The sequence below is a fragment of the Saccopteryx bilineata genome, chromosome 2, assembly GCF_036850765.1.
Source record: "Saccopteryx bilineata isolate mSacBil1 chromosome 2, mSacBil1_pri_phased_curated, whole genome shotgun sequence".
Taxonomy (NCBI): domain Eukaryota; kingdom Metazoa; phylum Chordata; class Mammalia; order Chiroptera; family Emballonuridae; genus Saccopteryx; species Saccopteryx bilineata.
The window spans coordinates 40305057-40443086 of NC_089491.1; the positions used below are offsets into that span (position 1 = coordinate 40305057).

General features: G+C 45.9%; 1 protein-coding gene across 1 annotated transcript; it reads left to right on the forward strand.

Annotated features, from left to right (window-relative positions):
* Positions 1-38607: 38607 nt before the first annotated feature.
* B4GALT1 (beta-1,4-galactosyltransferase 1) lies at positions 38608-98317 on the forward strand. The gene is made up of 6 exons (XM_066256927.1): positions 38608-39254; positions 71642-71877; positions 89398-89585; positions 92782-92904; positions 95120-95224; positions 95423-98317. The coding sequence occupies exons 1-6, from the start codon at positions 38843-38845 to the stop codon at positions 95553-95555; spliced, it is 1197 nt and encodes a 398-aa protein (XP_066113024.1). The 5' UTR covers positions 38608-38842; the 3' UTR covers positions 95556-98317.
* Positions 98318-138030: the final 39713 nt, after the last annotated feature.

Sequence of the window (138030 nt, forward strand, 5' to 3'; positions counted from 1 at the left end):
GTCATTTATTATCATTGTCAAGTATTATGTACTATACATAATTGTATGTGCTATGCTTTTATATGACTGGCAGTACAATAGGCTTATTTACCCCAGTATCATCACAAACAGGTGAGTAATGCATTGCTCTATGAGTTGACAACATCATTAGGCAGTAGGAATTTTTCAGCTGCATCATAATCTTATGGGACCACCTTTGTATATGGGTTCATCGTTGATCAAAATGTCATTATGCAGTGTATGATTGTATTCTAGAGTTGGATGAGATTGTGTATAAAAGGATGTTGTAAACACCAAATACATATTCAATTGTGCTATTATTAATTTTATTAATATTGTGGTTTGTTGTTACGTGTCACAGTTAAGTAATATTTAGTGTGTAGTGCTGGAAGGAAACTCCTGTTAAGTGGTATAACCTAAAAATAAAAAGCCAAAATAAGAGGCAACAAGTGTTTATTTGGGATCAAAGAATTGCTATTCTGGAAGCATAGATTCAGGCAGAAACCCAGATAGTGACTCGATTACAGGGTGAGGAAAAGGGTTTTTTATGAGAAGAGGAAGGGAATAATTACATGAACAGAAGAAAGAAATTCCTACTGATGCTAACAAGCTGTGTTACTCTTTACTTATATCTGGCTGGTTACTGATTCTGACTTTAGAAACAGAGTCCATAATCTTCAGTCCTCGTGGTCAGGATGTCTGCTTTTCTGTTAGCTTCACAAAGTTGTTTGAAAGACAATGTTAGTGTAGCCCCATGTTCATTGCAGCACTGTTCACAGTGGCCAAGACATGGAAACAACCAAAAAGCCCTTCAATAGAAGACTGGATAAAGAAGATGTGGCACATATACACTATGGAATACTACTCAGCCATAAGAAATGATGACATCAGATCATTTACAGCAAAATGGTGGGATCTTGATAACATTATAAGGAGTGAAATAAGTAAATCAGAAAAAAACAAGAACTACATGATTCCATACATTGGTGGAACATAAAAATGAGACTAAGAGACATGGACAAGAGTGTGGTGGTTACCAAGGGTGGGGGGGGAGGGAGGACATGGGAGGGAGGGAGGGAGAGAGTTAGGGGGAGGGGGAGGGGCACAGAGAACTAGATAGAGGGTGACGGAGGACAATCTGACTTTGGGCGAGGGGTTTGCAACATAATTTGATGACAAAATAACCTAGACATGTTTTCTTTGAATATATGTACCCTGATTTATTAATGTCATCCCATTACCATTAATAAAAATTTATAAAAAAAAAAAAAAAAAGAAAGACAATGTTAGTTTGACCCAGCCCAAAGGTCTGGCTCAATTCAAACAGATCAGAGGTTCAAGGAACAAGACATGTAAGGCAATACCTCTGGAATGGCTGCTTGGCTTTATTTAAAAATGGCTCCACTTATGTCAACTTTCACAATGGTGTGAATTATTGAAATCCAGTGGTATTTGATGTTGTGAACAAAAGAAACAAGGTGTGACCAAGTGCCAGTGCTTCTCAAACTTTAATATGCACAGAGAAAAACTTAGTCTTATTAAAATGCAAATTCGGTAGGGCCTAATATTCTCTATTTCTAACAAGAATCTGTGAAATCTTTCCAGGTGCTGGGGAAAGAAATGATGAGACAGGAGAAAGGTAAGCTGAGAGCAGAGAGGAAAGAATTTCTGAAAATGGTGAACAAGAGGTTATTTAGAGCCTGACCTGTGGTGGTACAGTGGATAAAGCGTTGACCTGGAATGCTGAGGTTGCCAGTTCAAAACCCTGGGCTTGCCTGGTCAAGGCACATATGGGAGTTGATACTTCCTGCTCTTCCCCCTGTTCTCTCTATCTTTTTCCTCTCTCTCTCTCTCTCTCTCTCTCTCTCTCTCCTGCCAATAAAAATGGATAAATAAAATCTTAAAAAAAAGAAGTTATTTAGAGACTATTTCCAAGCTGATTAGTAATTAATAAAAGCCAGGGACTATATATACATTATTTCATTGGATTCTTGCAACCTTATATTAGAGGATTTATAATCCTTATTTTATAGTTGAGCAAGTAAGTGAAAGCTCAGAGAAGTTAAGGGTTGTACCAAAAGTCACACAGCAGGTGAGTGATAGGGATAGGATTGGGACCCAAATTTTTCAGAGGCTAGCGCCCCCCTTTTGTTCTAGGCACCCAGCTAAAATTCCAGGTGAAGCTTACTCCTTTTGCTGAATTCTGCCTCACCTTGGAAATGCTGGTGAGGGGAGGAGGAACCAGGCCCACTAGTATTTGAAACTGTTTGGCTCAGCTCTTATCTATCTTAAAGGCTTTTTATGGGTCCTAGCTTTGTTTTCAAACACTGGGGACTGAGAGTGGGAAGTGGGAGGGGTCCCGGTGGGATGTTTACACCTTTTGTTGGACATTCTCCACCTTGTAAGCCTGGTCTTCTTTCTGGAGGCTGTCATACTCCAGAGCAACAGGAGCATGTCCTGGAAAGTGGGAGAAGTGGGAGCCGAGGAGGGGAGAGCAAACCCTGCTCCCGCTCCGACCTGGGAGCTTCGCTTCTCCCTGGACGCCTCCCTGAGACCTAGGGACTACTGAAACCTGATAGTTTCGCTCATAAATTGGCAAATTGGCAGGTAACAGGCCCCATTGAGGACCCTTATTTCCTCCAGGACAGGAGATAAAAGGGTACTTTGTGTTCCTACAAAGGGTCAGCCACTCAGGGCCGTGCCTCTGCCATAGGCTCCCACTGCTGGTGCTGCTCCCCGGGGCTCTGGCATAAATCTGAGCCATTTCCTTCTCCAGTTTCCTACATGTGACTGGCCTTTGTCTAATTTCAGCCTGGTAGGGAACTGGGGAGGGTTCCTGACACAATAAATCTTTGATTAGGAAGGTGGTTTTATCATTTGAAAGGATGATTGATGTTAAAGAAAGAGGAAATGTAAGTGACTAATGTGTTCAGGGGATGATGAAAAGGTGACAAGAAAGGGATAAGCCTGGGATAGCAGAGCAGGGTTGAGGAGGTGCAGGTGGAGAGACTCATGGAGGCGCATCAGGAACACCAGTCAGAGGCCTGATTGCGGAAAAGAGTGAAAGAGCCTCCCGGTGAGCCTGACTGGTGATGCCACAGTGGATAAAGCATCAACCTGAGACGCTGAGGTTACAGGTTTGAAACCCTGAGGTTGCTGGCTTGAGCGCAGGATCACCCGGCTTGAGTGTGGGCTCACCAGCTTTAAGCGTAGTGTTTCTGGCTTGATTGCGGGATCATCAACATGATCCTAAGGTCACTGGCTTGAGCCCAAAGGTGGTTGGCTTGAGCAAGGGGTCATGGGCTTGGCTTAAGCCTCCCAATCAAGGCACAAATGAAAAGCAACCAATGAACAACTAAAGTGACTCAACTATGAGTTGATGCTTCTCATCTCTCTTCTTTCCTATATCTCTCTTTATCTCAAAAAAAAAAAAATAAAAATAAAAAAAGAAAAAGAAAGAAAAAGAAAAAAGAAACCCACAAAACTTCCCAGTGAGAAGATAGACCAGACTGACGTGGCGTGGTTCCCTCTCCTTTCCAGAGGACAAGCTGTGGTCTGCTTTGACGTTAGCTCCACAGATGTGCGGAGGCCTTTGGGCACACTGGTTTCAGGCCTGAAATCTACCTATAGCAGCAACCTCAGAGGTGGAGGTGGAGAGGTCAGTGCCCAGAGGCAACCTGGTGTTGAGTGTCTGAAGGAGAAAGACAGCAGCATCTAATCTGGCTGAGCCAAAATCATCCTCTAACATTCATTTTTCAGCGACACTTCCTATTACGAAGCTCCCACTCTCCCCTGTTTCTGAGACAGCATTAGCATTTCTAGTGCAGTGAAGGCCAAAGCCACCAGATGAGCTGCAACACCGAATGGTGTTGGGTAGCCCAGATCATTCTTACTCTGCCTGGTTTGGTCCTAGAAGCAGAGGAAAGCCAGGAAAAACCTCCCTGGAGTGCATGGCCTTCACTGTTTCCTGGCCACCATCTCCTGTGCTATGTTACCCCAAATTGTTGACAATACTCGCTGTCTTCACTTTCTTCCTTCCTGTTCTTCCATACTCTACAGTCTATATTCTGCCCTACCTCACCCCACTGAAACTTCTCCTATCAATGGTATCAAATCTGGAGCCAAATCTGAAGGCCCCTTCTCAGTTTTTACCTTTCCTTTCAGTCATTTGGCTGTTGATTAGAATCCTTCTCAAAAATCTCAGCTCTAAGGCCCTGGACAGTTGGCTCAGTGGTAGAGCGTTAGCCTGGCGTGCAGGAGTCCCAGGTTCGATTCCCGGCCAGGGCACACAGGAGAGGCGCCCATCTCCTTCTCCACCCCTCCCCCTCTCCTTCCTCTCTGTCTCTCTCTTCTCCTCCTGCAGCCAAGGCTCCTTTGGAGCAAAGTTGGCCCGGGCACTGAGGATGGCTCCATGGCCTCTGCCTCAGGCGCTACAACAGCTCTGGTTGCAACAGAGCAATGCCCCAGATGAGCAGAGCATCGCCCCCAGGTGGGCATGCCAGGTCGATCCCAGTCGGGCGCATGCAGGAGTCTATCTGACTACCTCCCCGTTTCCAGCTTCAGAAAAAAAAAAACAAACCAAAAAACACCTCAACTCTAAGCATTTTTAATCAGGAATCCACAAGTCCCTAGATTGTCTTCAGGAAGAAACACCACACCCTCTCTGAAATTGTTATATAAGGTGTTGCACAAATGTGCATTTTTCTAGGGAGGATGGTCCAGGGAATTCATTGGGTTCTCCAAGGGATCTGCCAAAATGCTAGGAACCAGTGCCCTTGAGATCTATCTGTTTTGGGCCCCAGCCAGATAGCTCTGTTGGTTAGAGTATTGTCCAGAAGCACAGTGGTTACCAGTTCGATCTCTGGTCAGGGTACACACAGGAACAGATCGGTGTTCCTGTCTCTCTCTCTCACTCTCTCTCTTCCTCTATCTAAAGTCAATAAAACTAACATTTAGTAAAATAATAAAAATAAAACAATCTGTATTGGCTAGGTTTAGGATCTGCTGGGAATGCTCTAAAATAACAGTGGTTGATTTGTCTTTTGTGTACATAGCAGTAAGTCATGAGTGTAAGAATGGTGACTCTGACCTATAAAGTATTGAAGGACTCAGGCTCTTTCTAGCTCAGCCTGCCAAAGCCAGGGTGTAGCCCTCAATCTCATAGTCCAAGACAGAGGGAGGCTCAAAGAAGGATATAAAGAACCTGCTCCTGCTATCTCTCAAAGATTCCAGGGGGCTGCTTTGTGATATTTCCACTTTTATATTATTGGCCCAAACTTAGTGACATGGTCACATCTATCTATAGAGCGGCTGGGAAACATCTTTATTCTAGACAGTTACATGCCCAGCTAAAACTCCTATTACAGTGGATGCAGGGGAGAATGGATATTGGAGGATATTTATCAGAACCTGTTAGAGTTTCCATGACACCACTGATGGTGGATGTTTTTAGACTGGTTCACACAACATCCCTTTCCACTTCTCTCCAGTACATTATAACTGGGAAGCCACACTTTCTAGACTACCTTGCAGCTGGCATTCCAAATGTGATTTAGAAATTGCCAATTAAACTTATATGGAACTAAATGATGAGGGGCAAGTGTGGGGCAGTTGTGTTAGGCTTGCTCGTTGGTGTACTGGCTGCAAGTGCTTGGCTTGATTAGTGCGCAAAGCACCTGGCAGAAGCACGTGTGCATAGCCTATATAAGGCCATGGGTGCTTGTGCTTGAGAGAGATGGGGGACTGTGGATGTGCAGATTGTCTGCCCACCACTGTGAGGGGCCATTTTGCTGTTTGTTTGCCTGAGAGGTTTTTCCCTGCCTGTGTGCTTGTCCACCATTGTGAGACTTTATTAAATGGAATGGCCCGAAGCTTTCTAGCTCTGCAGTTTTTCTACCTGTCTGCCCGAATCCAATGTGAACCTGCTGACCTCAGCCACTGGCATTACATTTTTCTTGATGCTTTGAATTTGCACCTCTATAAAAAGAATCAGCATATAATCTTTGCCTCAGGCTCTGTTTTCTAGGGAACCTGGGCTAGTACAACCTTCAACAGATTTCCCTCTCACTTTTTTCCTGGAATATTAATGTCTCCTAGAACTCGGGTTCCTAGAAATTTTGAAATGCTGTATGGTTCATCTTTCCCTGTATATTACAGGCACCCGAGACTCAGCATGTCTAAAGCTGAATCAATCTTTTCCTTTATGTCATTTCCTTCTCTGGTCTAACCTGTCTTAGGGACTGGGACCACATTGTTCATTACCAAGTTACCTGGTTGTCACTCTTGACTCCCTTTCCTCTTTCATCCAATCTGTCATCCCTCCTCCTTCCTCCTTTCTTCTTCTCAGATGACTAGTTAACAATTATTTATTCTTAAAGAGGCATCTTCTTACCCTACTACCTCAGTGTGGGTGATATACTACTCTTGGGCTCTCATAGACCCTTGAAATAATCTCTCTTATAGCACTTATCACACTGTATTGGTAATTAATTTTTTATTTTCTTTTTCTTATTTTTCCATTGATTTGAAACAGAGAGGAAAGGGGGAGGGGGAAGAGAGAGAAGCATCAACTCATTATTCCACTCAGTTTTTCCATTTAGTTGTGTACTCATTGATTGCTTCTCCTATGTGCCCTGACTGGGGATTGAGCAAGCAACCCTGGTGCTCCGGGAAGACGGTTTATTTACTGAGCCACCCAGCCAGGGCCTCTTTTAATTAATTAATTAATTAATTATTATTATTATTATTATTTGTATTTTTCTGAAGTTGGAAATGGGGAGGCAATCAGACAGACTCCCGCATGCGCCTGACTGGGATCCACCTGGCACGTCCACCAGGGGGCGATGCTCTGCCCCTCTGGGGTGTTGCTCTGTTGGAACCAGAGCCATTCTAGCGCCTGAGGCAGAGGCCACAGAGCCATCCTCAGTGCCCAGGCCAACTTTGCTCCAATGGAGCCTCAGCTGTGGGAGGGGAAGAGAGAGACAGAGAGGAAGGAGAGGGGGAGGAGTAGAGAAGCAGATGGGCACTTCTCCTGTGTGCCCTGGCCAGGAATCGAACCTGGGACTCCTGCACGCCAGGCTGATGCTCTACCACTGAGCCAACCGGCCAGGGCCAGGGCCTTTTTTTATTTTTAATGAATCTATCCCCTCCCCCACCTTTGGTGTCTCTTTCAATTCTTAATCTCTAGCACCTTAGATAGAGAACTGATTGATAGATGGGAGTGAATGAGGTAGATGGAAAGAGAAAACTCAAGTTTATAAGCCTTCTAGAGGAGGAAAAATAATTTCCCCTCTACACTTCAGAGTTCATTAATCAGTAATAAAACACAGATTAATGAGAAAAACAAACAGAAGCTTATTAACATGTATACCACATGTATACATGGGAGATACTTGGGAAAATTAGTGACTCTCCGAGATGGCTTAGAATTCAAGATTAAATACCACCTTAATAGGGAAAAAGGAAGGAAGACACAGTTCACTTAGGGGAGAGAAAATTATTTTTAAGAAAGGTAAGTGGGCCCTTAGAAAAGTAAATAAGAAATATGATAGTTTGTGACTGTGGGGAAAACAGCTGTGTTAGGCTTGCTTGCGGGTTTACCAGCTGCAAGTGCTTTGCCTGACTGGTGCCTGGGTGCTCGGCAGCGTCATGTGTGTGTGGTCTATGTAAGGCTGCAGGTGCTTTCCCTCCGCGTGATTCTCCCAGAACATTCTCCTGCCACCATGAGGTGTGGTTTTCTCTGCTCCTTTGCCCTAACTGCAAATAACAGATTTCCTTTGTTTATTAGCTCTTTCCTTTTTGATAATTCTTTTTTTTTTTTTAATTTTTTTTATTTATTTATTCATTTTAGAGAGGAGGGGGGAGATAGATAGAGAGAGAGAGAGATTGAGAGAGAGAGAGAGAGAGAGAGAGAGAGAGAGAAGGGGGAGGAGCAGGAAGCATCAACTCCCATATGTGCCTTGACCAGGCAAGCCCAGGGTTTTGAACCGGCAACCTCAGTGTTTCTAGGTTGACGCTTTATCCACTGCGCCACCATAGGTCAGGCTTAGCTCTTTCCTTTTTGTTTATTTGCTCGCCTGTCTTTGCTCACCTCCAATAAATGGGTATGGCCCGACACTTTCAGGCTCCACAGTTTGTCTACCGTCTGCCCAAATCCAATGTGAACCTGCCTGGCCTCGGCAACCAGCATTACAATCTGTGATAACTGATTTCCTCTGGCAGATAAGGGGAGTTCACAGAAAGCCTTTTCTCGTATTGGTTGTTTTTCAAGTGCCTTCAGGTCAAAATAATCAATATACCAAAGTGGCATATTTTGGGGTGGCATATCTGAAACCCTTGCAGTTATATTTTGGAGTGACATATTCTGCTACCCTTCAGGCTCCACATTAAGTAAAGAGGTAGTATTCTGAGATGAGGAGAAATATGTTTGCTCTGCCCTGGGTTAAAGTGGCTGGAAACCACACTTTTATAATCAACTTCAAAGCACCACTCAGAGATTTTAAAGTGTTCAGTAAGGACTCTGCCACACACTCCAGTGCAGCCATAGGTGCCTGGCTCTTAAGGAACACTCAGTCCCAAGATCTGTACTTACAGGGACCTAAGAGTCATTGCCTCCTGAAATTTTGGACACCTGACATGCTCCGCCCTAGTCCTGGTCCAGCAGGAATTCAACTGGGCCTCCCATCACCTCATGCTAAAAATCAGAAATTCATACCTGATGTATTCCATTTAGGAGAGTGTATTCATTTCCTCATTTTGCCAGAACAACATATCACAAACTGGTAGCTTAAAACAACAGAAATTTATTATCTCACAGTGCTGGAAGCTAGAAGTCTGAGATCAGGTGTCAGCAGGGTTGGCACCCTGTGAGGACTCTGAGGGAGGATCTGTTCCCTGCCTCTCTCCTTCTTCCCATGGTAGTTAGCAATCACGGCATTCCTTGGCTTGTAGATACATCACTCCACACTCTGCCTCTGTCTTCACATGGCATTCTCCCAGTGTCATGTTCTGTCTTAAAATGGGTTTGAGGCACCTCTCAGGAGGCCCCATTTGGAGAAGTTGTCTTCATAGAGAGCGGTGGTTCTTAGACTTCACTTTTGATTGCTCTTTTGAGAATTGAATACTTGGTTTAGGTCCTCTTCTTAGAAAAATACACTTAACAAAGTGCATTAAGGAGATGAAACAAAATTGCTCAGTATTTCCTTTATGTTTAGTAGCCTGAAAGTTCATTATAATTAAGCTAGGTGCAGGTATTTTGTTTTTTTCGTTTGTTTATTCTTCTTGGGCTCAGTGGGCCATCTAATTTGGAAAGCTTATGCTTTTCTTTACTTCTAGGAAATCTGTCATCCCAGTTGACTTGAACAAGATGAACTGCATGTGCCCACTCATACACTTTTTTTTTTGACAGAGACAGAAAGAGAATCAGAGAGAGGGACAGACAGACAGGAAGGGAGAAAGATGAGAAGCATCAATTTTCCGTTGTGGCACTTTAGTTGTTCATTGATTGCTTTCTCATATGTGCCTTGACCGTGGGCCTTCAGCAGACTGAGGAACTCCTTGCTCAAGCCAGAAACCTTGAGTTTAAGCTGGTGAGCTTTGTTCAAACCAGATGAACCTGCGCTCAAGCTGGCGACCTCAGGGTTTTGAACCTGGATCCTCCACATCCCAGTCTGATGCTCTATCCACTGCGCCACCGCCTGGTCAGACCACTTTATTTTTTTTAAATAAAAAGAGCTACAACCTATTGCACATTTATGACTAGTTAAGAATTTCTCTTTGAATTATCTCAGGTTATAAAACAGCCTCTGGTATTATTTGAAGTTTATAGATAAGAAAGTGAGGTTCAGTTTAATCGATTCACCCAAGGTCACAGGTGCTAAGGACCAGGACCAGGAATTGAATTTCTGAGGGCTGAACCCGAAGTCCAGGTCTTACCCATTAGGCCATAGAGTAGTAAATGCATTGCAGCTGTGCCCAATGATATGCTCTATAAACAAAGCTATGCTTCAAAACCTCTGTAACCCTTTAAAGTGGCAAAATTAGGCTTAGATTCATGTAACTTGGCACTGGGAAGCTTTTTAGGGATGGTCTAGTACAGTGGCAGTCAACCTGGTCCCTACCGCCCACTAGTGGGCGTTCCAGCTTTCATGGTGGGCAGTAGCGGAGCAACCAAAGTATAAATAAAAAGGTAGGTTTAATTATAGTAAGTTGTTTTGCCTGACCAGGCGGTGGTGCAGTGGATAGAGCATTGGACTAGGATGCGGAAGACCCAGGTTCGAGACCCCTAGGTCGCCAGCTTGAGCGCGGGCTCATCTGGTTTGAGTAAAAAGCTCACTGGCTTGAGCCCAAGGTCGCTGGCTCAGCAAGGGGTTACTTGGTCTGCTGAGGTTACTCGGTCTGCTGAAGGCCTGCGGTCAAGGCATATATGAGAAAGCAATCAATGAACAACTAAGGTGTTGCAACGCTCAACGAAAAACTAATGATTGATGCTTCTCATCTCTCCGTTCCTGTCTGTCTGTCCCTGTCTATCCCTCTGTCTGACTCTCTCTCTGTCTCTGTAAAAAAATAAAATAAAATAAATAAATAAAGTATACTCTTAAAAGAAAAAAAACTATAGTAAGTTGTTTTATAAAGATTTATTCTGCCAAACTTAGCAAAAATCTGACATAAAGTACTTGGTAAGTAATTATTATTATATGCTTTAACTTGCTGTAACTCTGCTTTATAAATTTTATAAAGTAAAGTTACTTCTCTACTTTATAAATCACCATTACTGTGGAACCAGTGGGCGGTTAGAAAATTTTACTACTAACAGAGATACAAAAGTGGGCGGTAGGTATGAAAAGGTTGACTACTCCTGGTCTAGTACAATTCTTTTGATTTTCTTTTTTCCCCATTTTTAAATCATTTTTATTTTTCAATTATAGTTGACACACAATAGTATTACAGTAGTTTCAGATGTACAACCCAGTGATTAGACATGACAGAACTTACTAAGTGATCATCCTGATATATCTCATACCTGTCTGATACCACACATAGTTATTAGAATATCATTGACTATATTCCCTATGCTGCACTTTACAGCCCCATGACTGTTCTATTCAATATAACAACCAATTTGTACTTCTTAATCCCTTCACCTTTTTTACCCTTCCCCCTGATGCCCCTCCCATTGGCAACCATCAAAATGGTCTCTGTATCTGTGAGTCTGTTTCTGTTCTTAATCATTTATTTTTCTAGATTCAATTGTTGATAGATATGTACTTAATGCCATTTTGTTATTTATATTTTTTATCTTCTTTTTCTTCATAAAGAATTCACTTTAACCCTTTGAGTAGTACAAACGTTCATGTACATCTTTGTGCCTCCTGACCATCCAGAGTATGATTGATTTATTTTAAAAATGTGTAAGGCAACATTAAAAAAGGGCAACTATATGTTCTTCTTGTTTCCATAAGTTGGTTATCAAACAAACATGATTTTAAGTTAATAAAACTGTAACTGGCAATAATTTTATTTTTTGAAAAAAAAACTCACTCCCGGGGGTCAGCAAGCATGAAAACTACTCATTACTCAAAGAGTTAATATTGCCTGACCGGGTGGTGGCGCAGTGAATAGATACTTGGACTGGGATGCGGAAGACCCAGGTTCAAGATCCCGAGGTCATCAGCTTGAGCACGGGCTCGTCTGGTTTGAGCAAAAGCTCACCAGCTTGAGCCCAGGGTCACTGGCTCGAGCAAGGGGTCTGCTGAAGGCCCGCAGTCAAGGCATGTATGAGAAAGCAATCAATGGACAATTAAGGTGTTGTAATGCGCAATGAAAAACTAATGATTGATGCTTCTCATCTCTCCGTTCCTGTCTGTCTGTCCCTGTCTATCCCTCTCTCTGACTCTCTCTGTCTCTGTAAAAAGAAAAAAAAAAAAAAAGAGTTAACATTACTTGTAGTACTGGTTTGGTGGTGATGAAGTATCTTGTTTAGCCTTTTATTGTCTGGGAAGTTTTTAATCTGCCCTTTGATTCTAAATGACTGCTTTGCTGGGTAGAGTAATCTTGGTTGTAGGTCCTTACCTTTATCATTGCCAATCTCTTCTGGCCTGCAAAGTTTCTGTTAAGAAGTCATCTGACAGTCTTATAGGAGCTTCCTTGTAGGTAAGTAACTTTTTCTCTTGCTACTTTTATGGTTCTCTCTTTGTCTTTAACCTTTTGGGTTCATCTTGTTTGGGACTTTCTGTGCTTCCTGGACTTGTATGTCTATTTCCTTCACCAGGTTAGGGAAGTTTTCTGTCATTCTTTTTTCAAACATGTTTTTAATTTCTTGCTTTCTCTTTTCCTTCTGGCACACTCATGATGTGAGTGTTGGTATGCTTGAAGAGGCTCCTTACATTATTGTCATTTTTTTTTTCTGTTCTGATTGGGTGTTTTTTGCTTCCTTATATTCCAAATTGCTAGTTTGGTTCTTGGCTTCATCTACTCTTCTGTTGATTCCCTGTAAATTATTCTTCATTTCAGTTAGTGTATCTCTCATTTCTGACTTGTCCTTTTTATGCTTTTGAGGTCCTCAATAAGTGCATTGAGCATCCTATAACCAGTGTTTTGAATTCTGTGTCTAGTAGATTGCTTGTCTCCATTTTGTTTAGTTCTTTTTCTGGAGTTATGTTCTCTTCTTTCATTTAGGACATATTTCCTTCTCATTTTGACAGCCTCCCTGTGTTTGTTTCTATGTACAGTATTAGGTAGAGCTTCTATATCTCCTGGGATCGGTAGAATAGCCTTATATAATAGGTATTATGTAGGGTCCAGTTATACAGCCTCCCTGCACACCCAAGCTGGGCATTCCAGATGTGCTCCTCCCACGTCCCCTGTGGGCTGTGTACACCTCCTGTTGTAGTTGGAACCTTGATTGCTGTTGACAGGTTAATGGGAGGGATTTACCCCCAGGCCAATTGGCTGCAATGACTGGTTGTGACCACCATGGAGGATCAGATGTTCAGGGGCCCACCCTATGGATCAGGAATTACTTCAGTGGGGCTCTGGTGCCTTTTGAGTCTGCCCCTTGAGTATGTCACTCGTGAAAGCGTTCAGGTGGTGCTTCAACATGGTCTGAAGCTGTCCACCAGGTACATTAGCTCTGGAGCCTACCAGGAAGTATAGGTCAAAGTCAGTCACACCTGTGTTTTGCCTGGAGCCACCTGACTTGAGCTATAAACTGATCTGCAGATGGCTGATACTTGTGCTGGCTTAGAGGTACCCAAGAGGGGCCAAGCTATGAACCAAGACTGGTTGCTGCTAGTGCTGGGCCACTAGTGAGAGGTATGGGACATGTCAAAGCCAGCTATTGCTTATTTGAGAGATTTTAGGAAAGTCTGAAGCATGAGCCAAGACAAGCTATTTGCATGGAAAACCAGTGGAAATAGCTTGGGTGGGTGTAAACATCAATTTGTTGTTCCACTTATTTATGCATTTTTTGGTTGACTCTTGTATGTGCCCTGATTGGGGATCAAACCTGCAACTTTGGGGTATAGGGATAACATTCTAACCAATTGAGCTACACAGACAGGGATTAATTGTTCATTCCTGTAAATGAGTTTCCATGTAGTAACTTTGTGGGATGAGTGGAATGTACTTTTCTGGGTACAGGTGGGGGTGTACATAAGGAAGAACAGGCCTGTCTTAGCTTTTGAGTACAGCAATGCTCTTTGTCTGGGCATTCACTGTTCTATGGGGAAGGCTTTGCCTCTGGCCCAAAAGCCCACATTCACTAATCTGGTCTGAGATAAATCTCTCAGACAGCTGGCAGATTAGTATATATGTGAGAAATCAGGCACTCCAAATACAGTTTCCCTATTAGCAATCCCAAGGCATGGCCTAGGGCTCTTTCCCTCATACTCATTAAATCTGAAATTGGAGTTCTTTTTTAATATTTCTAATTTTGTTTCAGTCTTCTTGTTCATTTTTTTTATTAGTGTCCATCTTTTCTTTATTATTTGCCATTAGTGTGAAACATAGAATGGTCCTTGTATTCCCCTCTCTTCCAAAACTATAAATATTCATTTATTTTCTTCTTTTACTATTTTTATGACTTCATGTTTTACATTCAATTCTTTCAGCCATCTGGAATTTGTTCTAACATCAGCCATGACTTAGAGCTGTAACTTAATTTTTTTTTTTTACTAATGGTGAGCCAGTTGTACCCACCAAGCTTTCCATGTGTGGGCTTTTAAAAGGCAGCTCAGCCCCCAGAGCTCCATAAAAGCCTATGAGTTAAGAATAGAAAAGCTAAGACTATAACTCAGTCAGCTGATAATCACTGTTCCATTACTGCTCACCCTGGGACTCTGGCAGAGAGAGCCCAGTTCTCCTTAGAGAAAAAGCTTTGGCCAATGACATAAGGCTGGGCGGGCTGTGGCAGTGAGAGGAGGATTTGCAGAGGACCCTCTAGAGGAGGCTAATAATTGCTGTGTCCCTGCCATGGGCTTGGCCTCATGGGAAACTATTGCTCAGTCGTACAAGAAACTCCAGGGACCCCAAGCTCTTTCCCTTAACTGTGTTTTCTTTCTTTAATCCCCGTGTGCTTTTCCTACACATCACTCAGAATGCAGCTTATACTGCTTCTCTGTGAAGAAGCCTTCCTGATACACCCAGTGAGTGTTAGGTGCTTCTCTTCTTGGGTCTCTACTGCATTTTGCAGATCTCTAGTGCAATCTTTGTAATTGTTTGTTGACATGTCTGTCGTAGATGAATAAATTAGTTAATAAATAAATTAGGTTTCCAGGCATGAAGGATCCTATCTGCCGTGTGTGTGTGTGTGTGTGTGTGTGTGTGTGTGTGTGTGTGGTGGGGGGGCAACTGCTGAATGATGTGGAGCTGCTGCCCCTGTGGACATATTCATCTGCAATATTTGTTGAAGCCCAGATGTTTGTTGCACCATAGTTGGTACCATAGAGTGGCTGTGACTTTGCTCAGGCTGCCTGAAGCTAAGGAGTACATTTATTTATTTTACTTAAAACTTAGGAATTCTTTTTTTTTTTTTTTTTTTTTTGTATTTTTAAGAAGTTGGAAACAGGGAGGCAGTCAGACAGACTCCCACATGCGCCCGACCGGGATCCACCCAGCACGCCCACCAGGGGGCAATGCTCTGCCCATCTGGGGCGTAGCTCTGTTGCGACCAGAGCCAGTCTAGCACCTGAGGCAGAGGTCACAGAGCCATCCTCAGCGCCCGGGCCAACTTTGCTCCAATGGAGCCTTGGCTGCAGGAGGGGAAGAAAGAGACAGAGAGGAAGGAGAGGGGGAGGGGTGGAGAAGCAGATGGGCGCTTCTCCTGTGTGCCCTGGCCGGGAATCAAACCCAGGACTCCTGCATGCCAGGCCGACGCTCTACCACTGAGCCAACCGGCCAGGGCTAGGAATTCTTTATGTCTGGAATTTCCCATTTAATATTTTCAGAAGGCAGTTGACCAGGGGTAATGGAAACAGGAAAAGACAAAGCTGCAGATAAGGGGGGACTACTGTATAACTCTGCTGGGTTCTGGGAGTTGTTCTAGCAAATGATCAAACCTGAGGGGTTCTTGGAAACCCCAGTTTATGGAACTTAAACAAGGTATAATTGACATATAATGTATTAGTTTCATGTATACAATATAATGATTTGATTTTTGTCTAGAAATCCTGAATTTGCATCTTCCAAGCAGAAGTGTGGTAGCCCAGGGACCCCACTTGTACTGGCACCTAAAGTGGGGGGCAATCTTGTGAGACTGAGTCCGTTCTTTTTATTTTTTTATTTTTAATTTATTTATTTCTGGCAGAGACAGAGAGTCAGAGAGAGGGACAAATAGGGACAGACAGACAGGAAAGGAGAGAGATGAGAAACATCAATTCTTCATTGTGGCTCCTTAGTTGTTCATTGATTGATTTCTCATATGTGCCTTGACCGGGGGGGGGGGGGCTACAGTAGACCAAGTGACTCCTTGCTCAAGCCAGCGACCTTGGGCTCAAGCTGGTGAGCCTTGCTCAAACCAGATGAGCCCGCGCTCAAGCTGACGATCTTGGGGTCTTGAACCTGGGTCCTCCACATCCCAGTCCAACGCTCTATCCACTGTGCCACCTTCTGGTCAGGCCTGATTCCTTTTTTTTTTTTTTTTTTTTACAGAGACAGAGAGGGATAGACAGGGACAGAGAGATGAGAAGCATCAATCATTAGTTTTTTGTTGCGCACTGTGACACCTTAGTTGTTCATTGATTGCTTTCTCATATGTGCCTTGACTGCAGGCCTTCAGCAAACTGAGTAACCCCTTGCTTGAGCCAGCGACCTTGGGTCCAAGCTGGTGAGTTTTTGCTCAAACCAGATGAGCCTGCGCTCAAGCTGGCGACCTCCGGGTTTGGAACCTGGGTCCTTGGCATCCCAGTCCGATGCTCTATACACTGTGCCACCACCTGTCAGGCCTGAGTCCATTTTTAAAATTTTTTATTTATTGATTGATTTTTAGGGAAAAAGGAAGGGGGAATAAGACAGGGAGGGAGAAAGAGAGAAGAAGGGACAGAGGGTGAGGGAAAGAGAGAGGGGGAAGAGGAAGAGAGACATCAGTTTAGTTGTTCCACTTATTTACTCATTGGTTAATTCTTGTATGTGCCCTGACCTGGGAATTTAACCTGCAACCTTGGCATATCAGGCATATCAAGACAAGGGTCCAACCATCAGAGCTACCGGTCCAAGGCTGTGAGATGGAATTCTTGACTGGAGGGATCTAATTCTGACTCCAGGTGGTTAATGTCAGAATTGGACTGAACTGGAGGACACCCAGTTGGTGTGAGAGAATTGCTGTGGGAGCAGGTAAGAACTTTGGAGGAACTGGCTCTAAAACTTCTCTCCTGAAAAGCAGCCAAGCACTCAGTGCTCAATTGCCTCCAGGAAGCACTTTAAAACCCTCAAAGAGCCTGACCTGTGGTGGCGCAGTGGATAAAGCATCGACCTGGAAATGCTGAGGTCGCCGGTTCGAAACCCTGGGCTTGCCTGGTCAAGGCACATATGGGAGTTGATGCTTCCAGCTCCTCCCCCTTCTCTCTCTCTGTCTCTCTCTCTCTCCTCTCTGTCTCTCTCTCCCCCTCTCTCTCTCCTCTCTAAAAAATGAACAAATAAATAAAATAATAATAATAATAATAAAACCCTCAAAGACAGAACATAATATCCAACAGATCTTTTTGAAGTGAAAAAAGACATATCCATGATAGATAAGTAAACAACAACATATAAAGTTCTAAGGCCCACTGTGCTGCCTTGTGTGGTAATAAGCTCCCATTTTCACATTCATATATGAAGTTCATAGGAGTCTATTCTTTTTTGATTAAGATAGCAGGAAGAGTCTCTTCCTCAGGGAGCTAATAACCTGGTGTATAAGTGTGTAGAGAGAATCTTGGAAGAAACTTTAGGAAAGGAAGACTCAGGACATCAAGACCTTCAAAAAGCTCTGGATGGGTAGCTCTTTTGGTTAGAGCGTGATACCCATACCCTAAGGTTGCACGTTCAGTCCCCAGTCAGGGCACATACAAGAATCAACCAATGAGTGCATAAATAAGTGGAACAGCAAATTGATGTTTCACTCTCTCTTCCTCTCTCTCTAAAATCTATACATAAAATTAAAAAGAAAAAAACAACCTTCAAAGAGAACAAGGAATGTAGTTGAGTTGGAGAATGTTCCCTCATCTATAAAATACTGTGTGTGCACCAACAACAAACTGGCATTTCCTGTGTGCTGAATATGTGTGCAGTTCTAAATTCTTAAGACATTTATCTCATTTGACCCTTATAAAAACCAGGTGGCGCTTGACTTGTGGTGGCGCAGTGGATAAAGCATCGACCTGGAAATACTGAGGTCGCCGGTTCGAAACCCTGGGCTTGCCTGGTCAAGGCACATATGGGAGTTGAAGCTTCCAGCTCCTCCCCCCTTCTCTCTCTCTCTCTCTCTCTCTCTCTGTCTCTCTCTCTGTCTCTACCTCTCCTCTCTAAAATGAATAAATAAATAAAAAAAATTAAAAAAAAAAAAAAAAAACCAGGTGGCAGTATCAGTTTCATTTTGTAGATGAGAAAACTGACTCTCAGAGAGGTGAAGTGATTTACCTTCTGTCACAATGAGAAAGCCACAATCAGAAGCCCAGGTAAGGAAGGAGTTAACTTCAGAGATGAGAAAGACCTAATCTTTGGCTGTCTGTATACCCTCCCCCATTCCTTCTACTTGGAACTACTGGTGGGGTTGAACCGAGTTCTCAGTTTTGATCTCTGGTCCTTTGTTCTTGCAATTTCCTCTGCCTGCACTACCCTTCACAGCCATTCTCCTTTGGTGAAATCTTAGCTTTCTTTTACCGTTCATCTCCAATGATTTAGCCTATTCCTCCTCCTCCTCCCCTTCCTGTAGCCCTTTAGACAAGGGTCCAGACTAGCCTTGGTTCACACTCTGATGTACATATCTATCTCCTCAAGGCTTGTCTTGGCCTGCATTCCCCCCCAAGGCTGTTAGTCCTGAGGAGAGAAACAAACTCTATCCTTTCTGTCTCTCCAGGGCCTGACACAGGGTCTGGCACACAAGCTTGTTAAATGAATGCAGGAAGAAAACCAACATTTTTTAAAGCAAAGTCAATGTGTCGGTCTTGGAGCTTGTACTGTTCAAAATTTATCCCTCTGAATCCTCACCTGAAGACTGTGTGAGACTAGCCAAGAACCATAAAAATGCTCATTCCTTTGACTTATTTTTTGCACTATTTCCTTGGAAATTATCACTAAATGTATATATATTTCACACTTTGAGATTTAATTGAGAGTGAACTTTTCAAAATACACATAACACAAAATCTATCGTCTCAACCATTTTCATGTGTGCAGTTCAATATAGTGTTTAGTAGTATTCACGTTGTTGTGCAATATATAAAATGACATTTTCATCTTGTGAAACTGAAACTCTGTTCCTGTTAAACAACTCCCCATTTTCCACTCCACCCAGCCCCTGGAAATGATGATCCCACTTTCTGTCTCCATTAATATGACTACTTTAGATATCTCATGTAAGTGGAATCATATAGCATTTTTCTTTTTGTAACTGGCTTGTTTTACTGAGCATAATGTCTTTATTAAAGTTTATTCATTTGTAGTATGCATCAGAAGTTCTTACAGTGTTTAGGCTGAGTAATATTTCACTCAGCTGTATTTTTTTTGTTTATTTTTCAAACTTCCTATTGCTTTTCAGTTTCTGGTTTTGTTATTACTTCCTAGTTTTAGTGCATTGTGATCACAGAATTAATTTTATCTGCACTCATTCCATTTTTGGAATGTATTAAGGTTTTTATTTGTTTGTGGCCTTATATGTGGTCATTTGTTAATGAGCCATGGGGACTTGCAAAGAGTATATTCTAGATTTTCAAAGTATAAAATTTGATATCTTTTTTTTTTTTTTAGAAAGAGAGAGGAAGGGTGAGAGAGAGAGAGAGAGAGGAAGAGACATCAGTTTGTTGTTCCACTTATTTATGCATTTATTGGTTGATTCTAATATGTGCCCTGACAGGGGATTAAACCCACAACCTTGGCGTATCATAACAATACTGTAACCAACTGAGCTACCTGGCCAGTGCTTAATATCTTTTAATTCTATCTAACTTACTAGTTTAACAAATCAAGTCCTCTATATCCTTACTTATTGTATGTTTTACTAATCAGTCATGGGATAAGAGAGGTTAATTAAAATTTTCTGCTATTACTGTATTTCTGTCCACCTTTCCATGTATTTATTATTTTTGCTTTGTGAATTCTGATACTATATCATTTTGTGCATACATATTTATGACAGATCTTCATTGTGGCTCTCATTATAATGAGGCTTTATCATTATAATGTTTTCTCCTGTGTTTTGTTTTCTGATTTTTCTGTAATTTTACGCATGTCTGATATTAATACTATAATGCTTGCTTACTTGTTTATATTTGCGTGCATTGCATTTGTATTTCTTTCTACTCTTTTACTTTCAATCATTCTGAAGAACAAAATTTTAGGTGTATCTCTTGCACATCTCACTAGTTGGGTTTTATTTTGTGACTCCACAAGCTGTTTCCAAAGAGTGAGATTACCCGGTCAAAGTTAAAGAAGGCTTTTATAGCTCTTCATCCCTTTTATGGCTCTTGTTTTATAGTGGTGGGCCCACTTTATTCTGTCATCAGCCATTTAGAAGTAAACCATCTCCCCACAATTGCCAGCATGGCTGTTATACCGCTGCTCTAATTTTTAATAGGTGAATATGGGACCTCACTCTTCTTTCATTTGCTATTTCTGGCTATATTGAATTCTACTTTAAGTAAATAAAGATAGAAGAAAGAAGAGACCAAAATAAAATGTTCCTTTTTATATATCTCCACTGAGATTAAGATGGGGGGTGGCATTTCTTACTCCAATTTCACATGACATTGGACCAATCCCTTCCCACAGACTCCTCAGCCCTTGGATTTTCTCAGGAAATATTGTCTAGGCTCCTTCCTCATATCCCTACACCTTCTTTCTGTGTGTAGTGAATAGGCAACATAGCAAAATAGGAAGATACAGGGTCTGGAGCTAGAGTGAATGGGTTTAAATCCCAGCTCCATATCTACCATTTACTAGCTGTGTGACTTATGGCAATTACTTAGTCTCTCTGTGCCTTGTTTTTCTGAGGTAATAGTTCCTCAAGGGTAATAATGATACAACAGTAACACCCCTTGGGGTTGTTCATTGACACAAAGGACTCTCCGTCAGGATTATTATTGCAGGCTCTGACTCTGGAACTACTCTTTTTCTACTCCAACCATGAGGTTTTGGTGGAAGCTTTTTCCTTCTTATGTGACTGCTTCCCTAGCCACTGCATTTAGTCTTATGCCAGGGGCAGGCTCCGGACACAGCAGAGCCCATCCGAGTCTTTTCCTGGGATCTCCGAAATTGGGACAGGAGACAGGAAGCCAGCAGGGCCTCTCTGGTGGGAAAGCTCTCAAATGTAAGGCCTGGATTACTGGCAACCATGTTTCCAGCCTGTGGAGAGTAGCAGACATCATAAATAGAAAGAAACATTGTTAGAACCCATGGTTCCATTTTTTTCTGAGCTCACTTGCAACCAAAGAGAGTTTTCAAACTCCTAAGGTACAGTAAGATAGTATAGATCGTGTGGTCTCCTGTCTGTCCACCTTCCTCTGAAAATCCAAGAACTCTTATTTTATTTTTATTTTTGTTACCAAAAAGGATACATTCAGGAAAAATAAACTGTTGCAACCCATGGCATGTAGACATGGCCTGCATTCCAAGAGGGAGGAGTATTTTCTTTTTAATTTATTCATTTTAGAGAGGAGGGGGAGAGAGAGAGAGAGAAAGAGAGAGAAGAGAGAGAGAGAAGGGGAGGAGGCAGGAAGCATCAACTCCCATATGTGCCTTGACCAGGCAAGCCAGGGTTTTGAACCGGCAACCTCAGTGTTTCCAGGTTGACACTTTATCCACTGCGCCACCACAGGTCAGGCCAAGGGAGGAGTATTTTAACGGAAGGGAAAAGAAAGTTAAGGGAAGGGGAAGTTAGAGCCATAGAGCTTTATTATAAACACAGAGTTCCACCTGTAGGATCCTCTTGAACATAGAGTTCAAGAACTTCCTTAAGCTCTACTTCCTCCCATAGATCTTCTGGACTGATAGTGTTTTATTTTTTCTTTCTTTCTTTTTTATTTTGTGACAGAGACAAAGAGGGGCAGATAGGGATAGATAGTCAGGAAGGGAGAGATGAGAAGCATCAATTCTTCATTGTGGCTCCTTAGTTGTTCATTGACTTCTTTCTCATATCTGCCTTGACGGGGGGAGGGGGGACTACAGCAGAGTGAGTGACCCCTTGCTTAAGCTAGCAACCTTGGGCTTCCAGCCAGCAACCTTGGGCTCAAGCCAGTGACCATGGGGTCATGCCTGTGATCCCATGCTTAAGCCAGCGACCCTGCACTCAAGCTGGTGAGCCTGCGCTCAAGCTGGATGAGCCCGTGCTCAAGCTGGTGACCTCGGGGTTCCAAACCTGGGTTCTTGGCATTCCAGTCTGTTGCTCTATTCCCTGTGCCACCGCCTGGTCGGGCCGATAGTGTTTTCTTAAAGTTCTAGTTAGTCTTTCATTTCTCCCTTTTGAGTAAGATCTTTCTCTGAAAGCATTGCTGATCAACAGCCAGGTCTTCCAACTTCAGCAGCCCTTTGGTCCCTAAGCCAAGAACTCTTGTAAGCCCCTTCCAAAGACACACACACACACACACACACACACACACACACACACACACGCAACAAGGCAATTCCCAGCTTCTTGTGGTTCCTTCCCCGCCTGCACTGCCTGCACATGGCTCTACTTCTCCACACACACCAAAAGACAGCTGTGCCAATGCCTAGTCCTTAGGAACTGCACTTGCTAAACAGGATGTTATCCCCGAAAGCTGTGCCCTTCTCTGTACGCCCCTTGTCCTTTTCTCACTACCCTATTCAGTAACTTCACAAATATATAATGAGCACCTGCCAAGAGCCACATCAGGCCTGGGGCCCCAGAGAGGCAGCAAACAGTTCCTGCTGTCAAGGAACCCGCAGGCTTGGGGGGAGGGGGGGGGCTCAGGCTGTCAAAAGACAGCTCCAAGAGAGACAGTGGGATAAGTGTTGAACAGATGTTATTATCAAGTGCTGCAGCAGCTCAGAGGAGGCTCTGTCACTGGTTGCCTGGGACAGTGGTCTGGCTGGCCTGCCCGTCTCCTGCTTCTCCCCACCCCAGGCCACCCTGCCCACTGTTGCCAGGATGCCTTCCTCAGAACAGCGCGGCTCAGCACACGCTCCTCAGTCTGGCGGATCCTAGTCCAGATACTGCCTCAACCTACTTTCTCAGCCACCTTGTCCATTGTTCCCCATTCATAAACCTTACCCATGAGTCTAACCAGCCCACTCACTTTCATCGTATGGCTTCAGAGTTTTCACACCCCTGTGCCTCCCCTCCTGTTCCTCTGCCTCCCATCCCTGCTTGTGTCCACGGTTCACAGGTGTGGCAAACATGTTTCACCTCTCCCATGCCTGCTCTGATCATCTGCCTGTGTTGCTGTGTGGAGAAGGATTCTGTGGACATACCCGGGCTCTGTGAAAGAGTAAAGGGATCAGGGAGCAAAACTGCTGTGAACAACAAATTGAGGATGTGCTGGGTGTGTGTGTGTTGGGGGGGGGGGTAACAATGACAACACACTTGGGATGCATTTGCAGACTTTGTTCCAGGTCCAGGTCTAATATCACCCGCATACCTCATCCCCATGAAGACTTCCTTGTGTCTCCAAGTGAAATTAACCTTTTTCTTCTGAGGTTTTGTAACCTTCTCTATACACTCTGTTAGAGCACATATTCCTCCTTCCTTTTTAATAAATACACTTTTTTTTTGAGGGTACAGATATATCATCCTATGAAGCATGGTACAAGGTAGGGATTCAAAACACATTAACAGAACAGATGGAAGCGTGTGGAACCCTGCTGCCATTCGGCAGGATGGCCGTACAGCACCGGAGAGCCTCAGGCGCCCGTCCTGAGCAGCTGGCTTTCCCGGCAGGCTTCTGCCCAGCGCAGACTCAGAGGATGATGTTAGTGGGGCTCCGTTCTCACTCCTGAATCCATTTCCTGCATTGTTACCTCTGCCTGACTTGTCATTTGCTAACTTTTTGTGAGTCTGTGACTGAGGTCAGAGCTCCCAGCCTCTCTCTTTCATTCTTTTACTCAGTAAACCATTACTGATGCCTCCTTGGTGGCCAGTTCTGTGTTTGCTGTTTGGGATACAGAGATGATGTCTTGCCTTCAATCTAATCCCTGGCTTCAGAGACACATACAACAATCACTGGCTTGGGGAGAGTGGGATAGAGATGAGGAAAAGTCTGAGACCTGAGTAATAGGAGGCAAGAAGTGAACAGGGGCCTTAAGAGGAAAGCAGGATGAGTGCTGAGTGAGAACAGCAGAAGGCTTGGGGAACGGGGAGGTTGTTGACCCACCCACACTTACCAAACGCCATTCTCCTCTATGCTCCTTGGCACATAACTGAGTCGTCTGATTGCCATGGCTGCAAGCTCTGTCCTCCTCAGTCCAGGGACTCACATAGATGGAGTCAGGAAACATTAAACCGTCTCAGTACATCTTACCACCTAGACCCCACCCCACACAAACACACAAACCTCAAGATGCCAGAACCAATTACCCCCCCCCCCTCCCTTGGGGCCCTCAGTCTATACACTGGACTCCCTTGAATCTCCTTTGCTGACTTCACACCTGAGACTCTGGGCCCAAGTGTCCACCTGGGCTCCTGAGCTGCATGGGGCCCTGGTTTTCATTCCCAGGCCTAACCACCATGGGCATCTGTGATGTCCCTATATTATAATAGGAGCTCCAGAACTATTGGCAGATTCACTAAGGCTGCTCCACCCTTCTGTCCCTCTGGGTTTCTAGTCCCATAAGCAAGCACCTCCTCCCCTCCTCCTTCCACCCTCCAGCTCACAAACATGTTTAGGCTTCAGGCCCAGCTGCAGAGCTGTAAGCCCTGTTGGCAGGAGACGGGCTGGCTCCGGAGAGCTGGCTGGGGGGAATGCAGCAGATCACATTTCTTCAGCTTGTGCCAAATATTATTCAGACATAGCTTTTCAGACAGACACAAATTGCTCACCCAATAAACACAGAAGGGCTAATCCCTGGACATTTATCAGAGTGGGGAAAGACGAAAGAAAGGGATAGTCACAAGAGGCCTTTGAGTGCTGGCCTGGTGTTGCTGGCCCAAGGGGAGGTGGTGAGACCTCCATGCACTCCTGGAGTTTTCTCCTTAGAGGGCCTGAAACCCAGCACCAGGGCTTTGGGGTTTGCTTTCGTTGTGACACACAAAGCCTGTGTTGGTACATGCACTTCCTGTAGTGAACAGTGAGGAAGAAATCTACATGGGCCAGGGTGCCTTTGTGGGCAGACAGACCCCACCTCTAGTTGTCAGTGGTCAGTGGACAGCTAGTGGGCTGCAGGGACTTCACAGCTTTCCCCACCACCTGCACACAGTGTCCTCTAGGCATTCTGTATTTGTTTGCAGAGTTCTCAGGAGACAGAGCTTTCCTGGCCTGGAATCCCTCACTTCTGGCTGACAGGTGTGAGAGCATGGCTGCTGAGAAAGCAGGTCAAGGGACTAGGCTGACCACAGGGCAGGAGACCAGAGGCACAGGGTTCTCTGTCCACACCAGAGGGCTGGCTAAGTCACTGAGGTCTTTTGCCAGCTACTTTTGCTAGCCCCTGCTAATGGACTCCATGAACTTTCCCTTTGAGAGAGAGCCCAGAAATGAAAGAAACAAGGTCCCCCCTGCTCTGAGGCCCAAGCTCAGAACCCAGGGAGAGAAGGACCAGCGGAAGCTTCTGGAGAAAGCCTGGGTACTCCCACCGCCCTGTGCCAGGCTCTGCACTACACTGGGACTCTAAAGTATGCTCAGCGGAGAGGGCACCCCGCTGGTGAGAGGAGGTGATGACTGGCTCAGGGTAAGGGCATGAAAATAATCGCTGATTTTTAGCTATATTCTTTAAAAAAATTTTTTTTTAATTTTATTTATTCATTTTTAGAGAGGAGAGAGAGAGGGAGAGAGAGAGACAGAGAGAGACAGAGAGAGAGAGAGAGACAGAGAGAGAGAGGAGAGAGACAGAGAGAGAGAGGAGGGAGGAGCTGAAAGCATCAACTCTCATATGTGCCTTGACCAGGCAAGCCCAGGGTTTTGAACCGGCGACCTCAGCATTTCCAGGTCGACGCTTTATCCACTGCGCCACCACAGGTCAGGCTTAAAAATTTTTTAATTGTTTAATTTTTATTTATTAATTGATTTTTTTAGAGAGAGAGAAAGGGAGAGAGAAAACGACATAAATTTGTTGATCCGCTTATTTTTGCATTCACTGTATGTGTCCTGACCAGGCACTGAACCTGCAAGCTTGGTGTTTCAGGACGAGGGTCAAACCCACGGAGCTACCCAGCCAGGGCCCAACAGTTGCTGACTTTTATATAGTCAGACACTATTTTCACAGCACAATGAGGTAGCTGTACTAATATTGGTCCCACTTTTCTGGTGAGGCATTGAGAGGTTGGATCACTCGCCAGGTTACCCAGTTAGTGGGAAGGTTCAGAATCGGTGCTCTTAAACGGACTCTGCCACACTTGTCTACAGGTGTATGAGAGATGCCTCCGTTTCAGAAGTTCCAGTTGTGTGGGAATCCCTAGGAGGGTTTGGAGGTCTGGAGTCCCCAGAACCTGGAATGATACTTTCAAGGCACAATGCTAAGGCAGATTTCCATTGAGGACCTGAGGGCTCTATAATTATGGTAACTAACTTTCCTACTTTTTTGAGAACTGATAGGATTCCTGGGACATGGGACTTCCAGTTTTAAAACTAGGGTAGTGGCCCTGGCTGGTTGGCTCAGTGGTGGAGCGTCAGCCTGGCGTGTGGAAGACCCGGGTTCGATTCCCGGCCAGGGCACACAGGAGAGGCGCCCATCTGCTTCTTCACCCCTCCCCTTCTCCTTCCTCTCTGGCTCTCTCTTCCCCGCCCGCAGCCAAGGCTCCATTGGAGCAAGGGATGGCCGAGGCGCTGGGGATGGCTCCTTGGCCTCTGCCCCAGGCGCTGGGGTGGCTCTGGTCACGACGCAGCGGCACCCCGGATGGGCAGAGCATTGCCCCCTGATGGGCATGCCGGGTGCATCCCGGTCGGGCGCATGCGGGAGTCTGTCTGACTGCCTCCCTGTTTCCGGCTTCAGAAAAATACAAAAACAAACAAACAAACAAACAAACAAAAAACTAGGGTAGTCCTGGGCAAACAGGGGTAAGTTGATCATCCTATCTGTAATCAAAAGTCTGGACATGAATCATTGCCATGAACTTCAGGACCACCTGCCAGTCCTCCTCCACCTTACACTTTGTTGGGCAAAGTGACAACCAGTTGGCAGCAGCTCTTCCCAGATGCTTGGGAGAGACAGACAATAATGTCAGGTGGCAATAAAGCCGGGACACTGTGGCCCCTGAGCTTTGTGGGAACAAGGTGCCTTCTGGTGCAGCCAGTCCTAACACACAGAATGACTGAGGGGAATTCTCAGGTGAACACTGCCAGGCAGGTAGGCAGCATGAACTTGGTGGAAGCTGGAGGCAGGGCTCAACCTACTCTAATGACAGGGAGGAAGTTTACTTTCTGGTTCTTAAAACTTAATTCCTGACAGGAATGGCCTCTCCTCTACCCACCTGCCGTCTGGACACACACTGACCTGTGTGCCGAGCCGGGCAGCCCTGAACCTCCTTCCCCTCTTACTTGTTCACCACTCGTGTCTATTTGTTAGTCTTCTTGGTTGTGAAGATCTGAAGCTCGGTGAAGCAACACCTGGAAGATTTCCATACAAGGATATTGGGTTCTGAAGCACAGAATCCAAGGGCAGAAATGCTCTTAGGTCTCAGGAGGGGTGAGAATAGGGCCAAGAAGCCTCAGGATCCATCACAGGCAGTGCTCTCTCTTCACTTCCAGGTCTACTTGTCTATGGTCTGTTCCATTCTCTCAGCTTATTTGTTTCTCTGTGTATTGGCAGAAAATGGAATGTTTACATAATTTCAAGTCCAGCCACACACACCCAGGGACTGATTGTCTTCAATCTCAATCCAAAGTCTCAGGAGAGACCATCTGATTGGGCCAGCTTGGGTCAGGTGCTTAACTCTGGTCCAAATAGCTGTGGCTGGTAGGTGGGGTCAAGCAGTACAAAAGGGACTACAGAGGACCCATCCTGACCCATTACCTTGACCTTATACAGCACCCTGTCATCTTCTCCTTTGCATTAGAGTTTGGGGCCTGGCTATTCAAAGTGAGATCCACAGACAAGTGACATTGTTAGAATTGTAGAATCCTCCCTTTGACTTACACAAGCAGGTTCTGATTTTTAACATCTCCCCAGGTGATTTTACATTAAAGTTTGGTAAGCACTGGAGGGTAATCTCTCTCACTAGAATAAATCCTGAGGGTGAAGGCTCTCTTCAGCAAATGTCAATAGTATACTATCTATGTGCAAAGTATCCTGCTTTGTCTTGCAATGGACAGAACTCCTTCCTCAAATGTAGTAATGAGAGGATTTAAAGCTCAGAATAGTGGTTGAAGAGGATAAATTAATTATATGGTATCTAAGCTTTGCTTTAAAATAGCTGTAGGAGGGGGGAGACATTGAGTATTGAGGAAGCAAGTGTGGGGTGGTAGAAACATGGGGTTCATTATACTATCCTTTCTACTTTTGTGTATTTTTGAAATCTTCCATAATAAAAATTAAAAGAAAAGAATAATGGTATAAGCCATTTTAAGAGATCATCTAGCTGCTCAAAATAAATTTGTTTGCTGGCCAAATGAAGTAAATCCAAGGCACTAAGAGATTTCCAAGTGAGATTGTTCAGCCCCTGCCAGAGACTTTTGGAGGACATGTGCAGTAGGAGGAAACTTGGCACATTGGTCCTGTTTACTATATCAAATGGGCCTAATTAGTTTAAAATTTATCTTTTAAAAGGAGGGAACAAATTTCTGAGGTATTCTAGGGGCCCATTGGAATAACCCAAAACAACTTCCAGGTTAACAAAAAGTTTCCTTTTAAAACCTGAACCCTACAAAGTTTGTCAAACATACTTAATGAGAAAAGAGTATATATCATTATGTAACAACATTAAATTATTATTATTATTATTTTAAGCGAAAGAGAAGTGGGGCGACAGATAGGGATAGACAGACAGAAGGATAAAGAGATGAGAAGCATCAACTCGTAGTTGCAACACTTTATTTGTTCATTGATTACTTCTCATTTGTGCCTTGTCTGGGGGGCTCTAGCCAAGCCAGTGACCCCTTGCTCAAGCCAGTGACCTTGGGTTCAAGCCAGCAACCTTTGGGCTCAAGCCTGTGACCATGAGATCATGTCTATAATCCCATGCTCAAACTGGATGAGCCCACACTCAAGCCAGAGATCTTGGGGTTTTGAACCTGGGTCTTCAGCATCCCAGGTCAATGCTCTATCCACTGTGCCACTGCCTCGTCAGGCAACAACTTAGAGCTATTTTAATAAAACATAGAGTCTTTGTTTTCTAAAAAGAAAACGTCTCATAATATCTTGTCTGGAATAGAAAAGTAAATACAGGAAAACTTTGTCATTTTATTTATTTATTTTTATTTTTATTTATTTATTTATTTTTTAAAGAGACAGATAGAGAGTCAGAGAGAGGAATTGACATGGACAGACAGACAGGAACGGAGTGATGAGAAGCATCAATCATTAGTTTTTCGTTGCGCATTGCGACATCTTGGTTGCTCATTGATTGCTTTCTCATATGTGCCTTGACCGTGGGCCTTCAGCAGACCGAGTAATCCCTTGCTGGAGCCAGCGACCTTGAATCCAAGCTGGTGAGCTTGTGCTCAAACCAGATGAGCCTGAGCTTAAGCTGGCGACCTTGGGGTCTCGAACCTGGGTCCTCGGCATCCCAGTCCGATGCTCTACCCACTGCGCCACCGCCTGGTAGGCAAACTTTGTCATTTTAATAGAGAATAAAAGAACTAAACTCTAAATTCTGTAAGAGCTTACTTTTGATATTGAAATTTATTTACTTAAATTTATTTCAACCTTATTCAGGTTGACCACATATTAAACTTCCTTTCCACAAACCTTCTACAACTTTCTTTATCCCTCTTAGTTTGCCTCTTCTTACTTATTCAGAAATAACCAACTTCAGAATATACTACTCTCTTTAAGTCCCTTAAAATGTATTTCCATATCTTATTCTTCTATTACCAAAAACATAATTTCTTTTCATCTTAATTAGAATTTGTAACCCTTCAAAACCTTATTTTCTAATAATAACTAAAAAGTAAGCAATCAGAGCCCTGGCTGGGTAGCTCATAGTTAGAGCATTGTCCCAATATTACAAGGTATTGGATTCAATCCCTGGTAAGGGCACATACAAGAATCAACCAATGGGCCCTGGCCAGTTGGCTCAGCGGTAGAGCGTCGGCCTGGAGTGCAGGGGACCCGGGTTCGATTCCCGGCCAGGGCACATAGGAGAAGGGCCCATTTGCTTCTCCACCCCCACCCCCTCCTTCCTCTCTGTCTCTCTCTTCCCCTCCCGCAGCCGAGGCTCCATTGGAGCAGAGATGGCCCGGGCGCTGGGGATGGCTCCTTGGCCTCTGCCCCAGGTGCTAGAGTGGCTCTGGTTGTGGCAGAGCGTCACACCCTGGTGGGCGTGCCGGGTGGATCCCGGCCGGGCGCATGCGGGGGTCTGTCTGACTGTCTCTCCCTGTTTCCAGCTTCAGAAAAATACCAAAAAAATAAAAAATAAAAAAAATCAACCAATGGCCTGACCAGGCGGTGGCGCAGTGGATAGAGTGTCGGACTGGGATCAGAGGACCCAGGTTCGAGACCCCGAGGTCGCCATCTTGAGCGCGGGCTCATCTGGTTTGAGCAAAATGCCCACCAGCTTGAACCCAAGGTCGCTGGCTCCAGCAAGGGATTTGATTACTTGGTCTGCTGAAGGCCCGTGGTCAAGGCACATATGAGAAAGCAATCAATGAACGACTAAAGTGTTGCAATGTGCAACGAAAAATTAATGATTGATGCTTCTCATCTCTCTCCATTCCTGTCTGTCTGTCCCTGTCTATCCCTCTCTCTGACTCACTGTCTCTGTAAAAAAAAAAAAATCAACCAATGAATGAATAAAAATGTGGAACAACAAATTGATGTTTCTCTCTCTTTCTTTCTGTCTCTCTCCCTTCCTCTCTCTCTAAAATCAATCAAACAATGAAAAGAAATAGATCTTCTATTCTTCCTATGCATTTTGAATAGTCTTTCTTATAATCCAGCTTCCATGCTATAAGGAAGCCCAAGCAGCCACAGGGAGAGGCCCACTTGGAGGAGAACTGAGGCCAAGTTCCAGCTGAACTCCCAGTCAACAACCTGTAACAACTTTTGGCCATGTGAGTGAGAACATTTGTACCTTCCAGACATTCTATTATCCAAGCCAATACTAAATGAAGCAGAAAAACAACTGGTTAATACACAGAATATTAAAAAATAATTTAAGAAAACTTATTTTTTGGTAGGTTTTCTTTTTGTATTTTTTTCTGAAGTGAGAAGTGGGGAGGCAGAGAGAGACAGATCTCACATGTGTCCAACCGGGATCCACCTGGCAAGCCCACTAGGGGGCAATGCTTTGCCCATCTGGGATGTTGCTCCATTACAACTGAATCTATTCTAGTTAGTGCCTGAGGCAGAGGCCATGGAGCCGTCCTCAGCACCCAGGCCAACTTTGCTCCAATGGAGCCTTGGCTGAGGGAGGGGAAGAGAGAGAGAGGGAGAGAGAAGGAGAGGAGGAAGGGTGGAGAAGCAAATGGGTGCTCCTCCTGTGTGCCCTAGCCAGGTATCGAACCTGGGACCTCCACAGGCCGGGCCGACACTCTACCACTGAGCCAGTTGACCAGGGCTTGGTAGTTGTTGTTTTTTTGTTTTTTTGTTTTTTGGGTTTTTTGTATTTTTCTGAAGCTGGAAACAGGGAGAGACAGTCAGACAGACTCCCGCATGCGCCCGACCAGGATCCACCCAGCACGCCCACCAAGGGGCGACGCTCTGCCCACCAGGGGGCGATGCTCTTCCCCTCCGGGGCGTTGTTCTGTCGGGACCAGAGCCACTCCAGCGCCTGGGGCAGAGGCCAAGGAGCCATCCCCAGCGCCCGGGCCATCTTTGCTCCAATGGAGCCTCGCTGCGGGAGGGGAAGAGAGAGACAGAGAGGAAGGAGAGGGGGAGGGGTGGAGAAGCAGATGGGTGCCTCTCCTGTGTGCCCTGGCCAGGAATCGAACCCGGGACTTCTGCACGCCAGGCCGACGCTCTACCACTGAGCCAACCGGCCAGGGTCAGTAGTTGTTTTTTTAATAGCAAAGATTGCCACACTTTTTCTATAACAGGTTAGATAGTTGTGGTTTAAAAAGGGTGTTCTTTCCTGTCTGGATAGCTCTGTTGGTTAGAGCATCATCCTGATACTGAAAGGCTGTGGGTTCGATTCCTGGTCAAAGCACATATACAGATAATGTTCTGCCTCTTTTATGTCTCCTTTCCTCTCTCTCTAAAAAAATAATAAATAAAATAAATAAATAAAAGAGAGAGAGAGATAAAGGGAGTTCTACAGAAAGTGATCTGATCATGAATTCCTAATTGGGCAGGTAGGTCATGGTAGGTAGTTATGTCCCAGACATATAATTTTTAGTAAAAGTTTTATTTTTGACTTAAGCAAATTTTGTTCATTGTTTCTATGTATATAGATTGAAATACTTTTGGAAAAAGACATAACCATCCTCAAGAAAGCACATAATCTTTTTGTTTATTTGTTGTTTACATCCTGTAATACAGTGCCCTCCCTTGCTTTTTCCCACCTTCCTGTAGTCTTTCATACATTCCCTCCTTAACTTAAAATGCATAAAAGAAGCTGCAAAACTGTAATTTCTGGAGCATTTGAGATCTTGCTCCTGGGCATATGTTGTCAGTTTGGCTCAAATAAATTCTTATGAAAATTTTCTATAGGCCCTGGCCAGTTGGCTCAGTGGTAGAGCATCGGCCTGGCGTGCAGGAGTCCTGGGTTCAATTCCCAGCCAGGGCACACAGGAGAAGCACCCATCTGCTTCTCCACCCCTCCCCCTCTCCTTTCTCTCTGTCTCTCTCTTCCCCTCCCACAGCCAAGGCTCCATTGGAGCAAAGTTGGCCCGGGCGCTGGGGATGGCTCTATAGCCTCTGCCTCAGGCACTAGAATAGCTCTGGTCGCAACAGAGTGATGCCCCAGATGGATAGAGCATCGCCCCCTGGTGGGCGTGCCGGGTGGATCCCGGTCGGCCACATGTGGGAGTCTGTCTGACTGCCTCCCCGTTTCCAACTTCAGAAAAATACAAAAAAAAAAAAGAGAAACAAACTTTTCTACAAGTTTGTTCATTTACGTCAACATAGTAAATATTTTAGGTTTTGTAGGCAAGATAGTCTCTGTTGCACTACTCAACACTGCTGCTCAAACTGTTACTCAACACTGCAGCACAAAAGCAAGTACAGACAATAGGTCAGGGGTCGGGAAACTTTTTGGCTAAGAGAGCCATGAACGCCACATATTTTAAAATGTAATCCTGGCTCGAGCAAGGGGTCACTCGGTCTGCTGTAGCCCTCCAGTCAAGGCACATATGAGAAAATAATCAATGAACAACTAAGGTGTCGCAATGTGCAACAAAAAATTGATTGATTGATGCTTCTCATCTCTCCTTTCCTGTCTGTCTGTCCTGTCTATCCCTCTCTCTGAGTCTCTGTCTCTGTAAAAAAAAAAAAAAAAAAAAAAGTAATTCTGTGACAGCCATACAATGACCCATGTCCATTATGCATTATCCAATAAAAATTTGGTGTTGTCCCAGAGGACAGCTGTGATTGGCTCCAGCCACCCACAACCATGAACATGAGCAGTAGGAAATGAATGGATTGTAATACATGAGAATGTTTTATATATTTTTATTTATTTATTTATTTATTTATTTATTTATTTACAGAGACAGAGAGTGAATCAGAGAGAGGGATAGACAGGGACAGACAGACAGGAATGGAGAGAGATGAGAAGCATCAATCATTAGTTTTTCATTGCATCACCTTCGTTATTCATTGATTGCTTTCTCATATGTGCGTTGACCGCAGACCTTCAGCAGACAGAGTAACCCCTTGCTGGAGCCAGCATCCTTGGGTTCAAGCTGGTGGGCTTTTGCTCAAACCAGATGAGCCCACGCTAAAGTTGGCAACCTCGGGGTCTCGAACCTGAGTCCTCTGCATCCCAGTCCGACGCTCTACCCACTGTGCCACCACCTGGTCAGGCGAGAATGTTTTATATTTTTAATGTTATTATTTTTTTAATTAAAGATTTGTCTGCGAGCCAGATGCAGCCATCAAAAGAGCCACATCTGGCTCATGAGCCATAGGTTCCTGACCCCTGCAATAGGTAAACCTATGTGCATGGCTAAATTCTAATGACATTTTCTTTATAAAAACAGGTGGTGGGCTGGATTTGGCCTGTGAAACCTGTTTGCCAAACCCTGCAATAGATCATTGAAAAAAATATTTGTAGCTGGAAGTGGGGTGCATCCATAACAAAACCCTAAAATACAGAGCATTGACTTTGGAACTAGAAAGCTTGTAGAATCCTGAACAGTAGAAAGGAGATTGCAGGTGCTTTAATGAAATTGTTACTGGAGGTTATTGGATACCTAAATCACATATTAGCAACATGCAGTTAACATGGATGATACAAAATGTATCCAATGAAAAAAAACCCAAAATGTATCCAATGAACTTGTGCTCTTGCTCTGGAGATTTCCAGGCAAAATGTTCAAAGTTTCAACAGACTTGCTTTAGCTGCCTATAAAAAAGTACAGGAAGAAGAAACTTTTATTTCCACTAGAATTTAGAAGAGCTACTGAGGACCCAGGACAGTCTATACAGCCAGTAAAATATTAGTTAAAGTAAATCAAAACCTGGAGGAAAAGATTAATTCCAGGATACCTCTGGTAAAATATGGCCTAATAGCCAACACCCCATGTATGCCCTCTTTACTTTGCTGGGGCTTCTAAATCCTGTGCTGGACTGCCCTTCCAGACCCCTCACCCCACTTCCTCCTCTTCATTGGATTGGACTTTTACAGACTATGCTGTTTAAATTCTTACCTTGCTCATCCCTACATAGTGTTATTTGGACTGTTGTTCAGAGAGTAAGAGGGAGAAGGTAATATGTTTTATGGTTCATAGTTCCCTGAACCTGCGGAGCCATAGGTAGGTCTTATTCAGATGATGAGATAGATTCTGGACCTGGAGCCTGAGCCTGAGCCTGAAGTCCTCATGGGATGAGTCTTTGTGGAATCTTTGGAGGAGATTAATGTATTATACATGTGGGAGGGAGGAATATAGATAATTTGTGGCCACTGGGCAACTACTGTGGTTTACAAAAGATGGCTGCCAATTTTTTACTCCTTATTCTATCAAGAGGTGGAGTCTATTTCTACTCCCCTTGAATCTGGACCACCCTATAACTTGTTTTAAATTTAAATGCCTACTTAAGGAACCTATATATTCTTGTTCTTGAAATGCCTCTTCTTGGGACACACCCTCCAGTTTGTGAAGAAACCCAAGCAGCCATGTGGAGGGGCCTCGGTGTAGAGGTCCATGTGAAGAACCAAAGCCTGACCCACAACCCATTCCGAACCAGCCCCAGCCAGCACCAACTGCCAGCCATGTGGTTGGAGCCATTTTGGAACTTCCGACTCTGACAGTGCCACAGCTGACACCATTGAAGCAGAACAGCTCAGGCAATCTACACAATCATGAGAAATTGTTAGTTTTTATTTTATTTGTTTAAAGATTTTATTTATAGATTTTACAGAGAGAGGAGAGGGGTGGAGCGAGAAGTATCAGCTCATAATTGCTTCAGTTAGTGGTTCATTGCTTGCCTGTTGTTATGTGTCTTGACTGGGCAAGAACACGGTTTTGAACCAGCGACATCAGAGTTTCAGGTCTACACTCTATCCACTGTGCCACCACAGACCAGGCGAGAAATGGTTAGTTTTAAGACATTAAGTTTTGGGGTTGTGTGTTATTCTGCAATAGATAACTGAAATAACTGTTTACTCGGTGCCAGGCACTATTCTATGCCCTTCTGATTTACTAGGGTGAAACAAATGTAAACTGCCAGGAGCAGACCAGGCTGCTGTCAAAGGGCAGATGAAGTGCTGCTAACTGGTTAAAGGCAGCCTGCAGAGAGAAGCAGAGAGCAGGGTGAGTCTGGGCCAGATCAGCATGGGACTGGCAAACCACCAAATCCAGGTCCCAACTTTTGGCTGGTCAGCACAGCAACTTCCCCCTTCAAATGTCTCACTGATGGGATTAATGCTTCACCTGACATAGGTAGGAATGGAAAGAGCTGGAGAAGGTTGCCTTGGGTCTGTTGCTCTTTAACACGAGTTCATGCTGGACAGCTGGACAATGTTGTCCTGAAGGTTTATGATCTTCTGGACCTTCCTGAAGCAAGAAATGTACTAATTTTAGTTACTTCTGGACAGGGGCTGGTGAGGCTGGTGTTCGTGCCTCACTGGACTCTGCATGTTCCTGAGGAATAGAACAAGTGTTCTTCCTTTTCCTCACTTCCTAGACACAGAAAGGGTCCTGGGACAGGTGCATGACCCTAACCTCCCCTCAATCCGGGTCTCCTGGCCATTACTCAGACATATGGAAGACATATCTTCATTTTCCCCTTCCTTCATTTTTCAGATAGGGGCTAATCTGACTTCTCAATGGCCAGGCATTTTCCTCTAGGCTTAGGATGTTAGGAACAGCTTCATCCTCACTAACTTTCAGGTGGACACCTCTTGACTTTTGTGTTCTAAAATAACTTAGCAGTTCTCTTTCTCCTTTCCCCACATTATCAAGACAACCATAAACATTCATTTAACAGGTATTTTAACAAATATTTATTCAGTGCCAACTATGTGCCTGGTTCAGTTCTAGGAACTGAGGATACAGCAGTGAACAAGAAAGTTCCCATGCTTGCAGAGCCGATCTTCTGAGAAAGACAATAAATAAATATCTAATGTTTGGTGGTAATATCTGCTCTGAAAAAGAATCAAGCAGCTTGAGCAGATTTGGGTGGGGGACTATTCTACATGGGTTTAAGACCTCTTTCATTAGGCTGAGATGATGTGGCTTTGTTTGGAAGGGTTACAGCAGTTAGCAACTGATGAATTCTGAATTCTGATGATTTGAAGGTAGCATTGACCAGACTTGCCGAGGGCCTGGAAATGGCATTTGAGAATAAGAGAGGTATGCTGATGACACCTTTTAGGTTTGGGGCTTGGGGAACTGGATGAACAAGGGTGCCATTCTCAGAGATAGGTAAGATTAGGAGTGGAGTATAGGTAGTAGGTTGTGGGAGGCAAGATGTGTTGAGTTTGAGATGCTAGTATGACAGGCAGTTGAATATTAGTCTAGGGGTCTGGGCTGGAGACAAATTTTGAAATCATCAGCATACAGATATTATAAATCAACACTAAGGAGTATAGATAAAAAACAAAACAAAACCAAAAAAGCATCATGGACTATGACCTGGAGCCTTCAACAACTGGGAAAGAGGAGAAGCCCATCAAAAGAGACAGGAGTGGCCAGTGCCCTGAGGAAGATCAGGAAAGATTGGTGTCTGGGAAGCCAAGTGAATGATCACAAGGGTCAACTCCTGAGCCTGTTTTCTTGTCTGTGAAATGGAGCCAGTAACAAATGCCTATTATATAGTGTTGCTGGAATTAAATGAGATAAAACATGTAAAGCAGTTGGGCTTGTGTCTGACTGGCATGTAATGAACTTTCAACCTATTTATCATTTCCGCCACTGCAGAGTTGGCTGTCAGAGCCTTCATTTCAGGTTCTCTATCCACATAAATGATGGCGCCTCCATGAGTCCTTTTTAGGGGTGCAATGTCTCTGCTCACTCAGGCACTAGATGGGTCTCAGGAGTGGCCTCTGGGTCAAATTTAGACCAAGCTTCTTCAGTGCCTAAGCTTCTCACCCACACAGCCTCCAGACCTTACTTGCACATCAACAAGGAGTAACTGTGCTGACCAAAACTTATGGAGCTAGAATTCTGCCTCTGAACCTCAACAGTTGTGGGATCTTATGCAAGTTTCTTAACTTTCCTGAGTCTTGAACTCTTTATTTGTAAAATGTGAACAATTCCTACTAAATAGCAATCCGTTCAGGCCCGTGTAGCTGGTAAAATAAAGCCGGTTGCTCTCCTCTTGCATGCCGGCGTGGGAGTTACCGAGGCTCCTTGCTCCCCTTCCAAAGCGTGTATCCTCGTAGAGCAGGACGCACTAGAACCTAAACCGAGCTGGGCAGGCCTCTGAGATCCCTGGGCTATAGGAGAAGCAGACTCATCCACTTTCTTTTCTGCAGGCGCCCAGTGAGCCACGCCTTCTCGCTGGACCCGCCACCTAACCGAGCGGAGTTCCGCACGTCCCAGAGAATCCCTCCGCAGCTGTCCCACCTCCCGCCCGGCGTCGAAGCCCGTTTCCTGGACAACCTATCTCCGCCCCTCTTCCAGACACCTAGGCCTATCAAGGCCCAGCTGCTGGAACGCCGCGGCGGCCCCGAACCCCTCAAAACAACGGCCGGCTTGCTCTCCCCTCCGCCCTCTTCTTTGCCACCGCGCCAGGGGCTCAGGCCCACATCCCAGCCCTTGAGCACCCAGGAAGTGGTGGAGGGAGGCTCGGAGGAGGAGATGTAGTTTGTTAGCGACAGAAGTTCCACGACCAAGGCTCAGGAGAACGGCAGTTCGCGGCTGGTCATCGAAAGTCCGAATCCAAACCTGGGAAAGCACCTCGCCTAGGGGCTGCCAGCCACCCCCTCGACACAGCCCCGCCCCCTGCAGCCCAACTTCCCAAGTCACCGCCCCTTCAGCCCGGCCCCGCCCCCACCCACGCCCCACAGACCCCGCCCCCGCGCCCTCACCCTGCACACCCTGCTCCCGCCCCGCCCGTCCCGACGCCCCCGGCCCCGCCCGCGCCTCGGGCGCCCTGCTTAGCGCCCCGCGGCCGGCCGGCGCGAGTCTCCGCGTCCCGCTGCTTCCTCGCCGGCGCAGCGCCCCGCGCCTCCCCTCGATCCCCTCCCCCAGTTCCCGAGGTCTGGCAGCGCCTGGCCGGCGGCCTGCGGGCGGGCCGCCCTACCCGCTGTAGCCCATCCGCCTCTTAAAGCGGCGGCGGGAAGATGAGGTTCCGGGAGCCGCTCCTGGGCGGCAGCGCCGCGATGCCGGGCGCGTCCCTGCAGCGGGCCTGCCGCCTGCTCGTGGCCGTCTGCGCTCTGCACCTTGGCGTTACCCTCGTCTACTACCTGGCCGGTCGCGACCTGAGCCGCCTGCCCTCTCTGGTCGGAGTCCCCACACCGCTGCAAGCTGGCTCGAACGGCGCCGCTGCCATCAGGCAGCCCTCCGAGGAGCTCCGGTCGCAAGAGGCTGCGCCGCCGCTTCCTATGGACGCTTCCTCTAGGCTGCGTCCGGATCGCGATTCCAGCCCGGACGCGGACTCTCGCCCCGGCCCCTCAAGCAACTTGACTTCGGCCCCGGTCACCCCCATCACAGCCCTGTCCCTGCCCGCTTGCCCAGAGGAGTCCCCGCTGCTCGGTAAGGACTCGGGTCGGCGCCAGTCCGAGGACTGGGACTCCCGAATTTCCCCGACTGGGCCCCTGGGACTTTCACCCATGCTCTCTCCCACGACAGCCAGCCTACCTTTTCCGGATCAGTCCCGGATCCCATATAGAGGTTCCGGTCTGGATGGGGTGAGAGGTTGGGAGGTGAGCCCCTTTGGATTCATTTTGGAAATCGAGGAGAGGACAAGTATGGGAAAGCTGCAGGCCCCTCTGACCTCAGAACTTGAAAAGGCCTTGGAGACTTTCTTGCTCTGCCCCAAGCCTCAAGAAGGATTGGATTTTGAGTGCTTGGGGCTTGGAGCAGTCTTCAACCTGCTAACTATGGTGGGGAATACAAGCAGCTCAGAGTAACCCACTCCAGTTTGGAGGACGTATGATCAGCCTCCAGTGGGAAAGGGGGTATAACTCCTATTCACATGTCTGCCACGGAACCACTCTCAACTGAATGTGGGTTAACCTTTTTTACCTGAGTTTTTTTTAAGCAAGTGAGTTTTCCCTAAACCTCTGGTTTCTCACCTGTTAAGTGGGGATCATAAATGATACCTATTTCAGGAAGTTGTTTTGGAAGATTAGATGAAGCATTGTAAACAAGGGTTTACATTAGTGAGGGCAACCCTCAGCAAATTGTCACCATTGTGCTCAGGTCCTCTTCCATATCCCTGCCCTGGGGCCCTCTTCTCCTGCTTCTTGTCCTTGTAGGTTCCCAAAACTTCAGTGAGCAAGGCTTTTCCAGGAGCAGTAGATATTTATGGGTCTATAACTTGTGTATCCTGGGGATTGGAGGGCTGAAATATAACCAGTTAACACCTAGTTGTCCCTTTCTGAGAGCAGCCTAGAGTCTCAATTATTTTGCCTAGGGGATGTGAACTGTAACCTCTAGCCTGTGTTTCAGGTAGGCTGGGGAGCTTGGGTGAGCTTAAGGCAGGAGGAGGCTGAGCCTATTCCCAGACCTTTTCTTGACCTGTATGTAATCCATTGGCAGTCAGGCCCAGTGCAGCCACAGGTTGCTCCCAAGATTACCCGACAGGTAGCTGCTCATTTCTCAGGAACAGTTTAGAGAACATAAGGTTTCAAGAATGTTGTTCCGAGTGAGGGGCCCTGGCAGGCAGACAGGCAGCCTGCCAACAGGAACTCGTACACTTTTCCACGGAACCCTGGCAGAGTAGGCCTCTTACATGCTCTTGCTCAATTTCTCCAATACTGTAATTACTTATATATATATACACATATATATATATACATATATATATACATATATATATATATATTTTTTTTATATTCAACATTTTTATATCCAGTTTAGGAGGAAGCTCTAGCAATTGGTCAGACAAGAGTTAGGGGGGACTTTTTTAAAAGCAGAAAATTAAATTCCTTTGGACTTGCTGGTCGACTGGGAAGCAGACTAGCCCTATAAAATGAAGCAGTCTTTGCACTACTGCTAAGCACATGATACAGAGTTTCTCAGTCTTTCACGTATAAAATGATGTTGTCCATGCTTAATTTACAGGATTACTTTTAGGACTAAATGAGATTGCGTATATTAAGTATGTGACAAATAGGACTTAGAACTTGAAGTTTTATTTCTCAGACTCCTGTGGAGAGGGAGTGAGTTCCCTTACCCCAGGGAAGCCAAGTTTTGTCCTTTCAGTTTTAGTTGTTGCCTTGACTTTGTGCAGAAAGGAAGAGAAATTAATTAGCAAATTAAAGTACCCCAAAGCTCATCAGATTGATGTTTGAGGTGTAGGGTACTCTTGAAGCGTGAGCAACTGTGGTGACTCACCTCTGCTTTGTATTGTAATGGTGTTGCTAGTGACCAGTGACCAGTTACTGGTGTCCCTGAGTTAACCCTGAAATGGTGGCTTGAAGGGACTTTCTGAGAGATAATGTTTAGAGGGTGAGGACAGAGGCTCTGGGTCTTCCCTAACTTGGCTGTCTTTATGTGGCAGGCATGGGACCGTGTTATTTAGGTGGTTTGTTGAGGCAGCCCCAAAAAGTAAAGGTGGAAAAATTGTCTTCATTTTAATTGAGCTCTTAGGTTTGTTTGAGTGGTTGGGTGCAGCTCTCAGAGGGGAAGTTCCTGGCTAAGAGGGGGCTTTGAGAAAGCTGAAAGTCTCCCTGGGAGAATGTGTGTGTGTGTGGGGGGGGCATCTGTTCAGCTGGGCAGGTGTCTACCAGAGCCCTTGTGGGGTGGTTTTGAGGTTGGTGGTGGAAAGCATTCTTGGCGTTTAGAGCTGTGGCCTTTTCACTACTTGCAGTTCCTTTCCACAACTTGGCTCTGCTTTCTGGTGTCCAGGGGTCTGGACCATATGTTGCGATCCCTCCTGGCTGGTAGGTGGTGGGTAATGAGTATGCCCTTCCATGGGGGAGCCAGGCTGGGCTGTTGACATGTTACTGTTTGATCTGTCCTGGGTTGTTAGAGCCTGGGGATTGACTTCAGATGGACTTGGTTTGAACCCCGTCTCTCTATGTTACCTGTGTGACCTACCACAGATTGCAGTGTTTGGAGCCATTGTAGGCCCTTCCCCAGGCACATTCACAAGCTGAGTGAGTGCTGCTGAGAGAGGTGGGCCTTTCCTGAGGAGTCCTACAAGTTCCCCAGGGAGTTCTCCCAGGGAGATCAGGTCTATAGGTGGTGTCCTCTGGGTCCGTGCAGCATCCACTACACTGAGCTGTGGTGGTGAGGCTTGGCTGCCTTTCCTGGCTGCCTGAGTGTTTGCCTGCAACGAGGTCAGCCTGGGAGGAGCAGGGACCTTGCATTATGTCTGTTCTGTCCCTGCCCCTAATGTTAGTTCTGCTCAGATTTGGCAGCAGCTCAATGTGACTGGACTGGTACTGGCACTGCTAGCCCAGAGAGGAGCTATGTAGTGGGTGGGCAGTACCTCAGGCTGGACTGGTTAGGGAAGGCAGGGCCGACTTGAGAACTCAACTGGGGCCTGGAACTGTTGGTACAGTCCCCTCAAGGGTGCATGGGGGCAACAGGTGGCAGTGTCTATGAGTCCTGCCTAAACCCCAGATGCACTTCTTGCCCAGCTATGCTATGAAGAAGACTCTGATCTACAGGTGAGCAGTATAGCAAGTTGTGGGCACCTAGGCCAGCAAATAGCAGTCACAGCTAGGGGTCTGGAAGACACTTGTTCGTGAACTGATTTCCCTGGCTTTCTGTGAGGGCTATCAGCAGAGCCTCTGCCTCAGTTTGTGTCCTTGGGAAGACAAAGCATTTGCTGGGTCTCTGCAGAGCTTTCGGCTCTCAGGTGTTTCTCCACCAGCATGCTCTCCCCTCCTCTCTATCTCTCATATGCACACATGTGGACACAAGCCCAGGACATTGTGTGCTTTGAGGACATCTGTCCTGGCCTCTGCTTGGGAAAGTGCTCTCTCTCCCCTTTGCGATGAGTCTTGGAACTTCCACCTTCCAGTTTGGGGTGGAGCCTCATCCTAGGAGTTAGGGGAGGCACAAGGATTTTCCCGTGTCTAAATCTTTTTCTTTTTCTTTTTCTTTCTTTCTTTCTTTTTTTTTTTGTACAGAGACAGAGAGTCAGAGAGAGGGATGAATAGGGACAGACAGACAGGAACAGAGAGAGATGAGAAGCATCAATCATCAGTTTTTCGTTGTGGCACTTTAGTTGTTCATTGATTGCTTTCTCAAATGTGCCTTGACTGGGGGGGCTACAGCAGACCGAGAAATTCCTTGCTCAAGCCAGCGACCTTGGGTCCAAGCTGGTGAGCTTTTGCTCAGACCAGATGAGCCCACGCTCATGCTAGCAACCTTGGGGTCTTGAACCTGGGTCCTCCGCATCCCAGTCCGACGCTCTATCCACTGCGCCACCGCCTGGTCAGGCTAAATCTTTTTCTTTTTAATTGAGTTTATTAGAGTGACACTAGTTAACATGTGTCTAGATCTTTGAGCTTTGGGCAGTTAGGTAACTTGCTCTTTAAACCAGTTTTGTCCTGTTGGATATTTATTGACATACACACAGACATGCCTTCTTGTCCTGCAGGCTGCGATTGAGAAATACCCTTTATGGCTATCTGCTTTCTGGCTTTCTGATAGTGGCAGGAGTGATTCCTGTCTGTTGTAATTCCTCCCAGACTCTGAGCAAGTGTGGGCGCCTTCATCTGATGAACCAGGAGGAAGCTTCTTGGGGCACAAGGAGCAAGAGCTAAATGTGGGATTGGACTTAAACTGCAGCTTCTTGGAAGCGAAGATTCCCATGATGGGACTATCCAGTCTCCTGGCCCCCATCCCTCATTATGCTGGAGGAGAGGGTTCCTGCCTCAGTACACACAGACAGGGAGTGGCCTGCTGGGGCGGGAACCCAGTTTCCTGCTTCTCTGCTCAGTACTCTTTCTTTCTTTCTTTCTTTCTTTCTTTCTTTCTTTCTTTCTTTCTTCCTTTCTTCCTTTCTTCCTTTCTTTCCTTTCTTTCCTTTCTTTCCTTTCTTTCCTTTCTTTCCTTTCTTTCCTTTCTTTCCTTTCTTTCTTTTTCTCTTCTTTTACAAGTGGGAGGAGGGGAGATAGACTCCTGCATGTGCCCTGACCAGGATCCACCCAGCAACCTCATCTGTAGCTGATGCTCCCTGCCCATCTGGGGCCATGCTCATAGCCAAGCTATTTTTTTTTAGCTCCTGAGGCGGAGGCTCCACAGAGCCATCCTCAGAACCCAGAGCCAATGCACTTGAACCAATCAAGCCATGGCTGTGGGAGGGGAAGAGAAAGAGAGAAAAGGGGAAAGGGAGAATGATAGAGAAGCAGATGGTCGCTTCTCCCGTGTGCCCTGACCGGGAATCGAACCCGGAACATCCACACACCGGGCTGATGCTCTATCACTGAGCCAACTGACCAGGGCCAGTACTCTCTCTTTTTAAAAATTTTATTTATTGTTTTTAGAGAGGAAGGGAGAGAGAGACAGAAACATCGATCTCTTTCCACATGTGCCCTGATGGGGGATCAAACTGCATCCTCTACATATTGGAATGATGCTCTAACTGAGCTATCTGGCCAGGGCCTCAGTGCGCTTCCTGGAAGTTATTCTTCAGTTGGCACCTAGTGCAGAGGATCAGGGCAGCCCTGTGTGGCCTAGAGTTTGGGAAGATCCAGCTTGCTGTGTCTGTGGGTCCCTTTGTAAAAACTTATGTGATGGCAACTTGCCTGGATGTCCTTGATGGCTAAAGTGTTGGTTAACTTCATTCATTTAATTTTAACTATGTGCCTGCCCTGTTCTGGGTGCTAGAGCTGCAAAGAATATATCAAAATGCCTTCTCTTTAGGAACTCATGCTAGGCAGAGGAGACATAATTAAACCGTGCTGATGACATTTAGGGAAATGTGTGTTTGTGTGTGTGTCTTTAGTCTCTCCTTCGCCTTAGCCATCCTCCTTTCCTTCTTTTCTTCTTCATTTTTTTCTCTTATTCAGAAACCCAGGGTTGGTATCAGAATTCTCCAGGTTTGGTTTTATTTGATTGTATGAAAATATTCCTCTAATATTTCCCCTCCCCTCTAATATCTGAAGCCTCACATTAACTCTAGATTACTCTGCTGGGTAATCTTTAACTTGTTTCTTATTTTTTTAAATTTATTTTATTTATTTATTTATTAATGGAGACAGAGAAAGAGTCAGAGAGAGGGATAGATAGGGACAGACAGACAGGAACGGAGAAAGATGAGAAGCATCAATCATCAGTTTTTTGTGATGACACCTTAGTTGTTCATTGATTGCTTTCTCATATATGCCTTGACCGTGGGCCTTCAGCAGACCGAGTAACCCCTTGCTTGAGCCAGCGACCTTGGGTCCAAGCTGGTGAGCTTTTGCTCAAACCAGATGAACCCGCGCTCAAGCTGGCGACCTCGGGATCTCAAACCTGGGTCCTTCCGCATTCCAGTCCGACACTCTATCCACTCTGCCACCACGTGGTCAGGCATTTAACTTGTTTCTTAATAATGACTGTGATGAGATATTAGCAGCCATATGGGTGGGTATTACGGTCTTTGGGTAGCAGCAGGGTAGGGATTCCCAAACAGGGACTTGGCTAATTTTTGAGTTGGGAGTGATGGGACTGTTAATGCCAAGGCAGTCCCAGCCCTTGCACAGATTCTGCCCTAGAGGCCTTCTACCAGGCGTCCCCAAACTACGGCCCGTGGGCTGCATGCAGCCCCCTAAAGCCATTTATCCGGCCCCCTGCCGCACTTCCGGAAGGGGCACCTCTTTCATTGGTGGTCAGTGAGAGGAGCTCTGTATGTGGCGGCCCTCCAGCGGTCTGAGGGACAGTGAACTGGCCCCCTGTGTAAAAAGTTTGGGGACCCCTGTTAGACTTTGGGGGCGCAGTTGGTTTTGGCTGTGTGTGAAAGGGGCCCAGTCATTCTGTGTTCAGGTCAAACCTGGTGATTTCTCCTGGCTATGTACCCAGTACCTCCTGCCCCTTTCCCTACTCGGTTGTTCCCTGCCTATTCCTGACAAGAAGCAGAGACTAGAATTCTTCCTGAATCCGTATTGACCTGGAAATTCCAGTGTCTCTCATCCAGTTAAGCACCAATCCAGTTGTCTAAGGACAAATGGTCCGCTCTTTCTGCATAACTCCCTTGAGGGACTGGCACTGTGGCCATTTTACATTTGGCTCTGGAGCTGCCCAGCGTGATCTCTAGGCAATGAGGTCACTGTAAAGCCTAGCCAGCCAGACCCTGCATCCTGTGGGATTTAACAAGGCATGGGATTGGATTCGACCCCTCCCATCCCTTAATTTGGTGAGAGGGGCCTGAGAACTAAACTGTGGCTGTGATTGTAAAGGCCTCAGTTGTGGAGGTGTCCCAGTAGAGCAGAGCCCAAGTTCTTTGTCGATCAGGCGTCCCTGATTCGACTTCCCCGCACAGTGGGACACTCCTGCTTATCAGCAGGGCTGGCAGCCTCTTTGAGACTACTCTTGAGGCGGCTATAAGGATGCTACTGATCAGTGCCGACACTAACTGCCACCGGAGGAAAAACACGACCAACACACAAATTAGTTGCAAGAACCACACAGGCAGTTTATTACTCACAAATCCTTTTGGCATGCCTGGGAACAGCTTAAGGGGGCCCCGTCGGCGTGCTCCTCTTGGCTGTCTTTGGTTAGAGCTCAGAGCGGTGTGGAGACAGTTCATATTCACATTGGACTCTGGGTGACTACCTCAGTACGGGCCCCTCAGCTTTAGTACCTTTTCTGGCCAACGCCTTCTAACAGGTGTCAATCTACAGGATTATCACCTCAAACCACTATTTGGAGAGTTCCTCGCAGGGAGCCCTTTTTATTTTTATTTTTTTTATTTTTTATTTATTTTTTTATTAATTTTAGTGGGGTGACATTGATCAATCAGGGTACATAAATTCAGGGAAAACATCTCCAGATTATTTTGACATTTGATTATGTTGCGTACCCATCACCCAAAGTCAAATTGTCTTCCGTCACCTTCTATCTGTTTTTTTTTTTTTGTATCCCTCCGCTCCCCCACCCCCTCCCTCTCCTCAGAGGCTGCCAGCCCTGCTGATAAGCAGGAGTATCCCACTGTGCGGGGAAGTCGAATCAGGGACGCCTGATCGACATAGAACTTGGGCTCTACTGGGACACCTCCACAACTGAGGCCTTTACAATCACAGCCACAGTTTAGTTCTCAGGCCCCTCTCACCAAATTAAGGGATGGGAGGGGTCGAATCCAATCCCATGCCTTGTTAAATCCCACAGGATGCGGGGTCTGGCACCTCCCAGTAACCACCACACTCTTGTCTATGTCCCTGAGTCTCATTTTTATGTCCCACCTATGTATGGAATCATATAGTTCAGGGTTCGGGAACCTATGGTTCGCGAGCCAGATGTGGCTCTTTTGATGGCTGCATCTGGCTCGGAGACAGATCTTTAATAAAAAAATAATAACGTTAAAAATATAAAACATTCTCATGTATTACAATCCATTCATTTCCTACTGCTCATGTTCATGGCTGTGGGTGGCTGGAGCCAAGCACAGCTGTCCTCCAGGACACCACCAAATTTTTATTGGATAATGCATAACGTACACAGGTCGTTGTATGGCTCTCATGGAATTACATTTTAAAATATGTGGTGTTCATGGCTCTCTCAGCCAAAAATGTTCCTAACCCCTGATATAGTTCTTAGTTTTTTCTGATTTACTTACTTCACTCAGTATAATGTTAGCAAGGTCCATCCATGTTGTTGTAAATGATCCAATGTCATCATTTCTTATGGCTGAGTAGTACTGCATAGTATATACGTACCACATCTTCTTTATCCAATCATCTATTGAAGGGCTTTTTTTTTTATTCATTTTTAGAGAGGAGAGAGAGAGGAAGAGAGAGACAGAGAGGGAGAGAGGAGAGAGAGACAGAGAGAGAGAAGGGGGGAGGAGCTGGAAGCATCAACTCCCATATGTGCCTTGACCAGGCAAGCCCAGGGTTTCGAACCGGCGACCTCAGCATTTCCAGGTCGACGCTTTATCCCCTGCGCCACCACAGGTCAGACTGAAGGGCTTTTTGGTTGTTTCCATGTCTTGGCCACTGTGAACAATGCTGCAATGAATATGGGGTTGCATGTGTCTTTACGTACCAGTGTTACTGAGTTTTGGGGGTATATACCCAGTAGAAGGATTGCTGGGTCATATGGTAGTTCTATTCTTAATTTTTTGAGGAACCACCATACTTTCTTTCTTTTTCTTTTTTTTTTTGTATTTTTCTGAAGCTGGAAACGGGGAGAGACAGTCAGACAGACTCCTGCATGCGCCCGACCGGGATTTACCCGGCACGCCCACCAGGGGCGATGCTCTGCCCCTCCGGGGCATCGCTCTGCCGCAACCAGAGCCACTCTAGTGCCTGGGGCAGAGGCCAAGGAGCCATCCCCAGCGCCCGGGCCATCTTTGCTCCAATGGAACCTTGGCTGCGGGAGGAGAAGAGAGAGACAGAGAGGAAGGGGGGGCGTGGAGAAGCAAATGGGCGCTTCTCCTATGTGCCCTGGCCGGGAATCGAACCCGGGTCCCCCGCACGCCAGGCCGATGCTCTACTGCTGAGCTAACCGGCCAGGGCCCATACTTTCTTCCATAATGGTTATATTACTTTACATTCCCACCAACAGTGAATGAGGGTTCATTTTTCTTCACAGCCTCTCCAACACTTGTTATTACCAGTCTTGTTGATGATAGCTAATCTAACAGGTGTGAAATGGTATGTTTGTCCCCTTGTACTAAAATTAATTCAAAATGGATCAAAGACCTAAATATAAGACCTGAAACAATAAATTACATAGAAGAAAACAGGTACTAAACTCATGGACCTTGGTTGTAAAGGGAGCCCTTTTTACATCAAGCCACTTTTAAGATGTTCCTAGGGAAGCTCCTTATTTATGTTAGCTTACAGAGTTATGACATCAGGCCATTTCTTATCTATGTATAACTTCACACACACACTAACTGGGCCCCCTGGAAAGTCAGAGTCCGTTTATCACACCTGCACACACTATATTAATTCCTGTCCAGATGGCATAACTTTAATTTCCTTAATTAATTTAATATTATATCTTAATTACTTTTATATATCTTCCATTTTTTTATATTTCTATATATTTAATTGCTATAACATTATATTACTATAACAGGGGGCATCTGTATTTACCTGGGCCCATGCAGGTCACCAGCCTGGGGAGAGATATTTCAAATCCTATGCTAAAGGTAAGAGACCTTCAGGTTAAAAGGTTGTGGTGACTTAGGGGTAGAAGACAGGGTCTGGCAGGGAACTGGTTGTGCGTGAACCAGGCCTACAGTTCTGTCATTAGAAGACAGAAGGGCTGACTAACACTCTCAGTGTTGCAGGGTCTGCCTTCCAGCCTGACCTCAGCCTGGCCCTTTCTGACACAAATGAAGGCAAGTGGCTATATAATTGGCTGTTGCTGAATTATTTGGCAGTGATTTTAATCTCTGGTCTTGGCGTGTTGAGTAGCTGCTTCTCTATCCCCTGCCACCTCTCAGAAGCCCCTCATGAAGCCCAGAGAGAGGAGTTTGGGATTTGCCTCACTGCGAGGCTAGGGTTTTGGTTGTTTGCTTTTACCTGTTTCTTTTTGTTGTTGTTTTTTGTTTTTTTTGAGGAGCCAGTAATCTCTTCCCCCTTTGTGTAAAAACTAATGCAAGTTCATTAAAAATAATTTGAAAATTTAAGAGGTAAAAAGCATTACCTGTATTTCTGTCATTCAGACAAAATGTGTTGGCATATTTTCTGCTTGTCTTATATCTTGTACATGTTTGAGAATATAGCTGATATTTTTATAGAAGGAAAGATAGGTTAGTATAGCTAGCTATAGATAGCCTGGTGTCTAGTATTTTTCACTTGAGATTTTGTCAAAGACTTGGTTCTATACCTTTATAAGCTCCAAAAGCTATATTATTCTGTCAGCTGAATATGTGGGGTTTTTTGTTTGTTTGCTTGTTCTTGTGATCTGGTGAAGCTTGTGTGTAAAGCTTTATATACTTTGGATTGCTTCCAAAATAGAGTTTTCTAAAAAAGAAAATAAAAGAGTGCTTTTTAAGAAGGGTTAGGTTTTTAAACCAGTTCTACTAAAGGATAGGCCCTTCGAAAATTACATTTGCTTACTGCACACAGGTGAGTATCATTTATTGCTAAATGAAGGATGTGTCTAACATTCTGATTAAGAAGGAAACTAGGTGCAGGAAGTGCCTGGGGCCGGGGCAGAGGGCCAGGCTGCAGGCCAGGCTCTTGGAATAAGGCTGAGCAGAAATCTGTCAATAGAATCAGTGGGGCTGATGCCCTATGAGTCAGCTTTCTCAGTAACTTCTCCGTTTGTCTCCTTGGCAGCCGAGTCCTGGGCTAGGCTTACGTGGACTATGACTGTGGCATTGGGGCCATGGTGCTGGGTGAGCAGCCAGCTAGCTAACCCAGCTATTGACATGGCTGACTTGACTATTTCCATTGAAGGTGTGAGAACAGGCTAACAAATCAGACTCCCACCTCCAGGAGGTCCTGAGATCTAGGGAGGGGGAGGGGTCATGAAATCTAGCACACAGTAAGGACTTGTTTGGATGGGTTAGTACAATTCAGCCTCAGGCCAGTGCACCAGGCTCTTCCCAACATGTCTATTTTGAAGTTATTCCACTTGGAGCAGGGGTCCCCAAAGCATGCGGCCCCCTGAGGCCATTTATCCACCCCCGCCGCACTTCCGGAAGGGGCACCTTTCATTGGTGGTCAGTGAGAGCTGACCCATTGAAATACTGGTCAGTTTGTTGATTTAAATTTACTTGCTCTTTATTTTAAATATTGTATTTGTTCCCGTTTTGTTTTTTTACGTTAAAATAAGATATGTGCAGTGTGCAGAGCGATTTGTTCATAGTTTTTTTTTATAGTCCGGCCCTCCAACAGTCTGAGGGACAGTGAACTGGCCCCCTGTGTAAAAAGTTTGGGGACCCCTGACTTGGAGTGTCCTCACTGGAGCTAAATTCTCCTCTGAGGGACATTTGGTGTTTGGGAATCTGCCAAGGGTCATTTGGCACAGAGCCTGGGGAATGAGGGAGGCTGCACTGAGGGAAGGGGCAGGGTTGTGTCATACCAGTGTGACCATTAGGTATGAGATCAGGCTCCTTCCTGCCCCACCACATGGGTCTTGGGAGGGGCCCTGGCTGGGGCTTCAGGCATTGCCCTGGCCTATTGACAGGGTGCATTCTAAAACTGTCTTCAAATTTTTCTTTGAAAGTTTCTTCCTGTTTTGCATAATGTCCTTTTGCCTTTGACATCCTGAAATGGCTGAGCTGTTGGTGTTTTAGGAGACTGCCAGCTTGAAAAAAACAGGAAAGGACTCACGAGATAAGGGTGGACCGCGGGAAGCCGGTATTTGCATTGTAGGAGGTATTAGGAAGCTTCTGGCATTCAAGTGCTTTTCAGGCAGCCTGTCTATCTGGTAGACTTGAGTCTTCACCCCAAAGTAAGAGGGCCCCAAGGAAGAGGATGAATGAGGGCTTATTTGCTGATTCAGCAAACTTTTATTGGTAACTATTCTACATGAAGCACGGGAGTTAGATATGAGCGAGGGTTGACCCCCATTCTCTGGGAGCCCTTCAGCAGTGGACAGACTCGGACATGGCAATATTGTGTGGTCAGAGAGAAGAGGAAGCTTGGGTGCTCCCAGGGCCAGAGTCAAAATGAAGGGCCTTTCTTCCAAACACTGATTTTGGCATCCCTGCTTCAGGCTGTTTGAATAGTCTCCCTGGTTGGGAAGGGCAGGGGTCTACTGCTGAACACAACCAGTAGTTTCCTGTAGCTGCTGCACGTGAGAAGAACATCATGGCTGAGGCTCCACTGTTGTGTACAGTCACCAGCAGGGCAGGAGAAGACAGGAAGTGGAGGCAGAGTGAACAGAAGATGATAAAAGAGAGAGCTGGAGTTGGGACCCTGCTGAACAGGAGAAGGCAGAGGATGGCTTAGTCCAGGGGTAGTCAACCTTTTTTGTACCTACTGCCCACTTTTGTATCTCTGTTAGTAGTAAAATTTTCTAACTGCTCACCGGTTCCACAGTAATGATGATTTATAAGGTAGGGAAGTAACTTTACTTTATAAAATTTATAAAGTGGAGTTACAGCAAGTTAAAGCATATAATAATAATTACTTACCGAGTACTTTATGTTGGATTTTCGCTGTTTGGAAGAATAAATCTTTATAAGACAACTTACTATAGTTAAATCTATGTTTTTATTTATACTTTGGTTGCTCCGCTATCGCCCACCATGAAAGCTGGAACACCCACTAGTGGGCGGTAGGGACCAGGTTGACTACCACTGCTTTAGACTGAGGAAATGAAGGGAGGAAGGTGAAGGGAGAGAGTTACAGAAAGAGGTATTTCATGGTCTGCAGAGAGTAGGAGCAAGCCTTACAAGTCCCTGGAGTGACAATTCTGTGTTCTGTTTCTTCTAACTTGCTACATCATTTGGGCAAGCCCCGGCTGTTCCCATTTCTGCAGTTTGAGTGGGCTGGACTTTTTGGTCTTTAGTGCCCTCCTTCTCTTCCTTCTGGAGTCTAGGTTGGTGTTGGGGGAAATCCTGGTTATATTTGCAACATGAAAGACTTATGAAATTTCCTGTGAAGTTTGTTACCACCCACTATCATTTCAAGGACTCTTGTAGAGAGGCTCCTGCTGAGGATATTGTCATCTCTGACTAAGCAGGCATAACGATTTTGGTTGACAGATGACCTCTAAAATGGCATAAGGGGTGATTCTGTCACTCTGACTAGCTGTGTCTGTCGAGGTGAAGTTTAGGTCATAGGCATAAAAGGAACTAAAACAGTGCCTAACATAGAATAAGCACTGAATATGTTTTCTATTATTGGTAGTACTGATAGTTTTTATTTGTGAAGATTTTGGCTTTTGCTTTGTAGGATTTCTTTCTATTTTTTTTTTAGTTGAAAATGTCATCACATTAAATATTTAAAAACATAATTCTTCTATCTACCATTGTAACAAAATTTGTGCCTAATACTGTAGCAAAACTTGAGTTTACTTTGCAAATGTATACCTATTATACTTTGTTGCCATTGTATGCGAAACTATTTTACATTCTTCTAATTTCATTCAACTATTATGTTGTTTATAATGATACTAATTATCTTTTGCAGTGGCTCTCTAAAATTTTTATGGATATTCTTTTAGCATTCACCATTCCAGATCTCACCATCATAGATACTCTTGAACATTTTTACTGTGTGTAGCTCGTGGCTGAAGTTGCATTATTTCCTTGGGATAGAGAGGAATTTCTAGCCTGGAGTATAGTATATGGTCACCTCTAGGACACTAGGTCACATTGCTACTTTGTTTTCTAAAAAGATTGGAATAATCCGCAGATCCTAAATTGTAAATTCCTAGCCCCAAGGATATTGGCTTTTAAGGAGTGTGGATGCTGAAGGAGAATCAGGTCTGTCTGGAGTCTCAAAATTGTACTCCCAGCCTGAGGGCCTTGTGTGTGTGTTCAGGTCCCTGTGTAGGGCCTGCAGCCACTCTGGACTTGAACTTTTTCTTTAAGCCTTTCCCCCTGGATCCTGCTGAGGTTTCTCCTTATCCAAACATCTTATTGGTGGCTCTTTGAACACCTTTGCCAAATAATTGATTTACACAAACTAAGAACCTTTCCTTTTTTTCATTATTTATGGAGCCAAACCTATAGAATGGGGGCGGACCCTGGTTTTAAAAGCCTGGCTTAAAAATGGTGTTGATCTAAAACTTTGAGTTAGTTGCTGGAAATACTGCATGCAGCCATCTATAGAAACTGTTAGGTTCTGATAGGCTAGGCAGCACACTGACTATAACCCAAGTGGGTAATGTGATCTGACAGCCCTGGCTTATGGGCACCCAGACAAATAAGGTTTTAGATTATATTGGGTATCAGTAGCCCAAGGTCTGCAAATGTAAACTGCCTATTCTGTCTCTATCGCCACCCCTCATGCACATGCCCCTTTTATAGATAAGCAGGAGCCTGCTGACTTGCATAAATGGTAGAATGACTTTATTTTTTAATTTAAAATTTTTATTTTATTGATTTTGCAGAGAGAGAGAGAGAGAGAGACATCGATTTGTTCCACTTAGTTATGCATTTATTGGTTGATCCTTGTGTGTGCCCTGACTGGGAATTGAACCCTCAACCTTGACATATTGGGATAATTCTCTAGCCCAGTGGTAGCGTTCCAGTTTTCATGGTGGGCGGTAGCGGAGCAACCAAAGTATAAATAAAAACATAGATTTAACTATAGTAAGTTGTCTTATAAAGATTTATTCTTCCAGACTTAGCGAAAATCCAACATAAAGTACTCGGTAAGTAATTATTATTATATGCTTTAACTTGCTGTAACTCCGCTTTATAAATTTTATAAAATAAAGTTACTTCCCTACTTTATAAATCATCATTACTGTGGAACCAGTGGGCAGTTAGAAAATTTTACTACTAACAGAGATACAAAAGTGGGCAGTAGGTATAAAAGGGTTGACTACCCCTGCTCTAGCCAATTGAGCTATGTGGCCAGAGTCAGTAAAATGACTTTAAAGCTAGTGATTTCAGTGACCAAAGGTTTACAAATCTAGTATTGTTAAGCCTAATTCAGAGGGACCCGAAACATTGAAGACAGGAACAAGGTCTGTAGGTTACGCATCAAAGCTTTATTGTCTACCTTGGCCAAGCTGCGGCTACTCCAACAGAATTCTGAAGGAAAGCGCGCAGGCGCTTTGTTCTACTTAGTTTTTATAGTTTTGTAAGTGGGAAGTACAGAAGCAAAAATTGCAATTAGGAGACCCTTACCACTATTGGTTATAGTCATATGTCCTTTAACATGATAGGACCACGTTCAATTTGCAAGCCATACATCCTTTTGGGGAAAACAAAGTTGACAAGCCAACACAATAGTAGAAATATGTCTCTTTACATATTAAAAGGCTTTCCTATATTATCTAGTGTTCATCTGCTATCTCTCTGTCCTGAGTCACACGTGTTAACCACACGCATTTACATAGGAGAGATAGTTTCGGTGGGGACAAATGCCCGCAAATGGCTCATTGCTATGAGAAAAGGTTTACTTTGGCTTTTCTCTCCCTGTACCTGGCTAGCCATTCACCCTTTTCCCCACAGGCGTGGTGGAATGTCTGGGGATCCATGTTTTCCTCCCTTTTGCATTTACAATACAATGCCAAGGGCCATCCTGACTATGCCAATCACACAGTACAGAGACTATTCTCACAATTTCTCTGCACACCTTAACCCAAATCAACAAAGTGTTTCTCAAGCCTCCCAAAATATTAATATTAATTCTGTAGCTTTTGGTACTTTACAACACTTGCGGGTGAAGTGGCTCAGTGGCTCCTCAGCATACAGGGTGTATTCAGCTTGGGACAGCTGCTCCCTCTATCTCAGCCACTCCATATGTCCTCTCTTCTACTGCATTCCACAGCAGTCAGCTGTGCCTTATTAACAGGGTACTGTCTGGGTCCACTCACAGTGGGGACAGAGCTGGTGTCCAGTATATTATTCTTGGGGGATCCAGGGCAAGATTTTCTTCTTGTGTAAAATGGGGAGATAATTCTTACCTCAGGGGGTTGCTAAGAGATGAGGTTTGTAGTAATATCAGTACTATGTCTTTTGTTCAATGCCTAACCTATCCCCTTGGGCACAGAAAACATGCATTCAACCCAGCAGGCTGCAGAGAATAGTTTTTTCCAAAAACATTTTTTGTTTTGTTTTTCATCTGCCCTGGGGCAGAGTTAACAGGAGGAAGGAAAAGTGTGAAGCTCTAACCACATCTTGAGGACAGAATTTAGCCTGGAAGGAAGGTTTAGTGGAGATTGTGGCCGGGCTTATATATGAACAGACCTGCTCCCGGGCACAAGGAGAATGCCTTCCATTTTGTTGAATCCACTATTTTGGAAACTCAGAGTGTATTTTGCCATATGCCAGGCATGCCAGGTTTCTGTAGTGACTGTAGTCTTCCCTTTTCCAGGTGGAGGTGGTTTATCAGTGTCCAGGGGAGATACCGTCATAGATTACAGGTAGTTGTGTTGTCAGGAGGAGGAGCTGGAAGGAGCGTTGGATGTTTGGTGGAGTCTCAGAAGTGAGAAGAGTTGTTAAAAAATGGAGACTGGGTGTAAATGGGCTTAGCCTGGGCTGCCTAGTAGCCTGTGCCTGGTGTTTTGTTAGGAAAATGTAGGCACAGGCCTATAGACATCCTGTCTTTACTCAGGGGCTGGTGTTGGAAGCCAGGATGACATTGTCATTCTGCTTAGCTCTGGTGCCACCCTACCGACTCATCTGAGAGAAATCACGTCTTCTCACTGGGCCTCAGTTTACACATCTGTATAATGAGATGAAGGGTTGGCTTGGATGCTCTCTTGGGTCCCTGCCTGCCTGGGAATTCTAATGTAGCCATGGTCTCCTGCTCAGCAAAGCTAAATGGCTTGGCTGCTAGATGGTAGAGTGATGTCCCTGCGAGGGCCAGTCATGTAGAGCTGGGATGACTCTCAGTGGGCCCTGGAAGCCAGGATTGAGTCTTACTTGACGAATTTACACCCACCTGATTCAGCAGTTTTCGTTTCTAGGCACAAAATCAAAACTCGGAATGAGTAAGTTGGTCAGTTTGAAGACCCAATCAGTGGAAGCCACAGTGAGTCTAGAATCCTAGGCTCTGGCAACAGCCAAACATTCTTCCAACAATACTTCATATGCATTACTTTCATTTACTTTCACCTTTCCAGTACAATGATGAGAAGATGTGATAAGAGAGGACATTCTTTTCTTGTTCCCGATCTTAGGAGGAAAACATTCAGTCTTTCACTATTGAATATGTTAGTGGGATTTTCGTAGCAGTGTGGATACCGATTTTCTTCTTTATCAGGTGAGTCAAGTTCCTAGTTTGTTGGGTGTTTTTATCATGAATAGGTGATGTGTTTTCCCCCATTGATTTTAGGAAGAGTTTGTGAAAGATTTGTATTCTTTCTTGAAATATCTAGTAGAATTCACTAGTGAGGCCATCTGAGCCTGGGCTTTTTGATTACTAATTCAATCTTTTTATTTGTTCCAGGTCTATTCAGATTTTCTGTTTATCCTTTGTTTTTATTACTGATTTTTTAGATAGAAGGGGAGAGAGAGAAACAGAGTCAGAAAGAGGAACAGGCAGGGACAAACAAACAGGAAGGGAGAGAGATGAGAAGCATCAATTGTGGTTGCTGCACTTGAGTTGTTCATTGATTGCTTTCTCATATGTGCCCTGACCAGGGCTCTAGTTCAGCCAGTGACCCTTTCCTCAAGCCAGCAACCATGGGGTTATGTTTGTGATCCCACTCTCAAGTTGGTGACCCCACGCTCAAGCCGAATGAGCCTGTGCTCAAGCCAGGGACCTTGGAGTTTTGAACCTGGATCTTCAGTGTCCCAGGTTGACACTCTATCCACTGCACCACTGCCTGGGCAGGCTGTCAGTCTTTTTATATTTGCCAATATGATGGTCAAATGTGGTATCTTGGTTTTGGGGTTTTTTTTGTATTTTTCTGAAGTTGGAAACGGGGAGCAGTCAGACAGACTCCCGCATGCGCCCGACCGGGATCCACCCGGCACGCTCACCAGGGGGCGATGCTCTGCCCATCTGGGGCGTCGCTCTGCCGCAATCAGAGCCATTCTAGTGCCTGAGGCAGAGGCCACAGAGCCATCCTCAGCGCCCGGGCAAACTTTGTTCCAGTGGAGCCTTGGCTGCGGGAGGGGAAGAGAGAGACAGAGAGGAAGGAGAGGGGGAGGGTTGGAGAAGCAGATGGGCGCTTCTCCTGTGTGCCCTGGCTGGGAATCGAACCCGGGACTCCCACACGCCAGGCCAATGCTCTACCACTGAGCTAACCGGCCAGGGCTTTGGTGTTTGTTTTTTTTTAATGTTTATTTTATTGATTTAGAAAGAGGAAGAGAAAGAGAGAGAGAGAGAGACAGGCATATTGATCTATTCCTGTGTATGTCCTGACCAAGGATCTAACCTACAACCCCTGTGCTTCAGAACAATGTTCTAACCAACTGAGCTATCTGACTAGGGAGGCGTCTTGTTTTAATTTGTTTCTCTAATTAGTGATGATGTTGAGCAAACTGTCATGTGTTTGTTGTTTATTTGTATTCTTCTGTGAATTACTTATTCATATTTTTACTTATTTTTCTTATGAGTTTTTAGAATATGTTTGTAGGAGTTTTTAATACTATGGATATTAATTCTTTATTATATGTTGTTTGCAAATAGGATCTTTTCTTCTGTCACCTGCCTTTTTAACTATCTGTAGCTTTGAGCATACAAAAGTTTTGAATTTTAATGTATATATACCTGTCTTTTACTGTATCACCTCAGGTTTTTTGTTTGTTTTTCCATTTGGGAAAGTCTTTGTCATTCCAAGATTGTAATTTTTAATCTCCTGTATTTTCTTCTAAGTTGGTTCTTCAACATTTTAGTAATTGTCCCTGGAAGTAAAAGATGAGCAGAATCGCTACTCAACCCTCGTGTGTGGCAGGATGACTTATGTCGTACCCAAAAGATCCTTTGAAGTCCCAGACTCTTCTTCCAAATCTGTCACTGTTGCTGGTGGATCACAGTAAAAAAGTGAGATTTCAACCACTTGTGATTGTAGAGCTGTAATAATCTGTAGGCTTGGGAATTCTAGTGATCAATGAGAAGGCAAATAATATTTATTGATCATCCGTTAGTATTAAGCACTGTGATAAATACGTATATGTGTTACCTCATTTGTCTCCTGAAAGGAACACATTATTATACCCACTCCTTAGAGAAGGAAACTGGAGCTGGCTACATTTAAGTAGTCCTGATACCTGAGAGGTATTTCCAGGAGTGCATGGATGGCAGACTGCCCAGATGGCCCAGAGGGAAGCAGGCTCTGTACAGCCCAAGTCGGGTTCTAGATGTAGAGAGAAGGGTGTTCCTATAACCAGCATTACTGGTCCAGAAAGTCACTCAGGGCTCAAACCTGCGACCTTGGCATGTTGGAACAACACTCTAACCATTTTTATTCCTACATATTCAGTATGTATTTCCTAAAAATAAGAAGTTAAAAAATATAGCCATAGTGCAGTGATTTGCAGCCTTTTTTATCTTGTGGCACACATAAACTAATTGCTGAAATACTGTGTCATACCAAAAAATATATTTTTTGCCTATTTTTTTGACCAAAAAAACTGATTCATTCACACTGCTGGATGGCTATTGTTGTGTTGGCTGTTGTCATTTTTTTATTTGACAGCCTAAGGGAAAAGAAGTCAGTGCCCCTGACTAAATAGTCAGGTATTATTGCATGTTTTAAAAAATCTGTGGTGCACCAGTTGAAAATTGCTGCCATAGTGTAATGATCAAAATCAACAAATCAACATTGAAAAATTCCTGTCTCACCTATAGACCTTAGAAAGATTTTGTTAGTTGTCCCAAGAATGTCCTTGTCAAAGGTCATGAATAGTATTCAGTTGTCATATCTTTCTAGTCTCTTAATCTGGGACAGTGCCCAACTCTGTCTTTATGTTACATGACACTATGTGTTAAAGTTATTTTGTGCCTGACCAGGTGCTGGCGCAGTGGATAGAGCATCAGACTGGGATGCAGAGGACCCAGGTTCGAGACCCCAAAGTCGCCAGCTTGAGCGCAGGCTCATCTGGTTTGAGCAAAGCTCACCAACTTGGACCCAAGGTCGCTGGCTTGAGCAAGGGGTTACTGGGTCTGCTGTAGCCCCATGGTCAAGGCACATATGAGAAAGCAATCAATGAACAACTAAGGTGTCGCAATGCAAAACTAACGATTGATGCTTCTCATCTCTCTCCATTCCTGTCTATCTGTCCCTATCTATCCTTCTCTCTGACTCTCAGTCTCTGTTAAGAAAAAAATAAATAAATAAAGTTATTTTGTAAAAGGCCCCTCTGGACTCATCTGATGTTTTCTTGCAATGAGGTTCAGGTTATGCACTTTTGACAAGAATACTGCACAAGCAATGCTGAGTTCTCAGTACATTAAGTCTGGAGGCACATGTTATTAATTTTGGTCCTTACTGACAGTGTGAACTTTAATGGGAGAACCTGCCATTTCTCAATGATAAAGTTACTATTTTATACTTTTTAATTACAAAGTATCTTATGGGCATTTACTATGGTTGCTGGTGATCTAATTCTGTCATTCCTTCTAGGTTTATTAGTTGGCATTTTCCTGTAAGGAAGAGCTTTCTATTCTCCCCTGCTAATTCGGTACAGACTTATGGATTCTTATTTTATTCAGTAGCTCATAATCCTTTGCTAGGATTATTTTTTTGTTTTGTTTTGTTTTGTTTTGTTTTGTTTTTTTTTTCATTTTTCTGAAGCTGGAAACAGGGAGAGACAGTCAGACAGACTCCCGCATGCGCCCACCGGGATCCACCCGGCACGCCCACCAGGGGCGGTGCTCTGCCCCCCAGGGGGCGATGCTCTGCCCATCCTGGGCGTCGCCATATTGCGACCAGAGCCACTCTAGCGCCTGAGGCAGAGGCCACAGAGCCATGCCCAGCGCCCGGGCCATCTTGGCTCCAATGGAGCCTTGGCTGCCGGAGGGGAAGAGAGAGACAGAGAGGAAAGCGCGGCGGAGGGGTGGAGAAGCAAGTGGGCGCTTCTCCTATGTGCCCTGGCCGGGAATCGGGATTATTTATTTTGATGCTCAGACTGTCCTAGATTTGGCTAGTGAGATCCCCTTCAGGCTGGCTCCTATGTCACTTTGAAATATCTCATCATTCTTTGAGTACTTCCTTCCCTTTTTGGCACAGCAAGATGTTCCAGGTTCCTCTTGCTCAGTCCCTGACTGAGTCCTGGAATCAACCACTTCTCTGCCAGCCCTAGCTCTTTTTAGTAGAGAATAGTATATAGAAACCAAGAATTGAGCTCCTGGTACTCATCTGCTTGTTTCAAGGTCTGTTCACATTGTTATGTGTACATCTAGTGTCCATGATTTTCATCCCAGTTTCCCTTTGCCTTCCTTAATGATATTCCCACACTGCCTTCACTAATCCTGTGGTAAGGCACAGCCTTCTGCTTGTCCTTTATGGGCCTGTGTGTGCATGCTTACGCTGATTTGGGAGTGCCAGATACCACCCAGGATGGCCACCCCCCTTTACCTTTCCACCAGGGGGGCATGAGCGTCTCGGTACCTCCACACATACTTGGCATTAACCAGCTTTCTAATTTTTGCCAAAAGAATAAATGTGCTGAGAGAGTTCTTGCTTTAACTTGCTTTTTTCTAATTACAAATAATCCCTTTAGATGCTTAGTGGCCTTTGGGATTCCTATCTGCTAAATTGCTTATTCATAATAATACTTTAGTTGTTTTTCCTTTTTTTAAAGGTTTATTGATTCTTAGAGAGAGAGAAAGGTGGGGAGGGGCAGGAAACATCAACTCATAGTTGCTTCTCGTATGTGCCTTGACCAGGCAATCCAGGGTTTTGAAATGACGACCTCAGCACTCCAGGCCGGTGCTTTACCCACTGTGCCACCACAGGCCAGGCTCCCTTTGCTGGTTTTTTCATTCAGGTTCTTATACTTTTCTTGATATGCAAGATTTTTAATACATCCTGGAAACTAATCCCTTGCTGCTCTTAGACATTGCAGTGTCATCTCTGAATCTGTCATCTGTCTGTTCATGTGGCCCATACTCTCTTGTTAGAACGTGACCTTTGTCTTTGTTTTGTGCAGTGTCTCACCAGCGCTCTTTCTCTGTGACTGTGTTAACGCCTGTAGTCCCTCCGCATCTGGGTGTTCTGATGTAGCGAAGCTCCGCTGACTGTCCTCAGCAAGCAGTCCATCTTTATGAGCCCATAGCCTCTACTACAGGGGTCGGGAAACTTTTTGGCTGAGAGAGCCATGAACGCCACATATTTTAAAATGTAATTCCATGAGAGCCATACAACGACCCGTGTACATTACGCATTATTCAATAAACATTTGGTGTTGTCCTGGAGGGCAGCTGTGATTGGCTCCAGCCACCCACATCCATGAACATGAGCCGTAGGAAATGGATTGTAATACATGAGAATGTTTTATATTTTTAACGTTATTATTTTTTAATTAAAGATTTGTCTGCAAGCCAGATGCAGCCATCAAAAGAGCCACAGCTGGCTCACGAGCCATAGGTTCCCAACCCCTGCTTTACTGAATTCCATTGAGAATGACTTTGTCTCTTAGAGTGTGAGGCTCACATGCAGGTATCATTCATGTATTCAGCAAATATCTGTTGTAGGCCTCCTGTGTGTTAGGTGCTGTGCTATCACTGTCAAGGTTCAGAGCTTATGAACCTTGCCTGTGGCTTTTCAGAAGTGGCACGGAGGTCTGAATCCTGGGCTGTGATTACCATGCTGCTTCCTGTGGACACTGCATTTGCTTGCTGCAGAACTGTGTGTCAAATTTCTCCATTTTTTCTAACAAATGACCTAAGAAGGCGCAGAGCAAAGTGCCCGGCATCCTGAGGAGAGGAGAGGAATGTAATCAGAAGAGGAATGGAGGCCAGTGTGGCTTCTATCATTCGGGGCCTGAGTTCTCAAGTGGCAGGCCCAGGACCACCTGTGGGTGACTGTCTCCAGGGAGAGAATAGAGGCCTCAGAGGAGGTTAGGGGGACTGCCTCAGCCTGGAGGGGAAAGTCTTAAAATACAATACCAGATGCTGTCATTCTAATCCTTTATGAGAAGTTCAAATCATTCCTTCCAGAAGTGCTCTAGTTCTTAGAGGAGAGAGATGCAGCTAGACCTCCCTGGGGCTGACAGAATTTCCAGGCAAGTTGGCCTCCTGAGCCTTTCCTGGTAGTGATAACTACTAACCTTGGGCAGGCACAATTTCTGCAAATTCCAGCTGAGGGAGGGTGAGAGGGAGGGAGGCAGAAGGGCTGAGTGATGAGGAAATCTGTTTTTGGGCCAGAACCAAACAAAGCAGAAATTCCTCCTGGGACAATTTTCCCTGGTGGACAAACACTGGGAAGCTTCGAAGCCTGTGACACCCAGTGCTGTGCCTTGACCTCAGGGCCTAGCCTCTCTGTGGTTGCACTGCCGGTGAAAACCTTTTGGTGGGGGAGGTAGAAAAGGGTAAAGGGGGGTAAGTGGTGACAGAAAGAGACTCGACCTGCAGTACATAGATGATGTATTATAGAATTGTACACTTGAAACCTATAATTTTATTAACCAATGTCACCCCAATAAATTAAGAAAAGGAAAAGAAAGCCTTTATGGGCTACCTCAGGACACAAGTGGACTGTCATGTCCCCAGCTCTGGGGTCTCCAGAGGTTTCTCAGTATTCACTCCTTGACTCTCCTGCCTCAGAATTCAGGCACTGTGACCATGTATGGTATAGAAATGGGCTTGAGGAGGGTTTAGGATAGTCATGTCAAATAAGTTCACTTTTGTGCTGCCTGGGAGCAGTTAGTGGCTCCTGGAGCCCTAGTTTGAGAGGGATTCTGAGACAGAATCCCCACGAGCACAGCGTAGGGAGAGCAGAGGGGCATGTATGTCCCCTATGTGGATGCATCTGTAAACATGAGAACCTTAAAGGCTTAGTAAGGGGAAGATAAGGGTGGCTTTTGGGGGGGACAATCCAAGAATGTCCTTGAGGAAGTCTGTAAATCTCTGGTCTTCAGTTTCAAACCCGCATGTGTAACCATGGGGCTGAGCATAATTCTAAAGGTCCTTCCAGCCCCCTACTGCCAGGGTTTTTTGGGTTCTGATTCAAGGAAGATCCGGACCCTTCAAGGTGATGGAATCTGACCATGGCTTTGCTCTCTTAGGTTTAGGCCTTGATACTTTTGGGGGCAGGGGCCTGAACTGAGTGACCGCCTAAGGCTTTTCTGATGATCTCACAACCCACATCAGACTTGGAGCTTTGGAGTTATTCTCTCAAGGAATAAATGGTATTTGGTGAAGTGCCTGTTTGATGCAGCAGTGTGAGGTTTAGATGAGGAAAGGCAACATTTTCACTAGGTTGTATACTGCCACAAAGTATCTCATTGTAGCTCTAGAACCTGCAGGAAGTTTACTTTAAAATTGAGGGTGGGCCCTGGCCGGTTGGCTCAGCAGTAGAGCGTTGGCCTGGCGTGCAGGAGTCCCGGGTTCGATTCCCGGCCAGGGCACACAGGAGAAGCGCCCATCTGCTTCTCCACCCCTCCCCCTCTCCTTCCTTTCTGTCTCTCTCTTCCCCTCCTGCAGCCGAGGCTCCATTGGAGCAAAGTTGGCCCGGGCGCTGAGGATGGCTCTGTGGCCTCTGCCTCAGGTGCTAGAATGGCTCTGGATGCGACAGAGCAATGAACCAGAGGGGCAGAGCATCACCCCCTGGTGGGCATGCGGGGTGGATCCCAATCGGGCGCATACGGGAGTCTGTCTGACTGCCTCCCCATTTCCAGCTTCGGAAAAACGAAAAATTTAAAATTGAGGGGAGAGGATGTGCCTGTCACAGGTGCTATGCCTGGAAACCAAAGGCATCATACGAGCCCAGAAAAAGGAGTGTTTTTGTCCTTGGTTGCCTTGGTCATAGATGTGTGTTAAGACAACAATGTGCCCTGGCCGGTTAGCTCAGTGGTAGAGCGTCAGCCTGGCGTGCAGGAGTCCCGGGTTCGATTCCCGGCCAGGGCACACAGGAGAAGCACCCATCTGCTTCTCCACCCCTCCCCCTCTCCTTCCTCTCTGTCTCTCTCTTCCCCTCCCGCAGCGAGGCTCCATTGGAGCAAAGATGGCCCGGGCGATGGGGATGGCTCCTTGGCCTCTGCCCCAGGTGCTAGAGTGGCTCTGGGCTCTGGTTGGGACAGAGCGACGCCCCAGAGAGGCAGAGCATCGCCCCCTGGTGGGCAGAGCATCGCCCCCTGGTGGGCATGCCGGGTGGATCCCAGTCGGGCGCATGCGGGAGTCTGTCTGACTGTCTATCCCCATTTCCAGCTTCAGAAAAATACAAAAAAAAAAAAAAAAAGACAACAATGTAGTTATGATATCTATGCCTGTACAGAAGCCAAAAGTGAAACATGTTCTGTTATATGACATACATTGTCAGAAAGGAGAAATACAAAATAGTTCCTCAGTGTAAGTTTTTCTTGGTATCTCATTCTTAGAACTTCATGGGGTGGGATGGAGGTAGTGGTTAATGAGTGAACCGATAAACCAACATTTCTTTAAATATAATCCAGGAACCCATGTTAAAATTACCTAGAGTGCTTGTTAAAATGCAGAGTCCTGGCCCCCAGCCCTAGACTTACTAGATCAGAAGCTCTGGGGAGTAGGACCCAGGAATCTGCAGTTTGCTTTTCTGGTTGATTCTTGCACACCTCAGTTTGAGAACCGTTATCAATAGGTGGAAAGCTCACCAGCGTTTTGAAGGGAAAAACAGTAACAAATCAGAGTATATATATGGCCTTTGAAGGTTGGGTGGGCATTTATAATGGGAGAGAGAGCAGGGCACAAGAAAGGCCAGTTCCAATGAGGCCAGTGTTCCATTGCTGGCCAAGTTATTTTCAGGTCATATTTGGAAGACCTACAGAGTGGAGCACTGTGGGCACATGGCAAGGCTGCTCCTGGGCGAGGTGGGTGGAGGAGTAACTGGCCCCACCGTGCCCGGCTGGTCCAATCCCCTTGGCCACCTGCGCTCTGCTCTGCAGACCTCCCAGCAGGCACCTTTATTTTTGTGTGTAAATACTTTGTTTTTCTCTATACTCCCAAATGCAGGGTTCTGAGACCACAAATGTGTTCTACTTCCTGTTGAAAAAGTGTTTTTTTCCCCAGGGTCTAGGAGTGGCTTCGGTGGTAAAACTGCAGGAAGCACAGTAGGTGTTGAAATTGTGTTGTGTGCAGTGTGCTTGAAGGACATCGAGTCAACATTAGAAATAGATTATTCCTGTTTTCTGGCTACTGAATAGTATGTTTCAAAATCTTTATTTTGGGAGACACTTATTGGGAAAGGAATGAAGGAGGAGGTCATATTTTTTTGTCCTTGGATTATATTTTTTTAATATTTATTGTTTAATTTTAAGGATGTGCCCAAAGAGATAAAGAAAAATAGCATGAACATCTGGTTTAAGAAATACATCTTTTCCAATACTTGTGAAGCTTTTGGTGAATTAGATTTTAAAACTCAATGAGAAATGGTTAACACGAGACTTCAGAAGTCCTTTCTGGTGGCTCTCAGTCTCCATGCTCTTCCACCAGGTTTTCTCAAGGTTTATGGAAATCCTCTTGGTTGCTTGTGTCAGTGGCGGGAGCAGGGGAATAGCTGTGTGCCATCCACTCAGCTGACGCTTGTTGCTGTATCCTGGGGCCATGGCAGCCAAGCAGACAGTGCCATTCTGTGTGATAAGCTGCTTCTCTACAAAGCTTTCCTCGACTCTTCCCTGGCCTGAGTTGACTCCCCTTCCTTTGTACCTTGTCAGCTGTTCTCACCACTGTCACCCTCATCATCACTGTCTGCTTTGCTGGTCACCCTGCCCAAAGGGTGCAAAGACCTCCTCTTAACCCAGCCTCACTGCTGCGTGCCCGGTACCAGCTGGCACATGGTATGAACTAACTGGGTGCGTGTTTGCGTGGATATGGTGCTGTAAGTACTTGAGGTGGAGAAAGAGGAAGAACCAAGAAGGCTTCCTATGGTAGTGATGTTTGAGCTGAGGCCAGGCAGCTGTTGGATTGGTGATAACTAAGTCCTTGGAAAACTCTGAAGACCTTCTGTTCCCTGAAGGACCAGAAAGAAGGTTTGTGATGAGCCCCATGCAGTAGATGGTGCTTCTCATTTCCTGTCTGAGGGGCACAGGGAACATCATGAGGTCATGGGACCACTGCAGACAGCTGTCATTCCCAAGTCTGGGGATTTGGTAGTGCCAGGCTCAGCTTCCAGTGCGTATCTGGCTTCTGGAAAATTGGTACAGAGAGAAATGGCCCACCCATGATGCCTGTGGAACTACACTGTGGTTGGGGAGGAGATAGCTCAAAGAGGGGCTGTGTCGTGTGCTACCAGTACTGAGGCCTGGACAAGGGAGACACTCCAGCATCCCAGCTTTTAGGACCACAAAGCTCTGGGTACTGCCTAGTCCCAGAGTTCCCAAATGTTTGAATTTCACTGTCTAGGAAAATCCCAAAAGAAATTGAGGGGCTTGATCCATGGTTGACAATCCAGCATTGAAGTTAAAATTAAAAAAAAAAAATTCAATCCAGCATCAAAATCAATCATGATCAGTGTTCTCTCCCTCTCTGGCATGCATCTTTTAAATTCTAAGGGTTCCCACAGGACTTGCAACCAGGCGAACAGTGGGCAGTGGCAGCTTGTCCTGGGCTCACCCCTGAACCTGTCTCCAGGGCTTCCTTTACTCTTACTTTCTAGGGAGCCAAAGAGAGCAGCCCTGCCTGCGCTCACTTCTTTCCTGTAACGTTTCAGAGAGCCAGAGCAGCCCCTCCTGGTCTCTCTGCTGTTGCTCCTTCTATCCTAAGCCCTTGTTTCACTGTCCCCAGCTTTAATAAATGTGCCCTCAAAAAAAAAATCAATCATGATTATTTCATAAAAGAAAGGACATTTTAACATCTAAAGAGTAAGAAGTACTTAACCGTGGAGGAAAGGGCATTCCAGTATATTGATTGCATTTAACTGATGAAGAACCACTGCATTCTAATATTGCCATTTTGTCCAGGCTGGTGAAACATAGTCACAAACCAGCATTTGGCCAAGGATTGTGTCTTGAACCACTGGCTGGTCAGTTGGGAAGCAGTGACTAGAGGTTCCAGCCTGTGTTGCTGAGGCTGGAGGATTGAACTACTGGTTTAGCTAATGTGAAAGTGTGGCAGGGAGTCTGTGCTGGGTTGGCTCTAGATTAGCAGGGCTTTTGATGGAGGATCATGTGTGTGTCTGGGTTTGCCGTGCTGAGCAAGGGAGCGGTGGAATTTGTCGGAGTTGAGCTCACACATTGAAATTATTGAGCGACTTACACGCAAGGCCGTGACCTGGACTCCCAGCCGAGAGGCCCACGTGGCGAGGCATTAGCTAGGGGAGCCGAGGACAGGCTCACATCTGCTCATCTGCTTACGTAACCCTGCTTCCCAGCTCCCAGAGCCAAGAAAACACACAAGCCAGCCCAGCGGGGCCAAGGGCTTGTGGTAGCACACGCCATGCGCCTCACAGCAAGGGAGGCTTGGCGTAGCCTGAGGACTGCCATGAAGCTCTCAGTCCTTTGCTTCCTCTCTTTGCCTCTCCCTGAGACCGCAAGCAGTGGCTCTGAGACCTGATGGCAGGTCTGCAAGGCTCTGGGCAGAGCTTGTCACAGCTCTGGAGTCTGAGCTCTGTGGATTTTCTCACTGGGACAGAGCCACGTGTGCGCAGAGGACGGTCTCTGCAGCCTGGGCAGGGGGTGTGAGGTGTTCAGGGCACTCACGGAGTCCTCCTGCCTGGCGCTGGACCCAAGAAGGTATTCGGCTCCAGGTCTGGAGCCAGTGACTGCCAAATGCTGTCCACTCTCAGAGGTGTGATCTGTAGGATTCTCAAAGCTGTGGAGGCTTCACAGATCAAAGGTGGGGAAAGAATTGCCAGATTGGGCAGGGAGGGCAGGATCTGGGGGTCAGTGTGCTCTCAATGAGTTGGAGACATGATGGGGGTTACGAGAAGAGTGCAGGGGGGAGAAGGAGAGTGATAAGAGGCCCTTCAGTGACAAAACTCTACATGAGCCATTGGAGGAGCCAGTAGGGGTGGTGGTAGATATGAGTTCTTCTGCGGCAGGTTGAATTCCAGTCCCTGCAATTTACAAATGGGAAACCAGTATCCTGAAGGTGGATGGTACTTGCCTAATGATAGATCATCCAGCAAGTCACTGATGGAGCTGAGCCAGGGCCCAGGCATCCTCTCTCCTGTCCAGGAAGCCTCAGGACCACCTCTCTGGAACTCCTGAAGGGGCAAAACCAAGACCAACCTGCAGGTGTCTGCTTCCGGAGGCTAGGGAGACCAAGTGTGAATTCTGTCTTCTGAGCTGGTTTCATAAAGTGTAAGCTGGTAGGGTGATAGTCCAGATGCCCCTTGAGTTCCTGAAAATGGTGTTATGTTTAGCAGTATTTTGAGAACCAAAGCTGCAGCGGGGCTGGGGGATTTACAGGTGTGGTGCAGCCCTCTGAAGTGAGAAGAGCCCAGTGATGGATCTTTTTTTCATGTGTTTCACAAGTGCACTGTGCAGCAGGGCCTCCCAGAAGGCTTTGCCTGGAGCTGAGGAATCAAGCAATTCAGGCCTTCAGCACCCTGTGGGGAAGGGCTGCCTCCATGACATGTGAGTTGTAGGAGACTTTGAAGATCCTCCTTACATGAAAGCCCCAAGAACTTGTGAAGATGGGAGGTTCATCTTCCCATTGCTGAAGAGTTAACCACCCTGACATTGTATGAAGATTGTAGACCCAGTGATTATAGACTCTGTAATCTTCATACGTCAGGGTGGTTAGCTGTTTTGTGGACTGGCATTTGAAAACCACTGACCTAGGCTTCTTATTAATTAATTATCCATGTTGGTCCTTCTCAGGATCTGCCAAGTCAGGCTCTTTAGGAGAGGGGCCTGAGATTCCATATTTTTACAGATTACCTCAGGGATTCTGAGGGTAGGTTTGGGGAAAAACTGGTCCATGGTTACCCCTTACTTAGTCTTGGAACATAAAACCTACTCAACTGAGGGCACTCGGGCGATTGGAGCCAGCAGTCAGAAGAGGGCTGAGTTTGAGGCCCTCGTGCCTCCAGAGAGGGTGGTACATGGCCAGGGAGGTTCCTGGGCTTTGGAACCCAAGGTAACCCTTCATGCCCAGGGCATCTGCTGGGGAGCTCTGTGGTAAGGAGGAAAGGCAAATTTCAAGGTCAGATTGGGCTTTCCTTGTAAGATTCTGGCCTGTCTCTCAACGCAAAGTTTGTTGTTAGAGGGAAGAGGGAAGGGCATTTCTGCAAAGGGAAAAATGTGGTCAGAGACCTGGTTTATAAGGGGGGGGGGAGTGGAGACTGAAGGGCCTTATTGCCAAGCCAAGAGGTTTGGCTTTACCTTGTCCCAGGTGACACAGCCTTAGAGTCATTGGAGGTTTTTAGCAGAAAAGTAATGACCATAGCTGTGTCTCAGAAAAAAATGAATGGGAACAGGTCCCTGATGATGGGACAGGATCAGCACTGGAAGGAGGGAGGGGTGAGTGGAGTAGCGGAGGGGACTGGGATGGGGGGAAGGGGAAGAGGAGATGGTGAGTTTGCACCCAGGACAGGATGGAGGAGCAAGAGTCACAGCTTTCTTTTCTCGGGCTGTCTCACTTCAGAAGGGTAAGTGGCCTCTGGGGACATGGGTACTTGGAGAGCACATATTATTGACAAACAGGGTGACAGAAGGTGCACAACGGTTTTTTGTTTTGTTTTGTTTTGTTTGTTTTTTTCGCACACTGGTTTTAACTAGCATGTTTCAGGTGAACTTGCTCTGGATTTGTGGTCAGTGTTCTCACCTCTGTTTTGTAGATTCCTTCCTTTGTTCTGCTACTGGTTGCTTCGCCGGTGAAGCTGGTTACACTAGAGTAACAGTTCTCAAAGCATGTCCCCGAATAAAATGGTTCTGTGGCCCAATAAGTTTGGGAGATGGCAGGTTAAATAAAGTGAAGGAGGTTTCTCGATTGCACAACTTCTCAGAGTCTTGGGTACACGTCATGACTTTCCAGAAGCAGGATTTAGTAAGGCAGGGTTGCTAACCTTATTTGACCAGGGGACATGTTCTTCCATTGAGTATCTTACTGGGATTAGTGTCTCCTCGAAGCCCCTTGGAGAATGTCTGGCCTACAGGGAGTACTGGGGGCCTGGGTTTGAGTTCTGACTCTGTCCCTTACTCCTTGTGTCCCTGAGCCAGTCATCTTTCTTCTGCCCCCCCCCCCACCTGTGCTGCATGAGGGACAGTCCCCAGCAGCCCCTCTACATGTTTCTGTTTAGGAGGCAAGGACTTCCATGTCTGTCTCTGGATTTGACCTTTGCCTTTGCCTCTGCTCCTAATTTGCCACTAACTAAAAACCCACCTTCCACGCGTCAGTTTTTCATCTAAGCCAAAGAGCTCTCTTGCTAACTTATTTCTCTTATCTGGAGCCATGTTCTTTCAAGCCAGAAACTTTGCAGCCATGCCTGACTTCTCCTTCCTTCTTTATCACCTCTGCTATTATTTCATCCTTACTTTTACTCGCTATTCTTCTTTGCTGTTCTTTCCAAGGGTTTTTCCTCCCCTTTCCCCTATCTCCTCTGGGGCCTCATTTTCTCCAGTCCTTCCCATCAAGTTTGTCTCATCTGTGCATCAACCCGTGAGACATGGGTTACTCATGCCACTCCTTGCTACCTTCTGATTTTCTCAACGCTGACTTTTCCAGCTCTCTTTCTCTTTCTTTTTTTCCCTCCCTCTCTCTCTCTGCTGTCCTCAACTAGGCTAAGTTCAGAGAGGATCTGTCCAAAGCCAAGCCCCCTGGGAGGTGGCAGAGCTAGTTCTCAATTTTAGGATTTCTGAGAAAGTGCCTTCTCCTCCATGCTGACTGATCCTTACAGCATCCTGTCAGGAAGTCAGAGCAGGACTTACCCCATTTCCATTTTACAGTTGAGGAACAGTCTGTCCTGCTTAGGCGAGTGCTTCCTAGAGTGACCAGCCATCCAACTTTGCCTGGTATGAGAGTTTCCTGGCTTGGTTGGTCACACTAGTGCTGGACAAGGTACCTAGTTCTGGGCACGAGTGCCTTTTCCATGGCCATGCTGCCTCTTAGGAAGAGCTGTCTCCTGTGACCTGGCCCTCTGACACGACCTGTGAAGCAGTGAGTCCTGTGGCCTGCTAATTTCTCCTTCCCTCCACTTTCTAGTCGGCCCCATGCTGATCGAGTTTAACGTGCCTGTGGACCTGACGCTTGTGGCGAAACAGAACCCTAAGGTGAAGGTGGGAGGTCGCTATGCCCCCAAAGACTGCATCTCTCCTCACAAGGTCGCCATCATTATTCCATTCCGCAACCGGCAGGAGCACCTCAAGTACTGGCTATATTACTTGCACCCAATCCTGCAGCGTCAGCAGTTGGATTATGGCATCTATGTTATCAACCAGGTGAGTTCTGGGAAGATGGAGCAAAGGGAGGAAGTGTGTGTGTGCGTGTGTGCACATAAATGTGTTCTATACAACACATTTTACAGCTCTGCTGCCTTCTTTATCTCAATCAGTGTAGATAAGCTAAATGCTTTACAGTGTGCTTGTCTTTTGCTATTAATTTGTAGGCAAGAGAAATTGCTAGGATGTTTGTTTTTTTGTTTTTTAATTTATTGATTTTTAGAGGGAGAGAAGGGGGAAAGAGAGAAACAAACATTGATCTGTTGTTTGCTTCTTTATTAATTCACTGGTTGATTCTTGTAAATACCCTTTCCAGGGATTGAAACCATAACCTTGGCATATCGGGATGACACTCTAACCAAGTGAACTACCCAGACAAGGCTTCTGTTTGTTTGTTTTTTGTTTTTGTTTTTGAAGTAGCCTTGTAACCAAATTGAGATAAATTCTTTCAAAAATTCTCTCCAAACAAAACACTGATTATTTCCTGTCTCTGGGTAGCTGGTATTTTCTTTTTTTTTTTTTTTTTCATTTTTCTGAAGCTGGAAACAGGGAGAGACAGTCAGACAGACTCCCGCATGCGCCCGACCGGGATCCACCCGGCACGCCCACCAGGGGCGACGCTCTGCCCACCAGGGGGCGATGCTCTGCCCATCCTGGGCGTCGCCATGTTGCGACCAGAGCCACTCTAGCGCCTGGGGCAGAGGCCACAGAGCCATCCCCAGCGCCCGGGCCATCTTTGCTCCAATGGAGCCTTGGCTGCGGGAGGGGAAGAGAGAGACAGAGAGGAAAGCGCGGCGGAGGGGTGGAGAAGCAAATGGGCGCTTCTCCTGTGTGCCCTGGCTGGGAATCGAACCCGGGTCCTCCGCACGCTAGGCCGACGCTCTACCGCTGAGCCAACCGGCCAGGGCGGTATTTTCTTTTTTAAAAATAAAAATATCCATTTAGATGTCAGGCTTTTAGGCAACTTCAAATTTATCCAGTTTCCCTGCTTTTTCTGGGGTACTCACAGGAGACTACGCCCTTAGTTCAGGCCTGAATGCCAGGCCCCAGCAAAAGTTTGGGGAAGTCTGATTTTGGTGGCTGACCATCACGTGGACTGAGCTGAGTCTAAGAAAAGAGAGTGTCTTTCTGTGTGTCTGATCCCTGTATGCTGGGCTTAAGGAAACTAATGTTGAAGACATGTCAGCCTTTAGCACCACGACATGGAGAAAATCAGATTGACCCACAAGGCACTATTGTTGTAATAACTTTGCTAATTTTCAGTCTGCTTGAGGAGCATTATTATTTTTCTGAACGTATAACTTTGATATAGCAAGTTTATTTCAAATACTCAAATTCGTATCTTTAGACTATAACCTCCTAGGTGCAATAACACATTTAACTTATCTGTATACCGAATTTCATTGAAATTCATCTGAAGAGACATAGTATGCCCATTTCTAGTGTGCATTTCATTTTAAGATAAATTCTGAATCTGCTTGAGATAGTAAGATTGATGGTAGTTGACAGCTTCTGTCAAAGTTGGGGGACCTTGTGTGCCTCCCCTTAGACCAGAAAGGAAGCTGGAGACAGCAATGTGTCCCCCAAGCATTTCTGAGGACTTCTGTGCATAGTGCTTCACCAGTTGCAGAAAGATTCTAAAGAACTGTAGGGTCCCAGTTCTAACAACTGTCCCAAAGCTTCCATTCCCTCTTATGGCAGGCGGACCCTTCCAGGAAACAACTGGTTAACAAGCCCAGATAGCATGTGATTGGATGGTGGCTCCCAAATGCTCTGGAAGCTCAGGAGAGAGAGAGCAACTGCCTGGAAGACCCAGGATAAAAACTGGGTTCTGAGGGCTAGAGGGAGACATGGGCATCTCAGCTGGGACCAGTGATGGAGACTTTTGGGAAAACAGCCTTACATGTTCCTGGAGATTGAGATGACCATTGGGTAGTAAGGCAGTCAAGGGTGTAGGGCCAGATGTTGGAGCTGAGTCTTGTCAGACAGGAAAGAGCAGAACAACCCTTTACACGGGAAATGAAGCTCAAGGTTGGGAGAGCAGGTGGCAGGCAAACCCCTCAAGGCTGTTTGAGTGCCTTAGCCAAGTGAGGCACGGACCAGGGCCCTGAGGAAATCTATGAGCAAGATAGCTGTGGGTCACTCACTATAGAAGAATGTTGGAGAATGTGAGAGCGAGCAAGTAATGCCAGGCACCTTCAATCCAACAAATATTTGTTTAAGACAAGCCCTGTCATCAGGGAACCTTTTTCTAATGCCAGTGAGCATACTTGATTGTGGCAAGATGCAGGAGTCCGTTATTAAGGCAGTGGCAGTGAGGGCCTGGAAGAGGAAGCCACCATCACAGGAGCCAGCGGGAGTTCGTAAGAACAAGCCGTGCCAGCTGCACTTTCTTCCCCTCTTTGATAGTTATTCTACCAGCAGAAGAGTGACACACTGTGGACACAGTGTTGTCGGATCTTATTCATCAAGGCATCTGATGGCCTCCTACAAATCTTCCTGAGCAGAAGATAGACAACTGTGGTCTGGATTACACCTGAATTAGACTAAAATGCATACTTGGGTAAAGAGGGTAAAAGAGTTAGTGAAGATGCTGAGCTTTTGAATTTAGGTGACTAGGGTCAAGGAAGACTAGAGGAGAAGATACCAATGAATAGATAGATATGTTAAATTTTAGGTGAATGTAAGACTTCCCTGGTCAATCATAAAGTCAAAACAAATATTGACCAGTGAAATTTAGCCACCATGTTAAATGCATATGACATAATTTGTACAGATAATCCTAAGGTTTCAAACAACAGATTTCTAAATGTCCTGTACCAGCTATATGCTCCTGCCTGTCCCAGTCCAAGCTAGTGGAAAAGCTAATCCAGCCACTGTGGACAAGCGCCGCCACTGAGTGGGCTAACACTGCCTAAGCCAGGACTTTCCTCCAAGTAAGTTTCCACAATGGAGATCTGAGGCCAAGCGCCTCGGAGGGATGCTGGCTTGAACAGTGTGAAGCAGGTCTCGGTCCTGCAGAGCCTTCACAGCGTGCTAGGTGTTCCTTAGAGCTTCCAGAAGTTCTCAGCATGTGGTATTTCCTGAGCTTGTTTGACTGGAGGATGGGTTTCTTTTTTTTTTTTTTTTTTTTCCCCAGATGAATTTTTGAGGAGTTTATTGACCGGCGACTGCAGGGGGCTAGTACAAACCCAAATCCTGCAGCCTGGAGGATGGGTTTCTAAGGACCATCTCTATAATGTTCTGTGGGTCGCACTTGAGGGAAAGCAGGCAGCCCCCACCCATCCTCCCCCCCCCCCTCTCTTTCCCACTTGCAACTCAGCTTTAGATATATTTTAGTTTTAGTTTTTCAAACATTTTTTTCCCTCCTCTAGCCTTGTCAGTATCACTTCTTCCCCCCCCCCCCCAAATCCCATGTGTTTTGCCTCTACATCTTTTCCTTCCCTTCCGAGGATTAACTTTCTACTTTAGAGGAATCTTGCCTCTTTATCTTCCTCTCCCTCTGCTAATTTTTTTCTGCTGCTCCAACTCCACCCTGGTTATTTCTTTGAGAAAACCAAGTCTAAGGAGAAACTTGAATTCTGCCCTACCTTTCCTGTTAAGAGTATTATCTGTCTCATAGCCATAAAGTACACATAATAAAGTGGTGATAGGAAACTTAAGCCTTTTTTTGTTTGTTTATTTTATTGCTTTTAGAGAGAGGAAGGGCGAGAACAAGAGGGAGATAGGAACATCAATCTGTTCCTGTATGTGTCCTCACCAGGGATCAAACCGGCAACCTTTGTGCTTTGGAACGATGATCTAACTCAGTGGTCCCCAACCTTTTTTGGGCCACGGACCGGTTTAATGTCAGAAAATATTTTCACGGACCGGCCTTTAGGGTGAGACAGATAAATGTAACACGTGACAGACAAGTGTCAAGAATGAGTCTTAGACGGATGTAACAGAGGGAATCTGGTTGTTTTTTTTTAAATAAAATATCGTTCAGACTTAAATATAAATAAAATGGAAATAATGTAAGTTATTTATTCTTTCTCTGCGGACTGGTACCAAATGGCCCATGGACCAGCCCAGGGGTTGGGGACCACTGATCAACTGACTGGGCTATCTGGCTAGGGCAGAAACTTGAGCCTTTTGAAAGAAAGAGACCAAGAGAGAAACATTTGCATCATTCCCCCATTTAACTTAGAAACATGTTGTGCTCCCTGTTTTATAGTTATTTTAGAGGAAGAAAGGGAGTTCAAGGGTAGTTTGTAGCATCTGGCTTTAACCTTTATGTACTATTGAGCAAATAGGCGTCAAATGGTCGTCAGATAGTCGTCATTAGAACCTCTCGGTGTCTCCCTGTCTCAGACACCCTGCTTTCATTTTGACCATTCATTCCCAACCCCATTAAAGATTAGAGAGAAAAAATGCTTAAAATTGGAGGGGCCTCTGAGACATCTAGTCCAGGAGTTCTCAAACAGGTTTTAAAAAGAACAGAAGTTCTACTCCCTAACTTTCCCTGCAGTTTTTGCTGGGATTTGCCTGGACCCCTGAGGCCAGATAGTGTGAAAATGTCTGCTCTATCTGTCTCACAGGTGAAGAAACTGAGGCTCAACGTAGGGAAGTAGAACATCACCTAAGGAATATTGGGCGGCAGCTCACCCCGCTGTCCTGACTCCTCGTGCCCGCTGACTGCGTGGGCAGTAATCTCTCAAGGCCATTTAGTCCCTCCCCCTAAAGAGTGTCTCAGAGCTGGTCATCCAGGGCCGGGAGTGAGCTCCAGCTTGAACTGCCTAGGTTCTGCCTCTGCCACTTTGCAGCTAGTGACCTTAAGCTTGAGCTCTTCAATTTGAGTTTACTTGAGTGCCTCAGTTTCCACACTGGTGGGAGGGCAGGGTTTTAGTACCTCCCAGGGGGGCTGTGAAGCACCTGGCACCTGGAGAACTGTCAGTAAACATTAGCTATTATTGCTATGATTTGAGTTTCTTCTCCCCACCCCCTTCTTCCTGCCTCTTTTCTCCACTGGGTACTGTGGTGATAAAGTCTTTACTGCTCCCCCTTTTCTGCTTCACCCCCACTCAGTACCAGCATCGAGACTGTCCCTGTCATTTGAGTGGCCTCCATGGGGTTATAGGATAATGGATAATGACCTACAGCAGAAAGCCACCAGGTAATGGAATCCCAGGGGACATAGGGACCATGTCAACCCTACCAGCTCCTTCAGAATAGGATTGTGTCTCAAGCTCCACATACAGGGGTGAGCTTCATGGGCTTTTGTGGCTTCTGTCCATATTAAGCTGTTAACCACCCCATTTTGGTTTTGAACTCTCTGGTCTTCCCCCCCTTCCAGTTACCATAAGAACTTACATCTCACAATAAGTGTGGGGGTTCCCAGGTGAGATGGAGAACAGTGTTGCTGTTTGTCCTCAGGTTCTCTGCCCTCGCCCACCAGTGTTTGGGAAGCCTGTTAGGGTTCTGGAACAGCCAGGCTGTTGGAGTCTAGGGTGCTGCTCAGAGGATAGAAGTCCTACCTGAGGTGTGGCACCGGAACCGTGGTGTAGAAGTGTACATCAAGGTGGCATAGCAGACGTAGGGTAGGGTGCATTCTGCACTTACTCATAGTTTAATCAGGAAAGGAAACTGTAAAACCACCCTAGGTGAAGGGAAGATAGGTTGCCACGTGACAGCATCAGCCCTGAGTAAGAAATACAGGATGTTTGTGGGACTACCCATCATAAAAATTACCCGCAGGTGGGGAATGCAGGCCCAGTTGGCCAGGCGCATGTGTAATCAGCACGGCAGCCCTTTACCCTGGAGCCAGCAGCCTGACAGTTCCGTCTGTGTGTCCTCTGGCACCTCTAATTCTTCCATGCCATGCCCTCTCGTTAAACCCTTCAGTATGTCCCCACTGCCCACAGGCAAGGGTTTACAAGGTCTGAAACCCTGAGGTCAGCATCCAGGACCCTCTGCATCCACCCCTGACCTACCTCCAGCCACTTCCTCCTCCACTTCCTTCACACCTTTGTGTCACAGCCATGTGGGATTCCCCATCTCCACCCAGATAGACTCTGTGCTCCTGCCTTTGCATATGCTGTTCCCTCTGGCTGCTTGCCTGCCTTCCCTCCCCTGCCTGCTTTCTTTCTGGTCATCTTTTAAGGCCTCCCAAACCTTACTAGTACTGTGTTGCCCCAGATGGAACTGACTTCTCCCTGTCGGCTGCTCCCAGGGCACTTAGTACATCCTAGCGAGGGATGGGGGTGATTGCCTTGGGTATGCTCACTCTAGCTGGTGGCCCAGGACTCTGGCCGCAGGTCTGACGGCTCTATCTCCCTGACCACACAGCGCTGAGTGCTCAGTCAAGTGTGCTGAGCGCTCCCTGTGGCTCCTGCCCCTGTGCTCACACCCACTCTGCCCCCTTGCTGCCCGTTCTCTGGTGAGGGCGTGCCTGGCAGTGGTGCCTCCTTTCTCAGTCAGGCCAGGTCATGCTCCTTGGCAACCTGCTCAGTCCTTCCCTGGGGTCTTTCCTCAGAGTTTTCTGCTCCTTGCTGACCAAAGCAGGCTGCCTAGGATACAGCGCCTTGGGGTGACCTACCTTTTCAGGAAAAATGCAGAGAACCTACTTTAACCCTGTGATTATTGATGGTCATAGAACTTTACAGTTCTGGTCCTTAGGACTGACCATCTTTTCTTGGTCTCACTTTGAATGTTAACTCTTAATGATCCTCCAGTGAGGCAAATAGTTATTCTCATTGTTCCAGCTGAGGGGAGGTTCATGAAGGTAAGTAGCTTGCTTCCATGTTGGCTGGGTGGTGGAGCTGGGATTGGGCAGGTATCACTTAGCTTGCTTCCATGTTGGCTGAGTGGTGGAGCTGGGATTGGGCAGATATCACTTGAAGCCTAAGGAATGCCTGTCTTCCCCTCACTGGGGAACAGCTCCACTTCTGCTTGGCAATGCCATGAGTCCCGCTGGGTCATGGAGTGGGGGGGTTATGCCTTTGGAATAACAGCCTTAGAACCCTCTGTGAGGCTTGCCCAGTCATCATTAACAGGTGAACCCTGGCCTGAAAGGCTGGGTTGTGGGGGGAAGATGAGAGAGACCCAGCTTTGTTTGACTTTGGAAGTTTTTCCACCTGTGCACTGTTGTGAGATGGTTCCAGGCTGCTTGTCTGGGGCCAAGTGTGGGCAGGTTTGGAGAGAGCCCTTTGTAACCCCAATGAGTGCAAGTATCTGTCGCCATTCCTCAGCAGCTTATCTCTGTCCCTGAGCCAGGCAGCTGGTTCCTAAATGAGGCCCAGGTGAATTAGGGTGAAGCAGACTCACGAGTCTGCCCCATGACTGAGGACAGCTGCCTAGGCCTGTAGCCCCCACTGGTTTGGCTTCTGCCTTGACCATTTTTTTTACCATCCCCCAGCCCTGTCTTCCATTTCTTTCCCAAGCTGTCAGCCTCCAGACTAATGTGTGCAGGAATGGAGCTCGGGACGGGCAGTGCCGATCTTGTCCTGCAGCGGGCCCTTCTGAGTACTTAGATCTTTCAGAGCCTGGGGCCCGGCAGGGCTGTGTATGACTGGGGGTGTCTGTGTCCGTCCACTGCTTGTGTGCTGCCCCAGTGATTCGTGTTTCCCCCTCTCTGACCATGGTTTGCTCCATTCTTCTGGGAATGTGTTAAAGCACTTATAGGTACTCACATGACTGGTGAATTGCCTCCCTGGACGTTATTCTGGGAAATGCCATTTTCTCTGCTCCCCTTTTAACTTCAGGACTAGGAATGGCTGCTTATTAGGAATGGGCCTTTGCCCTGAACAAGGGGTGGTCGGAATGGGCCCCTTTCCTTTGCAGCCTTGATATTTGCCTTTTTTCCTTATCTCTCTCGCATCTACCTTCTTTCATTTTTTTCTTTTTTTCCTTCTAGTGGGGGTCTTTTTCCTTTACTTGTTAATTCTGTTTGTAGCAAAGCCAGATGAAGGAGGAGCTTCCCTCTGTGATCTGCTTCTTACTCTCCACCTACCTCCTCTTCTGGTCCCTCCACCTCCTAGAGAGAGAGAGAGAGAAAGGAGTGCTGACCTAACTACTGCTGTGACTGCTGCTGCCGCTGCTGCCGCCACCACTGCCACCTTGGTAATGTCCACACACTTCCAAGTCAAAGCCAGAGCCCAGGCCATACTGGTCAGGGGGAGCTGTGTAATCTGCCGGTATTTGTTCTTGGGCCCGGTTTTCTCTCAGGCAAGGCCGTGGGCTCTGCTGGCTTGCTTGGAAATGCCAGTCTGTTGTGCAGAGGTCTGAGACTTTGCCTTTTGAAAATTAAGCCATAGATGAGCTCATGCTGTGTGTATGTATACTTTTGTATCCTGCTTTTTCTTAATTCTATATCATCAGCATCCTCCCATGTTATTTCATAGTCTTCATAATCATCACTTTCCATGGCTTCATAGTAGTTGAGCATGCAGTTCTACCATAATTAACTTAGCCATTCTTCTGTATTAGCAGGCATTTAGCTCATTTCCACTTTCTCTCTAGTGTAAATAATACTGTAATGAACATCTTTGCGTCTAAATCTTACTCGGTGTTTGCTTCTTCTGTCTTTAGGTTTCCACAGGCTAGATTTTTTTTTTTTTTTTTTTTTTTTTTTTTTTTACACAGAGACAGAGTCAGAGAGAGGGATAGACAGGGACAGACAGGAACAGAGAGATGAGAAGCTTCAATCATTAGTTTTTTGTTGCGCATTGTGACACCTGAGTTGTTCATTGATTGCTTTCTCATATGTGCCTTGACCGCGGGCCTTCAACAGATCGAGTAACCCCTTGCTCGAGCCAGTGACCTTGGGTCCAAGCTGGTGAGCTTTGCTCAAACCAGATGAGCCCTGCGCTCAAGCTGGCAACCTCGGGGTCTCGAACCTGGGTCCTCTGCATCCCAGTCCGATGCTCTATCCACTGCACCACCACCTGGTCAGGCTGGTTTTTCCACAGGCTAGATTTTTAGACACAAGATTATGGATTCAGATATAGTTTAAACATGTTTATGGTTCTTAAGATAAATGGGCAAATTATTTTCTTCTAAGGAAGCTTTTATTTTCTAAAGTGTTTTTCTGTAGAAAGTCAGTGCCTCAGGCCCAGGGAGAGAGGCAGGCATCCCACTCTAGCCCCTGTGGAGCTGGGGTTTAAAAATTCTCTTTGTTTACCTCACCCAGAATTGCTCCTGGGCTGTCCTGTTAGCTTAATTCTCTCTGAAGGCAGCTTACGGCATCTAAACTGTGTACTAGTCTGGCAGGGGCCAAGGATGTTCTTACTTTTGTGACTAATTCTTTTGTCAAACAGAGAACCACCCTCTCAGCTCCCTGATCCTGAAAGAACCATTTCCTTTCTCACTGAGTAAAATGCTTAAGTCTCAGATCTACGTTTTGATGAAGGCCTGTCGAAGCTCCATATTATTATGATGGAGTTCTATATTATTATTATGATTGTTATATGAAAAACCAGAGGCCTAACTGCTGTGAAATCAGGGGTAAATGGACATTGCCCCCCCCAACACATGTGTGATCTCAGGCCCTTCCCAGTAACCTCTAGAGATCACCTCTTAGCTTGTCTACCCTCCCAGGGTCCACACGTAGGCCTGCAGGTGAGTCCTGCCACAGGACTGCCACCCAGTTTGCCCTACTTTCTCACCAGCCACTCAGCCTAGGCCTTTCCTCTCGGAGTCTTAGTTTTTTGTTTGTTTGTTTGTATTTTTCTGAAGCTGGAAACGGGGAGAGACAGTCAGACAGACTCCCGCATGCGCCCGACCGGGATCCACCCAGCACGCCCACCAGGGGCGAAGCTCTGCCCACCAGGGGGCGTCGCTCTGCCCCCAGGGGCATCGCTCTGCCACGACCAGAGCCACTCTAGCACCTGGGGCAGAGGCCAAGGAGCCATCTCCAGCACCCGGGCCATCTTTGCTCCAATGGAGCCTTGGCTGCGGGAGGGGAAGAGAGAGACAGAGAGGAAGGAGGGGGCAGTGGAGAAGCAAATGGGCCCTTCTCCTATGTGCCCTGGCCAGGAATTGAACCCGGGTACCCTGCACGCCAGGCCGACGCTCTACCACTGAGCCAACCGGCCAGGGCTCTTAGTTGTGTTTAAGGAGACATTTCCGTGGATTCATGGGATTGAGAGCCTAGGGGTAACGGTGGGCAGAGGGGAGTGACTGTGTGAGGGGTCAGGGCACGTGCACCAGAGGAATATTGTCTCTACCATCACATAGAGATTCTGATTCTTCAGGAGTCCTGGCTTTGGGTTGATGTTTCCAACCTCATTGCTGCTGAGTCTTTGGTGAAGGAGGGGCCAGGTAGCCTCATTCCTGAGCCGTCAGGGTCTGGCAATGGGTCTGCTGCCGAGCACACGTGGCCCTGCCATCCAGGGAAGGCAAGGTGGTTTGATGGGTCTTCTAGAGACTGTTCACACTTGAACAAACAGGAACCATGGCTTTTGGTAGTCATTTGTCCTCCGTTGAAATCAGGAGAAGAAGGCTGCACTTGCCTTAACCACAGTCAGAATTTTTCTGGGGGTTGGACCAGACTCCGGAACCTGTCCTGAAAGCCCCACAAAGCCAGCTTGCGAGTACAGTGCACATGTCCAGGGAGCAGGTGAAGCAAGAAATGGGCAAGTGGAGGCCAGGCCTTAGCCCATGGGGGAGCATTCTCCACTTGCCCCCCCATACTGCCTAGTCTCCACTGTCACATGAGTCATGCAGCAGCTTCCAAACTGCCTTCAGTTGGGGGGAGGTGACACAAATCCCTCCTTGACGCGCAAAACATAATCCTTGTTTAAAACCTTCAAAGGATTCCTGTGGCCTAAATCAAAGGAAAAACCTGAGTATTTTAGTAGAGTGCCCAGCTTCTTCCTTCATTCCATGATTTGGTCAGCCTCTACCTTTATGTCTTATTCTGGCTTCCACACTGTATTTCTTGTAGTCCCTTGAATGTTCTCTTTTCCTCACAGTCTTTACAAATGCTGCTCTCTCCCCAGGGACACTCCTCTCAGCCTCCCCACTAAACTTGACTACTTCACTGAAGCCATCTCCAAGCCCCTAGGACTAGGTTAGTGTTGCCACCTCCACTTCTCAGTCTGTGCTTGGCTCTGTAGTTCCCTCCCTCCCCTCCCCTCCCCTCCCCTCCCCTCCCCTCCCCTCCCCTCCCCTCCCCTTTTCTCCCCTCCCCTCCCCTCCCCTCCCCTCCCCTCCCCTTTTCTCCCCTCCCCTCCCCTCCCCTCCCTTCCCCTCCCCTCCCCTTTCCTCCCCTCCCCTCCCTTTTCCTCCCCTCCTCTCCCCTCTCCTCCCCTGCCCTCCCTTGGTAGCTGTATACCATAAAGCATGACCCAGGTTCGAGACCCCGAGGTCGCCAGCTTGTGTGCGGGCTTATTGGGTTTGAGCAAGGCTCACCAGCGGGAGCCCAAGGTTGCTGGCTCGAGCAAGGGGTCACTCAGTCTGCTGTAGCCCCCCGGTCAAGGCACATATGAGAAAGCAATCAATGAACAACTAAGGAACCGCAACAAAGAATTGATGTTTCTCATCTCTCTCCCTTCCTGTCTGTCTGTCTCTATCTGTCCCTCTCTCTGACTCTCTCTGTCTCTGCCACAAAAAATAAAAAATAAAAATCAAGTTTAGAACATTTTCATTATGCCAAAAAGAAAGAAACCCCACGCCTCCTAGCTATAAATCCCTCCAGTCCCCACAGCCCTAGGCAGTAACTAACCTTTCTGTGTCTGTGGAGTTGTCTACTCTGGACATTTCATGTAAATGGAATCATAATAAATATGTGATCCCTTGTGAGTGACTTCTTTCACCTGGCATAATGTCTTTAAGGTTCATCCGCATAGTAGCATGTATCTGTACTTCATTCCTTTATATTGCTGACTAGTATTCCACTGTATGGATAGACCATATTTTATTTACCCATTCTTGTATTGATGGACATTTGTATTGTTTCCATTTTTTAGCTATTGTGAATAATGCTGCTATGAACAGTTTAAAAGTTGTTGTTTTTTGTGGGCATATGTTTTTTTGTTTTTTTTTCTGAAGCTGAAAACGGGGAGGCAGTCAGACTCCCGCATGCGCCCAACCAGGATCCACCCGGCACGCCCACCAGGGGCGATGCTCTGCCCATCCAGGGCGTCGCTCTGTTGCGACCAGAGCCAGTCTAGCGCCTGAGGCAGAGGCCATGGAGCCATCCCCAGTGCCTGGGCCATCTTTGCTCCAATGGAGCCTCGGCTGCGGGAGGGGAAGAGAGAGACAGAGAGGAAGGAGAGGGGGAGGGGTGGAGAAGCAGATGGGCACTTCTCCTGTGTGCCCTGGCTGGGAATCGAACCCAGGACTTCCGCACGCCAGGCCGACGCTCTACCACTGAGCCAACCGGCCAGGGCCTGTGGTCACATGTTTTTATTTCTGTTGGGGATATACCCAGGAGTGGAATTGCTGGGTCATATGGTAATTCTTTATCTATTTGAGAAACTTCCCGACTGCTTTCCAAGATGGCTGCGCCATTTTACATTCACACCAGCAGTGTAGGGTGATTCCATTCTCAGTGGACATACTGTTTGCTCTTTCCTATCTTTAATGTAAGTGAGGGCTCTAGAAAAATCTTTTTCTGTGTGTTTCTTTTTAAAAAAAATGTATTGAATCTATTGAGGTGACATTGGTTAATAAAATTATACAGGTTTCAGGAGCACAGTTCCACAGCACATCATCTGTACATTGCCTGTGTGTTCACCATTCCAAGTCAAGTCTCCTTCCATCACCATCTACCCCCGCCCCGTCCCCTCCCTCACCTCTCCCCACCATAGAAAAAGGGTTTAATAGCCTTTGAGAGCTATCTGATACATCTTAAGACATTCCTCCCTGCCACCCAGATCTGCCAGAAGGGCACTGGGGCTTGCTTGCTACATGATGTGTCTGGAGATAGCTGCTTTTTTCTTTTCACCCTCTGAGGAGCATGGCCTTTAGGCCTGTGCTGGACCTCCCACCTCAGGGCTCCTCACTGAACCCCAGGCCAGTGTGCCTGACCATGCCCGGCTCCTGTTCTTTCTGTGCTGGCCATTGTTGGTTTTGCTCGACTGACTCACACACCCACTGTCAGGATTGTATGCCCAGCCCTAAAAGACTCCTCTGTGAGCTTTCATCTCTGGAACAGCTGCCCTGTCCAGCTGTAGGAATGCCATACAGTTTTTGGCCTTCTTTCCTCTTGTCCTCTCCCTCTGTTAAGTGGAGCCAGTTGCCCTAGTAGGGATAAGTATAACTCTTGTCCAGCAGCATATAAAAAGCCTGCACTTTAAAAGCTCTGTATTTCAGGACATCTGCTCCAGTGCACCAGTTCCTCCTTACTAGTGTGACTTTCCAGGCATTTCATGGGTCTCTAAAGCAGGGGTCGGGAACCTATGGCTCGCGAGCCAGATGTAGCTCTTTTGATGGCTGCATCTGGCTTGCAGAGAAATCTTTAATAAAAATAATAATAACATTAAAAATATAAAACATTCTCATGTATTACAATCCATTTTCAAGCGCTCATGTTCATGGTTGGGGGTGGCTAGAGCCAATCACAGCTGTCCTCCAGGACAACACCAAATTTCTACTGGAAAATGTGTAACATACACGGGTTGTTGTATAGCTCTCACGGAATTACATTTTAAAATGTGTGGCGTTCATGGCTCTCTCAGCCAAAAAGGTTCCGGACCCCTGCTCTAAAGGTTTCTCTTTCCCCTGCTGCTATAAACTCTAATCATGTGAGCCACAGGCAACTCACTCGAGCTGTAATCCTTTAAGAAATTCCCTCTCCAATCCTGTCAAGCCTGACCTGTGGTGGTGCAGTGGATAAAGCATAGACCTGAGATGCTGAGGTCTCTGGTTTAAATCCCTGGGCTTGCCCAGTCAAGGCACATACAGGAAGCAAGTACTACAAGTTGATGCTTCCTGCTTCTCCCCCTCTTTCTCCCTCTCCCTCTTTTGTTCTCTCCCCTCTCTCCAAAAATCAATTAAATAAAATAAAAATTAAAATAAGAAAGGAAATTCCCTCTCCAGAAGAGAAGCCGGATTTGGGAGGAATTTTGAAGTTGATTGGGGAGGACACCCACGAATATGAGGGAAGGAGTGGTCCCCAGGTCGGATCTCTGGGAGACATTTTGAAATGTCTACATAAGATGGATGGGAAAATCTATGCTGTAATAATGACATTTTATTATATATATCCATATTATGTATCCGACGTTTGTTGCCAGGCAGTGTGGGAAGACCTGTAATGTATTGTCTTGTTTAATACAATCCATCTTGTCATCCCCGTGGCCAAATGAGGAAACTGAGGCCTAAAGATCTGATTTGCCCAAAGTCCCATATCTATTAAGTGAAGAAGCTGGCATTCCTGAGATAAAAATGCATGTTACCTGTCACATTTTGACTTGGCCAGACAATAGGTACTTGATAAATGTTGGAGTAAATGAAGCACCCAGTGCACTGTATAAATGTGTCCAGCAAGGAGGGGTAGGAATGAGGGCAGGGTGTCTTCCTACTGTCTGAAAAGAAGGGGCACCTGCTTTTAGTAGGGGGAGGAGTTGGTGGACTTCCCAGAGCTTTTTTTTTTTTTTTTTACAGAGACAGAGAGTCAGAGAGAGGGATAGACAAGGACAGACAGACAGGAACGGAGAGATGAGAAGCATCAATCATTAGTTTTTCGTTTCACATTGCAACACTTTAATTGTTCATTGATTGTTTTCGCATACGTGCCTTGACTGCGAGCCTTCAGCAGACCGAGTAACCCCTTGCTTGAGCCAGCGACCTTGGGCTCAAGCTGGTGAGCTTTTGTTCAAACCAGATGAGCCCTCGCTCAAGCTGATGACCTCGGGGTCTCAAACCTGGGTCTTCCACATCCCAGTCCAATGCTCTATCCACTGCGCCACCGCCCAGTCAGGCTCCAGGGCCTTTTTTATCAAGAAAGTTACCCGTGTTATTACAGCATTTCATCCAAAGAAGCCTAGAACTGGCTTTTCTGTAATCCCAGGGGAGAAAGGGAAAAACACACATTTTCCTCATTTATCATCCTGCTGATCTGGTGTTCCTGGGCCTAACACCTGCAGAAATAGACCCTGCTTTTCCCCTCTCCCTGCATCACACAGGTAAGGCCAGGCTAGGAAGAAGGATGGGAGAAGCCAGGTGTAGTTCAGGTTATTTTGGAAAACTGCTTGACTAGTTTTAAATGTGGACCAGACACTGGAGTACCTTACTGAGTCGGAGGAACTGCTGCATCGCACATGGGCAGCGGGCAGAACCAGGTCTTCTTCTGAGGTTTCTCCAGGCTGCTATTATTCTGGGAGCCTGGCTCCAGAGGAGCTTGTTTATGGTTCCAAATTACCAGTTTCTGGGAGAGGAAAAATGCTTAGTGTAGTCTCAATCAGGCATCTGCTTAGATCAAATCGTAGTGGCCAGGAGGCCAGCTCCTGTGGTTGACGCGGCCACCAGGAGCCCCCCACCCTGCCTCTGTTTTTGGAGAGTGTAGCAAGAGAAGGGAGCACTGCACAGCTACCCTGCGGTTCTGCCACACAAGTGTGAAAAGGCTTAGTTGAGACCCTGCTTTTACTTGTTGGAAACGTGGTCAGTGGGAATGAATTTTGTTTGAAAATGTTCGGCTAACTCTTTTAGGGTATTCATGGAGCTGCAGGAGCAAGATGGAAAGTACCAGATGCTGGCCTCATCCCCGTCACCCAAAGCTAGAAGGTGTGGGAGGAATGACGTCAATCTGGGTCAGGGTGAAGGTGGTTACAGGATTGTTGAGAGGATTAAATGGCACGGCCTGCATGTAAAACACTTATCCTTTGCCTGGTCTATCATATTGCCCCTACCCAGTGAATATTAGCAATGTATTGTTGCAGTAATAATAATTACAACTTCATGGTTTTTATGTGCATTTTCTAAACTTTAAACTTCTTTTTGCCTCATGACTTACACAGAATTAACTGAAGGCAGAACTCTAAATGACTTAACTGGTGGGAAAGCGGAAAATACAGTGTGCGCCATTGGTCACAGCTTTCTCTTTTTACTAAGTGTGGTTAGGAAACTTTGTCATGGGCTAAAGAAAGGAGCTCTTGCATAAAATGTTTCCTTAGTACTCATTTAGTATTCTCTTGGCTTAGTCTGACTTCCTGGTCCTTATTTTTCTCCAGAGGTTTGTTTCCCAGAGTCCCCCGCCCGAGGCTGGGCAGCCGTGGTGCTGTCTGCCGCTCTGCACTCTCACAGGTAGCCTTGGAGCACCAGTTTCCAAGTCCTCTCTCGGGAGCCTGAAGAGAGGTTTGGGCATCCTACTTCTGAGACTGTGTAACCACTGCAGGCCCTTGTGGGACACATTTCCCCCCAAAATAGAGGGCCTGATCTTGTTTATCCCAAGAGTATTGGGAAAGAGCATATAGGAGGATTCCATAGTGTTAGGCTTCAGCCCAGCTATGTCACTTGTGTACTGTTACTGTCTTTACTCACCTAGGGCCATGGGAGTTGGTAAAGCAGCGACCCATGCTGGTTACTGTGAGGGGGCCCTTTGGTTGGAGCTTCCCATAAAGGATTGCTCTCTGCCTTTTTATGTTGAAACCCATCCATCAGTCTGCTCACCCATCCATCCATTCATTCATCCATCTCTCTATCTATCTATCATGCATCCATCCAGCCAGTTATTTGTTGAGCTCTTATTTATATGCCAAGTGGTGTTCAAGGCACTGGGTGAATAAATAGTAAAAATATTCTAGCTTTCACTGAGCATGGATTCTAATGGGGGGAATTGAAAATAAGTAAGTAAAATATAAAGTACTTTTGCACGAACAGACTTGGTACTTTGCGACCCAGTGATTGGCATCCTGAAGCAGGTATTGCCCGCTCTCTCATACACCCTGTTTCTATTGTGTGCCCTGCACTGCTTTCCACCATACACTGTGAGCACCATGAGGGCAGAGATCTAGTTGGGTTTGCCATATTTCTCTGGTGCCTAGCTTAGTGACGGACACTTTGGCACACAACGTGGTTATCAATCATAGTCAACCTTATGAAGAGGGTAGAAGCGAAAAGTCCCATAAGCATCAGTTTCCTGGGTATCTTTCCTGTAATTAGTCTACATATAGTACATAAATAAATGACATATATTTAAATGCCTTTCCACCTAACAGTGCTATTTTGAAGATCATTTCCTTTTAGAACTTTCATATTTTTTTAAATAACTCTATCCCATTATGTGGCTGTACCATGCTTTATTTAACCAATTCCCTCGTGATGCTTATGTCATTACTTGCAATCTTTTGCTGTGATAGCACTCCATGGGGAATAATGTTCTTATATCATTTGCACATTTGCAAGGCCTGCAAGATAATTCCAAATAATGGGAATACTGACTCAGGACATACCACTTGGTATTAATTTGTAAATGAAGGCAGAAAAAAATGAGTCCCAAGAGTGGACTAATGACCACCTGTGGGGATCAAGTCACCAGCTCCAGTGTTCTGTTCAGAGTCATTATGGCATCTAATGCCACTTTTGTTTCTGCACTAGGCTGGAGACTCCATGTTCAATCGTGCTAAGCTCCTCAACATTGGCTTCCAAGAGGCCTTGAAGGACTATGACTACAACTGCTTCGTGTTCAGCGACGTGGACCTCATTCCAATGGATGACCGTAACACCTACAGGTGTTTTTCACAGCCACGGCACATCTCGGTGGCCATGGATAAGTTTGGATTTAGGTAAGAGATGTTCACCAGCATCTACAGAAAACATGTTCCTCTCTGCTGCGACAATGAGGAAGTGTCGTTTCTCCAGCCCGAGAGTGCCTCTTCATGCTCTGGAGAAGAATGCCTCCTCTGAGAAGTGGGTGCTTTTTAAGTCCACAGCCAGTGATTATTTGAGAAGGAAAGTGGAGTCTGGAAGGCCTATAACCTCTGCATATCCTAACAAGAAGAGCTTCCAGTGTTTAGGATGGCTCCAGACCCACACTGAGAAACCAATTGGATTCATTTCCCCCAGTATATATATATATATATATATATTTTTTTTTTTTTTGTATTTTTCTGAAGCTGGAAACGGGGAGAGACAGTCAGACAGACTTCCGCATGCACCGGACCGGGGTCCACCTGGCACGCCCACCAGGGGCAACGCTCTGCCCACCAGGGGTCGATGCTCTGCCCCTCTGGGGCGTCGCTCTGCCGCAACCAGAGCCACTCTAGTGCCTGGGGCAGAGGCCAAGGAGCCATCCCCAGCGCCCGGGCCATCTTTGCTCCAATGGAGCCTTGGCTGCGGGAGGGGAAGAGAGAGACAGAGAGGAAGGAGGGGGGGGGTGGAGAAGCAAATGGGTGCCTCTCCTATGTTCCCTGGCTGGGAATCGAACCCGGGTCCCCCGCACGCCAGGCCGACGCTCTACCGCTGAGCCAACCGGCCAGGGCCCCCAGCATATTCTTGAGCATGGAAACCTCAGCAAATGCTCGTTAGTACTTTAAGAAGGAGCATGATTCTGTTTCTCAGCAGCGCACAGGCTTCTGCTTAAACATGGGGCCCAAATGTTTCTACCAAAATGCCTTTAGTGAGGAGGCCTGCTGATGCCTTCCCCTGGGGGCAGCAGTGTAGTCCAAAGCATGTTGTCATAGGGGGAAAATTACCTTGTGGTCCATTGCTTTAGCATACAAAAAAAATGTGTATTTTGTTTGATAATTTACCCATATTTGTATCAACATAAAACGGTTTTGCCCTGGCTGAGTGGTTCAGTAGATAGAGTGTCATCCCGGCTTGCCAAGGTGGTGGGTTCGATACCCAGTCAGGGCATAGAGGAGAAACAGTCAGTGAGTACACAACTAAGTGGAATAGCGAGTTGACGCTTCTCTGTCCCTCTCTTTTTCTCAAATCAATAGAAAAAAAAATGGTTTTAAATCACCTATCAATCTTATAACCTTCCCTCCCTATTCTAAGAAGCTATTGCAGGTGCCCAGTGTATAGTACCCCCCGCCTCAGAATGATAAGCAATGTGGCCGGCCTAGGCCAATTAGGAGTCCCCTTGGTCTAGATCCAGCTGCATTTTCTTCTGACTCATTTTATTCTCAGAACTTTTTCCCTTCTCCCTTGCTTGAGGACATGAGATCTGAGAGATAAATATAGGGTTCTTATGAAGTCTTTCCCCCAGATCAAAGGTATTCAGGTCCTAACCTGCTGTCTTCAAGAGGAGAAAAAAATTTTTTATTTTTATTCAGTGAGAAGAGGGGAGGCAGAGACAGATTCCTGCATGTGCCCCCAACCGGGATCCACCTGGCAAGCCCACTAGGGGGTGATGGTTTGCCCATCTGGGGCGTTGCTCCAGTGCTCAGCAATTGAGCTCTTCTTAGTGCCTTGAGGCAGAGGCCATGGACCCATCCTCAGCGCCCCAGGCCAACTCGCTCCAATTGAGCCATGGCTGCAGGTAGGGGAGAGAGAGAGAGAGAGAGAGAGAGAAAAGTGATAGAGGGAGAAGGGTGGAGAAGCAGATGGGCATTCTCCTGAGTGCCCTGGCTGGAAATCAAACCCGGGACTTCCACACACTGGGTCGACATTCTACTACTCTACCCTGAGCCAACTGGCCAGGGCCTAGGGGAGAAAATTTAGCTGAAAACAATATCTTTCCTCCCTCCTTGTTTGTATTCTTTTTGAGATATATACCCTGACCCCTCTTAATTCCTCCCTTGAAGCATGGTGGTGATCACTTAATTCTTTTTTATTTTTATTATTTGAGAGAGAGAAGAGAGACAGCAAAGGAGAGAGATGAGAAACATCAACCTGTAGTTGCAGCATTTAGTTGTTCATTGCTTCTCATATGTGCCTTGACCGGGGGGGGGGGGCTCCAGCTGACCTATGGGCTCAAGCCAGCAACCATAGGATCATGCCATTGACCGCACATTCAAGCTGGCAACCCTGTGCTGAAGCTGGTGAGCTTGCACTCAAGCTAGATAAGCCCACGCTCAAGCCGGTGACCTCGGGGTTTCAAACCTGGGTCCTCAGCCTCCCGGGTTGACACTCTGTCCACTGCGCCACCACCAATCAAGCTGATCACTTAATTCTTTATCACAGCACTATATCTGTTTTCCCCACAATCACTTAGGATTGGGGGACAGGGCAGGAGGTAAGAGAAAGCAGCAGAGACAGCATAACTAGATCTTGTCAGCTCAGCCTATACTTCCCCTAAAAGTGGCTAAGAGTCCATTACTGTAAAACACTGATTCTCAAACAACTTTATTGGCCTGATCACATCTGGTTCAAACCCTCACATTACAGGGTGCCACAATTCATAACCACTGAAACATTGAAATACAAAAAGATTTGGATGGATAAGCACACAGATGCCCTGCTGCTTGCAAATGTCAGAATAGATTCGCCATTTTACATTTTGCTAAGTCAGGACATGGTAGAAATTTCCAAGATTTTATTTTAGAATATTTCAGGATTGCTATCATGACTGTTGGAGTTCATCAGTGTTCAAGCCAGTATACCTCTGGAAGAATGAACGCCAGACTGGTAGATGGGATGGGTGCAGGACAGAGTGGGCACAGGGAGGCTCTGAAACAATCTCAGATTCCAGGACCCTGAGAAGGATTTCCTGTGCAGGAACAGAACGTGGGGAGGAGATTCTTGATCGGTACAGAAGAATTGGGCTTATGCTCTTGTAACTGATTGTCTAGATCACCACAGAAGTGACACAGTATTCTTAGAAAATTCTATTTTTTGATATCTCTGTCTTCTCTAAGATAATCTGAGTCTGCTATAAAAACAAAACAGAGAATCCTCATAAATCTCTAATTAAAAAGTTCTAGAGAATAAAAATAACTTCAGAAGTGTTTATGTTTTGAGCAAGCTTTATTTTGAGAGAGTCAAAACTTACTAACCACTGGTGCTGTGTGTGTGTGTCGTGTTTTTTTCCTCCAGCTTACCTTACGTTCAGTTTTTTGGAGGCGTGTCTGCTCTAAGTAAACAACAGTTTCTCACCATCAATGGATTTCCTAATAATTATTGGGGCTGGGGAGGTGAAGATGACGACATTTTTAACAGGTAACAGTCACAACTTAGATCTCCTTCTTCCCTGTCTCCCTTCCTTTCTAGTTTTTCAGTCAGTGCTTGGTCATTCTGCAAGGCTTGACCCTCGGGAGGGATGCAGTCCCCACCCAGCGCAGGTTCTCACGTGTGCCCTGCTGCAGCCGCTATACGTGCTGAAGATGACTTTAGGAAAGTTAGCTTCTGTGAGTTTTGCATTAGCCTTGGAAAATGTAGAAGGAGAACTAGATGAAGGGGTGAGCTTCCTTTGGTGCATACCACATGCCATTTTGTACCGAAGGACACTTTTACGTGTCCTTCGTAAAAAGTCAGCATCTCATTGTAGTCCTGTTTGAGTGTGAAACAAGTTTCTTTGGCCAGAATCCCAAGTTCTTCACAGAATCTTTGTACTGTTTTTTGGACTATTTTTAACATACACGAAAGAGGACCTGTAGTGCGATGAGACTCTGTACCTACTTGCCCCAGTGACCATCATTTCATGTCCGGTCTGCCCCATCCACACCCTGGGACTCCTTGGAGGCTGGCAAATTTTTATCATGTGGGTCATCATTGCAGACGGTAAAAAACCATCTGTCAATAGCATTTGAAACCACATTCTGCCCAGTCCTCCCTGGCAGCGGGGACTTCAACCCTGTCAGCCTCAGGTTAAACGCACCTCCTCCTATGGGAACCAGTGTGAACTTGTCACTGACTTTGATGTCAGAATACACCCTAGTGCTTTCCTGAACTGGAGACATGATTTGAGCAGTTAACAGGAGTCTCTCAGAGCAGCATCCAAATCAGTCAAGTTTACCTTTATGTGAGAACTTGGCATAGACCCAAGCCTTGGAGAAAACTTGTTTTCAAGTATGCAGGTTGGTTCTCAAGCATGTGCTTACTGAGTGCTGCTTGCAGAGCACCGTGCCAGGTGAGCCCAGTGGGGAGGACACTGAAGAAATGGACATGGGGTCCAGACAGAGACAAACTTGCTTCCACAGTACCAGCCCCGGGCAAACACTGGGCCCATATGGTATTATACAGGGCTGGTGTGACCCCACAGATCTGAGTGGTTAGAAAGGTTGAGGGGGTAGGAGCACCAAGTATGGACACCCTAGGGTGGAGGGACCAGATGGAAGAGTGGTTTGTGGAGCAACTTTCTTGAAAAATAAAATACCCAACTGTTACTACACACCTGCTCACTGAGCCAGGCACTAGCTCAGTACTGCGGGGGTGAGGCCAGAAATCCTTCCATCACCCAGGAGCAGTCAGTCCTGCCTCTTAACTCTTCTATTCGTGCTTTCAAGGCTTTGGTTTGAGTCCTCATTCCTTTCCCCAGACCTAGCCAGAACCTTCTACCCTGTTCTGGCTGCCTCTGGTCTTGTCCCTACTCCGTTCTTTTTTTTTTTTTTAATATTTTATTTTTTTATAGAGACAGTCAGAAAGAGGGATAGATAGGGACAGACAGACAAGAACAGAGAGATGAGAAGTATTAATCATTAGTTTTCTGTTGCGACACCTTAGTTGTTCATTGATTGCTTTCTCATTTGTGCCTTGACCGCGGGCCTTCAGCAGACCAAGTAACCCCTTACTTGAGCCAGCGACCTTGGGTCCAAGCTGGTGAGCTTTTTGCTCAAACCAGATGAGCTCGTGCTCAAGCTGGCGACCTCGGGGTCTCGAACCTGGGTCCTTCGCATCCCAGTCCAATGCTCTATCCACTGCGCCACTGCCTGGTCAGGCAGGATGCTTGAAGCTTTGAGAACATTTCCATGATTTAACCTTCGTGCATCTTTCCAGGCTCATCTGCAGCCACTCCCAACCCCAGGCCCTGTCACCAGTCCCCGAGGGCACTGTTCTCCCCCACTGCCTGTGCTTTCCTGGCTGCCCAGAATGCTCTGGCAGACATCCATTCATCTTCACAGCTTGGCTCTGCCTGCTTTGGTCAGGTAGTTGCTTCTCTCTCTGGGCCCTACAACTCTGCCTCCTTCTTCCCCTCCGTCCTGCCACTGACAGCCCTGTGTTCTAAGCACTGTCATTTCCATCAGGGCAGACACCACCAGAGTCTGGCACACGACAGTCACCAACACAAACTGTGAAACAGTGGTAAAAGGACATGGGGAAGGGATGTGAGTTTTAGTAAGCAGGATGGTGGGAGTGCAGCGGTCTTGCAGCTGGGGCTGTCAGACCCAAGCCTCATGGCAGGCTCCGTAACGATTTGTCCCTTTACTCCTTGCAGATTAGTGTTTAAAGGTATGTCTATATCTCGCCCAAATGCTGTGGTTGGGAAGTGTCGGATGATTCGCCACTCAAGAGACAAGAAAAATGAGCCCAATCCTCAGAGGTGTGTTCTGTGTTGGTTCATAGTCCTTCTTCCCCCTTTAGGATGAGGCAGGAAGCGGAGGTTCTGGGAGGGCTCCGAGCCTGAAGCGAGGAGGGTTTAGTCTAAGGGGGGAAGGGCAGTGAAGGAGCAAGTGTTAATGCAGTTTTTCCTTACGATTTTTGTTTTGACACCAACCACTTGCCTTTTTTTTCCTTGTAGGTTTGACCGAATTGCACACACAAAGGAGACAATGCTCTCTGATGGTTTGAACACACTGGCCTACCAGGTGTTGAATATAGAGAAATACCCGTTATATACCAAAATCACAGTGGACGTCGGGACACCGAGCTAGCATTTTGCTACACTGATAAGAGACCTAAACTGGCCAGAGTCCTCTGCTGCCTCTGCCACTGTGCCGGGCCGGTCCCTCTCGTTCTTACCACCAGAGTGGTAGGCCCCCTTCGCTCATCATTCACATGCCTTTCCAGATGACCAGAATGAATGGAATATTTTACCTCCAACTTGGCTCGGCGTGTGACTTCTTAGCTCTGTGAGGCGTTTGTAAGTGTAGAAACTGTCAGCTGGGAATTCTTATCATGTCCACCGTGTCACCCCAAAGAAGTAGGGCTGTATACAGCCCCAAATTTGGTGATTGTGGGACTCATTCTCAGTGGTAAACTGCTAACTGTTGTGAAATAGATAAGAATTTTGCTTTAAATCGTGTATTCTGAATACTTAAGAAAAATCAGAGAGTGCTGCTGAAATTGGATTGCTGTGGTATGTTTTGGTTGTCATATATTAACAGAAAACAGTTTCAACCATTTTCATTTTACCCCTCCCCCTCCCCCTAGTGCTGTACAACTATTACAATCACTGTGTGTATGCCTTTTCCTTACAAAAGAGTGAAAACTTGAGCCTTGACCTTTTGCCCTAACGTGTGAATTCCAAGGCAACTTTCTTAGCCATCAGAGCAGCAAGCAGCCTTGGGTGTTCCCACATTCAGTGGCCTTTCTCCAGGTAGCCTGATTTCTGAATGTAAAACTTTTTTAAAATTGCAGTTTGCAGTTTGTAGTATTTTAAAGACCAAATCAAATTCTGATTAATGATCTAGCTTGATTTTCTGTTGATCCAGATTTGCATAGCTGTTTAGTGTTACATCATGGCAACTTATTTTTTTGAGTATGCTATGTAAACTTGAATTTCCTATGTATTTTGATTGTGGTGTTTTAAATGTGAGGAGGGGGCTGAGCATTTTTTTTTTTTTAGGGGAAAAAAAATTAAGTATGCTGTCGTGGCCATGAGCAGGCCTCTGATTTAGCCGGCAGACCAAGTTTTGTGAAGAACAAAATCACCCAAGGCCTCCTGGACCTCGGCAGGAGGGCAGCAACCTTGGCCTGCCAGGCAGAGCTCCGCACCTCCTCACCCTCCCCAGGCGGGCAGGGTCGAGGGAACCTTCACCACCTCCTCCCATTGACCCGCACCTCAAGATCTCCCATCAGGGCCCTAGGCTGTGAGGGCGGCCAGTCTGTTTACAGCCCTTAGCCTGGGAAGGCGGAGGGACCCTGGGCTCTGGCCCCTAGGAGTCTAGCGGCTGCCTCCCTCGGAGGTTCTGCCCCACACCGCCTGTCCCGCCTGGCAGGACCGGTTTTCCCTCTTCCGCCCTCCCCCTTTTTGTTCCTTTGCTTCTTTCTTGCCTGTTCCCTAAAACTTGCCTGTGGCACTCAGGGTCAAACACACTATTCATTCTCCAGCATGAATGTGCCTTTTTAATTAGAAACCTAGAAAGAAATTCAGCTAAACCACCCCCCACACACTCTCCCCTGACCACTCTGGTGCCTAAAGCCATCCTTTCCCCCTCAAGATTTTAGCAGGTGCTCCCACTCCAGGGAGGCTGACCAATGGGGCTGTTTTCTCCAAACCCACCTCTGCTGGAAGAGGCTTTGCCTGCCTGGGGTGAGATGCAGGAGGCAGTTTCTACCACTGGGTGCCCTTGCTGGGTTAATGGCATGAGACTCAGCTGTTTACTCCCAGGGTTGACCTTTCAGCTGGTGGCAGCTCAGACCCCCATCACTGACCTCATGAGAATCAGCCCTCAGTGTGGAGGCTGAGTTGGTGGTGTCCAGCCCCAGTCTCACCTGTGCCTTTATTGCTTCGGGCATCTCAGATGCTAACTGGGTTCTTTTTTCCAGAAGTCTTTGTATTGATTAACATTTATTTTCCACTGCAGAAGCATTTGGGCTATGCAAAGAGTATTCCTCTGTTACTTCCCCGCTCCTTAATAGTGATGTTAATAAAACTCAGAACAACTGCACTGAGAGGAGTTTTGAGAAATGCAAAGAATGAAGGAAGGCCTCTCTTTCTGACCCCAGATTCTGACTTTTCCAAAGTGCCTTAAAAGAAGGGAGGCAAATGCCCTGGAAAGTAAACTCTTTGTTACTTTATTTTTGAAAGACAAAAAAAAATCAGAGGCTTTTCTGTTTTGTTTTTTTATTATACTGTATTTTCCTTCACGTTACATTGTAATATTCAATTACGTGGTTCATCCTCAGGACCAGGGGAAAGCCCACATCATCTGTTCCTCATTTGCCGACCTCCTGGTGCTCTCATGGGGGCTGCCTGGGCTCAAGGTTGGGCCTGGATGCTTGCCTGTTTCATGGGATGCTGTAGGTCTTGTTTCCTCCCTGGGGAGTTCAGGACAGAGGGTTCAGTGAGCATTTCCTTTACCTGGAAGTTGTCACCGTGAAGCTGTCATGTACTGTGCCTTTGTTTCTGTCCTTTCCGTTGCTGGTGACCTTGTCAAGTGGCCTTTGGAAAAGATCAGAGGGCAGAGGTGACCCAGGAAGGTAAAGGAAGTGCTAGTGCTGGCTCTCAGCCTGGGCAGGGTCTCCACTGACCTCAGGGCTGGCCATGGGGTGTCCCACACAGCCAGGACAGCAGCTTTCCTGTCCCGGAGACCTGTTGTGCTGTGTATTTTGATTTCTCTGTGTGTGCAAATGTATGTATTTCCCATTGTAGGGGGGGGGGAATGTCTGACTTCCGTGTTCAAAATCAAAAGTGTATTTTTGCCTTTAAAATCTGGTAATATAACGAGAATAAATGACCCTATCTTTGTAACTACAGGTGGTTTGTCTCCTGATTTAAAGGGCTCCGCTCTCCCAGAGCAGGTGGACAGGGGTTGGGGCTTCCTGCAGGAGGCTCGCGGAAAGCAGAGTCTACCTTCTGTGCCTTCCCGGCTCAGGGGTGTCGTGGCTGGGGCGCTGGGGAGCAGGAGGTGTTGATCTCCCCACCCACCACCCAGCAGTCACACACCTGGAGCACACCCAGCAGTCACACACCTGGAGCACACACATCTCCTGCAATCCCTGATAAGAGAAAAATTCCGAGATGTTCTAAATTAAGTTACCTCAGAGTGAGAGGAGACAGAATAGTTAGTCTGCTAATGGCTGCGGGCCAGCTAACCAAAGACTTCTCACGTTCCTGTTTTGCCTGTTGGAATTTTGGGTTAATTTCCAGGTGGCTATATTTGCAGTGTATTTTAGCCAGGCACCATCAAACTTCAGGAGCCCCTGCTTGTTTGCACGTGGGCTTTCTGGACTGCTGCCCATAGCCACTCCACAGGCGCAAACATTTCTTTATTTGGACTCTGCTATCCCAGAGCTGGCCCCCTTCACCTTCTCCCACCCCTTTGCCTATAGCTCGTGTAAATCCTTTCAGAATGCCTTTCTTCCCTTTTCCCCCAACTTGATGTATAAAAACGCTCACAAAACTCTGGGGCGACGGACATACTGTCTTCTCTGCCTAGCCATGCTGCTGGTGATTTAGACTCCATGCCCCAAGACTGATCTTTTAGCTAGTATTTTTGGCTCAATAAGAACTTTAAAAAAAAAAACCAAAAAAACTAAAGTCAGGGAAGTCAAAGTTTTTTGTTTAACACAGCCATTTCCCATCTGAGCCTCATTTTCTTATCTACATAATAGGAATAATAGAGACTTGAGATGAAGTATCTAAAACAATGGCCGACACCTCACAAGTTCTCATTACATAGTAGCCAGTGCCACTTCAAAGTAGAATTTTCTCCACACTTCTCTGGCCACATTTCTGTTGTTTTCAACAAATTCCAGACTAGTTCTGAGATAGTTGTCACAGCCACTTCACAAGGTGTTTGCAGTGTCAATAATCACTGTTACCCAAAATAACATTTCTTGTCAGCCCCGGGAAATTGAACTAAAGGGTCTTAGTTGTGACCCAAGGATGTTAATCAAGTGCTCAGCAGCAGCCTCTTACATACTGCTTGGATTGAGTCGGCATATGGGAGAAATGGGCCCGAGGAAGCCAGTGTGCAGGAGAGGCTGCCCTGCTGTCTAGGCTGAGGCAGCTACTGGCCCTGGCAGGGTGGAGCTGCAAAGGTGGGACCAGCTGGGAAACAGGAACAGGAAGGCAGCAGACCCTTGTAGCCCCTCTCCCTGGACCATCTGGCTGTCTCCACCCATCCCTGTGACATTTAGAAGGATCTCTTGTTGCCCCAGTCCTGACCTTAGGTGGCCTGGGGCTCAGATATGACCTTGGAACAGAAGACTGGTCCTTTGGACAAAGTGCTGCTTTTCAGGATTTTGCAAGCTGTAGGATCTGGGTTAAGGGGAGCACCCTTCTCTCCCCAAAGACACACATGTCCACACAGGTGCATAAACACAAACATGTGCAAATGCTCCTGACATGTGCCTATAAGAGGCCAGAAGGCCAGGGTTCAATCTTGCTTCTGCCTCTTGCTAATTCTATGATCCTGAGCAGATTACTTAGCCTCTCTGTGCCTCAGTTTATTCATCTGTGTAATGGGGATAGCAATACCTATTTCGTAGGGTTGTTACAAAGAACAAGAGAGTTGATACTTATAAAGCACTTAGAATATGCCTGGCTCATAATCATTTTATGTGTTACAAATGTTTGTTAATTTTTTAAAATGCACATGGACACACCTGCTGACATGTACATATAGACTGTTCTGCACACATTACCAATATACACACATCAGATATAGTGGAAAATTTTTTTTTTTTTTTTTTCTGAAGCTGGAAACAAGGAGAGACAGACAGACTCCCGCATGCGCCCGACCGGGATCCACCCGGCACGCCCACCATGGGGCGACGCTCTGCCCACCAGGGGGCGATGCTCTGCCCATCCTGGGCGTCGCCATGTTGCGACCAGAGCCACTCTAGCGCCTGAGGCAGAGGCCACAGAGCCATCCCCAGCGCCCAGGCCATCTTTGCTCCAATGGAGCCTTGGCTGCGGGAGGGGAAGAGAGAGACAGAGAGGAAAGCGTGGCGGAGGGGTGGAGAAGCAAATGGGCACTTCTCCTGTGTGCCCTGGCCGGGAATCGAACCCGGGTCCTCCGCACGCTAGGCCGACGCTCTACCGCTGAGCCAACCGGCCAGGGGAAAAAATTTTTTAATTGAATTTATTGGGGTGACATTGGCTAATAAAATTATATAGGTTTCAGCCCTGGCCGGTTGGCTCAGCGGTAGAGCGTCGGCCTGGCATGCGGGGGACCCGGGTTCGATTCCCAGCCAGGGCACATAGGAGAAGCACCCATTTGCTTCTCCACTCCCCCCCCTCCTTCCTCTCTGTCTCTCTCTTCCCCTCCTGCAGCCAAGGCTCCATTGGAGCAAAGATGGCCCAGGCGCTGGGGATGGCTCCTTGGCCTCTGCCCCAGGCGCTAGAGTGGCTCTGGTCACAGCAGAGCAACTCCCCAGAGGGGCAGAGCATCGCCCCCTGGTGGGCAGAGCATCGCCCCTGGTGGGTGTGCCGGGTGGATCCCGGTCGGGCGCATGCGGGAGTCTGACTGTCTCCCCATTTCCAACTTCAAAAAAATACCCCAAAAAAAAAAAATTCATAAAAGAATTAAAAAAAAGAAAAAAAATTATATAGGTTTCAGGTGTATAGTGGAGATCTTTACATTTCCTCTTCCAGGGCACATGTCTGGGGCTTAACTGTATGGCAGTTGGGCAGGTGAACCTCAGGGTAAGTAATCTGTCCTCTTCTGGACCTTATCAGTGGTTCCCCACCCCTTCCCTGTCTTGCCTAAGCCAAGATATTTGAAATGACTGCCTTGGGGAGGGAGGGGTCTTGAATCCTCCCACTCCCCCCTGTCCCATGGGTTCTAAGATGCTAGGAAAGGAAGAAAGTAGGAGGAAGTGGGTCAAAGACAGGTTCCTGGGCTTGGCACTTTAAATGGGACCCAGATAAGTATGAGCCAGGCACAGCCCAGTAGTCATGAGTGTGGTTTTGGTGGGAACCTGATCCCCTTCTCTCGCACGTAGTAGCTCTTTCCCATGTGAGAATACTGGATGCCAAGTCAGTGACCCACAGGTGTCCTGTGGCGGTAGGGCTGTGGTGCCCAGGTAGGCGGGTGCCCGTGGAGGTCAGTGAAACCTCCCCAGGCCGGGGTGTTTGCTGCTGGTGACGGGGAGCTACGGAGAGTGAGGGAAAGGTCAAGGAAATGAGAAGATGCCCAAGTTCTAGGGGTTGCCAAGTTTCCACCACACTCCCAGGCATCCATCTTCTTCTTTCTTCCAGGAGGTGGGAGTTCAGACATTCCTTGGGGCCAATTTCTTCTTAGAACTGGGACTTCTTACCCCATCAGAAAGGAAATGAGGTTTGTCTGGCTGAGCCAGTCATGCCAGACAAGCCTAATTTCCTCCTGGCAGAGTCCCCAGAGAAAGAGTGTGGCTACTGCTTTTGTCTGGATTCTGGGACTTATACCCAGGCTGTGAGGCAGAGGAACCTGCAGGGTGTAGTTGTCATGGGGAGAAATAGGGTCACTAGACCGGAAACCAGAGCAATGTGGCACTCCAAGGCCATCAGCATTGGAGCAAGATGTGTGCCAGGTCGTCAGGCAGGGAGCCTGGGGAGAGAGCCAGGAAGAAGCCATATAATGATTATTACTTTGGCTCTAACTGCCCTTCCCACTCGCTCTGTGACGGTAGGCAAGTTGGTTCCCCAATCCGAGCTCTGCAGTTTGTTCCTCAGTTTTATTACTTGCTCTCAGATTCCAAACCTGGTCTCCCCATAGTTTTGCCCAGTAGGAAGTACCCTGGACTTTGTAAAAATAGCAGGATCTCCCCTTGCCTTCCCACTTCCCTCCCAGGGCTGCTGAAGCATCAAAGGATAAAGTGTTAAAGTTTTAGCTGGTGCGGGGGGGGGGGGGGGGTGCGCTGTCGTTTCTGATGCCGTCTCACTTTCCTGCCTGAGGCCCCTCCAGGAGGAGCAGGACACACTTCTCTCCCATGCTCTCCCTTAGGATTTCAACACTCTGGCCTCCTGATCATCCCATAGGATCTGAGGGAGAAGCATGGGAGTGGGGGGTGGGGGCGGGTGGGGGGAATAGGTGGAGGGGTGCCCCCCTGCCTCTGCTCAGCTCCTGATAGGATTAAAGGTGGAGCAGGAGCCAGCTTCACAACCAGGCTCCTTTCAGGTGGACCAGCTATCCTGTAACAAAATGACTTGGAATATTCTGACCTTAAGAAGGCTTCCTATTGAAATGCAGTTCAAAATCACACTGAGATACCACTTCATACACATTAGGATGACTAGTAACAAAAATAAGTAAATAAGTAAGTAAGTAAATAAATAAAAGTGTTGCTGAGGATGTGGAAATATTCGAACCCTGTGTGCTGTTGGTGGTAATATAAAATGGTGCAGCCCCTATGGAAGACGTGTGTAGTGATTTCTCAAAATATTCATATATAATTACCATATGATCCAGGAGTTCCACTTCTGCATATACACCCAAAAGAAACAAAAGCAAGGACTTGAACAGATATTTGTACACTTATGTTCATGGCAGCATTATTCACAATAGCCAAAAGGTGGAAATGACCCAAGTGTCTATTGACAAGTAGGTGAATAAACAAAATATGGTGTGCACTTACAATGGAATGTCAGTCAACCTTAAAAAGGAAGGAAATTCTGACTCATACTGCAACATGAACGAAACCTGAAGACATTATTTAAGTGAAATAAGCCAGTTACCAAAGGACAAATATTGTGTAATTCTTTTTTTCTTTTTTTTCTTTTTTTTTTTACAGGGACAGAGAGAGAGTCAGATAGGGACAGACAGACAGGAATGGAGAGAGATGAGAAGCATCAATCATCAGTTTTTCATTGCTACACCTTAGTTGTTCATTGATTGCTTTCTCATATGTGCCTTGACCGCGGGCCTTCAGCAGACCGAGTAACCCCTTGCTCAAGCCAGCGACCTTGGATCCAAGCTGGTGAGCTTTTTGCTCAAGCCGGATGAGCCCGCGCTCAAGCTGGTGACCTTGAGGTCTCGAACCTGGGTCCTCCGCGTCCCAGTCTGATGCTCTATCCACTGCGCCACCACCTGGTCAGGCTGTATAATTCTACTTACATAAGATACCTAAAGTAGTCAAACTCATGGGGACAGAACGTAGAATGATGGTTGTCAGGGGCTGTAGGGAAGAGTGGAATAGAAGGAAGAATGGAGAGTTGACATTTAATGAGCACAGGGTTTTAGTTGGAGAAGATAAAAAAGTTCTGGAGATGGATGGTGATGATGGTTGTACAACAAAATGAATATATTAAATTTCAAACAACTATGTACTTTAAAAATGGTTAAATGACAAATTTTATGTTACATATATATACTATAGACTGAGTGTGTCCCCCAAAATTCATAAGTTGAAAGCCAATTCCCAATGTGATGGACATGGACCTCTGGGAGGTGATTAGGTCATGAGGGTGGAGCCCTCATGAAAGGGACAAGTGCCCTGATAAAAGTGACCCCTGAGATCTCCATCACTTCTGCCATGTAAAATTACAGAGAGAAGGGGCAATCTATGAACCCCTCCACCAAATATCAAGCATGCGTCACCTTGTTCTTGAACTTCCCAGCCTCCAGAACTGTGATAAATAAATTTCTGTTGTTTATAAGCCATCCAGTGTACAGGCCTTTTGTTACAGCAGCTTGAAAAGACTAAAGTAGTCTATTTAACCACAATTTTAAGAAAGGACTCTCCCTGTAGCCAAGCTTGATCTCATCCTACTTGAGGTGGCTGAGTATGGTGGTGTGAGTACAGCATCACCTGGAGATTCTGAGAATGAGATGGGCTGGCTGGATGAGTTGTGCCATCTGAGGACCAGGAATCGTGGGCACTCAGCTTGGTTGCTGAGTCCAGCTTGGTGCTCTGCCCCAGATGACTAGCTTTTCAGTTGCTACCTGTTTCCAAGACAAACATCCTTTCCTTGACATGACAAAGCTAGACATAGGTACAATTATTCTTTAGTGGGAGGGTGGGGGGATTGGGTGGAGAGAATGAGGCCTGGACTCAGGCAGGATCTTAGGGCCGGGGGCAAGGGGACACTTATTCCCAGAGTGCCCTCTTGGGCAGTTACTATTGGTAGAAACTAGTTGAGCTGCAGGATTTTTAAAGGAAGCAATGACAAGCTGGGGCCTGGTTACATGTGGGGATGAAAATCATTTAAGATCGGTCTAGCTGGGGAGGAAGGCCCCCAGGTCTCAGCACAGAAGCCTGCATTCTGGACATAAAGGGCAGGAGGGTCATTTGGAGAGATGGCCTTGTACTTGGTGTTGGTCGCAGTAGGGGAACCTCCACCCCCACATTGCTATACTGGTACAGATTTTCAGGGAGTGGACTGTAGATAAATAAATCTTAAAAAGGATCTAGCAGCTCTGGCCAGGTGGCTCAGTGGATAAAGCATCAACCCCGTGTGCCAGAGGTCATGGTTTCAACCCCTGGTCAGGGCACATATGAGAAACAATCAATTAGTACACAACTAAATGCAACAACTAAGTAAAACAATACGTTGATGCTTCTCTCTTTCTCCCTCCCCCTCATCCTCTCTCTCTCTTTTTCAAATCAATGGGAAAATATTTTAAAAATGGATCTGTACCTTGACCTTACAATTCAGCTTCTAGAATTTATCCAAAAAAATCACATCTATGCACCGAGATGTGTAGCAATGTTTGCCATACCGCCGCCCGTAACACTGAAACTTAGAAGCCACCCTCAGTGGGTGACTGTGCTAAGTAAAACAAGATGCATCCAAACAATTAGGTACTCTATGACCATTGAGAATGATGAAGAGGATTTATATTTATTGATTGGAAAGGGTTCTAAGGGGAAAAAGCAAGCTACAGAATGTTATTTCCATGTATGACAAGGGAACCGAATGAATAATTTAGTGCAGAAATTACTCTGTAATTGTTTGTGGGAGCAGATGCACAGTAATAACACGAAGAGATGATTTCCTTTCTCTGCACAGACTGTGCAGCCAGGCTCATGTTGCTCTGAGGTAGAGTAACAACATTTTGTGTTTCAGGGGCTGCCTGAGAGCCAAGCCTTTAACAGAGCTGGCCCCATGGAGAGAATAGCTGGGTTGCACCCCAGAGGGATTGCATTCTCTGAAAGTGCCCAGGCTAGAAAGGGAGATGGCGCTTCCTCCCACAGGGGACATGGTGAAGTCCTGTGCCCTGTTCACATGTGGCAGATGTGGCATTCTGTGAGGATGTCTCTAGAGATTGGACAGGAGCTCAGGGTAGGGGGTCCTCTCAGATTTAGAAAAATCCAGTTAGGACATTTCTTGCCACTCTTTCCTAAGTGCTACTAAATATTCATGTGTGTTGTACATAGGTAATAGCAATGTTAAGGACAGAAAGAATAGTGGGCTGGGGGCCACTGTGTCCTCCTGGCTCTTTAGGAGCAAGACTGGCCTGAGGCACCTGATCAGGGCTCTCAGGCCGATCTTGCATGAACCCAGTGGGAAGTGAGGTGCAGCACACACTGCCCATGGATTTTTGACCCTAGAATCCAGAAGCCTGGTTGCTGAGGAAGGCCCTGATATCTGGATTTTGATGCAAACCTAATCCTGGAGCTATCATAGACTTATTTCCGGGCCAGATGAAGATGCGGGACAATTGGCCTGAACTTCTGGACCCACTTCCTGCCTGGGAGGCATTTGCCAGGGTAGGTGGGTCTGAGGCCATGACTAGCAAGAGCGCACACCCCTATTTTATTTTATTTATTTTTCTTCACACCCCTATTTTAAACCTTGATCTTTGAATCTCTATCTGGTAGGATTCCAAGAGGTGTGTGCCCATCCCTGTCTCATCCTGCTCAGTTCCATGGAATTTGGCCAGCTGGAGCTTCCGCATTGACAGCCTTGGACGAGGTCAGCCCCTGGAAGTAATCCAGCCAGGAACTTGGGCCTTTGGTGGAGCCTTCAGAGTACTCCCTTTCTGCGAAAGTGTCCTGCTGCTGTGACTGCAGTGACTTTGGTCTCCTCTGATGATGATGATAACAGCAGAGAAGATAGGCCAGCTCCAAAGCTCCAGCTCTGTAGTCACCAACTTCACAAAGGCACAGTCTATAGTAAGAGAGGGAGTGAGGGAAGGTGCAGGCAGACTTGTGGAACGGTTGCCCTCACATGGGTTCTCCCATGATGAGCACCACGGCCCCTTCCCACCTGCTCTGTGCTGCTCATTACAGTTATTCCCATCGTAGGTCACACAAGGTCACACAGAGTTAGTGTCTGACCCAGGTCTCCTGAATCCCATTTCAGGGCTCTGGCCACTGACCAGGGTCCAGCCTCAGCAGCCTCAGCAGCAGTCCCTGCGCAAAACAGCATGGGAGGGGGAGGCTGGAAGCTGGGTGGCGCCCTGCCCCAGCCAGGAAGACATGCCCTCGTTTTGAGTCTATCCTCAGCAGAACGGCCAAGAGAAGTGTGGCGCAGACTGAGAGCTGGACCCAAAAGCATGGCTTTTGTTTATTGTGCTTCTCATTTTGTTTTGTTTTCCCTTTGTGGTTTTAGAGGACTTGGGAACCTGGCTTACTTCATGGGAGCAGCTTCCTGTTCCAGCCTCCACTGGGAAGACACACCAGAGTGATTGACACTGAAATCATCCATGAGGCTGCAGGAGGCCTGGGGGATGGGGTGCAGGAAGGAACGGAGACCCCTGAGTGCTGAGGGCAAGTGTGGACCTCGAGAAGTGGGGCTGCTTTCTGCCTCTGGGAGCAAGGCTCTGGGCATCACACCTGGTTCCCTGGGTTCACAGTACAGCTTCTCCGGCCACTGCTTAGTCCTGTCCCTGCCCTGGGCTGACACCTGGTGTCCAGGAAGGCTCAGTACAGTCTCGTTCCAAGGCTGCAGGGACCATGGGGAAAGTAGAGAGACAGGCAGCTCTGCTGAGGCCTGAACTGCTTAGCTCTCTCTTTTCCTTGTTAGTACCTCTTCCCCCACCTACAGCCTCTCCCCATAAAGAGGACGGCTACTACACTACTCCAACTCCTCCTGAGCAATGGCATTTTTCTAAATGAAGCCAGGGGCTGTGGTTTTGTCTCATGATTTGAGATTTTAAACACGCTGAACCCAAAACTCTAAAAAGCACATTGTTGGGTTTAACTTCGTCAGACTTCAGACCTTAGTGACTTATGTTTCATGTGGTTTGCTCTGAGAGAAGCTGACTTAGCCACAATGAGACCGTGGAATGAGAGAGAAGAGCTGTTGCTGAGGACAGAAGAAATCTTCACCATGACCAACTTGTCAAGCAGCACGTCTCAGACGCCAGCCTGGGCCCTGGCAGCCGGCACTGAATGTTCTGCCTCTGACTCAGGCCTGGGGCTTAACTTTGTCTCCCACAGGCCCTGGGCTGGGTGACTGGTGTGTCTGCTTGATGAGCTTGGTCCTCCTGGTTTCCCAGGGCCTGTGGGCACTCTCTCCATTTTGGACATGCCCTATCTTGCAGGTTTATTGCCCACACCTTCCAGAAGACTGTTCCAGGGCTTTCTTCATGGGAAACAAGGCCTGCCAGGTCTTCCCCTGTCTCCCCACAGTCCTGAGGTGAGGATCTATCCTAACATACAGCTTTGGGAAATGCAGACATGTAGGGAGCTGAGAAAGCCCTGAACTGGGAGATCAGTGTTGACTCACTGTGTGACCAAGGCCAGATCATCTCTGGTTCTCAACAAGAAACTGGATGGGGGTGGTGGGGTGGTGAAGACCCTTTAGGGATGTCAGCTTATGGTTCTAGGAAAACTTTTTGGGGTGTTTTATTCCTCCAGCCCCCTCTGCCTGTTTAAGGTTGCTGCTGGGGTGCTCCAGGCCAGAAACAAAGGTCTTCTTTGTCAATTCAGGATACCAGGAAGAGAAAGGAAAGATAGCCCATGGCAGTTCCAAGTCACCCCCAAGTGCATGGTCCAGAATCCAAAGGGAACTAGGCTTTTACTGCAAGCCTTACTGGAACACTCTATTGCTTTTTCTTCTTCGATCAGTCTCACCACAGACTGACAGAAGCTGCAACACAAAATTCAGCTCACAGAAATGAAATGTAAAACATATCCTCAGGGTCTCTGGTGGCCTAGTTCCTGCTTTTCCCAAACACTGCTGGAGACAGATCCCAAAGGAACATCAGAGCATTGGCCTCTCCCTGGGATCTGGGAGTGCTCCAGCCCTGAGCATCTGTGCTGGAATGTTAGCTTCCTGCCCAAAAGAGTGGTCCTCCTGCTGGTAGCCAACCAGAGGACTATTCTTTTTAAGGGGGCTTGGTACTCAGGTGTCAGCTGCAATTTACAAGAGAGGAGGGGACTTACTAGGAGCTTTGGGGATATTGGACAAGGCCACCTGACTTACTTTTTTTTTTTTACAGGGACAGAGAGAGAGTCAGAGAGAGGGATAGATAGGGACAGACAGACAGGAATGGAGAGAGAGACGAGAAGCATCAATCATCAGTTTTTCGTTGCAAAACCTTAGTTGTTCATTGATTGCTTTCGCATATGTGCCTTGACCGTGGGCCTTCAGCAGACCGAGTAACCCCTTGCTCAAGCCAGCTTAAGTCCAAGCTCGTGAGCTTTTTGCTCAAGCCAGATGAGCTCGCGCTCAAGCTGGCAACCTCGGGTTCTCGAACCTGGGTCCTCTGCATCCCAGTTCGATGCTCTATCCACTGCGCCACTGCCTGGTCAAGCCTGACTTACTTTTGATTTTAGTGCTATTATATTTTATTTTCACTTCACTACATTTCTGATAGAATTTTTAAAGATTTCCTGACTTCTACTTCATTTGGGTTTAATGTGTTTTTCTTCTAATACTTTGAGATTAAAGCTTAGCTCTTAATATATATTTCAATATATTCATTTAAGGCTATTAATTTCCTTCTAAGCACATATTTAACGGCATTTTGTAATTTTTATGTGTCATGTTTATTGCTATCTGGTTTCTAGTTGGAAATATTTTCTCATTTCAATTGTGATTTTTTTTATCCAATGGTAACGTAGAAATATATTTTTTTACTATTTTTTTTTTAAAGAGACAGAGAGAGAGTCAGAGAGAGGGATAGACAGGGACAGACAGACAGGAATGAAGAGATGAGAAGCATCAATCATTAGTTTTTCGTTGCGCATTGTGACACCTTAGTTGTTCATCGATTGTTTTCTCATATGTGCCTTGACCGCGGGCCTTCAGCAGACCGAGTAACCCCTTGCTTGAGCCAGCTTGGATCCAAGCTGGTGAGCTTTTGCTCAAACCAGATGAGCCCACACTCAAGCTGGCAACCTCAGGGTCTCAAACCTGGGTCTTTCCGCATCCTAGTCCGACGCTCCATCTACTGCGCCACCGCCTGGTCAGGTGAAATATATTAATATTTTTTAAATGTCTTATCACATGTGGATTTTCAAATTATTGCGGTTTAAGTTGTTGTTAACTTTCTAGCTCAAATTGCATTGTAAGCTGAAAAGATCCTCAGTATGATGTCAGTCTTTTGACATTTGTTGTGACTGGCTTTGTAGCCAGCAGCCTATGGTCAACTTTTGAAAGTGTTTCTATATGCAGGAAAATACACTATAGTCAGAATTTTGGAGGACAGCTTTCTTTTTTTCTTCTTCTTCTTTTCCAAGTGAGAGGAAGGGAGATAGAGTGATAGACACTCAAATGTGCCCTGCCGGGATTCACTTAGCAACCCCAGTCTGGGGCCCATACTCTGATCATCTGGGGCCATGCTCCCAACTGAGCTATTTTTAGCGCCTGATGTAGAGGCTCCACAGAGCTATCCTCAGCTTCCGGGTGATGTGTTTGAACCAATCAAGCCATGGCTGCATCAGGGGAAGAGAAAGAGAAAGAGAGAGAGAGAGAGAAAAGATAGGGGTAGAGGTAGAGAAGCAGATGGTCACTTCTCCTGTGTGCCTGACCAGTAATTGAACCAGGGACATCCACATACTGGGCCCACACTCTACCACTGAGCCAACTGGCCAGGGCAGGGACAGCATTCTGTGTATGCCCATTAGGTCAAAGTTGCTAATTGTATTGTTCAAATCCTTTATAACCTTAATTAATTTTTAAATCAAATCTTTTATACCCTTTACTTGTTAAAAATCTTTCACTATGATTGCATATTTTTCTGGTTATTCTTGTAGTTCTATTGATTCTTACTTTTTATTGTTTGAGGCTATGGTATTAGAGGGTTACAAATTTAGAAATATTATATCTTCTCAGCATAAAGCTTTTGCCTTAAAGCCAACTTTATCTAGGCATTAGATAGTGGTGATGGTTGCATAATCTTGTGAGTAATCTAAAAAAAATCATTGTTTATACACCTTAAAGCAGGGGTCCCCAAACTTTTTTACACAGGGGGCCAGTTCACTGTCCCTCAGACCATTGGAGGGCCGAACTAGAAAAAAAACTATGAACAAATCCCTATGCACACTGCACATATCTTATTTTAAAGTAAAAAAAAAACAAAATGGGAACAAATATAATATTTAAAATAAAGAACAAGTAAATTTAAATCAACAAACTGACCAATATTTCAATGGGAACTATGGGCCTGCTTTTGGCTAATGAGATGGTCAATGTGCTCCTCTCACTGACCACCAATGAAAGAGGTGCCCCTTCCGGAAGTGTGGCGGGGGCCGGATAAATGGCCTCAGGGGGCCGCAGTTTGGGGACCCCTGGCTTAAAGGATATGAGAAAATCTACATTCTCTGATATTAATATAGCTAATTCAGCTTTCTTTTGGTTAGTCTACCCAGTCTATATTTTCCATCCTTTTAATTTTTCTGCATCCTTATGTTTTACCTATATCTCTTGGGGTTTTTTTTCTTAAGTGAGAAGTGGGGAGTCAGAGAGGCAGACTCCCACATGTGCCCTGACTGGGATCCACCTGGCAAGGCCACTATGCTCTGCCTATCTGATGCCTTGCTTTGTTGCTCAGCAACTGAGCTATTTCAGCACTTGAGGCACAGCCATGGAGCCATCCTCAGTGCCTGGGGCCTAATTGCTTCAATGGAGCCATGGCTGTAGGACAGGGGTCAGGAACCTATGGCTCACAAGCCAGATGTGGCTCTTTTGATGGCTGCATCTGGCTTGCAGACAAATCTTTAATAAAAAAATAATAACATTAAAAATATAAAACATTCTCATATATTCCAATCCATTCATTATCTTTTTTAAAAATATTTTATTTTTAACTTTATTCAGTTTTTTTAGAGAGAGAGAGAGAGAGAGAGAGAGAGAGAGAGAGAGAAGGGAGAGGAGCAGAAAGCATCAACTCTCATACATGCCTTGACCAGGCAAGCCCAGGGTTTTGAACCGGAGACCTCAGCATTCCCAGGTCAACACTTTATCCACTGTGCCACCACAGGTCAGGCAATTCATTCATTTTCTACCATTCATGTTCATGGCTGTGGGTGGCTGAAGCCAATCACAGCTGTCCTCTGGGACAACACCAAATTTTTATTGGATAATGCCTAATGTACACGGGTCATTGTGAGGTCAAGAAGTAAACTTCCCTCCTTTTAATCAAGTAGTTAGCTAGCTAATTGCAGAAACCCTTTGATGAAGAAGATGGCTAATAGAAAAAAGATGAGGAGTATCATACTTTTCAGCAGGAATGGACAGAGGAATTCGCCTTTGTGGAGAGAGCAGGTTCTGCAGTGTGTCTAATATGCAATGATAAAATTGCATTGATGAAATGGTCAAATATAAAGCGGCACTTCAACACACACCATACTATATTTGCATCAAAATATCCAGTGGGAGACAGCAGGAAGAAAGCATGTCAAGAGCCACTGTGCAGAGTGCAAGCTAGTCAGCAGCAACTTTATGTTTGGACCCAACAAGGTGACTGGAATTTGGCTAGCTTTGCTGATACTTTAGCAATTGTGAGAGACAGAAAGCCATTCACAGATGGGGAGTATGCCAAAACATTCATGCTTGATGTTGCCAACAAACTTTTTGACGACTTTTCGGATAAAGATAAAATAATCAAACGAATAAAAGATATGCCTCTATTGGCAAGAACTGTTCACGATCGTACCATCATGATGGCAAATAAATTGAGGCAACACAAGTGAAGGACATAAATGCAGCACCATTCTTTTCTCTTGCTTTGGATGAATCAACAGACGTAAGCCATTTATCCCAGTTCAGTGTGATTGCAAGGTATGCTGTCAGTGACACACGATGTGAGGAAAGTCTTGCTGTTTTGCCTATGAAAGAGACAACAAGAAGGGAGGATTTATTCAAGTCTTTCACTGAGTTTGCTAAAGAAAAAAATATACTGATGGATAAACTTATTTCAGTGTGTACTGATGGTGCTCCATGCATGGTGGGGAAAAACAGAGGATTTGTAACGCTTCTTCGTGAACATGAAAAGAGACCCATCCTAAGTTTTCACTGCATTCTACATCAGGAGGCACTTTGTGCTCAGATGTGTGGCGAGCAGCTTGGTGAGGTGATGTTGCTGGTCATTCAGGTGGTCAACTTTATTGTTGCCCGAACTTTAAATGATCGCCAGTTTAAAACACTGCCGGATGGGCCCTGGCCGGTTGGCTTGGTGGTAGAGCGTCGGCCTGGTGTGCAGGAGTCCTGGGTTCAATTCTCGGCCAGGGCACACAGGAGAAGTGCCCATCTGCTTCTCCACCCCTCCCCCTCTCCTTCCTCTCTGTCTCTCTCTTCCCCTCCCTCAGCGGAGGCTCCATTGGAGCAGAGTTGGCCCGGGCGCTCTGAGGATGGCTCATGAGGATGGCTCCATGGCCTCTGCCTCAGGCGCTAGAATGGCTCTGGTTGCGATGGAGTGACACCCCAGATGGGCAGAGCATCGCCCCCTGGTGGGCATGTAGGGTGGATCCCGGTCAGGCACATATGGGAGTCTATCTGACTGCCTCCCCGTTTCCAACTTCAGAAAAAAAAAAAAAAAAAAAAACACTGCTGGATGAAGTTGGGAATAATTACCCTGGTCTGCTTCTGCACAGCAATGTGTGTTGGTTGTCAAGAGGAAAGGTGCTCAGCCATTTTGCAGCTTGTCTGAGCGAAATCCGGACTTTTCTTGAAATGAAAAACATCGAGCATCCTGAGTTAGCCAACACTGAGTGGCTCCTGAACTTCTACTATCAAGAGATAGTAGAACATGACTGAACATCTGAACCAGCTCAATGGGAAAATGCAAGGCACTGGAAATATAGTCTTATCCCTTCAACAAGCAGTGTTTGCATTTGAAAATAAGCTGGAACTCTTCATCATCGTTTACTACACTTTGAAAAACTGGGAGATTTTAAAGATGCATGCACAGCAAGTGACCCTGCTCAACATCTTGATCTCCAGCAGCTAGCGGGCTTCACGTCTAATCTCTTGCAGTCATTGAAAGCATGCTTTAGAGAATTTCATGAGCGCACTTGTCTTTTTAAGTTCATCACCCATCATCCACACGAGTGTGCAGTGGACAGCACCGAGCTGAGTTACATCCCTGGTGTCTCCCTCAGAGATTTTGAGCTACAAGCTGCTGACCTGAAGGCCTCAGACATGTGGGTGAATAAGTTCAAGTCACTGAATGAAGATTTGGAAATATTTGCACGACAGCAAGAAGAGTTGGTGAGCAAACACAAGTGGGGAGAAATGAAAAAACTTCAACCCATGGAGCAGCTGATTGTCAAAACTTGGAACGAGCTTCTCGTCACTCACACACTGCAGCGTGTATTGCTGTACTGACAATGTTTGGCTCTACATATGCATGTGAGCAGTCTTTCTCACATCTAAAGAACGTTAAGACCAACCTACGATCCGTTTAACGGATGGAAGTCTCAACGCCTACATGAAGCTCAACCTCACCACGTATCAACCAGACTACAAAGCCAACAGCAAAACCATGCAGCACCAGAAGTCTCATTAATGGTAAGAAGTACTTTATTCATCATTGGTTAGCAACAGCATAACAATGTTATTAAAAAGAATTTAGAGACTTATTGTACTTTAAAAGTGTTGGTCTTGCCTGACCAGACGGTGGCGCAGTGGGTAGAGCGTCAGACTGGGATGCAGAGGACCCAGGTTCGAGGCCCCGAGGTCGCCAGCTTGAGCACAGGCTCATCTGGTTTGAGCAAAAAGCCCACTAGCTTGAACCCAAGGTCGCTGGCTCCAGCAAGGGGTTACTCAGTCTGCTGAAGGCCCGTGGTCAAGGCACATATGAGAAAGCAATCATGAACAACTAAGGTGTTGCAACGCGCAATGAAAAACTAATGATTGATGCTTCTCATCTCTCTCCGTTCCTGTCTGTCTGTCCCTCTCTATCCCTCTCTCTGACTCACTCTCTGTCTCTGTAAAAAATAAAAAATTAAAAATAAATAAATAAATAAAAGTGTTGGTCTTACATAAAATGCACACATTTACTTGTATTTAGTGTTAAACATATTGTTTGGCTCTCACGAAATTACATTTTAAAATATGTGGCGTTCATGGCTCTCTCAGCCAAAAAGGTTCCCAACCCCTGTTGTAGGAGGAGAAGAGAGAGAGAGAGAGAGAAGCGAGAGGGGGAGGGTGGAGAAACAGATGGGTGCTTCTCCTGTGTGCCCTGACTGGGAATTGAACTTGGGACATCCACACACCAGGCCGATGCTTTACTTCTGAGCCAACCAACCAGGGCCTGTATCGCTTATAAATAGCATATAGTTGTTTGTTTTTTAAATCCATCTTTAATCTTTTTATTTTTACTAGAGAATTTTTTTTCTATTTACCTTCATAGTAATTATTGATGTTTGTCTTAATCTATCATTTTGTTAAGTGCTTTCTATTTGTCTCACATGCTCTATATTCTTTGTTCTGTTTCTTGCATTACTTTTAAATTGATAATGTATTTTTTTTTATTTATTCATTTTAGAGAGGAGAGAGAAAGGGAGAGAGAGAGAGAGAGAGGGAGAGAGAGAGGAGAGAGAGAGACAGAGAGAGAAGGGGGGAGGAGCTGGAAGCATCAACTTCCATATGTGCCTTGACCAGGCAAGCCCAGGGTTTCGAACCGGCGACCTCAGCATTTCCAGGTCGACGCTTTATCCACTGCGCCACCACAGGTCAGGCAGATTATGTATTTTTAAAATTTCCTATTTTTCCCCTCAATTGGCTTAGAAATTATGCATTCTTTTACTATCCCTTTAGTGGTCATTACAGGGATTACCACATCCATCCTTAACTTATTGAACTCTAATAGGATATTACTTTTTTCCAGGACAATACCAATACCTTGGAACATTTTCTGTCCATTTACTCTTTGATTTCTATGTTATTATTGCCGTGCATTTTTAATTTTACATATTTGAAAACTCCCAAGAGATTATTATAATTATTGTTTTATACAGTCAGTACCAATTAGAATTTATCCACATATTTGTCATTTTCATGCTCTTCACTGTTTTCTGCATTTTCAAGCTTCCATCTGGAATCATTTTCATTTTGACTGAACAACATTGTGGCTCGACTGGTGACAGATTTTCTTAGTTTATGTTTGTCTGAAAATGTCTTTATTTGACCTTCATTCTTTTTGGATAAAATGTTTAGCATGGAAAATTTCAAACAAATGCGAAAATAGAGAGACTGGTATAATAAACTTCTGTACCCATCATTGGACTTCAACAATTATCAGTATCTATTCAGCTTGTTTCACTCCTCCCTTGCCCACAGTCTCAGATTATTTCAAAACAATTGACCTACCATCATAATGTTTCATCTGTAAGTACTTCAGGGTCTATTACTGAAAGATAAATACTCCTTTTTAAAACACAAAAACAATAATTAAAAGAACAATTCTTAATACCAAATATTCAGTTAGTGTTCAAATTCCTCTGATTGCTTCATATGTTTTTATTTAGACATAGTGTGGGACAAAAGTAGGTTTACAGTTGTGAAACACAGTTTATTCTTGTATTATTATTTTTATTTATTTATTTGTTTGTTTGTTTGTTTTTAAGTGAGAGGAGGGGAGATAGACTCCCGCAGGCACCCTGACCAGGATCCACCTGTCAACCTTCATCTGGGGCTGATTCTCAAATCTCCTGAGCTTGTCTGGGACTGATACTTGAATCAACCGAGCTATCCTCAGCGCCTGAGGCCAACACTCAGACCAATCAAGCCACTGGCTGTGAGAGGAAAAGGGGGTGGAGAGGAAGAGTAGCAGATGATCACTTCTTATGTGTGCCCTGACCAGGGATCAAACCCGGGATGTCTGCATGCCAGGCTGACACTCTATCCACTGAGCCAACCAGCTAGGGCCATGTTAGATCTTTTCATCACACCCTTTGTGAATTGTTCTCTCCTTTGTATATTCCACACTTATGTCTCCCTGCATTTATCATTGAATTTTAATTGGGAGGAGGGAGTAGAAAAGATAGCAGCCCCTGTACTGAGCCCTTGCAGTAGCAACTTTTGTTCCACAGGGTTAAGGAAGACTTGGAGGAAATAAAAGTTGTTTGGAAAAATCCAGGTGTGCTTGCTTTTTTTTTTTTAATTTATTTATTAAATTTAAAGCAGTGACATTGATAAATCAGGGTACATATGTTGAGAGAAAACATCTCTAGATTATTTTGACATTTGATTGTGCTGTATACTCCTCCCCCAAAGTTAAATTGTCTTCTGTCACCTTCTATCTGGTTTTCTTTGTGCCCCTCCCCTCCCCCAACCCCTCACTCCTTCTTCGCCCCATCCCCCCTCCCCCCACCCACCACCCCAGGTGTACTTGCTTTATATACTGTGATGGGTAGAAGGGATGAAGTGAAGTGTGAAGGCCCCTCACACCCTTCATCTTGCCTCAGACTATGTCCTGGGACTCTGGGGCAGAGAAAGGGCTACTTTCATTCCTGCTTCTCAGAATTGTTGTCCACCATGTAGTAATAGAGAACGACACACCCAACATGTTGGCAAAGATGGCGAACAACTCATCTGTGATCTTCCTGATCAGTGGGGCTCAGCTCCAATGTCAAATGGGGTCTGCAACCTAGCTTGATGTGGGAGACTGTTTTTTGTTTGTTTGTTTGTTTTTAATTATTTCATTTCCAATTCATTAATTCTCTCTTTAGCTTGTTAAACGGACTGGTAAACCAATCCATGATTTCTTATGATTAATTATTGTATTTTTAGTTCTTGGATTTCCATTTAGTTCTTTTTTTTTAATTGTTCCAAGTCCTCTGTTGAAATTCTCAGTCTTTACTTTGAACATGGTAAACAGTTACTTTAAATATCTCTTTTTAAGTGAGAGAGACAGACAGACAGACAGACAGGAAGGGAAAGAGATGAGAAGCATCATCTGCTTTCTTACATGTGCCGTGACCAGGGGGCTCCAGCTGAGTCAGTGACCCCATGCTCAAGCCAGCAACCTTTGGGCTCAATCTAGAGACCATGGAGTCACGTCTAGATCCCACACTCAAGCTGGTGACCCCACACTCAAGCCAGATGAGTCCATGCTCAAGTTGGTGACCTTGGGGTTTCAAACCTGGATTGTCAGCATCCCAGGTCAGTGCTCTATCCACTGTGCCACTGCCTGGTAAGGCAGTAAACAGTTAATTTAAAGTCTGTGTCTTATAATTCCAATGTTTGGAGTTTCTGTGGAATTATTTCTATTGTCTATTGATTTTCCTGGGTTTTGTTTATGTTCTATTGTCTATACATAAGACATTATGTTTGCAAAACTCAATGCAAAAAAAAGTTATTTATAGCAATAATTTGAGGTCTGAGATGTCTTCCTCCAAAAAAGATTTAAGTTTTCTTCCTCTTCTTCTCCTTCTCCTTCTCCTTCTCCTTCTCCTTCTCCTTCTCCTTCTCCTTCTCCTTCTCCTTCTCCTTCTCCTTCTCCTTCTCCTTCTCCTTCTCCTTCTCCTTCTTCTTCTTCTTCTTCTTCTTCTTCTTCTTCTTCTTCTTCTTCTTTTTGTGTGTGTGTGATAGAGACACAGAGAGAGACAGATAGGGATAGACAGGCAGGAAGGGAGAGAGAAGAGAAGCATCAGTTCTTCATTGTGGCACCTTACTTAGTTTTTCATTGATTGCTTTTTCATATGTGCCTTAATCGGAGGGCTCCAATAGAATGAGTGACCCCTTGCTCAATCCAGTGACTTTGGGCTCAAGCCAGCAACCTTGAGTTTCAAGCCAGCAACCTTTGGGCTCAAGCCAGTGACCTTGGGGTTTCAAACCTGGATCCTCTGCATCTCAGTCTGATGCTCTATCAGATGCACTACCACTTGGTCAGGTTAAGTTTGCTTCTGCCAGGCTCTTGGGAGTCTCTGGCATTCTATTGATAGAATACCTTATTTCAATTTCAACTATTGAAATGATTTGAAGCTGATTCCTACAAGGGTTTGTCTATTTCTAATTTAGTTTTACTTCTAAGATTCAGTCTTTCAGTATCTTAACACAAGGGAGGTTCATCAGGACTCCTCACTTTGACCATTCCTAAACTGCAATTACTGTACTTGTATTTCAAAAGGCCACCTGCCTCTTGGTCAGCCATTCTGGCATTGACAAATATCCTCCAGGGAAAAAGTGGTTCCAAACACCAGTTTATTATCTCTTCTGTGCCTTTAGCAGATTCCCCCCCCCCCATATTTTACAGTTGTCTTCAATAGGAGGGCTGGACCAAATTGCAAGAAGAAATTGCAAGTGAAATCTACTTACCCTTCTGAACCTCAGTTTTCTCAAGATGAGGACCTAGATGTCCCTGCTGTTTATGGCACATGGAAGTCATCAGTGACTTTGACATGAGCACAATTTGTGGAGTGATAGAGATGAAAGTCAGGTTAGAATAGATTCAGAGTGAATGGGGTAAGGGGATAGAAATAGCATTTGAGAGGCAACTCCTTCTGGAAATTTGGCTATGAAGGAAAGTAGAGAAATGAGGTGAGAGATAAAGAGGGATGATATGGGTCAAAGAAGAATTTTAAGGGTGAGAGTTATCAGAGCATGTTTGTATACTGATGGGGATGCTTACGATGATGTATATATCTGCCATCCTCATGACAGGTATATTTTATACATGAATGACAGGAAAATGAACAAGTTGTATTTCTATGTGTGCTTCTCAGTGGTGCTTGAACTAGCATGAGTCAAAAGTTATAGCCAGCCTTTCTTATCACATAGTCACTTCCATTTTTTCCTCTACTCAGTCCTACATCATCCTTTGCCTTAACTAAGCCCCCATCCACTTTCACCTGATATGAGGCTCTTGACTGGGGTTCCTACCAGTAGGGTCACAAGTTTCCAACCCCTTCTATTGAAAACCACCAGAGCCATTCATATTCATTATGTAACAGGCACTATTCTAGATGTTGGGAGCTCTAAAGTAAAAATTTTAATGTCATTCTCCTATTTAGTAATACCTCTTGGTTCCCAATTTTCCTTTGGCAGAAGCCTTCATTTCTATATGTCTCTACAGCCTCAACCCTCTCACCTTTGTTCCCTTTCCCCAGCAGGCTACTGTGTGGGGTGAGGTTGACCTGTCTGGGGAGGAGATGCTAAAGTTGGGGAAGATGGGGGCTCTAGGTGTCAGAGCTTATCTGCCTATCTTGGGTCAATTGCCCCAGGGCTACCCTGTGCCTGGGAAGACTTTGTTTCGCTTGGCTAGGAGCCCCTGGGCAGCATTTGGACTAGAACTCCAGTTCCAGGGAGACAAAAATAGACATCCTGGACTGGTGAGCCAGGGCTGTGTTGTGCTAGGGTCTTTTTTTCTAACTTGGGAGAGGCTTCACGTTTCTCTCTTTTCTAAAAACTGGATATGTGGCCAGAATCAACAAGAAAAACAATATCCAGGGGGAAAATATACTCCCTTAAGTCACAAGATTGTAGTGTGCATGCATGTGTGTCTAAGTTTCCATGCCTGTCACATGGTTACTTGTGTCTCTGTATATGTAGTCCATATCTGTGTATGTACATGTCATTGTGTCCCTGTGTGTGTACCTGTCTGTGTTGTATGCTGGAGGGCGCATAGGGGAGGGCTGTATTGTGTCCTATGTCTGAGTATTTCTGACATTTGTTTCTAACCTGGTATGTTTATATGTATTTAGTCTTCAAAGTCCATGACTTCTCTCCAACATCTCTTTTTCACTGTGCTTCAGCCAGTCTCTCTTGTGGTCATGTCCTGAATCTCGTCATCAGTGAAAGAAGTCTCAAAATTCTATGTTTCAGGCCCTCCCTCCTCTCTAGTTCTTTCACATTCTGGCTCTTACCACACTTGTCTTCTATCTCACTGGGGCCTCCAGCCTTTTACAACTCCCTATCCCCTTCAGCCCTGAACTCCCATGTATCAGTTTAATAGCTTTCTCCTTGGCACCCTCAATGTCCTAACTTTCTAGCATATTCTGTTTTATATTTTACTGCATCCAGGTAATGCCCAGCAATGTAGTTGAGCCTTTCTGGTGCAAAATTATATACAGTCAGGTGGAAAAGTTCATCTTAAACTAATCACCTATAATCACACCTTGGGATTCCTCTGATACAAACTGCCTTCCTTCTCTTTTTTTTTTTTTTTTTTTTTTTTTGACAGAGACAGAGTTAGAAAGAGGGGCAGATAGGGACAGACAGAAAGAAAGGGAGAGAGATGAAAACATCAATTATTTGTTGCGGCACCTTAGTTGTTCATTGATTACTTTCTCATATGTGCCTTGACTGGGGGCTACAGCAGAGCGAGTGACCCCTTGCTCAAACCAGTGACTTTGGGCTTCAAGCCAGCGACCTTTGGGCTCAAGCTAGCAACCATGGGGTCATGTCTATGATCCCACGCTCAAGATGGTGACCCTGCGCTCAAGGCAGCGACCCTGCGCTCAAGCTGGTGAAACGGCACTCAAGCTGGCGACCTTGGGGATTTGAACCTGGGTCTTCTGCATTCTAGTCCGATGCTCTATCTATCTACTGCACCACCGCCTGGTCAGGCCTTCTCCTCTTTATTTCATTTGCACCCCTTACCCCACCCCAAGTGCTTTTTGTGATCTCAGCAAAGACCTTGCCCCCTAACACCTCACAGAACCTCCCCACCCCAGATTAATGGATGTGAATTTCCTCCATTTCCTGCCCCTCTCATCTTCGAACTTGTGTGTAGCTGCACTCATTCTCATCTCCTTTTCTTGTATCTTGGTGTCCTTTCTCATATCCAAGTCTCTTGTCAAAAGATTCTATTGCATTTCTCTTTTGTCAGTACACAAAAGTGACAGAATACCAACCAAACCAGCTTACGGAGACCAAAAGGGATCCTTTACCAGCTCACACAACTAGGATGACTGAAGCTGTGTTCTTTTTAGAACAGCATTGTTGTTGTTCTGTGCCTCAGTCTCCTCACCTGTAAAACAAGGTATTAAAATTCCCTGGCAGCCTGACCGGTGGGCCACAGTGGGTAAAGTGGTGACCTGGAATGCTGAGGTCACTGATTGGAAACCCTGGGCTTGCCTGGTCAAGGCACATATGAGAAGCAACTGCTATGAGTTGATGTTTCTGCTCCTCCTCCCTTTCTCTCTTTCTCCTCTCTCTAAAACACCAGTCAATAAATTAGAAAAAAATTATTTAAAAAAATAAAGCTGCTAAAGAAAAAGTCCCTGCCACATAGAGTTTTGCAAGGAAGAAAAGCTGTTAGAAACCCAGACAGCACTCCTGGTTGCTCTTCTCTCTCTTTTTCTCTGTGCAGCTGGTTTTACTCTTTCCTCTGCAGCCTGACTCCTTGCTCCTTAGTCACGCAAGAGAAAGTGACCACCCACACCCTCTCAGCGTATCAGTTAGAACTAAAAAATTTTGATCTCAATTCTCTTTTTCTTTTTTTAGTGAAAGAGACAGATAGACAGACAGACAGGGACAGACAGGCAGGAAGGGAGAGAGATGAGAAGATAAGAAGCATTAACTCATAGTTGTAGCTCCTTAGTTAATTTTCTCAGATGTGCCTTGACTGGGGGGCTCCAGCTGAGCCAGTGACACCTTGCTCAGCAACCTTGGGCTCAAGTCAGTAACCTTTAGGCTCAAGCCAGTGACCATGGGGTCATGTCTGTGGTCTCACACTCAAACTGGCGACCCCGCGCTCAAGCTGGTGAGCCCATGCTCAAGCCAGACGAGCCCACACTCAAGCCAAATGAGCCACGCTCAAGCTGGCAACTTTGGGGTTTCAAACCTGACTCCTCAGCATTCCAGGCCAACACTCTATCCACTGTGCCACTGCCTAGTCAGGCTGATCCCAATTCTTAATAGCTGGGAGAGAGAATCCTATCGGCTTAGTTCGGGTCAGTGTCTACTACCAGACCATTTAGATATGGTGGAAAGAAAAGTACCTGATAAAATGTGGCTGTACCAGGCCCACCCCTGAGGGTAGCTGGAATACCACAGGGAGAAAGAAGAATTGTGAATTGGCCAGATATCCCAAAAGGTAGTCATTACAATTGGAGGGTAGGGAATTCTAGTCCTCTCTATGAGTAGGTATAATATGGGGAATTAAGTTGGAACCTTCCCCTTGATGTAGATAAACAAAGGCAAGCAATCCAGCGGTATAAATTTAGTCTTTATGTCCTAGAGTCTCTGGAGGTTGAAGGAAAGTAGTCTGGAAACGGAGATCAGAGATGCTATTTAAGAAAAAAGACAACAGTGAGAAGTCCCTGTGAGGGATACATAGGAGGATATACATTGTGCTGGCCTCACCCTGTGGATTCCGTTTGCTTGGGTTCCAGATTAAAGATGTGCTGAGGGAAACCTCTGGAACCACAAGTCCTAACAGGCATGGTGTGGGGAACTGGGCTTTCCAATCTGGCCTACCATCCAAGCCCAGGTTTGTGGGAAGAACCCTTCTGTGTAAATAAACGTGCTGGCAACACACCCAGCTTTATGGCTTTATGTCTGGAGGCTGAACTGGACAGGGATTCTAGGGGTCAAGACAAAGTGAAAGATCATAGGGGACCAGCCGTCCACCCTCTGGCTGCACATGAGCAGAGGACAAACACACCTGTGAGAGCAGCTTTGCACCAAAGAGAAGTGGAGTCCCTGTCTCCGAAACAGACTTTATTTTGACTTTCTGTATTAATTTTCTTATTGTGTTAAGAAACATAAATGAACCCTGGCCGGTTGGCTCAGTGGTAGAGCGTCAGCCTGGCGTGCAGGAGTCCCGGGTTCGATTCCCGGCCAGGGCACACAGGAGAAGCGCCCATCTGCTTCTCCACCCCTCCCCCTCTCCTTCCTCTCTGTCTCTCTCTTCCCCTCCCGCAGCCGAGGCTCCATTGGAGCAAAGATGGCCCAGGCGCTGAGGATGGCTCCGTGGACTCTGCCTCAGGCACTAGAATGGCTCTGGCTGCAACAGAGCAACAGCCCAGATGGGCGGAGCATCACCTCCAGGTGGGCATGCTGGGTGGATCCTGGTCGGGCGCATGCAGGAGTGTGTCTGACTGCCTCCTCGTTTCCAACTTCAGAAAAATACAAAAAAAAACAACAACAAAAAAACCATAAATGAGCCTGACCTGTGGTGGTGCAGTAGATAAAGCATTGACCTGGAACACTGAGGTCACTGGTTCGAAACCCTGGGCTTGCCTGGTCAAGGCACATATGGGAGTTAATACTTCCTGCTCCTCCCTGCCTACTTGCTCTCTCCTCTCTAAAATGAATAAATTCTTTTTTAAAAAAAGAAAAAAGAAAGAAACATAAGTAAGAGAAGGGCTTTTACTTTCTTTTTTTTTTTTTTACAGAGACAGAGAGAGAGTCAGAGAGAGGGATAGACAGGGACAGACAGGAAAGGAGAGAGATGAGAAGCATCAATCATTAGTTTTTCGTTGCGACACCTTAGTTGTTCATTGATTGCTCTCTCATATGTGCCTTGACCGTGGGCCGTCAGTGTTGCACTAGCCGGGTAAAACAAACACTGGAGACGTTTGGAGAGTTTCAGACAAAGTTTTATGGCCAAGAGAAAAAGAAAACAAAACAAAACAAACCTGCGCAGGGGTGAACTCAAGTGGTAGTCACAAGAGCCACCCCGAGCGCCTACAGTCTAGGGGTTCTTATAGCATAGCAAGCAAGCCGTTCATACAGAAGCAAATTTGGCATTTAGCAATTGGCTCCCCCAAATTAAATTCTAGTCACGTGCCTTAGTAACCAGTCATACAGTTGAAAGCCCCAGCTGGAAATATCCCTATCTATCCCCTAGGATGTGGTTACATTTACTGTCTTAGGAGTTCTTGTGACTTCCTTATCTCAAGGACTCCTTAGCTCCTAACCATCCTGGGAGTCTAACGACTTCTCTATCTCAAGGACTCTTCAGCTCCTAGCCATCCTGGGAGTTTGGGCTCACCTGTTTACTGGACTAGTTCCTTTGAAGTTATTTCTAAAGCCTATTAATATATTTTATAGCTTTTATTCGAATGTCACATTTCCTCCTCTTCTTTGTCCTAGTTAAATCCTTAACTATAACGGAGATTCTTCGGCTGCACTAAGGCGTTGGTACGGCTGAGATAAAATCATTATTTTAACTGTTTCTATTCTTTCCTTAATAAAAGCAAATAACTTGTTAAGGATTACGGGTCCAATAGTGAGGGCTAATAACAATACTAACAATGGTCCTGCTAGTGTAGTTATCAATGTAGTTAGCCAAGGTGACAGTTTGAATATAGAGGTGAATCAATCTAAATTGTCATTATTTTGCTGAATGTGCTCTGCTAACTGTTTTATCTTATCTATTTTATCCTGGATTTCATTGCTGTTATCAGTTAAATTAAAACAACACATTCCGTATTTTTAATTTCTTTTCCTGTAGTAGTCAGTAACCCACGCTCCCGGTAGATGGCGCCATGTACATGGGCCGTGGCAAAGGCATATCTACTGTCTGTATAGATGTTGGCACTTTTCCCTTCAGCAATTCTAAGGGCCTGTGTGAGTCCGATAAGCTCAGCCCGTTGTGCAGATGTGCCTTTAGGCAGTGCCTTTTTCCATAACACAGTGTCTTGAGTGGTCACCGCAGTTCCAGCATACCTTTGCCCATCCCGAACATAGCTACTTCCATCTGTAAACAGAGTTAAATCTGCCTTCTCATAGGCCTGATCCAGTAGATCTGGTCTGGCTCCTGTAATGGTATCTAATATTTGTCTACAGTCATGGATCACCGATGGGTCTGGCAACGGGAGCAATGTAGCAGGATTCAAGGCCGTTGTTTTCAAAAATTGTATTGCGGGGGGGTTCAGCAACTGTGCCTGGTACTGTGTTAGTCGGGCATTCGAGATCCACCTATCCGGTGGAGCCCGTAGCACTTGTTCTAAATAGTGCTCTCCAATGACCTGAATGTCTTGACCTAGAGTCAGTTTACTGGCCTCCTTTACAAGGATGGAGGTAGCAGCAAGTGCTCTCAAACAATTTGGCCAGCCTGATGACACAGAATCTAGTCTTCTGGACAGATAGGCTATTGGTCTTTTCCAAGGTCCTAGTTCTTGACAGAGGACCCCTAGAGCAATGCCCTTCTTCTCAGTCACAAATAGTTGAAAAGACTTAGACAAGTCTGGCAGGGTTAATGCCGGGGCTGCAACTAGGGCCTCCTTAAGTTTTTGAAAAGACTCTCATGCCTCCTCTGTCCATACAAATTGTTCCTCTTTTCCCCGTGTTAACTCATGCAAAGGTTTGGCCAGCTCTGCAAATCCCAGTATCCAAAGTCTGCAATATCCCACGGCACCTAAAAATTCTCGTACTTGCCTCTTACTTACAGGCTCAGGAATCTGTAGTATAGTCTGAATTCTTTGGCTAGACAAGCTACGTTGTCCTCCCCTCAAGTCATACCCTAAGTAACTCATGGTTTGGGTGACAATTTGGGCCTTCTTAGCAGATACTCGATAGCCCATCCGTTGCAGTTCTTGGAGTAGTTCCAATGTAGCTTCTTGGCAACTCTCCTGGTTTGGGGCTGCGATAAGGAGATCGTCCACATACTGCAGCAGCACAATTGAAGAGTGGCCGGCTCGAAACTCCTGTAAGTCTTTGCACAAAGCCTCATTAAATATGGTTGGTGAATTCTTAAAACCCTGAGGGAGCCTGGTCCAAGTGTATTGGCCTGAAAGTCCATTCTCAGGATCATTCCACTCAAAGGCAAACATTTCCTGACTTTGCTTTGCTAATGGAATGCAAAAGAAGGCATCTTTCAAATCTAATACTGAATAGAAAACATGCGTTGGTGGCAATGAACTTAATAGGGTATAGGGGTTTGGCACAGTAGGATGTATGGTCTCTACCCGAGCATTCACTTCACGCAGGTCCTGCACTGGGCGATAGTCCTGAGTTCCAGGTTTTTGTACTGGCAGTAGAGGAGTGTTCCAGGCAGATTGGCATTCCCGGAGAATCCCGGCTTCTAATAAGCGCCTCAAGTGCTGTGCTATACCCTGTTTAGCCCGAGCAGGTACAGGATACTGTCTGATGCGTACTGGGCTGGCATCACTCCGCAACAGCACTACTACAGGCGGCTGATGTACTGCCAATCCCGGAGGATTATTCTCTGCCCAAACTCCAGGAACCTGCTGCTTTACTTCCTCGGGGATGCCCGTAAACCCGCTCTTACCTTCCGGGAGGGAGGCAATCAGGTATTCTTCTGATATTGGCACAGTCACTAATACCTTGCCTTCTGCATTCTCCTCCTGGTTGAAGGTTATTGTTGCTTGAAATTTTTGCAACAAATCTCGTCCCAACAGCGGGTAAGGGCAGTCTGGAATAATCAGGAATGAATGAGTAATAGTCCCTCGCGCCAGGTCTGTAATCCGAGCAGTGGCTCGAGGATATGAGACAGCTTTGCCAGTGACCCCTATTACCTTTGTGGATTCCTTTTGTAATGTCCCAAGTGGTCTCTTTAGGACGGAATAAGTGGCCCCCGTGTCAACTAGGAAGGTAGTTGATTTCCCCTCAATTGACAGTGTGACCATAGGCTCCTGGGGGCCAACAGAAATGGAGCCTTGGCCCCGTCAATCTAATTGGAGCAAGACTTGTGAGCTTTGTTCCTGATTTACGGCCTGTAGCTTAGGGCAATCCTTCTTCCAATGACCTTTCTCTTTGCAATAAGCACACTGGTCTTTATCTAGTTGCTTCTGCGGGAAAGTTCCCTTCTTTCCCTTAAAGGGCTGCTGTTTCCCTTTTGCTCCTTTTGATTGCTGTGCCAAGAGTAGTTTTACAGCTGCTCTCCCTAACTCAGGGTCATCACGATTGACATAGACTCTCTGTGCTATTTCTAATAATTCACTCCTATTCTTTCCCTCAAATCCTTCTATTTTCTGGAGCTTCTTTCTAATGTCTGGGGCTGCCTGAGTGACGAAGGTTATGTTTATTAGCCTGCAATTTTCCTCTGCCTCAGGATCAATAGGGGTATAAACCCGGTAGGCCTCCATTAGCCGCTCTAAATATGCAGCAGGGGACTCATCCTTCCCCTGAGTTACCTCACCTACCTTACTAAAGTTGGTTGGTTTCTTAGCAGCTGCCCTTATTCCCCTTAATAGAGCCTGGCGATATTGGGTAAGCGATTCCCTATCCCTGACATTGTTTGGATCCCAACTGGGGGGGCTCCTGGGGAGCGTCCTCTCTAGTTCCCTTTCAGTGCCCCCCTCTTCCCTAAATACTTTTTCAGCTTCTTGGCTGATGCGGATTCTTTCTTCCGTTGTGAACAGGGTGTGCAAAAGCTGCTGACAATCATCCCAAGTTGGTTGATGGGTCCTGAAAACAGTCTCAAGCAAAGAAATTAACCCCTGAGCTTTCTCTGAAAACGACGGGGTCTGATGTTTCCAATTATAAAGGTCACTAGTAGAAAAAGGAATATAAATCATTCAGGACGGTGCATGTGGTCCTTCATCTAGTGGGGGCAGCACCCCCCTAAGAGGTAACATTGGGGCACCTCCATCAAAGGAAGGTTGAGCATAAGGGGTCCCCCCCCGGGTGTGGGGAGGACTCTGGACATTCTCGGGCACAGTTGAATCTGGCTCCCTGGGCTTCTGATGAGGAGGAGGATAATTTACAGGGTCTACTATATCCTTAGTAACATCAGAAAGGACCGGATACGATTTGGGAGGCTCTCTTTTAGGTGCAAGTGGAGCGGAGGGAGGGCGAGGCTTAATGTCCACTGCGCTCACACAAATAGCTCTCTTAACCTTTTGATTTGCTTTTATGCACCTCTTAATGTATCCAGGTTTGTCTGTAGCTATATCTATCCAAACATCTATATACACATATTGGTCTGGGTGAGGCACCTGATATATAATGGCTCTTACTGCAAAAACTATGGGCAGATCAAAGGTTCCTTCAGATGGCCATCCAACCTTAAGAGATGGCCACTCCACTTGGCTTAAGGTCCAGAGAGTTTCTCGATCAGGTGGAGGTCCCTCATAACCCTGAGCTCTCTTCTGAAAATCAGAGAAGTTACTTAAAATGCAATCAAGAAGGGATTTAAGAGTAGATTCTTGCTGTCCCATCTCGCGGTACTTGTTCTTCTCAGCCAGGTATGCTTCTAGTCCTACAAAGACAACACACAGGATTCCCTACCCTATAAGCAGGGTGATCCAGATGGATGAGCGTTGATCACACCGTACTGGCAAACAAATTAACACCAAACACAACAGTGCAGCAAATCCCAGGAGGGCAATACACAAAATTTCCTACACAGTCATTCAGGCTAAACAAACAACCAGACAGCAGCGCGGCGTGGCGCGAGTGAGCTCACTACTTCAAAACAATTGATCGATTTCAGACAGAAACAGAAACCAAAGGCAGCGTCCTGCCCTTTGGCCCGAGTGTCTGGGCAGGTCTCTGACAGCGTCCTGTCTGCCACCACAGACTGCAAATGCTCCGGAGCCAGACAGATTACAGAAACAAGGGAATTCCACAACAAAATACTCACCAGCTCGAGCTGTTCCGCCTGTCCCCAGCCAAAATTCCCGGGCGAGCCCCCATAAAATGTTGCACTCGCCGGGTAAAACAAACACTGGAGATGTTTGGAGAGTTTCAGACAAAGTTTTATGGCCAAGAGAAAAAGAAAACAAAACAAAACAAACCTGCGCAGGGGTGAACTCAAGTGGTAGTCACAAGAGCCACCCCGAGCGCCTACAGTCTAGGGGTTCTTATAGCATAGCAAGCAAGCCGTTCATACAGAAGCAAATTTGGCATTTAGCAATTGGCTCCCCCAAATTAAATTCTAGTCACGTGCCTTAGTAACCAGTCATACAGTTGAAAGCCCCAGCTGGAAATATCCCTATCTATCCCCTAGGATGTGGTTACATTTACTGTCTTAGGAGTTCTTGTGACTTCCTTATCTCAAGGACTCCTTAGCTCCTAACCATCCTGGGAGTCTAACGACTTCTCTATCTCAAGGACTCTTCAGCTCCTAGCCATCCTGGGAGTCTGGGCTCACCTGTTTACTGGACTAGTTCCTTTGAAGTTATTTCTAAAGCCTATTAATATATTTTATAGCTTTTATTTGAATGTCACAGTCAGCAGACCAAGTAACCCCTTGCTCGAGCCAGTGACCGTGGGTCCAAGCTGGTGAGCTTTGCTCAAACCAGATGAGCCCGCGCTCAAGCTGGCAACCTTGGGGTCTTGAACCTGGGTCCTCCACATCCCAGTCCAATGCTCTATCCATTGCGCCACCGCCTGGTCAGGCCTTTTACTTCTTAATATATAACAACAATAACAATAACAAGAAATTCTTACTCAGAGTTTACTATATGCCAGGCACTGCTCTAAGTGTTTTATATGTATTATCTCATTCAATCCTCATGACTTTGGAGGTAGGGATTATCATTATCCTTATTTTACAAATGAAGAGACCAAGGCACAAAAAACTTAAGCAACTCACCTAAAGTGACACAGTTAATAAGTGGCAGAGGTGAGATTCCAACCCAGGATATCTGTGCTTTTAAGCACTCAGTACTACTGCTCTCATTCCCATATATTGTGTATTGGTTAGGTTTTTAACATCTTCCTACATCTGTCCTCTTTACTATCCAGTTGGACACCTGGAGGCTGGGGTTTACAATGACAGCTTTTCTGTGGTCCGCCTGCCCTCTGCTGGTTAAAGAGCTGGATTGTGGAGATGGGGACTTCTGGGGAGAGTCAGCTTTCTGGAAAGAGAATGTGATCAGTAGACTGGATTTCCTTGGGGGTTACTCTGGCCATTTGTTTACCAGAAAAAAGGTCTAGGAGGCTGTGACCCAAACTTCAAATTGGGAGTGGGAAGCTCCATGATGAATACAACTGCCTGGTTTAGACGTTAAAAAGTTGTGTGCCTGTTTGATTTCTTTATCCATACACAATGTAAGAAGATGCGATTGACCTTATTTGTCTAGCATTAACAAAATTTCCTAGATTGGCTCTGGCCGGTTGGCTCAGCGGTGGAGCGTTGGCCTGGCGTGCGGGGGACCCAGGTTCGATTCCCGGCCAGGGCACACAGGAGAAGCGCCTATTTGCTTCTCCACCCCCCCCCTTCCTCTCTGTCTCTCTCTTCCCCTCCCGCAGCCGAGGCTCCATTGGAGCAAGGATGGCCTGGGCGCTGGGGATGGCTCCTTGGCCTCTGCCCCAGGCGCTGAGTGGCTCTAGTCTCTGCAGAGCGACACCCCGGAGGGGCAGAGCATCGGACCCTGGTGGGCGTGCCGGGTAGATCCCGGTCGGGCGCATGTGGGAGTCTGTCTGACTGTCTCTCCCCGTTTCCAGCTTCAGAAAAATACAAAAAAAAAAAAAATTTCCTAGATAAATTGATCTTTAGTAATTTCCAAAGTTTATCAGCTTGCTAATAAGGAATCAGCAAGATGACAAAAGCTATGCTTTGTGCATGGAAAGGATATGGAAATTGATGGGTTATATAGTTGAGAGACAGAAGACATAAGGAGCTAGTTAAGAGGGGAAAACTTCCCTAACAAGGTAAATATTGCAGCTTCATTACATATGGTAACAAAAATGTCATATTCACTTCCGTTATTATAGGGAAAACATGGATGAGGAGAGTTTGTGATGCCAGGGGCGTCAGAGATAAAAAAAAAATTCAATATGTCTAAGAAACAAAGGATGAGGATACACCTGTGGCTGCTAACTATAATGATAAAGTTTCATTTCTCAAGAGTGATGTCTGATGGTCTGGCTCTTGTGGATGTATAGACCACAGGCACAGCTACAGACAACAAGTTCCAACTGGAAACAGGCAGCTTGGCACCGGGGATTTTCTCAAGCAGCAAGCAATGCAGATAGAATACAGTTTACACCCTGCCATGACTACCCCCACCATTTTTTCTTTTCTTTTCTTTTTTTAAAAACAATTTTTTATTGAGTTTATTGGGGTGACATTCATTAATAAATTATATAGGTTTTAGACACACAATTCTATAATACATCATCTGTCTGTTGTATTATTGTGTGTTCACCACCGAAAGTCAAGTCTCCTTCTGTCGCCATTTATCCCTCCCCCCCACCGTACCCTCTTCTACCTCCCCAACCTCCTTATCTCTTCACCTTCTCACCCAGTCCCCCAAGTCCCCTCCCCTCTAACAGCTGTCAGTCTGCTCTCTTTATCTGAGAGTCTGTTTCTGTTTTGTTAGCTTATTTTGTTCATTCGAGTCCACATATTAGTGAAATCATATGGTATTTGTCTTTCTCTGACTGGCTTATTTCACCAAGTCCATCCATGCTGTAAGGAGGTAAAATTTCCTTCCTTTTTTTTAATGACTAGTTTTTCATTGTGTAAATGTACCATGGCTTTTGTATCCACTTATCTGCTGATGGGCATTTGGGCTGCTTCTAAATCTTTGCTATTGTAAACAATGCTGTAGTGAACATAAGGGTGCAGATATTCTTTCGAATTAGTGTTTCAGGTTTCTTTGGATATATTCTAAGAGGGATCACTGGGTCATAAGGCAGTTCATTTGAAATGTTTTGAGGTAACTTCATACTTCTTTCCATAGTGTCTGTGTCAATCTGCTTTACCACCAACAGTACACCACAGTTCCCTTTGCTCCACATCCTTGCCAACACTGGTTGTTCGTTGATTTAATGAGAGCCATTTCAGTAGGTGTGAGGTGATATCTCGTTGTGTTTTTAATTTGCATTTCTCTGATGATTAGTGACATTGAGTATCTTTTCATATGTCTATTGGTCATCTGTATGTCCTCTTTGGAGAAGTATCTATTCAGGTCCTTTGCCCATTTTTAAATTGGATTGTTTACCCTGGCTAGGTATCTCAGTGGTTAGAGCACCATCCTGTTACAACAGGTTGTGGATTCAATCTCCAGTCAGAGTACATACAAAAATCAACCAGTGAATGCAAAAATAAGTGGAACAACAAGTCAGTATCTTTCTCTCTCTCCCTTCCTCTCTCTCTCTAATCAATCAAATTTTTAAAAATTGAATTGGTTGTTTTCTTGGTGCTGAGTTGTGGAAGTTCTTTATACATTTTGGATATTAGCCCCTTATCAGATGTATCATTGGTAAATATGTTCTCCCATTCAGTGGGTTGTCTTGTTATTTTGTTAATGATTTCCTTTGCAGTGCAAAACTTTTTAGCTTAATATAGTTTCATTTTTTTAAATTTTGTTTCCCAGCCTGACCTGTGGTGGCGCAGTGGATAAAGCGTCGACCTGGAAATGCTGAGGTCGCCGGTTCGAAACCCTGGGCTTGCCTGGTCAAGGCACATATGGGAGTTGATGCTTCCAGCTCCTCCCCCCTCTCTCCCTCTCTGTCTCTCCCTCTCCCTCTCTCTGTCCTCTCTAAAAATGAATAAATAAAATAAAAAATTTAAAATTTTGTTTCCCTTGCCCGAGGAGATATATCAGAAAGAAATATTGCTATGAGATACATCTGAGATTTTACTGCTTATGCTTTCTTTTAGGATTTTTATGGTTTCAAGTCTTACATATACTGGTAAGTCTTTAATTGATTTTGAGTTTATTTTTGTGTATGGTGTAAGAAGGTGGTCCAGCCTGACCAGGTGGTGGCACAGTGGATAAAGCGTCAGCCTGGGATGCAGAGGACGCAGGTTTGAAACCCCGAAATCACCAGCTTGAGCACGGGATCACAGATATGACCCCAAGGTCACTAGCTTGAGTCCAAGGTCACTGGCTTGGGCAAGGGGTCACTGGCTCTGCTGAAGCCCCCTGGTCAAGGCACATATGAGAAAGTAATCAATGAACAACTGAGGAACCACAACAAAGAATTGATGCTTCTCATCTCTCTCCCTTCTTGTCTGTCTGTCCCTATCTGTCCTTCTCTCTGTCTCTCTCTGTCTCTGTCTCTCTTGCTAAAAAAAAAAAAGTGATCTAGTTTCATTTTTTGCATGTATTTGTCCAATTTTCCCTACACCATTTATTGAATAGACTCTTTTTACTCCATTTTATGTTCTTTCCTCCTTTGTAAAATATTAATTGACCATAAAGTTGTGGTTTTATTTCTGGGCTCTCTATTCTGTTCCATTGATATATATGTGTTGAGAGCCACTGCATCTGAATGTGTTTGGCCTGTGTGCAGCTGAGAGCAGAGGAAGGTCGCTGCTCAGCCTTGAGTGACCAGGGAAGGCAAGGTCACTAAAACAACTTGGAGGCTGTTTGTGGCATTGACGCCAAAAGCAGGGTGGCAAGCACACAGTGTTACTGCAGGCTCAGGTTGCCCTGATATGCTTGTAGGATAAAGTATTACATTGTTATCACCTCCACCCCCCAGCACAATACCCTCTTGTTTAAGCTTTTAAAATAAACGGGTTTTCCAGGCTCTATGTCATTGTGTCTCCATCAGATCACAATGTCCCATCTGGCCCAAACTTTATCTATGTCTCTGTATTTTCCTTAATCCTTCATCACCCCCACTCAGGTCTTCACTTCCCTGCACTGGTCGTGGCATATATGTCTGTCTTTATTTATTTATTATTTAAAAATTTTAAATTTATTGTTTTGATATGGTCAAGTATACCACTCAGTATAATATTTATTCTTTTGATGAGAGAGACCAGAGAAAGATGAGAAGTATCGACTTGTAGTTACTTCACTTTAATTATTATTTCTCATATGTGCCTTGACTGGGGGGGGCTCCAGCTGCACCAGAGACCCCTTGCTCAAGCCAGCAACCTTGGGCTCAAGCCAGCAACCTCTGGACTCAAGCCAGTGACTGTGGGATCATGTCTCTAATCCCATACTCAAGCCAGAGACCTTCCCTCAAGCCAATGAGCCTGTGCTCTAGCTGGGGACCTTGGGGTTTTGAACCTGGGACTCAGCGTCCCAGGTTGATGTTCTATCCACTGCAACACCACCAGTCAGGCTACACAACTGTTTTTATGTCACTACCATGCTGTTCTGATTACTGTGGTCTTGTGGTGTAGTTTGATATCAGGTAGCATAATACCTCCAATTCTGTTCTTCTTTTTCAAGATTGCTGTGGCTATTTGAGATCTTTTGTAATTTCATATAAATTTTTGGAATTATTTGTTCTATTCCTGTAAAATATGTCAATTGTATCTTGATAGAAATTGCATTGAACCTACAGATTGCTTTGGGAAGTATGACATTTTAATGATGTTAATTCTTCATATCCATAAACATGGTATATGCTTTCACTTTTTTGTATCTTCTTCAATTTCTTCAGTGTCGATAACATGGTATATATTATGTACACCTTATATTATCTCCCAGCAGGATCTAAGCAGTACTTTATAAATAAATACATTAACATGAATAAATTCAACACATGAATATTCACACTCAGAGGTGTTCAAGAGATTCCAAATAGCTTCACTTAAATTCAGTACATATTTTTATGCTAAATGATTTATAAAACATCTTTAATTTTCACAGCTTTTTAGATTTCATAATTGCAGGTAAAGAGTTGCAGACCTGTGCAAATAGGATCACAGTAATAGGATCACAGAATACATGCTATGTCTTAGAGAAAATATAATCAATTTAACTATAACTGTAACTGACTGAATAAAAAAACTAATGTGAAATCAAAGCAATTGCCTTATTTTATTTTTTATTTATTTATTTGTATTTTTCTGAAGTTGGAAACGGGGAGGCAGTCAGACAAACTCCCGCATGCGCCCGACCGGTACCCACCCGGCACGCCCACCAGGGGGGTTGCTCTGTTGCAACCAGAGCCATTCTAGCGCTGAGGCAGAGGCCACAGAGCCATCCTCAGCACCTGGGCCAACATTGCTCCAATGGAGCCTTGGCTGCTGGAGGGGAAGAGAGACAGAGAGGAAGGAGAGGGGGAGGGGTGGAGAAGCAGATGGGTGCTTCTGTGTGCCCTGGCTGGGAATCGAACCCAGGACTCCTGCGTGTCAGGTCGATGCTCTACCACTGAGCCAATCGGCCAGGGCCTTATTTTAAATAAATGTCTCTTTATCACAGAGATATTATTTTCTAAAAGAATGTAAAAATAAATAAGAGATTGGAATCCTGGCTGGGTAGCTCAGTTGGTTAGAGTGTTATCCTGATATGCCAGTGTTCCAGGTTCAATCCCCAGTCAGGGCACATAACAAGAGTCAACTGGTGTCTATGGCCATACCACCCTGAACGCGCCTGATCTCGTCTGATCTCGGAAGCTAAGCAGGGTCGGGCCTGGTTAGTACTTGGATGGGAAGAGTCAACTGGTGAATGAGTGGATGGGTGGAGTAGCAGGTTGATGTTTCTCTCTCTCTTTCAAGCAATAAGAAAAAAAAGAGAGAATTATTATGTTGGCATCATTTCTGATGAAATCTTCCCAACATGTTCTCAAGTATTTAAAAAATTTTTTGTATTTTTCTGAAGCTGGAAACGGGGAGGCAGTCAGACAGACTCCCACATGCGCCCGACCGGGATCCACCCGGCACACCCACTAGGGGGCGATGCTCTGCCCATGCGGGGCGTCTCTCTGTCGCGACCAGAGCCACTCTAGCGCCTGGGGCAGAGGCCAAGGAGCCATCCCCAGCGCCCGGGCCATCCCCTGCTCCAATGGAGCCTCGGCTGCGGGAGGGGAAGAGAGAGACAGAGAGGAAGGAGAGGGGGAGGGGTGGAGAAGCAGATGGGCGCCTCTCCTGTGTGCCCTGGCCAGGAATCGAACCCTGGACTTCCGCACGCCAGGCCGACGCTCTACCACTGAGCCAAGCAGCCAGGGCCTCAAGTATTAATTGGTCAAGACTCTCCAAATATTTTATAATATTTCCTTTGGTGTCCTGAAATTTATAGATAATAAAATCTACATAGATATGAAAAAAATCAATAAAAAAGTCTAATAAAATTTAAAAAATTGTTATAAAATACAGTAATAAGTATTTAAATATGTAAATCTTTGGGTATTACTTCTAAAGACATAATGAAGTAATGAGATGCTTGTGTCTATGTATAATAAGTTTGGATTTAATAGGAGTCATAAGAGAAGCCATTCTATTAAAATAAAAGCTTGGGTGTGGTGGACACTAGACTAAAACCTGGTGTTAAGTAATTATAGAGGAGATATTTGCATAAATGAAATAGGGAAGTAACCTTAATTAAAGTAAGAATAACATGACAAATACTAGGTAGAGAAAATGAAAGTGTATACTATTGTTGAAAATTAGCTGGCTCTTCTTTCCAAGGAAGATGTTATAATTTTCTATGTTGTGTCATGAGGTGGGATAGTGAAAAAAAATATCTCAGAAATCATACACTTATCTAATTTATCTCACCACACATTGGAGCAAACATTGAGACTCCCACAACTTGGAGAGGCTACAGGGAAGTTCTATGGCTAAATTTTGGAGACAGTATCAGGTAAGACTGAAAACCAACAGGAAATCTCCAAATAAATAATTTCAGTAGGTAATTGGTGCAACACAGATTTCTTATTGTGCCGCAAATATTTTTAAACTTATATAAAATACATTGATATCCCTATATTTCATTTAGTTCTTCTAATTTAATAATGCATGGTTTAAAGTCTATTAAAAGGAGTCTTGCCTGACCTGTGGTGGCACAAGTGGATAAAGCGTCGACCTGGAAATGCTGAGGTCGCCGGTTTGAAACCCTGGGCTTGCCTGGTCAAGGCACATGTGGGAGTTGATGCTTCCAGCTCCTCCCCCCTTCTCTCTCTCTGTCTCTCTCTCCTCTCTCTCTTCCTGTCTCCCTCTCTCTCTCTCCTCTCTAAAAATGAATTTTAAAAATTAAAAAAAAAACATCACTTTATAAAAAAAAAGTCTCAAATCTCCCTGTCCACATTTGCATTTGGTTTCATTGTTTTTCCAGGAACCCTACCCCTGAAGTGAAACCCTTTTCAACTAAATACTTAATTAGAAATGCTGTAAGTAATTTAGTTCTTCCCACAAGTGAGTATGAAAATCTTAACTGGGTTCCAAACTTTTCATAGTTAGACTGATCAAACTGTAATTTGGATTCAAAGTCATTCATACATTAACTCTATCTGCAAATGCTGGCTAGTGTTCCATTGGTTAGAAGATATTAACCGCCGCCTGACCAGGCGTTGGTGCAGTGGATAGAGCATTGGATTGCGAGGCAGTGGACCTAGGTTCGAAACCCAGAGGTTCGCCAGCTTGAGTGCAGGGTCACTGGCTTGAGCAAGGGATCACTTGCTCTGCCGTAGCCCCCCAACTAAGGTGCCGC

Coding starts and splice junctions, on each gene's coding strand:
- B4GALT1 (XM_066256927.1), top strand. CDS start 38,843: ATGAGGTTCCGGGAGCCGCTCCTGGGCGGCAGCGCCGCGATGCCGGGC. Junction 71,878..89,397: donor GCATCTATGTTATCAACCAG/GTGAGTTCTGGG, acceptor TTTCTGCACTAG/GCTGGAGACTCCATGTTCAA. Junction 92,905..95,119: donor GATGACGACATTTTTAACAG/GTAACAGTCACA, acceptor TACTCCTTGCAG/ATTAGTGTTTAAAGGTATGT.